This window comes from Pseudophryne corroboree, chromosome 6 (genome assembly GCF_028390025.1).
Source record: "Pseudophryne corroboree isolate aPseCor3 chromosome 6, aPseCor3.hap2, whole genome shotgun sequence".
Classification (NCBI taxonomy): Eukaryota; Metazoa; Chordata; class Amphibia; order Anura; family Myobatrachidae; genus Pseudophryne; species Pseudophryne corroboree.
The window spans coordinates 743,996,756-744,140,934 of record NC_086449.1 but is presented as its reverse complement, the minus strand read 5'-3'; the positions used below and the strand labels follow the sequence as shown (position 1 = coordinate 744,140,934).

Sequence of the window (144,179 nt, the reverse complement as noted above, 5' to 3'; positions counted from 1 at the left end):
ATAAAGGGGCCCTGGTACATGACTTCCAGGGTGGTGGGGGGTGTTTAATAGGTAGGGGAGGGGTGGATAGTGGAGTGGGCTTAATATTCATCATTTTCTGGTGAGAGGGTAGCTTGCTTAACTGCAGATATCTCAAGTTCCTGGAAATAGGTTTCTCAGCTTTCAATTAGAGATGTGCACCGGAAATTTTTTCGGGTTTTGTGTTTTGGTTTTGGATTCGGTTTCGGTTCCCGGGCCATGTTTTGGATTCGGACGCATTTTGGCAAAACCTCCCTTAAAAAATGTTGTTGGATTCGGGTGTTTTTTTTCCAAAAAACCCTCAAAAACAGATTAAATCATAGAATTTGGGGGTAATTTTGATCCCATAGTATTATTAACCTCAATAACCATAATTTCCACTCATTTCCAGTCTATTCTGAACACCTCACACCTCACAATATTATTTTTAGTCCTAAAATTTGCACCGAGGTCACTGGATGACTAAGCTAAGCGACCCAAGTGGCCGACACAAACACCTGGCCCATCTAGGAGTGGCACTGCAGTGTCAGACAGGATGGCACTTAAAAAAATAGTCCCCAAACAGCACATGATGCAAAGAAAAGAGAAAAAGAGGTGCACTGTGGTCGCTGGACGGCTAAGCTAAGTGACACAAACACCTCAATATCACAGGAATTATTAGTTCTAATCAATGGTATCATTGGTCCAAATCACTGGAAGAAAATGACAAAATCACAGGAATTATTCGTTCTAATCAATGGTATTAGTGGGCCAAATCACTGGAAGAAAATGACAAAATCACTGGAATTAAATGGCAGTAATGTCAGGAATTATATCAAATGGCAGTACCACTGGACATATACGGAAGTGTCAGACAGGATGGCACTTAAAAAAATAGTCCCCAAACAGCACATGATGCAAAGAAAAGAGAAAAAGAGGTGCACTGTGGTCGCTGGACGGCTAAGCTAAGCGACACAAACACCTCAATATCACAGGAATTATTCGTTCTAATCAATGGTATTATTAGTCCAAATCACTGGAAGAAAATGACAAAATCACAGGAATTATTTGTTCTAATCAATGGTATTATTGGTCCAAATCGCTGGAAGAAAATGACAAAATCACAGGAATTATTCGTTCTAATCAATAGTATTATTGGTCCAAATCGCTGGAAGAAAATGACAAAATCACTGGAATCATTTGGCAAGATCACTGTAATTAATAATTAATTATAAATCATTGATATTAATTGATAAAATCTCGCTATCGCCTACCTAGTGAAGTGGAATCTAGATGGGATTTTGTACCGGGGACACAACTTCATCAATTGTCTAAATCCCAATGCACTAATGGCAGAAAACGGGCACACGTCTAACAGCACACTGATTATATTGAGAACTGATTATACTGATCAATCACTGATTTTACTGAGCACTGATGATACTATGGAGAGCGACACTGAGCAGCGAGAACAGCACTGGACTATTGTACTGTAGTATACTGGTCACCACAATGCTGCACTGTACTACTATACTGCTCACAACAATGCAGCACAGATATGGATACTTGAAGTGACATGGAGATGCAAGATACAGCAATGGCCTACTGTACTGTACAACTATATACTTTTGGTCACCAAAATGCTGCACTGTACTACTATATATACTGATCACAACAATGCAGCACAGATATGGATACTTGAAGTGACACAGAGCTGCAATATACAGCAATGGACTACTGTACTGTACTACTATACTGGTGGTCACCAAAATGCTGCACTGTAATACTATATATACTGCTCACAACAATGCAGCACAAATATGGATACTTGAAGTGACACGGAGCTGCAAGATACAGCAATGGCCTACTGTACTGTACAACTATATACTGTTGGTCACCAAAATGCAGCATATATTGAGTACTGATGATCAGGATACTGTCTAGAACTGAGTCTGACACAAAGCTGCAAGATACAGCAATGGCCTACTGTACTGTACTACTATAATTATGTACTGGTGGTCCCCACAATGCAGCACACTGAGCACAGATATGGAGCTTTTCAGGCAGAGAACGTAGATATTTGCAGCACACTGAGCACAGATATGGAGCTTTTCAGGCAGAGAACGTAGATATTTGCAGCACACTGAGCACAGATATTTGCAGCACACATATTTGCAGCACACTGAGCACAGATATGGAGCTTTTCAGGCAGAGAACGTAGCCACGTCCACTCCGTTCGATCTACAATGCACGAGTGAAAATGGCGGCGACGCGTGGCTCTTTATATGGAATACGAATCTCGCGAGAATCCAACAGCGGGATGATGACGTTCATCCTCGTTCGGGTTAACCGAGCAAGGCGGGAAGATCCGAGGCTGCCTTGGACCCGTGTAAAATAGGTGAAGTTTGGGGGGGGTCCGGATCTCGACGAACCGAACCCGCTCATATCTACTTTCAATTGGATAAAAGAAGACTAGAGTGTCCCACCTTTCAGGAGGTAATGGGTACCTGGGGATCATAGTTCATGAGCCAAAGCAATCCACCAACAAAAATATAAAACTGCATATTAGGCGTGTGTAGCTGGAGCAGGGACCAGCTGCTGGAAGGCTGATATCTCTGTTTCTGGGCACAGCAGAGACAAGTTGCTATTGTCCCCTGAAACGAGAGAGTCTTAGCTTTTGGAGTATACCTTCAGAAAAACTCAGTCAGACAGAACCCGAGATATCTGGCTGGGAAGAGCAAATAAGAGACTTGGATGGGGACCACTGCTTTGACATCGGATATCTCCGGTTCCCGAGGGCCGATTTTCAAAAATCTGGTACCCCTGGAAAGAGGGGACTCTCAACTATAAGCCTAGGGTCCTTACACTCCTGGGGCCCTTGGGCAAGTTCCCACTGAGCCCATATGAAAAGACGTTCCTGAGTGCAGCCCTGTTATGGCACTGTGTGCCAGTCAGATTCTAGTTACCATGTACAGTATGTAATTCATTCTAAAAAATTATCACAATAAACTGGTTGCTATGGGTAACAACTCCACTTTTTACACACACACACACACACACACAAATTGTGGCCACGGCGGTGCATTATAAGGCAATGCTATTACATTTGGTAAAGATCTCCAAGTAAGGAGTGGGTGGCCACTGATTGGCTGAAGAAATCTTTCCTGAGTTTTCCACTGTTCCTATTTTTCCTGACATCATTGAAGTGACTTAATCAGCGTAGAGTAACTGAATGCATTAAATACGCCCTTGAGAGGTTGGCAGCACAGACACAATTAGTGAGCAGTGTGTTTGTGTAGGGATGTGTCAGGCTCACTTGAAAAGTGTTTGCTGTAGAAACTTGGGAAATTCTGGCCACTCCAGATATTTCTGAAGCTGTTTCGCTGTAATGCCAGGACAGGCACTGTGCAAATAATCTAGAAGTCAGATGTTACTAAAGGAGTTAATGCAGCATTCAGGATTCCATCACATTGTCTGCAGCTGAGCTTTCCCCTGGGAATAAAGCAATGTGGAAACGCCTGTTGAAACTGAGGACTCAACCTTTCTCTCTCTTTACAGTAACCAGCCTGGTTCTTTCCATAAGCTGGCTGCTTCCAGTCACAACTGCATTGCCACTAATAACGTGCTCTGAACATTACTAACTCAGATACCTTTTGTTTTTGATGGTTACATTTTTTTCTGGAGTGAATAGAACAATGATCTTTATGCAGATAAATCAGACTTGTGAGTGCAGTAACGGCATTGCTTGTCCCTGGCTTATAATGTCCTTCTGAGCGGCTATTATAACCCTAATTTCACAAAGAGTATAATATGTAATATCGCGTGCACATACATTAAAGGACTGGCAGATGAACATGTTTACATTAAAAATGGTTCCAGGGTTCATTGAAAGAAAAAAAAATAGCATATAGCTTACTTCAGGTAACCCATATGACTGTGTTTTAGCTAAACTTGTTTAACTAAATAATAATTGTTAACCCACTGCATTTGTGGTCAGCCCTGGAGCCGGATTTAGGGGATGGCGACAGAGGCGGTCACCCCTTGGCCCCCACACAGTGTGACCCTGCAATTGCTAAATAAAAGTGGCAACTGGCAAGAACAGGGCGGCTGCGTGGCGGAGGCCATGTTTTTTTAGAGGGGGCCTCACAAGCCTTAATCCGGCCCTGGTCAGCCTTGAGTAAAATTGATATGCAGAACCAAAACAGTCTCTTCAAGCATTTAACAGAAGGTCGTGCATCCTATTGCTGGACTTGATCTCACCATTCCTTGTCCGTACCAAACCTGGATTAAAACCCATTTGTCAAGAATACATACATTATGAGTGACTTCCGGTGGGCGGAGCATCGAGATGGCCGCGTTTTAGTCCTCTCTCCGTCTCTCCTGTACAAAATCTTCCACCATCCTTCCTTAAAACGGCTGATTGACAAATATAATCCGCACGGAGAGCCGTGGGAAGACTGGCTGCACACAGCAAGCCATATATTGGAGACAGCGGAGAAATATTTCCACCGGAACTCGGCCCACACAGACGGCGCCTCTACGTGCCTCGTGGCGAGGTATAGCCATTGTTGGAGGTGGCTCTGAGCTGCCTAGAGAGAGACCTTGACTTAATATCGGGGAAAGTAGTGAAATCCCGAAACTACCCCCCGTTCGGTGGCGGAGCCGAGTAGGCAGTGACCGGGACCTAACTGACTGGCGCAGTCTGGCGGACACTGCCGGAGACGACTGCCCCTAGAGCCCACTCCCCGTAACCTTAGTGGCGGATATACGACCCACTGCCGTCGGGTGAAGAGAGGGGACGGAGGATTACTCAGCCCTGTATAAGACCTCAGGGACGTATCGGATACATGCCTCACATTCCCCTGTATGAAGAAGACGCAGCGGTGCTCCGGTAGCAACGGGCATTCATCCCCAAAACACAGCTTTAACCGACTACCCGCTGAACTTACCTGCTAGTGTGGTGTGTGGAGTGCTGGCGGGGCTGCCTGCTGGGCTGGCGATTGGACGGACTGAAACTGATCGACGTGCTGCCCACCCCTGTTGTTACCCAGATATCGGAGGAAGGTCTGCTGCTGAGAGCCCCGGTGGGGACTTGTGGAAGACGGGCCTGCGGCCGCGGCCGGTCATCGAACCCTGATTGCGGCAGACTCAGACCTCTGTGCGGAGATCCCCTGTCCTGGCATTGGAACTGCGGCTCTGGGAGGACGGATCCCACCCTTTGCTGCAGAGTTTCTTTTTGATCTCCTCTACCCATCGATCACCCATCGGGATTGTCGAGACCAGAGCTGGTGACGGACGGAGCGGTACTACCTCTAATAACCGCGAATTGACTAATCTGGTATCAATTACCCATCTCCCTCTTTCATTTTCTCTCTACTATAAGCCCTCTTCTCTCCTATATATTCTTATCTTTACTCCATACCTCAAGACAAAACATGCTTTGACCCAAGGAACTTATGATTTAATGTGAATATAAAACCACTGTATGTAATAAGTATACTATTGCAAATTTTCTCAAGCTATATTGCAGCTACCTGTGCCATAAATTAATAGTACGTCACTCAACCGTGCTACAGAAAGCAAATACTGCCATCTAGTGGTGTTTAATCATAAAAGCCAGCATTACCCTTCCAATCTGGCATATATCAGAAAACATACTGTGATTGATGATTGCAAAGAGCTTGTTTCAAAATAATTTATCATAACAAAGGTTAAAGTGGTGACAAAGCCTCTGACTAAAATTCTGCACAGAGTGACATGTTTATGTGCTGTACTGTTTCATATCTATATTGTTTAGATTACTGTTAACTAAGGTAGTAGTCATTATTATAACTTCTAGCCATAAGTGCTATATGCTATTCCCCTAACACGTTAAATAGCACTGATCACAGAGGTTAGACGTTACCATTAAACATCACTTAACTTCCCGCAAAAGAGACGTGGGATAACTTATATACTCCACGTTACTGGTATTCAATTCAATTTACGTTAATTCCAAGATCATAATTCTCTATACACTATATCTACTTCCAATTATATATTGGTGTAAGTCTCGTTGGATATTGTTTTAGAGATTTAATTCCCACCGAATTGACTCTGGATATATTTTTAGTTATGTAGTTACCTCAAAGATTTACATCCATAGGTGGTACAGGATCTCTAGCTAATCTGGTTATTGTCCCATAGTATGGACAAGTTTGTAGACAAATATCCAACTGATAATATGGTCAGGAACGGGAAATCTCAATCCAAAACCCCTTCTGTTAGGGAAAAGGTTAGCGCTCCCCAACCCAGCCGCTCACCTCCTTCAGCCTCTCAAGATCTTTCCTCCTCACCCAATATACCCTCTTTCCCTGTGGAGAGCTCCATGCCTTTAAACCCAACTCTGGAGAAAAAGTTAGACGCAATTCAAACAAGTTTGAATACGGTCCTGTCCCATTTAGAATCACATACCAAACGATTAGTGGAAGTGGAACAACGTGTTAGTACGGCAGAAGATGCTATTGTATCTCTGCAAAATTCTGATGATTCCCACTATCAACAAATAGCTTTCCTAACCTCAAAGATTGATGAACTTGAAAACAGAGATAGGCGGAGCAATCTCAGATTTATAGGAATCCCAGAATCAATATCAGGTTCAGATCTTTTCGATTTACTCAGTGTTGATATAATTCAAATCCTTAATGTTCCCAGTACTTCGGGAACAGTGATTATTGAAAGGGCACATCGAATTGGTCCTGATAGAGGGCCCCCTTCATCCCAAACACGCCCCCGTCCTGTTATTGCCAAATTTCTTAATTTTAGAGATAAAGAGAACATACTTATGGCGTACAGGAAAAAACGCACTCTTGAGGTACGAAACTTTAAAGTGCTGATATTTCAAGACTTTTCGGCCTCCGTGGCTCAGAGGAGAAAAGAATTCACCCCAATATGCAAACATTTGTTCACTGAGAATGTTAAATTTGCCCTCCTCTACCCAGCTAAACTGCGGGTCTTCACCGATGGAAGAACCCTTACTTTTGATAATCCTGACCAAGCTAGAGATCACCTAAAGATTCCATTACAAGGTTCCTCTAAAAATCCACCCCCAAATGGATGAATTGATGGATTGTCATCTCGACTATTTACGATTTATCCGGGACTTCCGGCAAAATGGTAGCTTCTTACCCCTCTTTGTGAAATAGGGGTTAATCTATTATTAATAAATTGTCGGAATTATTGCAGTAACCATATGCTTACTATGTTTATGATGCATTGCAGTTTATTCATATGTTATTTTTGGTGCTCTTTATTTTCTTTCTCATCTTCTTTTTCATCCCTTTCTCCCATTCTCCTGAATCGCCTGTGGCCCCTTTCCATTCTCCCCATGCAGATACTATCCTCAACCTACATTCAGAACGCCGGTCGCACTCGCTGGGATGTGACGGGCACCCGAATTAAAGATACACTGTTTACATTCTCCTTTGGTAGGTGTGGAATTGGATGACGGCCCATGCTGACATTTCTAATTTAGCCCCCCAACTATCATCGACTTCTATCCGGTTTCTGTCATGGAATGTAGCAGGATTAAATTCCATATGTAAACGACGACGGGTACTATCTCATCTCAAACGATTAACCCCCGATATCACTTTATTACAGGAGACGCACTGGTTGCGTGGTCCCCATACGACACTCAAAGCGGCATGGATTCGGGAATGTGTCTCAGCCTCTTTTGATAAAAAGAAACGTGGTGTGGCGATTTTATTTAGTAGACATCTTCAATATACTATTGATAATGTAGTAGCTGATAAGGAGGGGAGGTTCTTGCTGGTACATCTTTCAGTTCATGGTGAGAAATTTACGATTCTAAATATTTACGCTCCCAACATGTCTAATTTAACCTTTTATAAAAAAATATCAAATCTTCTTATGAAATATGATAACCCTAATTTAATAATTGGTGGCGATTTTAATTGCTTACATAATCCTTTATTGGATCACTCCGCCCATGCATCCCCCATCCCTTCCAATCGTGCAAATGGGATTGATTTTCTCTGTTCCAACCATGATGTGGTTGATCAGTGGAGACTGCATAATCCCTCTTGCAAAGACTTCACATTTCATTCTAGGGTTCATGATGTATTTACCAGAATAGATTATATACTGGTAGCGGATACTCTATTCCAGCGAGTCTGTAATACTATAATAGACCCTATCATTATATCGGATCATGCCCCCATACTTTTTGACTTAACTAGACATACTCCTTGGCACTCCTCGCGCCTTTGGCGCTTCCCATCTTTCCTCTCCCAAAATGATGATTTTCAATTATATTTGAAGACCAAGTGGAGGGAATATGTAGACGATAACTTAGAACATTGGAACGATCCTGTCTTATTCTGGGAGGCCTCAAAGGCGGTGATGAGAGGACACGTGATATCTTACATAGCCAAACGTAACCGAGCCCATAGAGAAACATTACTCTCTTTGAAAAATAGACTAAAGGAAGCGTACCGTTATTATTTGCGATTTTCAACAGCAGATAATAAATCTAATTATCTACATCATAAACAAATTTTGGAATCTTTCCTTTTAAAGGAAGCTCAAATTAAAGTGGATTATTCTAAAAATACTTATTACCGCTGGGGGGGTAAATCGGGGAAAATTTTGGCCTACATGGCAGGTCGACAACGGAAGAAACAATTCATTATAAAAATCCTAGATCCAAGCTCTAATACAATGGCCGCTAAACCTGCTGACATTAACAGTATATTTCATTCATATTTTACTTCTCTTTATGAAGACGCACCAATTGACCCCCTTTTGTCAGAATCCTTTTTTAAAGAAGCCAATTTACCATATTTAACAACTCAACAGAAAGAATTCCTTTCTAGTGACATAACAGAAGAGGATGTCAGAGTTGCCATTGATAGTCTACATCTCAACAAGTCACCGGGCCCTGATGGATTTAATGGGAACTATTATAAGATACTAAAAGATGATATCATTCCTTCCATGACTCATGTTTTTAAACAGATTCAGGAGGGAAAACTCAACTACCCTACATTTAATGATTCCTATACCATATTATTATTGAAACCCAATAAAAATCCAGATTTAGTAGCCTCATATAGACCCATTACTCTCCTGAATCAGGATTACAAAATTCTCTCTAAAATTCTGGCTTCTCGCCTACAAACAATCCTTCCTTCTCTCCTGACACCCCACCAATCTGGATTTACTCATGGCAGGAATATGGTTCGCAATGTCCGTATGGCAATAGCGGCTTTATATTCCTCAACAATTCAAGACCACTCCACTAACATATTGTTGAGTTTAGATGCCGAAAAAGCTTTTGATAAAGTTTTATGGCCACATTTATATGCCATATTACAACAACGAGGGTTTGGTTCTTCCTTTATTAATTTACTCAAATATTTATATAGCTCCCCTAAAACAAAATTATTAATTAATGGACTTTTGGGTGACCCTATTCAAATGTTTAGGGGAACTCGACAGGGATGCCCTCTATCCCCCTTACTTTTTAACCTTGCACTAGATCCTTTGTTGAGAGTACTCCAATCCTGGCCCCTTTTCCGAGGTATGTCCTATGACAATGCGGAAATCAAGATAGCTGCTTTTGCAGACGATCTTCTCTTGTTTATCTCTAATCCACACGAATGTTTAATGCCCCTTCTCTGTAAACTAGAAGATTTTGGAAGGATATCAGGTTTTACCATAAATCACTCCAAATCTACCATCATGGCCCTAAGCGCCTCCTTTCGTAGAAATACATTATCGGTTGGTGATCTGAAATGGGCAGATACTTACATCCCTTATTTAGGAATTCGCCTCCCTAGAAATATCCATGATTTATATATCATGAATATTAAAAGTAATATTGATACAGTTCTTAAAGAATTGGACGGGTGGCAACACTTAAAATTATCCTTTCTAGGTAGAGCCAACCTTATAAAGATGATTACCTTCCCGAAGCTGCTATATCCTATTCAGGTTCTACCACTCGTATTTACCAAGACAGATCTCAAAAGAATTGAGGCAGCCTTCAGACAATTTATTTGGAAAAAAATGAAACCGCGCCTTAGTCTCCGATTGCTACAAAGAACTAAATCAGAAGGAGGTATTAATTTTCCAAATATGGAAATCTATAACTATGCTGCTGTATGCAGACATATTAAGGATTGGATCTCGCACTCTGATTTATATTCCAATTATTTAGTAGAACAGTCCTTTCTAACCAATATAGATTTAGTTTGTTTTTTACACCTCCATAAATCCGACATACCAGCAGGAGTACTAGATAACCCTCTCTTAATGTCAGCGTGGTCAGTTTGGCATACAATTCGTAATAAATGGAAACTCAATGCCTCATACTCTTTGTTTCTTCCTTGGCTTGGCAATGTAAACTTTCAACATGGTTTGGCATCTAGCCCCTTTTCTCTGTGGGCTCAGCAGGGGCTTACCACAATTCACCAACTTACCGATACAATCACACAACGTACTATTACGTTTTCTCAGGCTCAATCTAAATTTTCTTTTCTAAAAATTCACAATTTAGCCTTTTTGCAAGCACAGCACTATGTCTCAAAGGTGACCTCTTGTCTTTCTCCCATGGACTGGAGGAACCAGTTGGATACCTCCCTTCGATCTACATCTAACACTAAAGGAGATATTTCAAGATTCTATAAAATATTGCGGACACCATATTATGAAGGCCACTATGACACAGGCATCACCAGATGGCAGAGACACTTTCCTGATCTTAGCGAAGCAACCATTCTAGAGGCGCTTTTATATTCCAATCGTACCCTCCCAACCATTATGTACCAGGAAATGTTTTTTAAAATCTTTTATAGAGGATACCTATCACCTTCTCGTTGTCAGTTAGTGGGGATGTCCTCCACTTCAACATGTCCAAAATGCACTCGACCTGAAGCTACTCTTTATCACTGTCTATGGGATTGTGCTTATATCAAAAAATTCTGGTTTCAAATAAAACAATTCGCTATTTCAGACTTGGTTAATTTTCTACCACTGTCCCCTGAATGGGCCGTTTTTGGAATATTGACAACCACTTCTAGAATATCTCCGGGTTGTCGCAAGCTACTGTTGATTTTATCAGCTGTGGCAAAAAAATGTATATTACAACAATGGATACACCCATCTCCCCCTTCCTTACAAATGTTTAAAGATAAACTCTTTCATGTATTCAAAATGGATTGGATGGAAACTTCGTTACATAAAGAACAACGCATAGCGAAATTTTTTGAGATTTGGGACTCTTTTATTGACACTTTAAACATTTCAACAAAAACTCAGATTCATAATTGTTTTCGTACAACTCTATGGTATGAAACTGCAGTATTTATATCCGAACCTCCGATCCGACTGAGTTAACGCCCATTTCCCTAGTACCTCTCCCCCCCCCCCCCCCCTCCCTCTTCTTCTTGATCACGGGGCTACAGGCGACCCCTTTCCCACCTTCCTCCCTTTATATCATACGAACATCCATTTGTCATTTTATGCTCTTCTATTCCTTCTCTTCTTCTCTCCTTCTTCTCTATATTTTCTTTCCTTGGAAGAATAAATTCTCCCTTACTCTTTTCTTATTGATTGAATGTATAAGATTTTGATAATACACAAATCCTATATTTTGGATATAACAATTTGAACTACAATTATTTTCTACTGTATTGTTCTCTTAAGTATTATCTTACTTAATGCTTTGTTGACATTGTATTGGAAAATGTTTTAAGTGAAAATTAAAATAAAAACATTTTGGAAAAAAAAAAAAAGAATACATACATTATAAAAGCCTAGGCTAATTCAAAGTCCTCAGAGCCTAATGGATGATTCAGATAGTGTTTGTGCAGGTGCCCACCCTATCCTGGACATTACATTCCTCAATAAATGAGCAAAGAATATAGAACACACCACTGGATAATCGTGTGAATGTATGATTGCATAACATCGCTTCTGTTCTATTTCAGATCTTACATTCTTAACTTAGTTGTGTCTGCCAACATTTATTCTCTAGTGTGAGTCACCAAGGGTGGAGGCACCCTGAGCTGTGCATTCCTGACCAGGGCAACTTCATCTACTTGGGACATTAATATTGGGGCATTAGTCAACTTCCAACAATGAGGGTCCGCATCCCATTTTGATTTTGTATTTCACTTTTGTACAAGAATTTTGTGCATTAATAATTTGTATTAAACATTGTTAAAAAATAAGCACAACAGAAACCAAAAAAGGACCAATAAAAAAATAGAATCAAGACGAAGAGGGTGATGGACACATATAAGAAACATGTATCAAACCCTGCAAAGATTGGTGAAGTGAAGACCTTGTACATACCAAACAATCAGCTTATAGTTAGCATTTATCAAGTACATTCAATAAAATGCTAGGTACTGTAGCTATGGACAACTTCTCCACTCATTGGGTTTCATACATGTCCCGCATACATACATACATACATACATACATAAAGTACATACTTGTCAACTCCACCTGATTGTCAGGGAAACTCCCTGATATAGTAGCAATCTCCCTGACTCCCTGAAGAGTCTAGAGGAGAGATGTACTAATGTAACAGGTTCAATCGGTGAGAATGTGGTTACAGGAGTAGGTGTTGATGTCGGTGTTCGCACCTGAATTCTTCACCCGGGATCACTTCTTAGACCGGATCAGCTGCTGGTAACCTAGGCAGAGGAACAAGGAACGCCAACCCCAGCGGACCCCAAACACAGGTCACCACACGATTGGACGGTGACAAGGAATTTATTATACTGGATCAGGAAGAGTGGTCACCGCTATTACTTTCAACTTTGGATAAAAAGGAATAACAACGTTCACAATTTCAGCATAAGGAATACAATCAGTACATAGGTAACATTAGCCTGGAGAAATTAACATTTAAATGACATTTACCGACATTTATTCCCGGTGGCGCTATAAGGTCTCTGTTGCTCAGGTTTTGCTCTGACTAAAACTAGTGCGATATGGAAAATAATTCCCTAGGTACGGTTTATACCAGACAACAGTTAGGCTTGAAATGACAATCGGTTAGTTAAATAATCAGCTTTAGCATAGATGGTATATAATCTTTCAGTGTCTCTCAAGCAAAGTCAAGGGTAGCAAATAAAAGAGGTTACGGTTCAGAGCAAGCGGATTAGTGGGAGTAGAATAAAACAAGGGAATGCAGAAATGGTTGACAGGAATCCCTTTGGCATGCAGGTAGCAGACGTTAGTTACAGTGCACACAATATATTATTAGGAGCCAATATCTTGGCAAAGCAAGCAGATGAAATGGAAAGATGACAGGAGACATACAGCGCCTCTTGAGCCCTGCCAGCAAATGAATACTTTGTCCTTGTTGTCTATTGGTGTTATCTAAGGAAAAGCTTACTCCTGGTTCACTGTCCTACCCTTTTGAGTGGCTGAGGACACAAAATCATTAGCAACTTTCTCTCTCTCATTCCTTTGGGGCTGCGATATACTGTATTTGCAATGAGAGGGATAAATAAACTGAAGGCTGACAATCCCTGACAGGAAGGGTGATGACGATTGGGGTAAAGAGGTACCTGAATACTGTCCTTCTCTAAATCCCAGGGTGACCCCACTGTACTTTAATTCCCACTTAACCCCTCCGACCAGCAGGCTGCTGTACTGAAGTGCCTGGTTACTATATGAGGGCGGCAGCTTAGGGCTCCCCTGCCAATGGCAGTTGTACAGTCTCCTCACAGCGGCTTTTCCCCCCCTCAGCCACGCTCACCTCAGCAGCTCTGTCTCCACAGCACCCGACAGCTCCCTTCTCCGTGGTGCAGTCAGTGTTACTGCTCCGGCTTTCCCCTCTCGTCAGCAGCGGCTTGCGACTCTTTGCAGCGGTGGCTGGCGGGTCCCGGCTGTCAGTCTCGGCTCCCGGCGCCACGATCTCCTCTGCAGCGCGGCGGCGGCTGGCGGCTCCTGGCTGTCAGTCACGGCTCTCGGCGCCCCGACCTCCTCTTGCAGCGTCAGCGAGTCTCTTCAGCGGCGGCTGTCGGGTCCTGGCTGTTCGTCTCGGCTCTCTGCGTCCCGATCTCTTCTGCAGCGCGGCTGTCCTCAGCGGGTCTCCACACACCTCTCAGCGGCTCGAACTCCTCACAGCAGCAGCTCCTTCTTTTCCTCAGCGCAGCTCCGTCCCGTTCAGAAGTCTCCTCAGCACAGCACCAACGGCTCCCCGCGGCCCCCATTAAAACAGTTCATTTCAAATTCCCGGCTGCTTCTCGCTCTGTGTAGTGGCGATCGGGAATCCCCAGGTCCTTGTGCCCCCCGTGTTTTGGGGGCTGCAGCTCACATCATCCGGGGACTAAGAGAAAGGGTATTAACCCCTTCTGTGTTGCTGGGCTCATTCAGGGCAAATGGAGGGGTATATACACTGCTCAAAAAAATAAAGGGAACACTAAAATAACACATCCTAGATCTGAATGAATGAAATATTCTTATTAAATACTTTGTTCTTTACATAGTTGAATGTGCTGACAACAAAATCACACAAAAATTATCAATGGAAATCAAATTTATTAACCCATGGTGGTGTGGATTTGGAGTCACACTCAGAATTAAAGTGGAAAAACACACTACAGGCTGATCCAACTTTGATGTAATGTCCTTAAAACAAGTCAAAATGAGGCTCAGTAGTGTGTGTGGCCTCCACGTGCCTGTATGACCTCCCTACAACCCACACAAGTGGCTCAGGTAGTGCAGCTCATCCAGGATGGCACATCAATGCGAGCTGTGGCAAGAAGGTTTGCTGTGTCTGTCAGCGTAGTGTCCAGAGCATGGAGGCGCTACCAGGAGACAGGCCAGTACATTAGGAGATGTGGAGGAGGCCGTAGGAGGGCAACAACCCAGCAGCAGGACCACTACCTCCGCCTTGTGCAAGGAGGAACAGGAACAGCACTGCCAGAGCCATGCAAAATGACCTCCAGCAAGCCACAAATGTGCATGTGTCTACTCAAATGATCAGAAATAGACTCCATGAGGGTGATATGAGGGCCCGACGTCCGCAGGTGGGGGTTGTGCTTACAACTCAACACCGTGCAGGATGTTTGGCATTTGCCAGAGAACACCAAGATTGGCAAATTCGCCACTGGTGCCCTGTGCTCTTCACAGATGAAAGCAGGTTCTCACTGAGCATGTGACAGACGTGACAGAGTCTGGAGATGCCAAGGAGAACGTTCTGCTGCCTGCAACATCCTCCAGCATGACCGGTTTGGCAGTGGGTCAGTAATGGTGTGGGCTGGCATTTCTTTGGGAGGCCGCACAGCCCTCCATGTGCTCGCCAGAGGTAGCCTGACTGCCATTAGGTACCGAGATGAGATCCTCAGACCCCTTGTGAGACCATATGCTGGTGCGGTTGGCCCTGGGTTCCTCCTAATGCAAGACAATGCTAGACCTCATGTGGCTGGAGTGTGTCAGCAGTTCCTGCAAGATGAAGGCATTGATGCCATGGACTGGCCCGCCCGTTACCCAGACCTGAATCCAATTGAGCACATCTGGGACATCATGTCTCGCTCCATCCACCAACGCCACGTTGCACACAAACTGTCCAGGAGTTGGCGGATGCTTTAGTCCAGGTCTGGTAGGAGATCCCTCAGGAGACCATCCGCCACCTCATCAGGAGCATGCCCAGGCATTGTAGGGAGGTCATACAGGCCCATGGAGGCCACACACACCACTGAGCCTCATTTTGACTTGTTTTAAGGACATTACATCAAAGTTGGATCAGCCTGTAGTGTGTTTTTCCACTTTACTTTTGACTGTGACTCCAAATCCAGACCTCCATAAGTTAATAAACTTGATTTCCATTGATAATTTTTGTGTGATTGTGTTGTCAGCACATTCAACTATGTAAAGAACAAAGTATTTAATAAGAATATTTCATTCATTCAGATCTAGGATGTGTTATTTTAGTGTTCCCTTTATTTTTTTGAGCAGTGTATATATATATATCTCAGAGTATCACACTAAGCCATGGAGAGAGATAAAATGGACGGAGATAAAGTACCAGCCAATCAGCTCCTAACTGCCATTTTACAGGCTGTGTTTGAAAAATGAAAGGAGCTGATTGGCTTGTAGTTTATCTCTCCCTACAGCTTAGTACAGCTGCCCCTAAGGGTATATTTGCTAAAGTGTGGGTTTTTAGAAACGGAGATGTTGCCCAAAGCAGATTCTACTTATTATTATCTAGCACCTTCTAGAGGATAATAGCAAGAAAATGATTGGCGGCTTCCCCAAGAAATCTCCTCATTGCACCTTACCCCATTATGAAGCTGTTATAGTCTTGGGTAGAGGTTCTCAAACGTGGTCCTCAATGCACCCCAACGGTCCAGGTTTTAGGTATATCCATGGCTCAGCACAGATGGCTAAATCAATTTGAGTGAGGTGCTCATTAAGTCACCTGTGGCCAAGCATGGATAAACTTAAAAGCTGGACTGTTGGGGTGCCTTGAGGGCCGCGTTTGAACATCTGGTCTTGGGGGGAAAAATAATAGATCAGAGATATCTATTTATTCAAATGGGATCCCAGCATTGGTTATAAGGCACAATGTGGCAGATGTATGAAACCGGCACATGGCTCTTCCTGCTCCGCCTCTTTACCGAGGCGAAACAGGAAACACTAGCGCTGAGATGTAGTAACATGCTGGAGAGGGGGAGAGAATCTCCCCCCTTCGACGATCCCTGCCAGGCCCTCCACAGCGCATCAGCTTAGTGCTAATGCGCTGTCACTCCCCCGGCCACTCACTGGGCATGTCCGAGATCTCGCTACTCACGCAAGGTCTCCCATGCGCATCCCAAAGCCAGCAACCGCCACAGACAGAGACAGACCTTTCCCTGCTCTGGAGATAAGGCATAGACACCATACAGCTGTCAAAATTGATAGCTCCATGTGTCGGAACAGGCCTGCACATCGGCATGCTATCTTTCAGATAACAGCACCCCTGTCACTGAGCATGCACCTTTGCATTAATACATGGGGGTGAAGTGGGAAATAAACGGGTATGAAGTCATGAACTGGAAAGAAAACAGGCTATGCAATTTCTTTATTAATGGCAAAGCAATGTAAGGTTGCTGGAGAAACCACAAACAGTTCCATGGTTGCAGTTTTCCTCTAAGGGTTTAATGCAAGATGTAAACAGTAATGTAAAAAAAAAAAAATCACCTTGAGCACCAGCAGCCAATTAAAAGTATCATCCAGTGTATCAGAGACAAATAAGCAATTAAACTCAGAAAAAAAATACCATTACATAGCACTGTGCATTCGTGCGTTTCTCTATGGCAGTCATCTGTTTATCTCATCTCCAAGGCTGATTTAATTTTGTTGATGAAAATGACATTAACAGACTGGGGTTAACGATTTACCAATCAGCAAAGAATCAGAAATGTATTTTTTTTCTTTTTCCCTACTGAAAGCTAGATAGAGAAATACAGGAATGTGACTTGCGGCACGTCTATTACTATTGTTGGGAGTTGGTAAGTCATTACAGGCTATTCATTTAGTAGCTGTTTGCCTTACGGGCAACCCACATTCTTCGTGACCTGCTCTCCAGAAATAAACAAGGAGAGAGCCTGCTTATTTGGAGTCCCCTCTATTTGTTACTTGACAGTGGAAGTGCAAACCTTTTATTTCCAAAGGTTGTTGGTTCATATGGTGGGAAACTACAAGTCACAGAAGGGGGCAGATTAGAACCCATGAACATTTGTTGCCACATATACACTCGACTAGTGTTTTACTCTTCCACTTTGTACCTGTGGCTATTCAATTGGGTGCATCTTGGACAGATCAAGTCTTCTAAAGAATGGAGAAGTGGAAGGGAATGATAATGAATGGCTGATATGAAAACGCCTCCACTTTTTAGAAGGCTTGATACATCTCCTCCTTTGTTCACTGTTCTTTAGTCAGTGGTTCTAGCTGTCTGGTGACTCCAGGGCTTCCAAAGTTGAGGTACCACTAGTCATGCTCAGAGCCCTGGCTGCAGGATCGCTGCCCTGAATTCTAGAGGAGTAGGGTGACCGCGCCTTCACTACTTGACAGGAAAGAGGTGATCACTACCACACAGTACAAGAGGTAGGGGGACTTGGACTGTCCACCAAATGGTTCACAGTAAGTGATGCCACCTGTACTTTTTAATGATGACTAGAAACTATCAAGGAAAAACCATTGATGGATTGAAACATCAACAGTCATCACTAGTGGGGACACGTGACAGTGACAGAGCCAATCAGTTAAGAATGGGGCTAATGGGATGTGATGGGAGGGCGGAGTTAAGAACAAAAAAAAAAAGATAATCATAATAAACAATAAAAACATCACCGTCCCACTACAAGACCTCCAAAATCTATGGCAAAACCATCGACAGTAAACCACCAACGTCCATCCCTAGATCTACCTCTGGATGTGTGCCATAGAAGCCAGCTATGGATTTTTGAGCACACCCAAAATGTGTGTTGCTGATTGCAGTAATCAATCAAGTGCGTGGCATTTTCAGTCATATAAGAGGGGGATGGGTCTTCCATCATTTAGAAAACAACAAGCACTTTACATGGGGTTCCTGGAAAATATCAGGTCAGTTTCTGTTCTTGCTTATTTAGGGAAATTCAATTCAGCATGATGACTGCGAAGTGCTGTACTATGTCCAAATATGTCAACTCCCCCAATGAGTCTAAAAACCAGCTTTTTCCTGCAGAAATCACCATGAAAACAAAGAGCAAACTGTAAGAAAAAACAAGACCGTAGACAATAAAGGGGGGAATTCAATTAGAGGAGAATAAACATCCATTTTTCGCAATGTTTATCCTGTATTTTTTTCTGGCCAATCCAATTTGGCTGCCTGAAAAAAAGCAAACTTCCAAAAAAACACAGGTTCAGTGTTTTCTGGGATTTGTTTCTCCTGCCTGAGGCAGGAGAAACATAATCCCCGATAAGTCGCGGCTCGTGCTAGTTTATCGGGGATAATTGAATAGCCCCGGGCTATTCTCACTGACCACTATTCACTGACCGTGGGTAAAAGAATTCCCCCCATAGTTAAAGTTTTATAAAATAATGAACTAGTGTAGTTTGTCAGGTCACGAAGTACACAATACAACCAGGCAGCAATATACAGAAATGCTGTAAAAACATGGTATAGAATGTCACAATTCGTTTCTCTCGTAAATAGAATTTCTGCAAAAGAATAAGGAAAAATCTGTTTATATTCAAGAGATTTGTTTAAATAGAAACAGGTGTGCTTAGACAGGATCCCCCCCCCGAAAAACGTGTTTTCAATCCGCTCCGTGGCTTCCTCCGAGCACTTAGTCATCATTTCCCCTTGTGGAGAAGTTGTTGGATGTTTTGGAGAAAACGTTTCTAAGCATTTTTCCAGTCACCCCCGTAAAGGCCTCACGTGCAATTCCTACACTCACTATGCTTATCCCTTCTCAGTGCATTTATACAGAATCTAACCATATATTTATTCCACCTTTGCAATTGGCTAATGTAAAGATTGTAAGCTTGCAAGCAGCAACGTCTTGCCTGTCTGTTAATACCCAGTTTTATTTTATTTCTGTTTGTTCCAAGTTGTAAATTGCTGTGGAATATGCTGACTCTATAAAAATATTGGGAGCAGTGTAATAAAACATTTTTTGGTGCCACTGTTTTCTCACAGAGTTCTCATAAGAATTTAACTGGAGGAGGGGTAATTAGCTTGCAACGTGTTATGAGGTCAGCATGCCGACAGTCACTACATCCACAGGGACTAGCACGACAAGATAATGTAGGAGCCAGGATCCTGACACGGGCACTTACTGTCATGTTCAAAATTATTAGATTCACGTGATCAAAATGCTCTAAGTAGCATTACACCGGTGTCTGGATCTTGGCGTCTGTATTGTCACAGTGTCACTGTGGACTGAGTGACTGTCGACACAACGTACCTAACCCTGTAATAAGCTGGATACACGCTATAAGATTATCTGTTCAATACTTCTGGTTGGAACAAAAATCTGATAATGTCTGGAAGCAAATGACAATTGACCATTTGTTCCCAAACACTGGAAAACAGCCAAAAATGGTAATTCAGAGAAATTAAATACGTTTGATTTAGCTAATTTATCTGAACAACCGTTTTTGTCTGTTTTCTGGATTTTAGGAAGAAAAGGTTGATTGTCTTTTGCTCCCATACACTGCCAGATTTCGTTCCAACCAGACAGATTGGACAGATAAATGGGCCGGATATAATGATGCATGAGTTTGCTGGAGGTGCGGGTTCCAGACGAACATGGACATTTGTTTAAAATCCATGCCTTGTACATGATTTCGCTTTAAAAAATGCCAGAGTTCGGCCGGGAACCCGCACCGACGGCCATCTTGGACATTACATTCGGCCACGCGTGTGTATCCAGCTATAAAATAGCATGCGGGCTTGGCCTATTGGTAAGCAAGGTGTGGCTTCATCAGAGGGCATGGGCTGCTCTGGGACGGTCTATGGCATAAAAATAAAAACTAATACAAGATAAATAGCATTTTCAGAAAAAGAAGACACCCGACCTTCAGAGTTTCATGGGTCCTGTCAGCTCATTCACCCCAGGCATCTCCCGCAGCGTGGCATATTGATGCAAGATGTAGGAGGAAACATCTGTAGTGCCGAGATATCACCCGTCCTGGAAAGAACTTGCCCATTACAGTATCACCTTTGCAAATTTCTAGATTACTAGGCCCGAACCATAAATACCATAAATTATTTTTAGAATCTTTTCATGGTCCTAGTACTGTTCTATAAGGATGCCAGATGAATTTGGAAGCCCAGTAGGCCTTATTGTTTGTCCCATGGTGTAGAATTTGAAGTAAGAATGAGGTAGGTAGTACCGTAGATACAATAAAACCACTGTGATGCAATCAAAGTATTTGTATTTAGAAAGCTACCAAATGTAATACCAGAAAAATAGATGTTCTTATCTGAATTCAGCTTCTGGGCCCTCTAACCTCAGGCAATAGAAAGTGAGACTTGCAAATGCAGAGATTTCAGTGATTGCGCACTAACAGTTAGGTTGCTTTTGCATCGTAAAAAAAATATTGTTTCAAATTATGCTGCTAAATCATCTCGCAGCTGCCTGCCATTGTCCATTACATAATGTATAACCTTCCCACGGTGTCCACAGTCCACTAAGGGTATAAAAGATAAGACATCCTTAAGGTGAAGTACATTTAAAAAAAACAACAACCCTTAATTTGGCAAGTAAGAACTTACTAGGTACAATAAATAAGAATCCAGGCTGGTCTGGTTTGCTGTAGCCTGCCAAAATGAAGGTGTGGACTTACACTATTTTCACAGTTCCCTGGAAGACCTCCAAGTTTCGCAGGATTTCATCCAGAAGAAGTTGAAAACTAAGTCCATTATGCTATATAGCAACGAGGGAGGTAAGGGCAGGAATCCAGGTACAACTTCCCGGCAAAGTTATTGTAGTGGATGAAGGAGGAGTATACAACGTAATCCACTACAAGAACCTCAATGGGGAGAGTACAGATAAGGACCTCCCAACTCTTCTTATATGCAGTAGTTAATGAGTAAACTATTAGACGTCAACTTGCCACATGAGGACTCAGGATACTCCTAAAAATGGACTGTGTGTATTCAAAAAATTTACTTTTTTATAGCGATCTAGCGATAAAACTGATGGAGACAGCCATTTGGCTACAAACTGGTGCTCAACTAGGTGTGCCCATTTTGTTTTCAGGTTCAATATCCCACTCCTACTATATAGAAGCAGCCATATTGAGATCCAAAAGGGTCTCTCAATTCAAGGCAGCCATTTTATTGGTGTATAAGAGGATTGTAAAAAAAAAAATAAGATTTTACTTACCGGTAAATCTATTTCTCGTAGTCCGTAGTGGATGCTGGGGACTCCGTAAGGACCATGGGGAATAGACGGGCTCCGCAGGAGACATGGGCACTTTAAGAAAGAATTTAGATTCTGGTGTGCTCTGGCTCCTCCCTCTATGTCCCTCCTCCAGACCTCAGTTAGAGAAACTGTGCCCGGAAGAGCTGAGAGTACAAGGAAGGATTTTGGGAATCCAGGGTAAGACTCATACCAGCCACACCGTATAACTTGTGATAACTTTACCCAGTTAACAGTATGAACAATCACAGAGCATCAGATAAACTCCGATGCAACTATAACATAACCCTTATTTAAGCAATAACTATATACAAGCATTGCAGAAGAAGGGCGCCCAGCATCCACTACGGACTACGAGAAATAGATTTACCGGTAAGTAAAATCTTATTTTCTCGTACGTCCTAGTGGATGCTGGGGACTCCGTAAGGACCATGGGGATTATACCAAAGCTCCCAAACGGGCGGGAGAGTGCAGATGACTCTGCAGCACCGAATGAGCAAACACAAGGTCCTCCTCAGCCAGGGTATCAAACTTATAGAACTTTGCAAAGGTGTTTGAACCTGACCAAGTAGCCGCTTGGCAAAGCTGTAATGCCGAGACCCCTCTGGCAGCCGCCCAAGAAGAGCCCACCTTCCTTGTGGAATGGGCCTTAACTGATTTAGGCAGCGGCAACCTAGCCGCAGAATGAGCCTGCTGAATCGTGTTACAGATCCAGCGAGCAATAGTTTGCTTTGAAGCAGGCGCCCCAAGCTTGTTGGAAGCATACAGGATAAACAAAGATTCTGTTTTCCTGACCTTAGCCGTTCTGGCTACATAAACCTTCAAAGCCCCGACTACATCCAGTGACTCGGAATCCTCCAAGTCAGTAGTAGCCACAGGCACCACAATAGGTTGGTTTATATGAAAGGATGAAACCACTTTCGGCAGAAATTGTGGGCGGGTCCGCAATTCTGCTCTATCCGCATGGAAAACCAGATAAGGGCTTTTATGTGACAAAGCCGCCAATTCTGACACACGCCTAGCCGAAGCCAAGGCTAATAGCATGACCACCTTCCACATGAGATATTTTACTTCCACCGTTTTGAGTGGTTCAAACCAGTGTGATTTCAGGAAACTCAACACCACGTTAAGATCCCAAGGTGCCACTGGTGGCACAAAAGGGGGCTGAATATGCAGCACTCCCTTTACAAACGTCTGAACTTCAGGCAGAGAAGCCAGTTCTTTTTGAAAGAAAATGGATAAGGCCGAAATCTGAACCTTAATGGAAACCAATTTAAGGCCCAAAGTCACTCCCGACTGTAGGAAGTGAAGGAAAAGGCCCAGCTGGAATTCCTCCGTAGGGGCATTCCTGGCCTCACACCAAGCCACATATTTTCACCATATACGGTGAAAATGTTGAGCCGTCACATCCTTCCTAGCCTCTATCAGCGTAGGAATGACCTCATCCGGAATGCCTTTTTCTGCTAGGATCCGGCGTTCAACCGCCATGCCGTCAAACGCAGCCGCGGTAAGTCTTGGAGCAGACAGGGCCCCTGTTGCACAAGTCCTGTCCTAGAGGCAGAGGCCACGGGTCCTCTGTGAGCATTTCTTGCAGAACTGGATACCAAGTCCTTCTTGGCCAATCCGGAACAAAGAGTATTGTTCTCACTCCTCTTTTCCTTATGATTCTCAGCACCTTGGGTATGAGAGGAAGAGGAGGGTATTTCCTCCTCTTCCTCTCATACCCAAGGACCGACAGGAACACCCACGGTGTCACCAGTGCGTCCACAGCTATCGCCTGAGGGTCTCTTGACCTGGCGCAATATCTCTGCAGCTTTTTGTTGAGGCGGGATGCCATCATGTCCACCTGTGGCAGTTCCCACCGTCTTGCAATTTGCATGAAGACTTCTTGATGAAGTCCCCACTCTCCCGGGTGGAGGTCGTGCCTGCTGAGGAAGTCTGCTTCCCAGTTGTCCACTCCCAGAATGAACACTGCTGACAGTGCACTTACGTGATTCTCCGCCCAGCGCAGAATTCTGGTGGCTTCTACCATCGCCACCCTGATCCTTGTGCCACCTTGGCGGTTTACATGAGCCACTGCGGTGATATTGTCTGACTGAATCAGAACCGGTTGGTTGCGAAGCAGGGACTCCGCTTGACGTAGGGCGTTGTATATGGCCCTTAGTTCCAGGATGTTGATGTGAAGGCAAGTCTCCTGACTTGACCACAGCCCTTGGAAATTTCTTCCCTGTGTGACTGCCCCCCACCCTCGGAGGCTTGTATCCGTGGTCACCAGGACCCAGTCCTGAATGCCGAATCTGCGACCTTCGAGAAGGTGAGCACTCTGCAGCCACCACAGGAGAGACACCCTGGCCCTGGGGGATAGGGTGATTAACCGATGCATCTGAAGATGTGATCCGGACCACTTGTCCAGTAAGTCCCATTGGAAGGTCCTCGCATAGAACCTGCCGAAGGGAATGGCCTCGTATGATGCCACCATCCTTCCCAGGACTCGAGCGCAGTGATGCACTGACACCTGTTTTGGTTTTAATAGATTCCTGACCAGTGTCACGAGCTCCTGAGCTCTCTCTATCGGGAGATAAACCCTTTTCTGGTCTGTGTCTAGGATCATTCCTAGGAGAGGCAGATGAGCTGTAGGAACCAACTGCGACTTTGGAATATATAGAATCCAGCCGTGTTGCCGTTACACTTCCAGAGAAAGTGATACGCTGTTCAGCAACTGCTCTCTTGATCTCGCTTTTATGAGGAGATCGTCCAAGTACGTGATAATAGTGACACCTTGCTTCCGTAGGAGCACCATCATTTCCGCCATTACCTTGGTGAATATTCTCGGGGCCGTGGAGAGACCAAACGGCAACGTCTGAAATTGGTAATGACAATCCCGTACCGCAATTCTGAGGTACGCCTGATGAGGTGGATAAATGGGGACATGAAGGTATGCATCCTTTATGTCCAGAGTCACCATAAAATCTCCTCCTTTCAGGCTTGCAATGACCGCTCTTAGCGATTCCATCTTGAACTTGAACCTTTTCAGGTATATGTTCACGGATTTTAAATTCAATATGGGTCTGACCGAACAGTCTGGTTTCAGGACTACAACATGGTCGAATAATAACCCCCTCCTTGTTGAAGGAGGGTAACCTTGACCACCACCTGTTGAAGATACAATTTGTGAATTGCAGTTAACACTGTTTCCCTCTCATGGGGGGAAGCCGGCAGGGCCGTCGGTGAGGGGGCATCTTCTCAAAGTCCAGCTTGTATCCCTGAGACACAATATCTATTGCCCAGGGATCTAACAGGGAGTGAACCCACTTGTGGCTGAACTTACAAAGGCGTGCCCCCACCGGGCCTAGCTCAGCCTGTGGAGCCCCAGCGACATGCAGTGGATTTTGTAGAGGCCGGGGAGGACTTCTGATCCTGGGAACTAGCTGTGTTGTGCAGCTTCTTTCCTCTGCCCCCACCTCTGTCAAGAAAGGACGCACCTCGGACTTTCTTGTTTCTTTGTTCGAAAGGCTGCATTTGATAATGTTGTGCTTTCCTAGGCTGTGCAGGAATATAAGGTAAAATAATAAGATTTTACTCACCGGTAAATCTATTTCTCGTAGTCCGTAGTGGATGCTGGGAACTCCGTAAGGACCATGGGGAATAGACGGGCTCCGCAGGAGACTGGGCACTCTAAAAGAAAGATTAGGTACTATCTGGTGTGCACTGGCTCCTCCCTCTATGTCCCTCCTCCAGACCTCAGTTAGGATACTGTGCCCGGAAGAGCTGACACAATAAGGAAGGATTTAGAATCCCGGGTAAGACTCATACCAGCCACACCAATCACACCGTATAACTCGTGATACTATACCCAGTTAACAGTATGAAATATAACTGAGCCTCTCAACAGATGGCTCAACAATAACCCTTTAGTTAGGCAATAACTATATACAAGTATTGCAGACAATCCGCACTTGGGATGGGCGCCCAGCATCCACTACGGACTACGAGAAATAGATTTACCGGTGAGTAAAATCTTATTTTCTCTGACATCCTAGTGGATGCTGGGAACTCCGTAAGGACCATGGGGATTATACCAAAGCTCCCAAACGGGCGGGAGAGTGCGGATGACTCTGCAGCACCGAATGAGAGAACTCAAGGTCCTCCTCAGCCAGGGTATCAAATTTGTAGAATTTAGCAAACGTGTTTGCCCCTGACCAAGTTGCAGCTCGGCAAAGTTGTAAAGCCGAGACCCCTCGGGCAGCCGCCCAAGATGAGCCCACCTTCCTTGTGGAATGGGCTTTTACTGATTTAGGATGCGGCAATCCAGCCGCAGAATGCGCCAGCTGAATTGTGCTACACATCCAGCGAGCAATAGTCTGCTTAGAAGCAGGAGCACCTATTTTGTTGGGTGCATACAGGATAAAAAGCGAGTCAGTTTTCCTGACTCCAGCCGTCCTGGAAACATAAATTTTCAAGGCCCTGACTACGTCCAGTAACTTGGAATCTTCCAAGTCCCTAGTAGCCGCAGGCACTACAATAGGTTGGTTCAAGTGAAAAGCTGATACCACCTTAGGGAGAAACTGGGGACGAGTCCTCAATTCTGCCCTATCCATATGGAAAATCAGATAAGGGCTTTTACATGACAAAGCCGCCAATTCTGACACCCGCCTGGCCGAAGCCAAGGCCAATAACATGACCACTTTCCACGTGAGATATTTCAGATCCACAGTTTTCAGTGGCTCAAACCAATGTGATTTCAGGAAACTCAACACCACATTGAGATCCCAAGGTGCCACAGGAGGCACAAAGGGGGCTGAATATGAAGCACTCCCTTTACAAAAGTCTGAACTTCAGGCAGTGAAGCCAGTTCTTTCTGGAAGAAAATCGACAGAGCCGAAATCTGGACCTTAATGGAACCCAATTTTAGGCCCATAGTCACTCCCGACTGTAGGAAGTGCAGAAAACGACCCAGCTGAAATTCCTCTGTAGGGGCCTTCCTGGCCTCACACCACGCAACATATTTTCGCCAAATACGGTGATAATGGTTTGCGGTTACTTCTTTCCTGGCTTTTATCAGCGTAGGAATGACTTCCTCCGGAATGCCCTTTTCCTTTAGGATCCAGAATTCAACCGTCATGCCGGCAAACTCAGCCGCGGTAAGTCTTGGAACAGACAGGACCCCTGCTGTAGCAGATCCTGTCTGAGCGGTAGAGGCCATGGGTCCTCTGATATCATTTCTTGAAGTTCTGGGTACCAAGCTCTTCTTGGCCAATCCGGAACCACGAGTATCGTTCTTACTCCTCGCCTTCTTATTATTCTCAGTACCTTTGGTATGAGAGGCAGAGGAGGGAACACATAAACCGACTGGTACACCCACGGTGTCACTAGAGCGTCCACAGCTATCGCCTGAGGGTCCCTTGACCTGGCGCAATATCTAGTTTTTAGTTTAGGCGGGACGCCATCATGTCCACCTGTGGCCTTTCCCAACGGTTTACCAACAGTTGGAAGACTTCTGGATGAAGTCCCCACTCTCCCGGGTGTAGGTCGTGTCTGCTGAGGAAGTCTGCTTCCCAGTTGTCCACTCCCGGAATGAACACTGCTGACAGTGCTAAGACGTGATTTTCCGCCCATCGGAGAATCCTTGTGGCTTCTGCCATCGCCATCCTGCTTCTTGTGCCGCCCTGTCGGTTTACATGGGCGACTGCCGTGATGTTGTCTGATTGGATCAGTACCGGCTGGTTTTGAAGCAGAGGCCTTGCCAGACTTAGGGCATTGTAAATGGCCCTCAGTTCCAGAATATTTATGTGTAGGGACGACTCCTGACTTGACCAAAGTCCTTGGAAATTTCTTCCCTGTGTGACTGCCCCCCCAGCCTCGAAGGCTGGCATCCGTGGTTACCAGGACCCAGACCTGTATGCCGGATCTGCGGCCCTTTTGAAGATGAGCACTCTGCAGCCACCACAGTAGAGATACCCTGGTCCTTGGAGACAGGGTTATCAGCCGATGCATCTGAAGATGCAATCCCGACCACTTGTCCAAGAGGTCCCACTGAAAGGTTCTTGCATGGAACCTGCCGAATGGAATTTTGCTTTGTAAGAAGCTACCATTTTTCCCAGGACTCGTGTGCAGTGATGCACAGATACCTGTTTTGGTTTCAGGAGGTCTCTGACTAGAGATGACAGCTCCTTGGCTTTCTCCTGCGGGAGAAACACTTTTTTCTGTTCTGTGTCCAGAACCATCCCCAGGAACAGTAGGCGTGTGGTAGGAACCAGCTGTGACTTTGGAATGTATAGAATCCATCCGTGCTGTTGTAGCACTTCCCGAGATAGTGCTACTCCGACCAACAACTGCTCCTTGGACCTCGCCTTTATAAGGAGATCGTCCAAGTACGGGATAATTAAAACTCCCTTTTTTCGAAAGGAGTATCATCATTTCTGCCATTACTTTGGTAAAGACCCTCGGTGCCGTGGACAGTCCAAACGGCAGTGTTTGGAATTGGTAATGGCAATCCTGTACCACAAATCTGAGGTACTCCTGGTGAGGATGGTAAATGGGGACATGTAGGTAAGCATCCTTGATGTCCAGGGATACCATGTAATCCCCCTCCTCCAGGCTTGCAATAACCGCCCTGAGCGATTCCATCTTGCACTTGAATTTTTTTATGTATGTGTTCAAGGATTTCAAATTTAAAATGGGTCTCACCGAACCGTCCGGTTTCGGTACCACAAACAGTGTGGAATAGTAACCCCGTCCTTGTTGAAGTAGGGACACCTTGACTATCACCTGCTGGGAATACAGCTTGTGAATTGCCTCTAGCACAGCCTCCCTGCCTGAGGGAGTTGTCTGCAAGGCAGATTTGAGGAAACGGCGGGGGGGGGAGACGCCTCGAATTCCAGCTTGTACCCCTGAGATACTACTTGAAGGATCCAGGGATCCACCTGTGAGCGAGCCCACTGATCGCTGAAATTTTTGAGGCGGCCCCCCACCGTACCTGGCTACGCCTGTGGAGCCCCCGCATCATGCGGTGGACTCAGAGGAAGCGGGGGAAGAATTTTGATTCTGGGAACTGGCTGACTGGTGCAGCTTTTTCCCTCTTCCCTCGTCTCTGTGCAGAAAGGAAGCGCCTTTGACCCGCTTGCTTTTCTGAAGCCGAAAGGACTGTACCTGATAATACAGTGCTTTCTTAGGCTGTGAGGAAACCGGAGGTAAAAAAGAGACCATCCCCAAACAATTCCTCACCCTTATAAGGCTCTATGTGCCTTTTAAAGTCAACATCACCTGTCCACTGCCGGGTCTCTAATACCCTCCTGGCAGAATGGACCTTGCATTAATTCTGGACGCCAACCGGCAAATATCCCTCTGTGCATCCCTCATATATAAGACTACGTCTTTAATATGCTCTATGTTAGCACCATATTCTCCCTGTCTAGGGTATTAATATTATCTGACAGGGTATCAGACCCTGCTGCAGCAGCACTATGCATGCTGAGGCAATTGCAGGTCTCAGTATAATACTTGAGTGTGTATATACAGACTTCAGGATAGCCTCCGGCTTTTTATCAGCAGGCTCCTTCAAAGTGGCCGTATCCTAAGACGGCAGTGCCACCTTTTATGACAAACGTGTGAGCGCCTTATCCACCCTAGGGGATATCTCCCAATGTGACCTATCCTCTGGCGGGAAAGGGTACGCCAGCAGTAAATTTTTTTGAAATTACCAGTTTCTTATCGGGGGAACCCACGCTTCTTCACACACTTCATTCACTCATCTGATGGGGGAACAAAACACCGGCTGCTTTTTCTCCCCAAACATAAACCCCCTTTTATGTGGTACTTGGGTTAATGTCAGAAATGTGTAACACAATTTTTATTGCCGAGATCATTTAGAGCCCCTGATGGCCTTTGAGACGCCTGGGCAGGCGCGGGCTGAGAAGCCGGCTGTCCCACAGCTGTTACGTCATCCAGCCTTTTATGTAAGGAGTTGACACTGTCGGTTAATACCTTCCACCTATCCATCCACTATGGTGTCGGACCCACAGGGGGCGACATCCCATTTATCGGCATCTGCTCCGCCTCCACATAAGCCTCCTCATCAAACATGTCGACACAGCCGTACCGACACACCGCACACACACAGGGAATGCTCTGACTGAGGACAGGACCCCACACAGCCCTTTGGGGAGACAGAGAGAGAGTATGCCAGCACACACCAGAGCGCTATATAATGTAGGGATAAACACTATCACTGAGTGAATTTTCCCCAATAGCTGCTTGTATAAACAATATTGCGCCTAAATTTAGTGCCCCCCCTCTCTTTTTAACCCTTTGAGCCTGAAAACTACAGGGGAGAGTCTGGGGAGCTGTCTTCCAGCTACACTGTGAAGAGAAAATGGCGCCAGTGTGCTGAGGGAGATGGCTCCGCCCCTTTTTCGGCGGACTTTTCTCCCGCTTTTTTATGGATTCTGGCAGGGGTAATTACCACATATATAGCCTCTGGGGCTATATGTTGTGATTATTTTGCCAGCCAAGGTGTTTTTATTGCTGCTCAGGGCGCCCTTCCCCAGCGCCCTGCACCCTCAGTGACCGGAGTGTGAAGTGTGTATGAGGAGCAATGGCGCACAGCTGCAGTGCTGTGCGCTACCTTGGTGAAGACTGAAGTCTTCTGCCGCCGATTTTCCGGACCATCTTCATGCTTCTGGCTCTGTAAGGGGGACGGCGGCGCGGCTCCGAGAACGAACACCAAGGACGGGTCCTGCGGTCGATCCCTCTGGAGCTAATGGTGTCCAGTAGCCTAAGAAGCCCAAGCTAGCTGCAAGCAGGTAGGTTCGCTTCTTCTCCCCTTAGTCCCTCGTTGCAGTGAGCCTGTTGCCAGCAGGTCTCACTGTAAAATAAAAAACCTAACATATACTTTCTTTCTAGGAGCTCAGGAGAGCTAGTGTGCATCCAGCTCGGCCGGGCACAGAAATCTAACAGAGGTCTGGAGGAGGGGCATAGAGGGAGGAGCCAGTGCACACCAGATAGTACCTAATCTTTCTTTTAGAGTGCCCAGTCTCCTGCGGAGCCCGTCTATTCCCCATGGTCCTTACGGAGTTCCCAGCATCCACTAGGACGTCAGAGAAATCAGAATTACCAGCTATAGCTGTGGAGACCAGGTCCGAGAACCCTTCTCCCCACATTCCTCAGCCTTCCATATGCCTCTTAAGTCGGCATCATCTGTCCATTGCATATTCTACAGGACACGTCAAGCAGAAATCGACATAGCTTTGACTCTAGGACCCAGTATACTCAAGTCTCTTTGGGCATGTTTTATATATACATATATATAAAACATCTCTTAAGACAGCATTTTTAATATATATATATATATATATATATATATATACACACACATACACATATATAATAAGAATTTACTTACCGATAATTCTATTTCTCGGAGTCCGTAGTGGATGCTGGGGTTCCTGAAAGGACCATGGGGAATAGCGGCTCCGCAGGAGACAGGGCACAAAAGTAAAGCTTTTCCGATCAGGTGGTGTGCACTGGCTCCTCCCCCTATGACCCTCCTCCAGACTCCAGTTAGGTACTGTGCCCGGACGAGCGTACACAATAAGGGAGGAATTTTGAATCCCGGGTAAGACTCATACCAGCCACACCAATCACACCGTACAACTTGTGATCTAAACCCAGTTAACAGTATGATAACAAAAGGAGCCTCTGAAAGACGGCTTCCTACAACAATAACCCGAATTTTGTAACAATAACTATGTACAAGTATTGCAGAATAATCCGCACTTGGGATGGGCGCCCAGCATCCACTACGGACTCCGAGAAATAGAATTATCGGTAAGTAAATTCTTATTTTCTCTATCGTCCTAGTGGATGCTGGGGTTCCTGAAAGGACCATGGGGATTATACCAAAGCTCCCAAACGGGCGGGAGAGTGCGGATGACTCTGCAGCACCGAATGAGAGAACTCCAGGTCCTCTTTTTGGCAGGGTATCAAATTTGTAGAATTTTACAAACGTGTTCTCCCCCGACCACGTAGCTGCTCGGCAGAGTTGTAATGCCGAGACCCCTCGGGCAGCCGCCCAAGATGAGCCCACCTTCCTTGTGGAATGGGCATTTACATATTATTTTGCTGTGGCAAGCCTGCCACAGAATGTGCAAGCTGAATTGTACTACAAATCCAACGAGCAATAGTCTGCTTAGAAGCAGGAGCACCCAGCTTGTTGGGTGCATACAGGATAAACAGCAAGTCAGATTTCCTGACTCCAGCCGACCTGGAAACTATATTTTCAGGGCCCTGACAACATCCAGCAACTTGGAGATCTTCCAAGTCCCTAGTAGCCGCAGGTACCACAATAAGCTGGTTCAGGTGAAACGCTGACACCACCGTAGGGAGAAACTGGGGACGAGTCCACAGCTTTGCTCTGTCCGAATGGACAATCAGATATGGCTTTGTGAGATAAAGCCGCCAATTCTGACACTCGCCTGGCCGAGGCCAGGACCAACAGCATGGTCGCTTTCCATGTGAGATATATCAAATCCACAGATTTGAGTTGTTTAAACCAATGTGATTTTAGGAATCCCAAACTACGTTGAGATCGCCCAGTGCCACTGGAGACATCAAAAGGGGGTTGTATATGCAGTACTCCCTTAACAACTTCTGGACTTCAGGAACTGAAGCCAATTTCTTTCTGGAAGAAAATCGAAATTTGAACCTTAATGGACCCCAATTTGAGACCCATATACACTCCTGTTTGCAGGAAATGTAGGAATTAACGTAGTTGAAATTCTTCCGTGGAGCCTTCCTGGCCTCACACCATGGAACACATTTTCACCTAAGCAGTGATAATGTTGTGCGGTCACCTCCTTCCTGGCTCTGACCAGGGTAGGGATGACCTCTTCCGGAATGCCTTTTTCCCTTAGGATCCGGCGTTCACCCGTCAACGCGGCTGCGGTAAGTCATGGAACAGACATGATTCTTGCTGAATCAAGATCCTTTCTAGTATCTCTTGAAGTTCCGGGTACCAAGTTCTTCTTGGCCAAACCGGAGCCACGAGTATAGTTCTTACTCCTCTCCTTCCTATCATTCTCCATACACTGGGTATGAAAGGCAGAGGAGGGAACACATACACCGACTGGTACACCCACGGTGTTACCAGAGCGTCCCAGCTATTGCCTGAGGGTCTCTAGACCTGGCGCTTCATGTGGGACGCCATCATAACCACCTTTGGTCTTTCCCAACGGTTTACAAACATGTGGAAACTTCCAGATGAAGTTCCCACTTTTCCGGGTGGAATTCATTCATGCTGAGGAAATCTTCCTAGTTGTCCACTCCCGGAATGAACACTGCTGACAGTGTTATCACATGATTTTTCGCCCAGCGAAGAATCCTTGCTGTCATTGCCCTCCTGCTTCTTGTGCCGCCCCGTCTGTTTACGTGGGCGACTGCCATGATGATGTCCTACTGGATCAGCACCGGTTGACTTTGAAGCAGAGGTCTTCCTAGGCTCAGAGCATCGTAAATTGCCCTTAGCTCCAGTATATTCATGTGGAGAGAAATCTCCAGACTTGACCACACTTCCTTGGAAATTTCTTCCCTGTGTGACTGTTCCCCAGCCTCTCAGACTGGCATCCGTGGTCACCAGAACACAGTCCTGAATGCTGAATGTGCTGCCCTCTAGAAGATGAGCACTCTGCAGCCCCCACAGAAGAGACACCCTTGTCCTTGGAGACAGGGTTATCCGCTGATGCATCTGAAGATGCGATCCGGACCATTCGTCCCGCAAATCCCCCTGAAAAGTTTTTGCGTGAGATCTGCCGAATGGAATCGCTTCGTAAGAAGCCACCATTTTTCCCAGGACTCCTGTGCATTGATGCACTGATACTTGGCCTGGTTTTAGGAGGTTTCTGACTAGGTCGGATAACTCCCTGGCTTTCCCCTCCAGGAGAAATACCTCTTTCTGGACTATGCCCAGAATCATTCCTAGGAACAGCAGACGTATCATCGGAAAACAGCTGCGATTTTTGGAATATTTAGAATCCACTCGTGCTGTCGTAGAACTACTTTAGATAGTTCTTTTCCGACCTCCAACTGTTCTCTGGAAACTTGCCCCTTTCAGGATATCGTCCAAGTAAGGGATAATTAAGATGCCTTTCTTCTTTTAAGAATCATCTTTTCGGCCATTACCTTGGTAAAGGCCCGGGGTGCCGTGGATAATTCAACGGCAGCGTCTGAAACTGATATTGACAGTTCTGTATCACGAACCAGAGGTACCCTTGTTGAGAAGGGCAAATTTGGACATGGAGGTAATCCTTGATGTCCAGGGACACCATATAGTCCCCTTTTTTCCGGTTCTCTATCACTGCTCTGAGTGACTCCATCTTGATTTGAACCTTTTTATGTAAGTGTTCAAAGATTTCAGATTTAGACTATGTCTCACCAAGCCGTCTGGCTTCAGTACCACAATATAGTGTGGAAGACTAATACCCTTTTCCTTGTTGTAGGAGGGGTACTTTGATTATCACCTGCTGGAAATACAGCTTGTGAATTTTTTCCCAATACTGCCTCCCTGTCGGAGGGAGCCGTTGGTAAAGCAGGCTTCAGGAACCTGCGAGGAAAAAATGTCTCGACTCTCCAATCTGTACCCCTGGGATAATACTTGTACGATCTAGGGGTCAACTTGCGAGTGATCCCACTGCGCGCTGAGACTCTTGAGACTACCCCCCCACCTCACCTGAGTCCGCTTGCACGGCCCCAGTGTCACGCTGAGGACTTGGCAGACGCGGTGGAGGGCTTCTTTTCCTGGGAAGGGGCTGCCTGCTGCAGTCTACTTCCCTTTCCTCTATGTCTGGGCAGATATGACTGGCCTTTTGCCCGCTTGCCCACATGGGAAACGGAAGGATTGAGGCTGAAAAGACAGTGTCTTTTTCTGCTGAGATGTAACTTGGGGTAAAAAGGTTGGATTTCCCAGCTGTAGCCGTGGCCCCCAGGTCCGATGGACCGACCCCAAATAACTCCATGTGCCGTATGGGATCTGTATCACCTGACCACTGTCGTGTCCATGACATCTTCTGGGAGATATGGACAACGCACTTATCTTGATGCCAGAGTGCAAATATCCCTCTGTGCATCCCGCATACATATATATAGAATGCATCCTATTAAATGCTCTATATCAATAAAATATTTTTAGTCAGGGAATTCGACCAAGCCAACCCAGCACTGCATCTCCAGGCTGATGGCGATCGCTGGTCGCAGTATAACCACCGTATGTGTGTATATACTTTTTAGGATATTTTTCCAGCTGCCTATCAGCTGGCTCCTTGAGGGCGGCCGTATCTGGAGACGGTAACGCCACTTGATAAGCGTGTGAGCGCCTTATCCACCCTAAGGGGTGTTTTCCTAACTTCTGGCGGGAAAGGGTATAACGCCAATATTTGCTATCGGGGTAAACCCACGCATCATCACACACTTCATTTTATTTTATCTGATTCAGGAAAAACTACAGGTAGTTTTTTCACTCCTACATAATACCCTTTTTTGTGGTACTTGTAGTATCAGAAATATGTAACACCTCCTTCATTGCCCTTAACGTGTGGCCCTAATGAGGAATACGTTTGTTTATTCACCGTCGACACTGGATTCAGTGTCCGTGTCTGTGTCGACCGACTGAGGTAAATGGGCGTTTTTTTTTTTTTTTTTTAAAAACCCCTGACGGTGTTTCTGAGACGCCTGGACCGGTACTAATTGTTTGTCGGCCGTCTCATGTCGTCAACCGACCTTGCAGCGTGTTGACATTTTCACGTAATTCCCTAAATAAGCCATCCATTCCGGTGTCGACTCCCTAGAGAGTGACATCACCATTACAGGCAATTTCTCCGCCTCCTCCAACATCGTCCTCATACATGTCGACACACACGTACCGACACACAGCACACACACCTGGAATGCTCTGACAGAGGACAGGACCCCACTAGCCCTTTGGAGAGACAGAGGGAGAGTTTGCCAGCACACACCAAAAAACGCTATAATTACATAGGGACAACCTTAAATAAGTGTTTCTCCCTAATAGCATCTTTATATATATATTTATATCGCCAATTAGTGCCCCCCTCTCTGTTTAAACCCTGTTTCTGTAGTGCAGTGCAGGGGAGAGCCTGGGAGCCTTCTCTCCAGCCTTTCTGTGAGAGAAAAAATGGCGCTGTGTGCTGAGGAGATAGGCCCCGCCCCTTTTCCGGCGGGCTCGTCTCCCGCTCTTTAGTGAAGTTTGGCAGGGGTTAAATATCTCCATATAGCCTCTGGGGGCTATATGTGAGGTATTTTTAGCCAGTATATAGGTTTACATTTGCCTCCCAGGGCGCCCCCCCCCAGCGCCCTGCACCCTCAGTGACAGCGTGTGAAGTGTGCTGAGAGGAAAATGGCGCACAGCTGCAGTGCTGTGCGCTACCTTTAGAAGACTGTCAGAGTCTTCAGCCGCCGATTCTGGACCTCTTCTAACTTCAGCATCTGCAAGGGGGCCGGCGGCGCGGCTCCGGTGACCATCCAGGCTGTACCTGTGATCGTTCCTCTGGAGCTGATGTCCAGTAGCCAAGAAGCCAATCCATCCTGCACGCAGGTGAGTTCACTTCTTCTCCCCTCAGTCCCTCGTTGCAGTGATCCTGTTGCCAGCAGGACTCACTGTAAAATAAAAAACCTAAGCTAAACTTTCTCTAAGCAGCTCTTTAGGAGAGCCACCTAGAATTGCACCCTTCTCGGCCGGGCACAAAAATCTAACTGGAGTCTGGAGGAGGGTCATAGGGGGAGGAGCCAGTGCACACCACCTGATCGGAAAAGCTTTACTTTTGTGCCCTGTCTCCTGCGGAGCCGCTATTCCCCATGGTCCTTTCAGGAACCCCAGCATCCACTAGGACGATAGAGAAATATATATATATATATATATATATATATATATATCTCTCATATATATATATATATATATATATATATATATATACATACATACACACACACGCATACTAGGGTCTCAATCTCTGCTGATAAGGTACGTGTCCACGCTGCCACAGCGCTATAAACCCATGCCAACACAATCACCGGTCTGAGTAGTGTACCAGAATGTGCACGCTATCTGCAGGATCCCTGAGAATAGCTGTTACGTCAGGGCTACCTTTTGGGCAAACGTGACACCCTAGGGGAAGATTCCCATCATATCCTGGCCCTAGTGGGGAAAGGATACTGCCTGAGAATTCTTTGTGGGAAACTGCAGTCCCTTGTCTGGAGATTCCCGCTCTTTTTCATCATGAGAGGAGGGAAATTTACCTCAACTTTCTTCCCCTTAAACATGTGTACCCTTGTGTCAGGGACAGATGAGTCATCAGTGATATGCAAATCATCTTTTATTACAATAATCATATATTGAATACTTTTCTGCCATTTTGGCTGTAACTTTGCATTATCGTAGTCGACACTGGAGTCAAACTCCGTGTCGATATCAGTGTCTATTATTTTGGATAGTGAGCATTGAGAGACTCTGAAGGTCTCTGCGACATAGGGACAGACATGTGTAGATTTCCTGTGTGTTCTCTAATCTTTTGTGCAATAAAAACACCGTAGCACTTAATTACACATATCCAAACAGGTGTCGGCGTTGTCGACGGAGACACCCTCTCACACACATTTGCTCCATCTCCTCCTTAGGGGAGCCTTTTACCTCAGACATGTCGACACACACGTACCGACACACCACACACTCAGGGAATGCTCATCTGAAGACAATTCCCCCATAAGGCCCTTTGGAGAGACAGAGAGAGAGTATGCCAGCACACACCCCAGCGCTATTAACCCAGGAATAACACAGTAACTTAATGTTAACCCAGTAGCTGCTGTTTATATTGATTTTTGCGCCTAATTATGTGCCCCCCCCCCCTCTTTTTACCCTCTTCTACCGTGTAACTGCAGGGGAAAGACTGGGGAGCTTCCGCTCAGCTGTGCGGTGGAGAAAAAACATGGCGCTGGTGAGTGCTAAGGAAGAAGCCCCGCCCCCTCGATGGCGGGCTTCTGTCCCGCTTTCATGTACAATTTTGGTGGGGGCTCATACATATATACAGTGCCCAACTGTATATTATGCAAACTTTTGCCAAAGAGGTCTCTAATTGCTGCCCAGGGCACCTGGAGGAGGGACATAGAGGGAGAAGCCAGAGCACACCAGAATCTAAATTCTTTCTTAAAGTGCCCATGTCTCCTGCGGAGCCCGTCTATTCCCCATGGTCCTTACGGAGTCCCCAGCATCCACTAGGACGTTAGAGAAATAATCTATACCCCATTATCTATATGCTCCAGTGTCCCCTAGTGGATGAAGGAGAAAAGCATATAAGGTGGCTGGGTGCATTGCAGGATAGAACCCGGCACTACTTGTAGAGCTTGATGCATCTGGAAATGGCTCTGACTGAATTTGGGAGTGTAATGCTCTTTTCACAAGTCTTCAGAACTTTTTTTTATTTTGATGTACAGTATATGATCCAATCCTGCATCAGCCTCCTTCATTGTGTTCCAAACTGAAGAGAATGCGACTAAACCCCTGGTAAAAAACACTAGGCTAGGAATCATTTACAGTAAAAGCTATACCATCGCCAGCAAAAACGCACATAACACAACGATGAACCTGAAAAAACGAAGGCAAACAATACAGGACACAAGCGAGTCTGGACAAGCCCAACCAAACAATAGCTACTTAGCAAATGTATAATATTATAAAGCAACTTGTATGTCTGACTCATTGCCCTTTTCCATTTTAATCCCTGCTAACTCATATTCGAATTTAGCTGTGAATACTCACAAATTAGTATGAAAAAAATAAAGAATAAAAAAATAATAATAGAGGTTGATAAGATTACAGATAACCTTTCCAGATCCTTTACATAATCACTAGGCACATGACACTGGCTTCATGCATCTTTAGCGTGGGAGAAATTTTAGGGAGTGGCATTTGTTCTCAGGGCTTTCCAAAAAAAAAAAATGCAACAAACAGATATGTTATTCATCTGATGTGGATGCAATAGAGGGTCAAATTTATGATGTCTACCAAAAAAAAAAAACCCCAGAAAAAACCTTTTGTGTACTTGGAAACAGCAGAGAATTAGGACATCAGCTCCGGAGGGAATTTTTTTGCTGATAACTTTTGCATGGTACATGAATACTCCCTGGTCTGCATAGGTCTGACTGTATGGGGGATCAGTCTGTGGCAACAGAGGGAAGATCTGCATTTTGGCTGCAGTAAGGTTTAAATATTTAGAGTGTAACTGAAAATTAAAATGCAGTTTTAACCTTAATATTGCAGAATTTTTACCATGTGAAAATTATAAAGCAGGTCATTTATAATGGCTTATAATTACAGTCCTGAGATGGGATGCAGTTAAATTGCCGGCTGTCGGGATCCCAGCGGTCAGGATACAGACGCCGGAATCCCGACTGCTGACAATGCCGCCATCCAGAATCCCAGCTCACAAGGGCTATTCCCACTCGTGGGTGTCCATGACACCCATAGAGTGGGAAAAGAACCTGTGGTGAGCGCAGTGAGCCACCGAGCCTGCCGCACGGCGAGCCCACAAGGGGACACACACTGCTCGCTCCGCTGCCGGCATACTGACGGCCGGCATCCCGACCGTCGGTATTTTATACTGATGTCCCTGAGATAGTTGCTTTCACTAGCCGTGCTACCATCCAGTATATACTGTACTAAGGATTAATTACAAATGTTAATGTTCGATTGTCTAGTACAGAGACACGCCCAATGCTGGATGAAGCTTTCTGAGTCATATTTGTCCGTGCATAGCTTACTACTACAGAACAAGACAGCACATACCCCCCTGTATTCAATTAGAGCAGAATATTTTTTGGGTGTGTAAAAACAGAGGGGGCAAGTTTACTTTTTTTTTTTTTGGGGGGGGGGGGGGGGGGGGGGGGCTATTCAATGACTCCGTTTTTTACGTCCAAAAATTGCGGACCTGTGTGTCTTCACGGCTACAATCGGGGAAGAAAAAGGCCTAATTACAGGGGGATTTGGTTTTGAAACAAAACCCCCTTAAGTGCAAGCTTCGGGGCTAATTGTATACTTCCTATCAGCAGAGGTCTGCCTACATGGTATTAAAAAAAAAAACAAAAAAAAAAAAAAGGCAAACCCAATTGTAAAATACCACCAAAAAAATAAATCAATTACAATGATTTTATTTGTACAGGTTTTTTGTTTTATTTTTAAGTACCAAATTACAATTAAGTTATATCTTGATTAATATTTTAAGAAAGCGAAAGACAAACCTAAACGGACTACACTGTATATAGCCTTTTGTAGATATACAATATATATATATATATATATGAATTTAACCCATCAACAAATGGTGTACCTTGTATCATTGGTTTACATCTGAAACATACAATCTTAAAAAAGAAAACAAAAACAAAAATAAAATAATGGAAAATAGCCTCGCATTTAAAAAAAAAAAAAAATGAACAAAAATATAGCACAACTTTATTTTAGAAACGGCTGTTTAAACACTAAAACAACATTATCCCCAACCTCCCGCTGCCCCCATCTGAAGAAACTGCTCCATTTGGACGTTCATTATACCATCTCCCTGTTATTCCGGATTGCACAACAAAGTACCATGCTGAAGATCATTCCGAAAATCTGGAAAACAAATATAGAAATAAATGGGCGTTATCAAATTTTAAAAAGGTATTTCCTAACATTTGTTTCTGAAAATGGCACGATTGCTATAGGAACCAGCCCTATTGAGCTTTAGTAACATAAAAGCCAACATCTCGTTGACTACTATAGGTTGCAGTGCTTTAGCGGGCATGTGCAAGCCAATTAGACTAACGGATTTAGTTTCCCAAGCAAATTAAAATACTACTTTAACTCACTCATACTGTACTTTCACTTAATATAGGTCTCTAATAAACCCGTGTTAACAATATGTTGGCAAACTTTTGTAAATGGTTTCTTTTGAGGCTTTCTGCCTTAATGTAAATTAATTATTGGTCTACAATCATTAAGCTTTGGTTGCTCTTTTAGGGGTCTATGGGGGTCATTCTGACCCGATCGCACGCTGCAGTTTATCGCAGCGGTGCGATCGGGTCAGAACTGCGCATGCGCCGGTGCCGCAGTGCGCCGTCGCATGCCAGACGGCCGAAGGCCGTCGGAGCGCTACGATTGCCTCTGCCTGATTGACAGTCAGAGGCGGTCGCTGGGCGTGAAAGGCGGAACGTTTCGTGGGTGCGGTCCGGCCAACGCAGGCGTGGCCGGACCGTGCGGGGGGTGGGCCGCAACGGCTGCGTGACGTCACATGCAGCCGCTGCGACCAGGAGCAGCGACGACCAACTCCCGGCCAGCCGCAGTAGCTGCGCTGGCCGGGAGTAACTCCACAAGTACAAAAGCATCGCCGCTTTGCGATGTTTTTGTACTTGTGCGGGAAGGGGGGCCGGACACACATGCAGGGCGGGCTAGCCCTGTGCTGGGCGTACCCCCGCACGTCTGTGTCCCTGATCGTAGCTGTGCTAAATTTAGCACAGCTACGATCAACTCGGAATGACCCCCTATGTACTAAGCCTTGGAGAGAGAAAAAGTGGATGGAGATGAAGAGGGTAATTCAGAATTAGGAGTTAGGAGCTGACTGGCTGGTGTGTTATCACCTTGCACTTATCACTGCTTTATCACTTCTCCAGGCTTAATACATCTGGTACTTCAATCAGTGTGTTGATGAGGCCAAGTAGCAAAACTTAAGTCACGAAAAGGGGCTTTTTGGCGCAATTTGAGGATGGGTGTTATGTGGACACATCTGTAGTTATTTAATGTATATATCGCATCCTCATAAAATGTAAGATTAGGAGAATATAGTCATGTTTAATATTGACTTTACTTGCTCCCCCCATTATCTGGTTTGGAAAAGACAACACCGCTACATTATTTTAAATGGTTTGGTGATTTTTTACATAATTTTAAAACACTGGCTTATTTGCAGTAACTTGTACAGCTTGCTAATTATGCGGACCACTTTCCTGGTGTGGTCATATCAGATGCAACACCACCAAGCCGACATCGTTGCATCTAAAAAAGCCTGCTGGTGGCTACTGGAAGGTAATCTTCTGGCAACCGCTGGGTTCAGCCCACGTGGCTGGCCCCATTATGGGCGCGGCAACCTACCCACAGTCTCCTCCACCTGGCTGGGGTATAGAAGGATCATCCCAAAAAGATTGGCCACCCGTAGCTGCAGGAATACAAACTTCCTCCTGTACCAGCTTCCCTTCTCTCCCCGGGCCACTGGTGACTGCAGCCCCCGTTCTCTCCATATCCAGCAGTATATCACAAACATTGTCGATTTTTTTTTGTTAAATGTGCAAAACATATATTAACAATTATATAAACTTGTTTGGGTATAACATTTTAAAAAATAAAAAAATAAAAAAAATAAGATTTTAAACCTACCGGTAAATCTTTTTCTCCTAGTCCGTAGAGGATGCTGGGGACTCCGTAAGGACCATGGGGTATAGACGGGCTCCGCAGGAGACATGGGCACTTTAAGAAAGAATTTAGATTCTGGTGTGCACTGGCTCCTCCCTCTATGCCCCTCCTCCAGACCCCAGTTAAAGAAACTGTGCCCAGAGGAGACGGACAGTACGAGGAAAGGATTTTTGTTAATCTAAGGGCAATATTCATACCAGCCCACACCGTATAACCTGGAATATACGCAACCAGTTAACAGTATGAAACAAAACAGTATCAGCCAAAGAATGACCTTAACTGTAACATAACCCTTATGTAAGCAACAACTATATACAAGTCATGCAGAAATATGTCCGCACTGGGACGGGCGCCCAGCATCATTTACGGACTAGAAGAAAAAGATTTACCGGTAGGTTTAAAATCCTATTCTCTCTTACGTCCTAGAGAATGCTGGGGACTCCGTAAGGACCATGGGGATTATACCAAAGCTCCAAAACGGGCGGGAGAGTGCGGATGACTCTGCAGCACCGATTGAGCAAACATGAGGTCCTCATCAGCCAGGGTATCAAACTTGTAGAATTTTGCAAGTGTGTTTGAACCCGACCAAGTAGCTGCTCGGCAAAGCTGTAAAGCCGAGACGCCTCGGGCAGCCGCCCAAGAAGAGCCCACCTTCCTAGTGGAATGGGCCTTTACCGAATTTGGTAACGGCAATCCAGCCGTAGAATGAGCCTGCTGAATCGTGTTACAGATCCAGCGAGCAATAGTCTGCTTAGAAGCAGGAGCGCCAACCTTGTTGGCTGCATACAGGACAAACAGTGCCTCTGTTTTCATAATCCGAGCCGTCCTGGCTACGTAAATTTTTAAGGCCCTGACTACACCAAGGGACTTGGAATCCTCCAAGTCTCCCGTAGCCACAGGCACCACAATAGGTTGGTTCATATGAAACGATGACACCACCTTAGGCAAAAAATTGAGGACGAGTCCTTAATAACTCAGCTCTATCCACATGGAAGATGAGATAGGGGCTCTTATGAAACAAGGCCGCCAATTCGGACACCCACCTTGCAGATGCCAAGGCCAACAACATGACCACCTTCCAAGTGAGAAATTTTAATTCAACTGTTTGAAGAGGCTCAAACCAGTGAGATTTTAGGAACTGTAACACCACGTTAAGGTCCCAAGGTGCCACTGGGGGCACAAAAGGAGGCTGGATGTGCAGCACTCCCTTTAAAAAAGTCTGGACTTCTGGGAGAGAAGCCAATTCCTTCTGGAAGAATATAGATAGGGCCGAAATCTGTACCTTAATGGAGCCTAACTTTAGGCCCATATCCACTCCTGTCTGTATAAAGTGGAGAAAACGGCCCAAGTGGAAATCTTCCGTAGGAGCATTCTTGGCTTCACACCAAGATACAAACTTCCTCCAGATACGGTGATAATGTTTCGCCGTCACCTCCTTCCTAGCCTTTATCAGAGTAGGGATGACTTCCTCTGGAATACCTTTCCCAGCTAGGATTTGGTGTTCAACCGCCATGCCGTCAAACGTAACCGCGGTAAGTCTTGGAACACGCAGGGCCCCTGCTGCAACTGGTCCTCCCTGAGAGGAAGAGGCAATGGATCTTCTGTGAGCATCTCCTGAAGATCTGAATACCAGACCCTTCGAGGCCAATCTGGAACAATGAGTATTGTCTGCACTCTTTTTCGTCTTATGAGTCTCAATATTTTTGAGATGAGAGGAAGAGGAGGGAACACATAGACCGACTGAAACACCCATGGTGTCACCAAGGCGTCCACCGCTACTGCCTGAGGGTCCCTTGACCTGGCACAATACCTCCGAAGTTTCTTGTTGAGGCGTGATGCCATCATGTCTATTTGAGGAAGTCCCCAAAGACTTGTTATTTCTGCAAAAACTTCTTGATGAAGTCCCCACTTTCCTGGATGGAGATCGTGTCTGCTGAGGAAGTCTGCTTTCCAGTTGTCCACTCCCGGAATGAATACCGCTGACAGAGTGCTTACGTGATTTTCTGCCCAGCGCAGAATCCTGGTGGCTTCCGCCATTGCCACTCTGCTTCTTGTCCCGCCTTGGCGGTTTACATGAGCCACGGCTGTGACATTGTCTGATTGAATCAGAACCGGTAGGTCGCGAAGAAGATTCTCCGCTTGTCGTAGGCCGTTGTATATGGCCCTTAATTCCAGTATGTTGATGTGTAGACAAGCCTCCTGGCTTGACCACAGTCCCTGAAAATTCCTTCCTTGTGTGACTGCTCCCCATCCTCGGAGGCTCGCGTCCGTAGTCACCAGAACCCAGTCTTGAATGCCGAACCTGCGACCCTCTAGAAGGTGAGCACTCTGCAGCCACCACAGGAGAGACACCCTGGCCCTGGGGGACAGGGTTATTTTCTGATGTATTTGAAGATGGGACCCAGACCACTTGCCCAGAAGGTCCCACTGAAAAGTCCTCGCATGAAACCTGCCGAAGGCAGGTCGCCACCATTTTTCCCAGTACTCGAGTGCATTGATGGACTGACACTCTTTTCAGTTTTAACAGGTCTCTGACCATGTTCTGGAGTTCCTGGGCTTTTTCCATCGGGAGAAAAACCCTCTTTTGTTCCGTGTCCAGAATCATGCCTAAGAAAGACAGCCGAGTCGTTGGAACCAACTGTGACTTTGGTAGATTTAGAATCCAGCCATGCTGCTGCAGCACGCTCAGGGAGAGCGACGCGCTTTTCTGCAACTGTTCCTTTGATCTCGCTTTTATCAGGAGATCGTCCAAGTACGGGATAATTGTGACTCCTTGCCTGTGCAGGAGCACCATCATTTCCTCCATTACCTTGGTGAAAACCCTCGGGGCCGTGGAAAGCCCAAACGGCAACGTCTGAAACTGGTAATGACAGTCCTGTACAGCGAATCTCAGGTATGACTGATGAGGAGGATATATGGGGACGTGAAGGTATGCATCCTTTATGTCTAGTGACACCATAAAATCCGCTCCTTCCAGGCTGGAGACAACTGCCCTGAGCGATTCCATCTTGAACTTGAATCTTTTTAAGTACAGGTTCAGGGATTTTAGATTTAGAATGGGTCTGACCGAGCCATCCGGTTTCGGGACCACAAACAGGTCTGAATAGTACTCTTTACCCTGTTGTATTAGGGGAACCTTGATAATCACTTGCTGTTGACACAGGTTTTGAAGTACAGCTAAAACTATCTCCCTCTCTGGGGGCGAAGCTGGTAAAGCCAATTTGTAGAATCGGCGAGGAGGCACGTCTTCGAATTCCAGCTTGTAGCCTTGGGATACAAATTTCCATCGCCCAAGGATCCACGTCCGACTGAACCCAGACGTGGCTGAAGAGTCAAAGACGTGCCCCCACCGGTGCGGACTCCCTCAGTGGAGCCCCAGCGTCATGCGGTGGATTTAGTAGAAGCCGGGGAGGACTTCTGCTCCTGGGAACTGGCCGTAGCAGGCATTCTTTTTCCTCTACCCTTACCTCTGGCGAGGAAGGAAGAGCCCCGACCTCTTCTGGACTTATGCGACCGAAAGGACTGCATCTGATACTGTGGTGTTTTCTTTTGCTGTGGGGGAACATAAGGCAAAAAAGTAGATTTACCCGCGGTAGCTGTGGAAACCAGGTCCGCGAGACCTTCCCCAAATAAAACCTCACCCTTGTAAGGCAAAACTTTCATATGCCTCTTTGAGTCGGCATCACCCGTCCATTGGCGGGTCCACAGTGCTCGCCTAGCAGAAATCGCCATGGCGTTGGCCCTCGAAACCTAGCAGCCCAACGTCTCTCTGAGCGTCTCTCATATATAAAATACTGCGTCCTTAATGTGACCTAGGGTCAATAAAATGGTATCCCTATCTAGGGTATCAATGTCAGCTGACAAGGTATCTGTCCAAGCTGCTACTGCGCTACAAACCCAAGCCGATGCTATTGCCGGTCTGAGCAAAGCACACGTATGTGTATAAATTGATTTTAAAGTCGTTTCCTGTCTGCGATCAGCAGGATCCTTGAGGGCTGCCGTGTCTGGAGACGGTAGCGCCACCTTCTTGGATAAGCGCGTTTAAGCCTTGTCCACCCTGGGCGAGGATTCCCACCGTACCCTGTCCAGTGCAGGGCAAGGATACGCCATAAGAATTCTTTTGGGAATCTGCAGTTTTTTGTCTGGGGTTTTCCAAGCCTTTTCACATAACGCGTTCAGCTCATGAGATGGGGGAAACGTTACCTCAGGTTTCTTTTCCTTAAACATGTGTACCCTCGTGTCAGGGACAGAGGGGTCATCTGTGATATGCAAAACATCTTTTATTGCAATAATCATATAATGAATACTTTTGGCCACCCTTGGGTGTAACCTTGCCTCATCGTAGTCGACACTGGAGTCAGAATCCGTGTCGGGATCAGTGTCTGCTATTTGGGATAGGGGACGTTTTTGAGACCCTGAAGGGCCCTGTGACACCGTCAAAGCCATTGATTGACTCCCTGTAGTATCCCTGGACTCTGCTTTGTCTAATCTCTTATGTAACAAAGTCACATTTGCATTTAAAACATTCCACATGTCCAACCAATCAGGTGTTGGCATTGCCGACGGAGACACCACAATCATCTGCTCCACCTCCTCCTTAGAGGAGCCTTCCGCTTCAGACATGCCGACACACGCGTACCGACACCCCCACACACACATATATATTTATATGGAGACAGTTCCCCCAATAAGGCCCTTTGGAGAGACAGAGAGAGAGTATGCCAGCACACACCCAGCGCCAACTGACACTGGAAACAAAATTCTCAGATAAAACAGCGCATATATATATATATATATATATATATATATATATATATACACACACTCACTGCGCCTTACAAGTGCCCCCCCCCCCCCTCTTTTTTGCCCTCTGTCACCGTGTTCAGCAGGGGAGAGTCCGGGGAGCCAGCTTCTGCAGTGTGCTGTGGAGAAAATGGCGCTGGTTAGTGCTGTGGGATCAAGCTCCGCCCCCTCAGCGGCGGACTTCGGTCCCCCTCAATTTTTTAACACTGGCGGGGGATTGTATAATCTACTGCCTCTGCTGCCTATATAACTCTAATAGCCAGTCCTAGAGGTTTATTGCTGCCCAGGGCGCCCCCCCTGCGCCCATCAGTGCCTGCAGTGTGTTGTGTGTGGGAGCAATGGCGCGCAGCGTTACCTCAGAGAAGATCTGAAGTCTTCTGCCGCCTTTGATGTCTTCTTGCTTCTTATACTCACCCGGCTTCTATCTTCTGGCTCTGTTAGGACGGCGGCGCGGCTCCGGGACGAACGGCGAGGGTGAGACCTGCGTTCCGACCCTCTGGAGCTAATGGTGTCCAGTAGCCTCAGAAGCAGAGCCTATCATTTAAGTAGGTCTGCTTCTCTCTCCTCAGCCCCACGATGCAGGGAGCCTGTTGCCAGCAGTGCTCCCTGAAAATAAAAAACCTAACAAAATTATTTTTTAGAGAAACTCAGGAGAGCTCCCATGCAATGCACCCAGTCTCCCCTGGGCACAGGATCTAACTGGGGTCTGGAGGAGGGGCATAGAGGGAGGAGCCAGTGCACACCCATCTAAAGTTCTTTATAGTGTCCATGTCTCCTGCGGAGCCCGTCTATACCCCATGGTCCTTATGGAGTCCCCAGCATCCTCTAGGACGTAAGAGAAATACTTATTTGTTAATGAAATTGTACTGAATCAGGCTTAAATAGTTATTATTTACATAATTTGCTAAAAATAAAATAAAAAAACCTTACCATTTTGGTGACATTTTAATATTAGCCAGCTAAGTGGTTACCGTAGGATTAACCAATGTGATCATCAGACACCACAGAGGCAGTGCCCAGTGCAGAGTATTGAGCTCATGTAGGTTTGTCATATTTTCATCTTTTATAGCTCCCTTGTAATATCTTGTAAGCATATGTGATTTTGGACAGTACACTGGCACACAACTGCAGCTATCATCCAGTATTCCCAAAAAGATGCCATCTTGCTGACAATATCAGGGGCAAAGGGCAACAGAAGAGGGTGGGTGGGGGGCATATGCAATCTGCGTTGATGCCTGCTGCAACATTCTGTTGCCGTTGACCCTGCTGTCAGGTCACAATATACATACCATTATAACAGCAATTCCGATCCCGACAGCTCCGATAATGTGGAACTTGCTATTGAAGACTTTTTCGATTTCTGCCGGACAGGTCTATAAAACAGAAGAAAAATATTTCACTCTCAAGGTCTATTGGGAAGTATAAAATGCCAATAAAACCAATAAACAGTAGTTACTCTTAGTGTAAGTATTGTACACCAGAACATTAAACAAATAAAAAATAATATCTGGCACAATGGATCTTCTGTTATTGCTTGGTAAAGGCCAGTTATTTTCAATATTTAGACATTTTATCCATTCTGTCATCTCCCATGTGGACTATTGTAACCTGTCATAACTCTTACCCAGCTACCTCTACTTCAATCCATCACCAAGACTAAATCAACTCCAAATCCATACACTGTGCTCCTTAGAATGCAATTCACATTTCTCACCCTTACCTACAGACCTGAAAATCACTACCCCTTCATACATCTAAAAACTCAAATCAAACTACTGTCACAGTCTTAGATTTATCTCAGATCTTATGGGCCCTACATATTACCCAACTAGCCGCCGAGCTGCCCGACGTCCGACGGATGACCCAGTGGCGCAGGAAGGGGGGAGTGAAGTTTCTTCACTCCCCCCCGTCACCCAGCCCCATAGCCCTGCATACTAATATGGATGATATTGTCCATATTGGTATGCAGGTATGAACAAGCCGGCACCAACGATAAACAAGAGTGGGCCCACACATCATTCATCGTTGGTGCCTACACACTGAAAGATGTGAACGATATATCGTTCATTAATGAACAAGATCGTTCATATCTTTCAGTGGTATCGGTAAATGTGTAGGGCCTATAAGTCTTACCACTGGCAACCATCTCTCACTCCCAAGCCATTCCTCACTTCTGAAATTCCATAGCACATCCAACCATACTCTCTCTAGAGATTTCACATTTTAAGCATTCTCTAAAAACCTACTCCCACACTGATGGACCTCCATCACCAATGAGTGGCTCCTAACAAGCCAGCGATAACTATAAACAGGTGCACCACTAATAATCCGACACCCTTGGTTCCAGTACTGTGTCGGATTATCCATTTTGCCCGATTATTGGTGGCATATACAGCGGCATCCCACTATCTTACTCTCTGTACCCCCTAATCCTAAATCTCCTGCAGCCTGACTTCTTCCCACAGCCTAACTCCCCCCACCACACCACCAAAACTTCATTCAGTTTGACTCCTCCCTACAGCCTACCTCTACCCGCAGCCTGACGGAGCCCTCCGGCAGCCTAATTCCCCCAAGCGCCTGATTAAAAAAGGTGCCGGATAATTGATGTTGTACCTGCCCCTAATTATACACACACACACACACAACCCCCCCCCCCCCCCAAAAAAAAAAAAAAAAACCCCAACCATACATTAGATACAAACACAGCAGTATGCAAGTCATAATAATGGAAACAAAATACTGTACTGGTGTAGTGAAGGTCCCCACTAAATCCTTTGTGGGGCAAGTGTCTGAAAGCGAGGCATCAATAATGGGTGTTATTCCGCAACAGTCCAACTGGAAAACAGAAATGGTCATGTTACACATAATCTAGTGATTACAGGAACTTAAAACCCAATTAGACACACCACACTCCTGCCCCAACCGGTGAAAGCTATAACCGGAAATCGCCATTAATAGCTTCCATATGTAATATGGGAAGACATTTTAAGAAGGATTGTATTGGTACATGTACTGCCACAATCCCTATTGCATCTCAGGTTAATGTATATTATTACAATGAACATTAAAAAAATAGAAAAAGAAAAAATAAGCATTTTTTCCTAAAGAAAACATTACAAATATTTTTGTTTCCTAAACTTTAGTTTTGGTTTAAATTACCAAATGCTTTTCCACAAAAGTGGTAAATTGTGGCTAGAAAATTTCTATCACTGCAATTACCAAGCAAGTGTTAAATAATACAGTATGTTGTTAAAAAGTAAACACCACTTAAAACAAAATTAAATAAATAAACATCAATTAGAATTAAAAATCCCATAACTTCATCAAACTCATTTTTCAAGTCTTTAACTATTATGCTATTTCTGGTGGAAAGAAAAATAATTTTTGTACCCAACATTTCCCGGCGGCAGTTAGAAATGAGTTACGGGGATCTTCCCTACACCTACTTCCCCCTACTTGCATAGTCTATATCTATTTTAAACTCTACAAGTAGTCCTAAACAAAACATCCCCAAATAAAATTAAAAAACAAAAACGATGAGAAACTCAACAAAAATTGTACCCTGTAACAGTAGCAAGTTCTTCAAAGGTGGTACTGGGACCCAACTAAAATACGTTTTGCCATGGGTCTACTAGAGTCCTACTAGAGTAAATTTGGCCGTTCGGACATTTTTTGGTTTAGTTTGAGTACTGCATGTTCACTGCATAAAAAACAAAACAAAAACAACCCACAAACACTTACAGCAATATGAATACCCTTTAGCGATTCCTTCAGAGCTGCCTCTTTAGTCGGACTCTGAACATACTTAGTATAAGCCTCTGTGTAAAAATTCTTTATTTCGTCAACAACCTAGAGGTCATAAAATCACAAAGGAAAACAAATAATTAGCATTGTGTTTTTCAAGCACATGTTCCCATAAAATGTTCTGCTTAAAACAACTAAGATACTCTAGGTAGTTATGTATAAAGTTTCCTGCATAAGTATTATAATGTGAGGAGGGGAATCTGGAAGGCAATTACATGCTCAAAAAGCTACCCATACGTGAAAAAAAATATATATTGTACAATCCTCTCTCTTTTAGCCACAAAATTTCTAACAAGATTCAAAGTGTGGTGGGTACTATTATTTGGGAAGCACACACAACGCAACACAAACGTAGGCAGGTAAAGCAGCTATTCTTCTCCATAAACCCTTTTTGGAAGAACAGGCTCATTTTGCACCGACCTAAAGGGTTGGGTGCAACTTTGGAACCAAAAAAATAAATAATGGCTGTTAATCTGGACTGTGGGTAGCTGGAGTGAATCTTATTTTGTTCTGCATTTATCTCTTTAAAAGTTAGGAAAATTGGGTGTTCCTCCCTATAGTGAAGCAGAACTACACCGCAGACCTGTTAATCATTAAAAAAACAACAAAATTTTTTTAATATGTCTAAAACACATTAAAATTGCTTTTAGTACTTCAATTAATTGCAGCCTGCACCAATTTAAAAATAAAATAAAAATAAAGGCGATTATCGTGTTGAAACAAGCTTACCTTATCTTTATTGGCAAAGCCCCAGATACCAGCAGCAATTTCAATGGCAAAAATTACCAGGAGAAAAGCAAAGAACTGTAAGGAGGAGAAAAAAAAAATATTATTTGCAAGTTCATGAAAAATAGCAGACTATAGATATACATAAAAGAATAAATATGAACTGCAGATAGGACTGCTCTAAAAATAAGAACCTTACACCTGCATCTAAATTCTCACATCCAAACTATTCAGAAACCCACTGCAGTTTATGTGTGCATCAAGGTGATAAATAAAGTGGGTATGTATTCAATAGGAAACCAGTGACATCACTGAGGAACAAACACTGTAAAACATGGCAGTTTTGCACCAAGTTCATATACATATAACCATTAATATTCTATTAAAAATCTTAATATAGGAGGTCAATGGGGTACATCCCAACACGTTTCATCTGTCAGACTTCATCAAGCGATCCCCTTGTTGAAGTCTGACAGACGAAACGCATTGGTTGTACCTCATCAACCTCCTATATTAAGATATGTAACCTCTTTTATAAATCTCATTTTTAGATCTTATTACCATATATTTTTTATATATATTTGTTATGTTTGCTAGATATCGTGCATATTTTTTTATGAATTAATTAGACTGTTTTCCAATAAATTGTATGTACAAACTCTATATTTATTTCTACTAAAGTGCACTTTACCTAGGCTGAATACTTAGGTGCTAGCTGACACCCTACATTAAATAAGGGAGTGTTTTATTCACAGTCGGAGAGACTTTTTTATGGACTGTTTCTCACACTCACATGTGGCACTATACTTCTATGACTCTCTCTCACACTATATATATATATATATATATATATATATATATATATATATATATATATATATATATAACGAAATAGAGGAGATGGCGCCAAGGGAGTTATATCAACGCCCTACCTAAAAACGGACCCTTACAGTACTCTCCAGATAAATTACGTCAGATAACAAATACTAACATAAATAATATATGAGAGAGCGAGAGAGAGAGAGACCATGTGTAGTTTCCACACAGGCCCGCTCCTCTCTTGTGGCGCAGGTGTGTGTAGATTCTGGCACTGTGCCAGATCCTACTGTGCAGGTCTCCGGGAACATGGCTTCTGGGTCATGCTCCTGGTGACTTCTTTACTGTGCATGCGCAAATCTCCAAGAAAATGGCAGCTGTGCCACTGGTATTTAGAGTCATCCATATTGTAGTAATAAAGAGAAGGTGCAGGCACTTTTTTCTTTGGACTCTGATCTTTGTATACAAATGAAACGATAGAAAACAATTGATTTATGTGTAGCAAAGAAAAATCGGTCAAGCCAACAAACCGCAATATCCATAGGAATGTAAAACTAAAAATAAAGATTTAAAAAATTACCAATCCCAGCATGCATTCCGACTCCTGAATTGCACCACAGCATCCAAGGAAACCAACCAACATCATAAGTGCTCCAGCACCAATCAGGATGTAGACCCCTGCAATGAAAATACAGATAATACAGTCAGACAATGGGAGATATGTACTAAGCAGTGAAAAGAGTGGAGAAGTGAGCCAGTGGAGAAGTTGCCCATGGTATAATATTATAGTATGCAAATTGTAAATGTTACATCAATGTTGATTGGTTGCCATGGGCAACTTCTCCACTCTTTGTTTTTTGTTTTTAGACAGAGTGGTATATTCAGTTGACGTCGAAAGCTGCCATCTGTCGAAGGGGTTCCAACCTATTCAATATTTTCGACAAGTTGAGAAATTAGACTTGTCGAAAAGCACGTTGATCGGCGGTCTAGCTGCCGATCCACGTGCTTGTGTCGAAAACGGGGCCAAAACCAACAGATTTTGGTCCCCTTTTCGACCATCTCAGTCCGACATAAAAAATGTCGTACTGAGATGTGGACCCAGAGGAGGAGAGACGGGGGACAGCCACTGGCAGCCAGAGGAGATCAGCACTACAGCACAGCGCTGCAGCAAGATGTCACACAGAAGTGCCGCTCACGGCAGCTTCCAGCCAGCTCCAGCAAGGTAGGGTCGGGCGGCTGTGTGACATCCTTCTGCAGCGCTAATCTCCTCCGTCTGCCGGCGGCTGTCCCCCGCTGGTCTCCCCGCGGCTCCCCCCCCCCCCCCTCCACCTCTGGGTTCCTCATCTCAATTCGACTTGAAAAAGTCGAATTGAGATGGGATTGAATAGGGGTTGTCGGATCCATTCCGACAAATGCATGTCGGAATGGATCCGACGCCAATTGAATATACCCCAGAATCTTCCTACACGTCAGGTAGCATCGCTAGCTAAACTCAATCATCTTGAAATAACATAGGCTCGAAATTTTCATTCCATTAAAGATTTGGGTTCTAATTGAAGTACAATTGTACACACGGTGGAGCGTACCCATTTTGTCAGCCAGACCAATAATCGTGAAAATGCAGAATATACGGTATACTAATACTGGAGTCACAGTCATACATTGAGGAGGTTACATGCAAACATCCCAGCTGCAAACACAGGAAAGGTATAGTTTATAGGACTTACCCGTAAAATATGAGGTGTTCGCATCGGACTCAAATATGGTTTTTGTCTGGTTATCGAACCTGAGCCATAGTCCTATGCCAAGAACGGCTGTTCCTGCCAGCTGGAGAGGCAAAAAGAAAAATGTAGAAAATCACCAACATACATATATACTGTTAAGGCAATATGAAGCTAGTCATGTAGAAATGGGTAATATGAAAACTGATCACATACTGAATCCAGTAGCACTGTACGGGTTATGTATAACCATAGCAAACTGTGTAACTCACAGCAGCCAGTCATAAAAGCTTCCACTAGACAAACCAGCCCAGGAATGCTCAATGCCAGGATCAGATTTGTTGGTATGAAATACAACACACTTATGAATTACATAGCCGGTTATTGAATTAGCCCTTCAATCACCTGTGCACCCGGTTACAGGTTACCTATCACAAGTTGCCATATGTAAAGCTGGTGTGTACACGTTTCCAATAGCAGAGATTTTACACTCATGGGTATATTCATGAAGCAGTGAAAAGAGAGGAGAAAAGGAGGAGTGGAGAAGTTGCCCATGGCAACCAATCAGCTTTGAAGGAAGCCTTTATCAAGTACATTCAATAAAATGTAGAGATGCTGATTGGTTGCCATGGGCAACTTCTCCACTGTTTTCACTGCTTCATGAACAGACCCCTCAATTACATAGCACAGTGATTATCAATATGTGCGCGGGACACTTGCAAGGGTGCCTCTGGTTAGTGGTCCAGGACCAATTCAAACTATTTATTGTCAATGTAATAGGCAAAACCAGTGCTTGTGGCCACCAATCATGAAATATGTGGGCAAACAGAAGTGAATCCTGTCCCTCACCACATAACTGAACCCAAGGATGACATCTAAAATAAGAATTTACTTACCGATAATTCTATTTCTCATAGTCCGTAGTGGATGCTGGGGACTCCGTAAGGACCATGGGGGGGGGGATAGCGGCTCCGCAGGAGACTGGGCACATCTAAAGAAAGCTTTAGGACTATCTGGTGTGCACTGGCTCCTCCCCCTATGACCCTCCTCCAAGCCTCAGTTAGGATACTGTGCCCGGACGAGAGTACACAATAAGGAAGGATTTTGAATCCCGGGTAAGACTCATACCAGCCACACCAATCACACCGTATAACCTGTGATCTGAACCCAGTTAACAGCATGATAACAGAGGAGCCTCTGAAAGATGGCTCACAACAATAATAACCCGATTTTTGTAACAATAACTATGTACAAGTATTGCAGACAATCCGCACTTGGGATGGGCGCCCAGCATCCACTACGGACTATGAGAAATAGAATTATCGGTAAGTAAATTCTTATTTTCTCTAACGTCCTAAGTGGATGCTGGGGACTCCGTAAGGACCATGGGGATTATACCAAAGCTCCCAAACGTGCGGGAGAGTGCGGATGACTCTGCAGCACCAAATGAGAGAACTCCAGGTCCTCCTCAGCCAGGATATCAATTTTGTAGAATTTTACAAACGTATTTGCTCCTGACCAAGTAGCTGCTCGGCAAAGTTGTAAAGCCGAGACCCCTCGGGCAGCCGCCCAAGATGAGCCCACCTTCCTTGTGGAGTGGGCATTTACAGATTTTTGGCTGTGGCAGGCCTGCCACAGAATGTGCAAGCTGAATTGTACTACAAATCCAACGAGCAATAGTCTGCTTAGAAGCAGGAGCACCCAGCTTGTTGGGTGCATACAGGATAAACAGCGAGTCAGATTTCCTGACTCCAGCCGTCCTGGAAACATATTTTCAGGGCACTGACAACGTCTAGCAACTTGGAGGCCTCCAAGTCCCTAGTAGCCGCAAGCACCACAAATAGGTTGGTTCAGGTGAAACGCTGAAACCACCTTGGGGAGAAACTGAGGACGAGTCCTCAATTCCGCCCTGTCCGAATGGAAAATCAGATAAGGGCTTTTTCAGGATAAAGCCGCCAATTCTGACACGCGCCTGGCCCAGGCCAGGGCCAACAGCATGACCACTTTTCATGTGAGATATTTTAACTCCACAGATTTAAGTGGTTCAAACCAATGTGACTTTTGGAACCCAAAACTACATTGAGATCCCAAAGTGCCACTGGAGGCACAAAAGGAGGCTGTATATGCAGTACCCCTTTTACAAACATCTGAACTTCAGGGACTGAAGCTAGTTCTTTTTGGAAGAAAATTGACAGGGCCGAAATTTGAACCTTAATGGACCCCAATTTCAGGCCCATAGACACTCCTGTTTGCAGGAAATGTAGGAATCGACCCAGTTGAATTTCCTCCGTCGGGCCTTACTGGCCTCGCACCACGCAACATATTTTCGCCAATTGCGGTGATTATGTTTTTGCGGTTACATCCTTCCTGGCTTTGATCAGGATAGGGATGACTTCATCCGGAATGCCTTTTTTCCTTCAGGATCCGGCGTTCAACCGCCATGCCGTCAAACGCAGCCGCGGTAAGTCTTGGAACAGACAGGGTCCTTGCTGGAGCAGGTCCCTTCTTAGAGGTAGAGGCCACGGATCCTCCGTGAGCATCTCTTGAAGTTCCGGTTACCAAGTCCTTCTTGGCCAATCCGGAACCACGAATATAGTGCTTACTCCTCTCCATCTTATCAATCTCAGTACCTTGGGTATGAGAGGCAGAGGAGGGAACACATACCCTGACTGGTACACCCACGGTGTTACCAGAGCGTCTACAGCTTATTGCCTGAGGGTCCCTGGACCTGGCGCAATACCGGTCGAGTTTTTAATCATGTGGAAGACTTCTGGGTGAAGTCCCCACTCTCCCGGGTGGAGGTCGTGCTGAGGAAGTCTGCTTCCCAGTTGTCCACTCCCGGAATGAATACTGCTGACAGTGCTATCACATGATTTTCCGCCCAGCGAAAAATCCTTGCAGCTTCCGTCATTGCCCTCCTGCTTCTTGTGCCACCCTGTCTGTTTACGTGGGTGACTGCCGTGATGTTGTCCGACTGGATCAACACCGGCTGACCTTGAAGCAGAGGTCTTGCTAAGCTTAGAGCATTGTAAATGTCCCTTAGCTTCAGGATATTTATGTGAAGTGATGTCTCCAGGCTTGACCATAAGCCCTGGATATTCCTTCCCTGTGTGACTGCTCCCCAGCCTCGCAGGCTGGCATCCGTGGTCACCAGGACCCAGTCCTGAATGCCTAATCTGCGGCCCTCTAGAAGATGAGCACTCTGCAACCACCACAGGAGGGACACCCTTGTCCTTGGTGACAGGGTTATCCGCTGATGCATCTGAAGATGCGACCCGGACCATTTGTCCAGCAGGTCCCACTGGAAAGTTCTTGCGTGGAATCTGCCGAATGGGATTGCTTCGTAGGAAGCCACCATTTTACCCAGAACCCTTGTGCATTGATGCACTGAGACTTGGCTCGGTTTTAGGAGGTTCCTGACTAGCTCGGATAACTCCCTGGCTTTCTCCTCCGGGAGAAACACCTTTTTCTGGACTGTGTCCAGGATCATCCCTAGGAACAGAAGACACGTCGTCGGAACCAGGTGCGATTTTGGAATATTGAGAATCCAATCGTGCTGCCGCAACACTACATGAGATAGTGCTACACCGACCTCCAACTGTTCCCTGGATCTTACCCTTATCAGGGAATTGTCCAAGTAAGGGATAACTAAAATTCACTTCCTTCGAAGGAATATCATCATTTCGGCCATTACCTTGGTAAAGACCCGGGGTGCCGTGGACAATCCATACGGCAGCGTCTGAATTGATAGTGACAGTTCTGTACCATAAACCTGAGGTACCCTTGGTGAGAAGGGTAAATTTTGACATGAAGGTAAGCATCCTTGATGTCCCGAGACATCATGTAGTCCCCTTCTTCCAGGTTCGCAATCACTGCTCTGAGTGACTCAATCTTGAATTTGAACCTCTGTATGCAAGTGTTCAAAGATTTTAGATTTAGAATCGGTCTCACCGAGCCGTCCGGCTTCGGTACCACAACAGTGTGGAATAATACCCCGTTCCCTGTTGCAGGAGGGGTATCTTGATGATCACCTGCTGGGAATACAGCTTGTGAATGGCTTCCAAAACTGTCTCCCTGTCAGAAGGAGACATCGGTAAAGCCGACTTTAGGAAACGGCGAGGGGGAGACGTCTCGAATTCTAATTTGTACCCCTGAGATATCACCTGAAGGATCCAGGGGTCTACTTGCGAGTGAGCCCACTGCGCGCTGAAATTCATTGAGACGGGCCCCCCACCGTGCCTGATTCTGCTTGCAAAGCCCCAGCGTATACTGAGGGCTTGGCAGAGGCGGGAGAGGGTTTCTGTTCCTGGGAACTGGCTGATTTCTGCAGCCTTTTTCCTCTCCCTCTGTCACGGGGCAGAAATGAGGAACCTTTTGCCCGCTTGTCCACGAAAAGACTGCGCCTGATAATACGGCGTCTTCTCATGTTGAGAGGCGACCTGGGGTACAAACGTGGAATTCCCAGCTGTTGCCGTGGCCACCAGGTCTGAAAGACCGACCCCAAATAACTCCTCCCCTTAATAAAGCAATACTTCCAAATGCCGTTTGGAATACGCATCACCTGACCACTGACGTGTCCATAACCCTCTACTGGTAGAAATGGACAACGCGCTTAGACTTGATGCCAGTCGGCAAATATTCCGCTGTGCATCACGCATATATAGAAATGCATCTTTTAAATGCTCTATAGGCAAAAATATACTGTCCCTATCTAGGGTATCAATATTTTCAGTCAGGGAATCCGACCACGCCAACCCAGCACTGCACATCCAGGCTGAGGCGATTGCTGGTCGCAGTATAACACCAGTATGTGTGTAAATACCTTTTAGGATACCCTCCTGCTTTCTATCAGCAGGATCCTTAAGGGCGGCCATCTCAGGCGAAGGTAGAGCCCTTACAAGCGTGTGAGCGCTTTATCCACCCTAGGGGGTGTTTCCCAACGCACCCTAACCTCTGGCGGGAAAGGATATAATGCCAATAACATTTTAGAAATTATCAGTTGTTATCGGGGGAAACCCACGCATCATCACACACCTCATTTAATTTCTCAGATTCAGGAAAACTACAGGTAGTTTTTCCTCACCGAACATAATACCCCTTTTTTGGTGGTACTCGTATTATCAGAAATGTGTAAAACATTTTTCATTGCCTCAATCATGTAACGTGTGGCCCTACTGGAAGTCACATTCGTCTCTTCACCGTCGACACTGGAGTCAGTATCCGTGTCGGCGTCTATATCTGCCATCTGAGGTAACGGGCGCTTTAGAGCCCCTGACGGCCTATGAGACGTCTGGACAGGCACAAGCTGAGTAGCCGGCTGTCTCATGTCAACCACTGTCTTTTATACAGAGCTGACACTGTCACGTAATTCCTTCCAACAGTTCATCCACTCAGGTGTCGACCCCCTAGGGGGTGACATCACTATTACAGGCAATCTGCTCCGTCTCCACATCATTTTTCTCCTCATACATGTCGACACAAAAGTACCGACATACAGCACACACACAGGGAATGCTCTGAAAGAGGACAGGACCCCACTAGCCCTTTGGGGAGACAGAGGGAGAGTTTGCCAGCACGCACCAGAGCGCTATATATATATATATACAGGGATAACCTTATATAAGTGTTTTTCCCCTTATAGCTGCTGTATAGTTAATACTGCGCCTAATTAGTGCCCCCCTCTCTTTTTTAACCCTTTCTGTAGTGTAGTGACTGCAGGGGAGAGCCAGGGGAGCTTCCCTCCAACGGAGCTGTGAGGGAAAATGGCGCCAGTGTGCTGAGACAGGCTCCGCCCCTTTTTCGCTGACTTTTCTCCTGCTTTTTTATGGATTCTGGCAGGGGTTAAAATTCATCCATATAGCCCTGGGGGGCTATATGTGATGTATTTTCGCCAGCCAAGGTGTTTTTATTGCGTCTCAGGGCGCCCCCCCCCCAGCGCCCTGCACCCTCAGTGACCGAAGTGTGAAGTGTGCTGAGAGCAATGGCGCACAGCTGCAGTGCTGTGCGCTACCTTGTTGAAGACAGGACGTCTTCTGCCGCCGATTTTCCAGACCTCTTCTGCCTTCTGGCTCTGTAAGGGGGCTGGCGGCGCGGCTCTGGGACCCATCCAAGCTGGGCCTGTGATCGTCCCTCTGGAGCTAATGTCCAGTAGCCTAAGAAGCCCAATCCACTCTGCACGCAGGTGAGTTCGCTTCTTCTCCCCTTAGTCCCTCGATGCAGTGAGCCTGTTGCCAGCAGGTCTCACTGAAAATAAAAAACCTAAACTAAAACTTTCACTAAGAAGCTCAGGAGAGCCCCTAGTGTGCACCCTTCTCGTTCGGGCACAGAGATCTAACTGGGGCTTGGAGAAGGGTCATAGGGGGAGGAGCCAGTGCACACCAGATAGTCCTAAAGCTTTCTTTAGATGTGCCCAGTCTCCTGCGGAGCCGCTATCCCCCCCCCCCCCCCCCCATGGTCCTCACGGAGTCCCCGGCATCCACTTAGGACGTTAGAGAAACATAATTTACTTAATTTAATATTTCTTTCTAAATGTCTCAATAAGAAATGTTTGGCCTAGGGGCGCCGTAAAAAAAATTCTGATACTCTAGGGCGCCGTGATTCAAATATCATTTTTGGGAACCACTGATATAGCAAATAAAAACTGTTCAGCCATAAAGTCACAACTGTCTTGGCTTTCTATCAGACAAGGTAGTATGTTTTCCATCAAAATTCCACTGGAGATGAGGAGTGCAGGCAGTTCACCCACCAGATTTAAAAAAAAAAAAAAAAAAAAAAAAGAGCCAAATTTTGGTCATTCCATTTATAATGCCACGCCAGAACGGATGATGACTGGAATAAAGTTCTCATATTTTAGAAAATGTATAATCTATTAAAACATCACTCTTGTGATCTGATGCCAACATTTTTTTTTTATGATCACCGAATGAAAATGCGAGATGATTTTTGATCCTTAATAGCATATTTACCTACCAAGCAACCAATCAGATTCTGTCTACAATTTTCTAGGATGCTTTAGAGAAATGATAGACAGGATCTGATTGATTGATTGATTGATTGATTGATTGATTGGTTGGTTGGTTGGTTGGTTGGTATGGGCAACATCACCAATTTTCATTTTTAGACCCTTTAGTAAAAGATTTTCTTAGAGTTAAAAAACACTCTTCCTGGAATGTTTGGAAACTCACGCACTCCATGGAGAGCAGGCCCAGTGAAATGTGTGGTCTTAAGGTGGGTACACACTGATAGATATATCTGCCGATCAATTGATCGGCAGATATATCTATGGACGGATCGGGCAGTGTGTTGAGCATACACACTGCCCGATCCGTCGGGGACTGACATCATGAACTGGGCGGGCGTGTACACACGCCTGCCCAGTTCAGCTGTCAATCACCGCTGGCCGCCGCAGCATGTGTACGGGCGGGGGCTGGTCGCCCGTACACACACAGCGACGCACCAATATATCGGTAGATATATTGGCCGTCGGCTGTGCTGTGGGGCATACGTGATATGTCTGTGAACGACGGAGTTCACAGACATATTGCCCGTACACACTGGCCGACGGACCCACAATATATCGGCCGTTCAAGAGAACGGCCAATATATCGGCCAGTGTTTACCCACCTTTAGAGTTACTTACAATTATAAAGTTCTCAAAGGGGTCGATTCTATTCGGCAACTAATGAATAGCGCCGGGAATTAGCTCCCGACGCTATTCAATTCAGCAACTAGTTACGTCGGCGATGGCCCGTTCTCGCCGACAAAACAGGTTGAATTGTCGGGAGAACGGGCATTCTCCGACTTAACTCCCCGGCGCGAGGCTGATTCCCGACAGAATCAGCCTCGCGCCGGCCGCGAGGCAGCACTTTTGTCGGGTTTCTCTTCTCATCCCTCGGGGATGAGAGAAGAATTCCCGACAATTGCAGGTAATTAGTTGCTGAATTGAATAGCGTCGGGAGCTAATTCCCGGCGCTATTCATTAGTTGCCGAATAGAATCGACCCCATAGTAACAAAAAATACCAATATTTGTATTATTATTAATCCATAAACAAAAAAAAGTCAAATTTTACTGTATAAGTGACATTTCATATTGGCTCTAAATAAATTACAACCGCTTACGGTCTGGACACACAATATACAATGGGTGATATTCAGTTTTTGTTATATTGCACCCGATCTCCCATCTAAAGTGACGTGAGATCCAGGGGCAATAATAAGATTTTACTTACCGATAAATCTATTTCTCGTAGTCCGTAGTGGATGCTGGGACTCCGTAAGGACCAAGGGGATAGCGGCTCCGCAGGAGACAGGGCACAAAATAAAAGCTTAAGGATCAGGTGGTGTGCACTGGCTCCTCCCCCTATGACCCTCCTCCAAGCCTCAGTTAGAATACTGTGCCCGGACGAGCGTACATAATAAGGAAGGATATTGAATCCCGGGTAAGACTCATACCAGCCACACCAATCACACCGTACAACTCGTGATCTGAACCCAGTTAACAGTATGATAAACGCAAAGGAGCCTCTGAAAAGATGGCTCACAACAATAATAACCCGAATTTTTGTAACAATAACTATATACAAGTATTGCAGACAATCCGCACTAGGGATGGGCGCCCAGCATCCACTACGGACTACGAGAAATAGATTTATCGGTAAGTAAAATCTTATTTTCTCTGACGTCCTAGTGGATGCTGGGACTCCGTAAGGATCATGGGGATTATACCAAAGCTCCCAAACGGGCGGGAGAGTGCGGATGACTCTGCAGCACCGAATGAGAGAACTCCAGGTCCTCCTCAGCCAGGGTATCAAATTTGTAGAATTTAGCAAACGTGTTTGCCCCTGACCAAGTAGCTGCTCGGCAAAGTTGTAAAGCCGAGACCCCTCGGGCAGCCGCCCAAGATGAGCCCACTTTCCTTGTGGAATGGGCTTTTACTGATTTTGGCTGTGGCAATCCTGCCACAGAATGTGCAAGCTGAATTGTACTACAAATCCAACGAGCAATCGTCTGCTTTGAAGCAGGAGCACCCAGCTTGTTGGGTGCATACAGGATAAACAGCGAGTCAGATTTTCTGACTCCAGCCGTCCTGGAAACATATATTTTCAAGGCCCTGACAACGTCAAGCAACTTAGAGTCCTCTAAGTCCCTGGTAGCCGCAGGTACCACAATAGGTTGGTTCATGTGAAATGCAGAAACCACCTTAGGGAGAAATTGAGGACGAGTCCTCAATTCCGCCCTGTCAGAATGAAAAATTAAGTAAGGGCTTTTATATGATAAAGCCGCCAATTCTGACACACGCCTGGCTGAAGCCAAGGCTAACAGCATCGACACCTTCCATGTGAGATATTTTAAGTCCACAGTGGAAAGTGGTTCAAACCAATGTGACTTTAGAAAACTCAACACAACATTGAGATCCCAAGGTGCCACTGGAGGCACAAAAGGAGGCTGTATGTGCAGCACCCCTTTTACAAATGTCTGAACTTCAGGTACTGAAGCCAGTTCTTTCTGGAAGAAAATCGACAGGGCCGAAATTTGAACCTTAATGGACCCTAATTTTAGGCCCATAGACAGTCCTGTTTGCAGGAAATGAAGGAAACGACCCAGTTGAAATTCCTCTGTAGGGGCCTTCTTGGCCTCACACCACGCAACATATTTACGCCAAATGCGGTGATAATGTTTTGCGGTTACGTCCTTCCTGGCTTTGACCAGAGTAGGGATGACTTCTTCTGGAATGCCTTTTTCCCTCAGGATCCGGCGTTCAACCGCCATGCCGTCAAACGCAGCCGCGGTAAGTCTTGGAACAGACAAGGCCCCTGCAGTAGCAGGTCCTTTCTTAGAGGTAGAGGCCACGGTTCGTCCGTGAGCATCTCTTGAAGTTCCGGGTACCAAGTCCTTCTTGGCCAATCCGGAACCACGAGTATAGTTCTTACTCCTCTCCTTCTTATGATTCTCAGTACTTTTGGTATGAGAGGCAGAGGAGGGAACACATACACTGACTGGTACACCCACGGCGTTACCAGAGCGTCCACTGCTATTGCCTGAGGGTCCCTTGACCTGGCGCAATATCTGTCCAGTTTTTTGTTTAGACGTGACGCCATCATGTCCACCTTTGGTTTTTCCCAACGGTTTACAATCAGGTGGAAGACTTCTGGGTGAAGTCCCCACTCTCCCGGGTGAAGGTCGTGTCTGCTGAGGAAGTCTGCTTCCCAGTTGTCCACTCCCGGAATGAACACTGCTGACAGTGCTATCACATGATTTTCCGCCCAGCGAAGAATCCTTGCAGCTTCTGCCATTGCCCTCCTGCTTCTCCTGCCGCCCTGTCTGTTTACGTGGGCGACTGACGTGATGTTGTCCGATTGGATCAACACCGCCTGACCCTGAAGCAGAGGTTTTGCTTGACTTAGGGCATTGTAAATGGCCCTTAGTTCCAGAATGTTTATATGAAGAGATGTTTCCATGCTTGACCACAAGCCCTGGAAATTCCTTCCCTGTGTGACTGCTCCCCAGCCTCTCAGGCTGGCATCCGTGGTTACCAGGATCCAATCCTGAATGCCAAATCTGCGGCCCTCTAGTAGATGAGCACTCTGCAGCCACCACAGGAGAGACACCCTTGTCCTTGGCGACAGGGTTATCCGCTGATGCATCTGCAGATGCGATCCGGACCATTTGTCCAGTAGATCCCACTGAAACGTTCTTGCATGGAATCTTCCGAATGGAATCGCTTCGTAGGAAGCCAGCATTTTTCCCAGGACCCTCGTGCACTGATGCACTGAGACCTGGCCTGGTTTTAGGAGGTTCCTGACTAGCTCGGATAACTCCCTGTCCTTCTCCTCCGGGAGAAACACCTTCTTCTGGACTGTGTCCAGAATCATTCCTAGGAACAGTAGACGTGTCGTTGGAATCAGCTGCGATTTTGGAATATTTAGAATCCACCCGTGCTGACGTAACACTACCTGAGATAGTGCTACTCCGACTTCTAACTGTTCCCTGGATCTTGCCCTTATCAGGAGATCGTCCAAGTAAGGGATAATTAAAATGCCTTTTCTTCGTAGAAGAATCATCATTTCGGCCATTACCTTGGTAAAGACCCGAGGTGCCGTGGACAATCCAAACGGCAGCGTCTGAAACTGATAATGACAGTTTTGTACTACAAACCTGAGGTACCCTTGGTGAGAAGGGTATATTGGGACGTGGAGATAAGCATCTTTGATGTCCAGAGACACCATATAGTCCCCTTCTTCCAGGTTCGCTATCACTGCTCTGAGTGACTCCATCTTGAATTTGAACCTTTTTATGTAAGTGTTCAAGGATTTCAGATTTAAAATTGGTCTCACCGAGCCGTCCGGCTTCGGTACCACAAACAGCGTGGAATAATACCCCTTTCCCTGTTGCAAGAGGGGTACCTTGATTATCACCTGCTGGGAATACAGCTTGTGAATGGCTTCCAAAACTGCCTCCCTGTCGGAGGGAGACTTTGGTAAAGCAGACTTCAGGAACCGACGAGGGGGAAATGCCTCGAATTCCAGTTTGTACCCCTGCGATACTACCTGTAGAATCCAGGGATCCACTTGCGAGTGAGCCCACTGCGCGTTGAAATTCTTGAGACGGGCCCCCACCATATCTGAGTCTGCTTGTAAAGCCCCAGCGTCATGCTGACGACTTGGCAGAAGCAGGGGAGGGCTTCTGCTCCTGGGAAGCGGCTGCACGGTGCAGTCTTTTTCCTCTTCCTCTGCCCCGGGGCAGAAAGGAGTGGCCTTTTGCTCGCTTGTACTTATGGGAACGAAAGGACTGAGTTTGAAAAGACGGTGTCTTTTTCTGCTGATGTGAAGCGACCTGGGGTAAAAAGGTGGATTTCCCAGCCGTTGCCGTGGCCACCAGGTCCGATAGACCAGCCCCAAATAACTCCTCCCCTTTATACGGCAATACTTCCATGTGCCGTTTGGAATCCGCATCCCCTGACCACTGTCGCGTCCATAACGCTCTTCTGGCAGAGATGGACATAGCACTTACTCTTGATGCCAGGGTGCAAATATCCCTCTGTGCATCACGCATATATAGCAATGCATCCTTTAAATGTTCTATAGTTAACAAAATATTGTCCCTATCCAGGGTATCAATATTCTCAGTCAGGGAATCCGCCCATGCGACTCCAGCACTGCACATCCAGGCTGAGGCGATTGCTGGTCGCAGTATAACACCAGTATGTGTGTATATACTTTTTAGGATATTTTCCAGCCTTCTATCAGCTGGTTCTTTGAGGGTGGCCGTATCAGGAGACGGTAACGCTACTTGTTTAGATAAACGTGTGAGCGCCTCATCTACCCTAGGGGGTGTTTCCCAACGCGCCCTAACCTCTGGCGGGAAGGGATATAATGCTAATAATTTATTAGAAATTAGCTGTTTTTTATCGGGGGAAACCCACGCTTTATCACACACCTCATTTATTTCCTCTGACTCAGGAAAAACTATTGGTAGTTTTTTCACACCCCACATAATACCCTTCTTTGTGGTACTTGTAGTGTCAGAAAGGTTCAATGCCTCTTTCATTGCCGTGATCATGTAACGTGTGGCCCTACTGGACATTACGTTTGTCTCGTCACCGTCGACACTAGACTCAGTATCTGTGTCAGGGTCTGTGTCGACCCACTGAGGTAACGGGCGTTTTAGCGCCCCTGACGGTGTCTGAGACGCCTGGACAGGCACTAATTGATTTGCCGGCTGTCTCATGTCGTCAACAGTTTTTTGCAAATTGCTGACATTATCACTTAATTGTTTAAATACAATCATCCAGTCAGGTGTCGACTCCCTAGGGGGTGACATCACCAACACAGGCAACTGCTCCGCCTCCACATCATTTTCCTCTTCATACATGTCGACACACGCGTACCGACACACAGCACACACACCGGGAATGCTCTGATAGAGGACAGGACCCCACTTAGACCTTTGGAGAGACAGAGGGAGAGTCTGCCAGCACACACCCAGCGCTATATATATATATACAGGGATAACCTTATATAAGTGTTATTCCCTTATAGCTGCTGTTATTATCGTTATTTGCTGCCAAAAATGCCCCCCCTTCTCTTTTTTACCCTGATTCTGAAGCAGGACTGCAGGGGAGAGTCAGGGAGCCGTCCTTCCAGCGGAGCTGTGAGGGAAAATGGCGCTTGTGTGCTGAGGAGATAGGCTCCGCCCCTTCACGACGTCCTTATCTCCCGCTTTTTTGTGTAAAAATGGCAGGGGTTAAAATACATCCATATAGCCCAGGAGCTATATGTGATGTATTCTTTTTGCCACCTAAGGTATATACTGTTATATTGCGTCTCAGGGCGCTCCCCCCCAGCGCCCTGCACCCTCAGTGACCGGAGTGTGAAGTGTGCTGAGAGCAATGGCGCACAGCTGCGGTGCTGTGCGCTACCTTAGTCTGAAGACAGGATGTCTTCTGCCGCCGATTTCACCGGACCTCTTCGTCTCTTCTGGCTCTGTAAGGGGGACGGCGGCGCGGCTCCGGTGACCCATCCAGGCTGTACCTGTGATCGTCCCTCTGGAGCTAATGTCCAGTAGCCTAAGAAGCCCAATCCACTCTGCACGCAGGTGAGTTCGCTTCTTCTCCCCTTAGTCCCACGATGCAGTGAGCCTGTTGCCAGCAGGACTCACTGAAAATAAAAAAACCTAAACTAAACTTTTATTCTAAGCAGCTCAGGAGAGCCACCTAGATTGCACCCTTCTCGGCCGGGCACAAAAATCTAACAGAGGCTTGGAGGAGGGTCATAGGGGGAGGAGCCAGTGCACACCACCTGATCCTTAAGCTTTTATTTTGTGCCCTGTCTCCTGCGGAGCCGCTATCCCCTTGGTCCTTACGGAGTCCCAGCATCCACTAGGACGTCAGAGAAAGTCAATTGATCATTTTTATTGCCCCGATCGCACCCATATAGCGGTCAAGTTTTGCTGAGCAAAGCAGCTAAACCAGACCAAAATGCTGGGCAAGATCGCAAAGAGTGTCGTTTAGGCGCACAAACAGGTCACTTTTCACGCATTTCAGCATGCCACCCCCAGTAGGGGGCGAGGGTTGGGGTGCAAGCTCAAATGCAGACATCAGCAGCCTTATCACCCGAACAGAGCTACAATTGAATAGCTGCTGGCGGAAAAACAATTGAATTCCGCACAATATGTGTACAGAGTCCTAACTGACAATTTAAGATAAAATTTCTTGACAGTATACCTCCTCATACCCAATGTTTTCTAAGTGGAAAGAATCCATTAAGATAAAAACAAAAGCAGTTGCAACAATCTAGTAAAGGTTGCAGTGTTTAGTATTGCATCACGTGACACTAGAGTAAAGTTATCTGCAGGTGGGGAGCTGCTCTAAGCACTTTCATGAGTCCGATCCACTAAGCACCTGTTCTCAAACTCGGTCCTCAGGTCCCCACACAGTTTTCCAGGTCACCTGTGGATTTTTAAAATGTGACAGCTGGTCATACACAGTGTACCTGCTGAGGAACCTGGAAAACGTGGACTGTGTGGGATCCCGAGGACGGAGTTTGAGAACCACTGCATTAAAGCAATTCAGCTAGGTGCCTCGTGAAGAGATAAAATGATAACGTGAAGAAATGTCAAGCGAAACCACAGTGCTCTACCCAGATTTTCCATCAAGATGACTCATTGTTCCCCTGACAAAACAGAGAGCTCTGCAAGGTAGCCAAGATTACTGTACAAACTGGTTTCTCTGACACTATTCCAACAGTTTCATCTCAGTACTAAGGAAAATATGCTTACATCTGTACTATAGTTGGTCCAAACACAACAGAGCTGCATTTTAAGTTCATCAGCCTCCAAAATGCCACTCAATGGCCTTAAGGTGCTAATACCCAATAACTGCGAAAAAAGTCAGCAAGCAGATCAATAATGCCACTTCAAAATGCAATTTTTGGACACACGCAACTTCAGTGGCTCCTTAAAGGATTCTGTTTGCTCTAAACTGGCTATGGATTTCTAAATTTATTCTTCAATCTGAGCACTTTATACCTGACCAGTAACAGAAAAAGATTTGGGGGTGATCATAGATACTAGACTTAATAACAGTACACAATGTCAAAATGCTGCAAAGAAGGCAAATAAGGTGCTTGCGTGCATAAAACGGGATATTGAGACCAGGAACGAGGCTGTAATCCTGCCGCTGTACAATCATTGGTACATCCGCACTTGGAATATTGTGTACAATTTTGGGCACCACATTTTAAAAAAAGATATATGGGAACTAGAAAGAGTTCAAAGGCGAGCTACTAAATTGATAAAAGGGTTAGAGGCACTGGAGTACGAGGAAAGGCTTACTAGGTTAAATATGGATACACTAGAAAAGAGGCGTCTAAGAGGAGACATTAATATCTTCAGATATGTAAAGGGTCACTATAAGGAGTTATCAGGGGATTTGTTTATCAAAAGAACTCTATAGGACACGTGGGCACTCGCTCAGGCTTGAGGAGAGAAAATTCCGTACACAACGTAGGAAAGGGTTCTTCACAGTAAGGGCAATAAAGATTTGGAACTCCCTGTCGGAGAAGGTAATAATGGCGGATTCTGTAAATGCATTTAAAAACGGACTGGACAAGTTTCTAACTGAAAACGTATCCAAGGCTATAGCATTTAAGATATTGACAATAACTATCTGGGAGTGGTAAGAATCATAGTTGTTAATTGGTACTAAACCATTACTTCAGCAGGCACATTATAAGGTGCACAACTTAACTCAGAATACAGGTTGAACTTGATGGGCATTTTGCCTCTATTTAACTGTGTAACTATGTTACTATGACTGAAGACCTCAGTGTATACAGTAAGTGTGCAAAGCACAAATTGGTCCTGGCACACCGGAACGGTGGGGATGGTGCAAGGCATACGATTGCATCCCTGTTAACTCATAGCTAGATTTAGAGTTAAGGGCATACTTTTCCTACTCTTCCCAGAATGACCTTGAGAATGACCTTCCTGCACTCCCCAGGGAGGCCAGCCTTCTGTATCCCACCCAATTCTCCTGTGAAGTGTGCGATCCCAGGACCCGGTGACTAGAAAATTGAAACTTAAAAATTGACAGTCTTTGCACAGACATCATCAAACTGCATAACTTCTTGGGCCAGACATGTGTGTGTCTAATTTGCCAACAGATACACCCAGTGAGATTGGCAGTTGCAATTGCCACTTTTACGGACACCAAGTACAAACTGAATTATATATAACTCACTGTAAACTCTTTCATATAAAAACTTCTGCAGTGTCATCTAATCTAGAATTAGAGAATAATATAGGCTACTTCTGTGGTAAAAAAAAAAAAACCCTCTGCAACAGATATGAGTCATTATAGAGAACCTGTAAAATCACACAATTGTATAGTGATGCATATTTTAAGAGGCCTGTTCCCGTCACCTAGCTTGAATAGTTCATACAAAGATGCCTCGTGGCCCAGATGACCTGTCAACTATGGTTGACTGTACAGCCACACACATGCAGTACCTCTGGACATTCACGCACGTGATAATGGGACAAAATAAGCAGTGTTTCGATCAACTGAAACCCCACCACCATTCACCCCAAAACACCTCCTTTTAGTGGAACTCCACCTGTTTCAACGTCTACAAATTGGGACAGTTGAGAGGTACTTCAACAGTTGCTCAATAAGTGGGAATACCTTCAGAATGGGAAATTTGAACGAGTGGAACTAGCCACACAACAATGCTCTGAAGACAATGTTTCTTCTCAAGGAGGGCCAATATTAAAATCATGTTTCTTATGCATATTTACTAAACAAAATCAATTCTGTTTAACCGACATATCAGCTGTTTTGGAAGAGTTAAAAATGTAGTTAAAAGCTTTACTAAAAGAATTGCTTTTTGTTTTTTGTTTTTAACAAAAAGGGGGGTAATTCAATTGTTTGAAAAGTCAGTTGGGTGCCTGTTTTTTTCTTATCTAATAGACAGGAAAAAGACACCCAACCGACTTTTGGAACAATTGAATTCCGCCCATAGAGCGAAAAAGAAGACTCCTCACAGGCACAGCTCACGCACTGATGTCACAAAGAAAACCGTGATTGGGTTGAAAGAAAGTAGTTTAAAAAGTGCTGAAATTATGTTAAAAATATTGCTAAGCATTTACAGTCTATACATTCTAGTCATCCCCAGGTGGCAGAATTATGCCAAAGAATGTCCACGCTAAAGCAAATGGTCATAATTCCAATTTTACTTTAAGGTAAGTTATATACTTATATTTCTGTATGTCTAGTACTCATCACTGCTTTTATTTATTAAACATTGGTAATTTTTGTTGTATTAAGCTCCATTTCCTAAAGTTCTGTCTATGTGTTCTTAAGAAATTCATGTGACATGTATGCTTTAGTCTCTGCAATGCTACATTTAAAGCAGAGAATGGTTTGGTTCAAAGTAACTGTTGGGTTGTGATCCTTGTTTGGAATCAGAGAGTAAATGAAGATTTCCTAAGAGGGCAGACAAACAGTGGCAGTTGCTCAAGCGGGTAAGTTAGCTCTCTGTCTGGATGTGTTTTAGTAATAGCCTTTATCGTGAGGCCTTACTGTAGACAAATTACATGGCCCTATGTGGGCATTGCTATTATGTAGTGTTAGGACTGCTGATATCAGAGAAGCCGTGAAGTGGCTCAGCAGCTAAACATGTCTTTGCAAACATATGTGACCAACTATCTGAATTCTATCAACAGATAGGTTCAGGTATGGTTACAGGTAATTTTTTAGTGTGCGGAGGGGATACCAGGGGGGGAACAGTGTGCGGAGGGGATACCAGGGGTGGGAACAGTGTGCGGAGGGGATACCAGGGGGGGAACAGTGTGCGGAGGGGATACCAGGGGGGAATAGTGTGCGAATGGGATACCGGGGAGGGGGGGGGGGGGTAAGCATCCCGCTTCTCTGTCTGCTGATTTCCTCAGAGTGTCAGCTCTTGAACTAAATCTTAAGGGTTGCGTAACTTTGGGTTTCATATTGAGTGTCAGATATTATTTGGAAAATTGTAGTCATTTTGTGGTCGACAAAGGTGGTGTGGTTTAAATGAACCCTTTTACACCCACACCAGGTCATGAATGACCCATTTAGTTTGGTTAGGATATGCAGATTTCATGGAATGTTATGCAATATGCTTAAGAAAAAAGAAAAAAAAAATCATCCATTGAAGATATGTCATGAAACTGAAACTGTTTTACTGGTTTCAGGGTCAAACATTTTTCAGGTTTGTCAGGCTCTTCTTGAACAATTGAAAAAGGTCCTACAGTATTTGCGGTTTGTGGAGAAAGTTTAAATAAACCCACAAGTATTATGTTTCAATAGCAACAAATCAACTAAAAAGGACAGCAATCCAACTACTAAAATAGATTACAACAGCTGGATAATAAAGTATTCACTTATACCCCTTTCAGACATAGGACCCGGGAATTTCCCTGCTTCAGACTCGGGATTTTCACCTCTGAAAAATCCTGGGTTTTTGCTGGGACCCCCTTTCACTCTAAACCTGAGACCTGGGAAATCCCCGGGTCGACCCCTTTCAGACATAAGCCTGGTCTGCCCTGGCAGCCAGGTCAGAACAGGCTACTCTCATGTCACATGTCTTATATATACACACACACACACACATATACAGTCACACTCGTACATTTACACACACGTCTTACACATACACGTCACACTCACACATGTAATATACACACACTATCTCACTCATTCCAACAGGCCGCCTCTTCACTCCGGCCTCCTCCAGCCAGCCCCCCCCAATCAGATGCGACCTGGGAGCAAATTCCCAGGTCGCACCTTTCAGACCTAAGCCGGGTTGTCTTCCCGGGAAAAACCCTGGTCAATTGCAGGGCTGGCGACCCGGATCACGTTCCCGGGTCGGTGCCTTTCAGACATTCCAAATTCCCGGGTTGATGCGCGTTCATGTGCAAAATCCCGGGAATTTGGAGCATGTCTGAAAGGGGTATTAGGCTATGCTTTGTCCAAGACAAAATTTATTTACTGTACTCTTCAGTCAGTAAATAGGTACTTAAATAATATGTACAAACCAACCACAGTCAACCAGTAAGTGATTTACTGTAAAAAGTACAAATATCTGATGCTGAAGTGTGGAGTGGTATTTACAGCACCAGGTAATAGAAGTTACCCTATTCTCTCTATCTCTGCATGTCATTTTCTTTTTGCAGAAATTCTGACGCAGGCTTGTTTTATTAGCATCAGAGCAACTTTTTATTATTTGTTATCCACTCAATATTCTCATCCTGGAGGGGATACAACAGCCTGTAGACAATCTGGTCGTTCTAATATTCACAGCAGCACTGAGTATTTCTGGACAGAATACTCACCTTTTAGCTGGGATTTATTTTATTGAGGACAGGACTTCCTGGCCCACAGGAGTAAATTGGATAAACTTACTTTTTTGGGCTGTTTAAGCAGGAAATTTAAAGCGGAAATACCATTTAAAAGCAAAATCCCCCATGATTTGCTTTGAATAATATTGCCGCTTTAAGGGCCTAATTCAGTCCTGATCGTTGTTGTGCGAATTTGCAAGGCGGCAGATTATCTATCAACTGCGCATGCAAACGGATCGTAGTGTGCATGCGCAAGGCCAAACTGCGATAGGATCCAGCATCTTTTTTGATCGCTAGGTGTACGCAAGTTGAGTGACAGGAAGCGGACGTTTGGAGGTGGTAAGTGGTCGTTTTCTGGGATTGTCAGGAAAAATGCAGGCGTTCCCAAGCGTTTTCAGGGAGGGTGTGCGACGTCAGCTCCAGCCCTAAACAGCCTGTTTCTAGCACACTGTAGGAGTTGGTCCTGGGCTATGCACAGACTGAAAAAAAAACATTAGATTGTGAGTGAGTTGCGAACGGATTTGAAGCTGAACCTGAGTTTGCAAAGCTCTTCGTACGGCGTATGCAGACTTGCAAAGCTCTTCGTACGGCGGGTATCTGATCGCAAGCCTCTGCAAACTCGCAGGTCTGAATAAGGCCCCAAGTTTCTGCTTAAACATGCTGAGAAGTGCCAATTTACCCCACTATAAGGAAAAAGGAAAGCAGGAAGTTACAGACTTCGACTGCTGAAGGAGCAGGGTCCTCCAGCAGCACAGAGTAATGATGTGAGGCTCCTGTGCAAGAAGGTTGTCATATGAAAAATGAATTCGGCCACTGTGTTGCACAGGGTCACATGGATCAACGCTATGGATACCAGTATGGTCAGACACCTCTTGGTCAAGTTGATATACAGCAGATGTGGCTTGAATGCATATTGTTGGTGTTCGTGCACAACTAATTTTCTGTCACACAGTTGTATTGTATTTACTTGGATAGGTGAAGTAGCTACAGTCAAAAATGATCACGTAAACTGGGTAGTCCTATGCATGTCTCAGCAATGGAAGCATCCACAATTTGCCCGACAAAACAAAATGTATATCTCGCCAGCTCCTATCAATAATTTGTGTCAAATATTTCCAAAAATAGTTTGGATACGGTGAAGAATGTAGCAGCTGTACACACACACCATTCACTGCCATTTTCTTACAGCAGACCGAGATACCTCCTGCCAGTTCATGCAGAACACCCACATTATAACCTCCGTCACGGTTGTGCGGCTGGAAAATGGAAAAGTTGTGCTGTAATACACCAGCACAACATCCTGTTTATCCCCCCTTTCACACCGAAATCCCAGTCACTTCTGGGTAAGTGAACACTGTTTCGAGCTGTGCCACATCTGCTAAGCCCCTTTCCCACTGCACATTGGACCTGGGCTATCCATGGGATGTCTACTTTCACACTGCACTCGTGTCACTAAAAACAGACGTACAGGCCAAAGTCACTTCTCTGTTCTCCTGATCCTCCAATGAGCAGCTTGGTAACATAACCAGAGTAGAATACCAGGTGTGTCCTCACACATCCAGCCCCAAAATGCCATGCAGCGCAAGTCGTCGTACCAATGACCTATACAGTGGCATTATTACTTCTTTTTTCCTGCTCCTGATTCCTATTGCTATGAAACCAAGCATCTGACTAGCCTTTCTCATTGCTTTGTTGCATTGCTTTCCTGCCTTTAAGTAATTTAAATAGTGACTCCTAAATCCCATTCCTCCTCAGTAGTTTCCATCAGAGCCGAATTAAGGCAGGGGCGGCCGTCCCGGGGCCCCCACATACTTCATTTTTAAATTGCAGATATCACGCTATTACTATGGCCTGTCAGCAGACATTAACTCCGTGGCTGGGGACCATGCTGGTGGCAGGGACGGAGGAGACTCCAGGGCGGAGCGGACGGGCTTACTGCTCGGGCTAAAGGTACGCGGAAGCTATGAGGCAGGAGACCCTGTTGGCGGCAGCGCACTAATGGCTCTGCTCCCATTTTCACTGTGCAGGAGTACCTCGGCGGCTCAGCTGTTTAGTAACAAAAGGGAAACATTCTTCAAAGGAAGAGAAGTATTAGAACGCAAGGACATGCACGGAGACTGGAGGGGGGCGGGGGGAAAGGTTCAGGGGAAATTTAAGGAAAAATTACTTCACAGAAAGGGTAGTGGACAAGTGGAATAGCCTCCCATCAGAGGTGGTAGAGGCTAAGACTTTACAGCAATTTAAACATGCATGGGATTAGACATATGAATATCCTTACAAAGAAATAAGGTTCAAAATGGGTTGAGATTACCTAAAGGCTAAAAAAAAAAAAAAATGCGCAGACTAGATGGACCAAGTGGTTCTTATCTGCCGTCACATTCTATGTTTCTATGTCTGGCATGAATTAGCTGCCAGGTCCCGTGCAACTCTGCTAACGTCAGACATCTCCCCCCCCCCACCCCCCCCACCCCGAAAATATATCTTATTGGCAACACAATGTGACTAAGGTGCACAAGGAGACTGTGCTGATTAATTCAATATATGACACTTGTTTATTGTGTGCACTTTGCATACAGAGACTCAAGCTGGGTACACACTGGTAGATACACCTGCAGATCAATGGATCTGCAGATACATATGTAGGCAGATCGGGCAGTGTGTTGTGTATACACACTGCCCGATCCGTCGTGACTGACGTCACAAACTGGGTGGGCAGTGAACGACAGCGTTCACAGACATATCGTTGGTACACACTAGCCAACGGTCCAGCGATATATTGGCCAATTTATCAGCAAGTGTGTCCCCAGCATTAGTCGCACACATATATACAAGGGTCATATATTAATCTGTACAGTTTCCTTATGTGTTCCTGCTCGCATTGCGTTGCCAGTAAGATGCATTCTCGGTAAAGACACCAGACGCTAGAAATATCTCACACAACCTGCCAAGAGTTTGACGTGACTGCAGCAAAGGTGTATGAGGACATATCTGTAACCTGGGTCGCACCTTTCAGCATATGCCAGGTTCAACCATGGTTGCAACCAGGGTCGAGTACCTTTGACACACAACACGGTTTGACCCTTTTCCACCAAGCCAGGACCTGGGTGCCTGGCAATACCCCTGGTCAGAGGCTCGGGGTGAAAGCGGTATTACACTTGTTTTTTGGAATACACATTCCTCAAAAGAGAACCAACACAAATATGTAAATTATACCTCTTTCACACCACACAAATAACACGGGTCGGCGTGCGATGTGAAAGGGGCCTTACCGAAAGCGCGGGTCACCTGAACCGGCAATTCAACCGGGGTATAAAGCAGTGTTATACCCGGGTTGAATACCGGGTCACTAGCTGCGTAAACGGGCTCCCGGGTCGATGCGACCCGGGACCCGTTTACTAGATAGGGAGAGGCAGCGCGGAGATGAGCTCATCTCCCAGCGCCACCTCCACCCCGCCGCCTGCTCCACCCCCCCGCTGCTATGGCAACCCGCCCGGCTTATTGCCGGGTCGGGGAAGCCAGCAGCAGCTGCCAATGCCGGATCCCACCCGGGAAGGACCCAATTCCAATTCCCGGGTGGGATCCGGCATTTGCAGTGTGAAAGGGGTATTATACATCCATGAAAAAGGAAATTGAATAAAACACACACACATATAATATATATAATTTACTTTAAAAGGCACCACATAGTGCCCTCAGCAATGTACAGGAACAGAGAACTGGACATATCAATGGTGCAGTTGCTGTAAGCGGACATATCTTTGGTGCAATATAGTGTAACAAAACAGAAACTAAGGAGGATGTGAACTAGAGGCGAGGGTTGGGTAACAGATTGTATCTTGACAGCAAGTTTGGGAGGCGAGTCACAGATATGAGAAGGAAGATGAGACTCAATAAGACGGTGCCCAGTAAAGGGCCAGGAGACGCTGAAAGGTGCTAGGAGACCAGGACCACTGGCAGCAATGGTAGTGCTAATGATGAACAAGAGGAAGGAGGGCCCTGCCTGCAAGAGCTTGCATGCTTAGAATAAATACCGCCTTCCGCTTCAGCACAGTAGGCAGCTGCAGAAGCTGCTGCTACTACTTTTTTTTTCTTTTATTCAGAGTGGATGCCCTGGCTGCATCACTGGCCAGAACAGACATAGACATGTCAAATTCTTTGCTTATGTGCAATAAATACTAAGGAAGAAAATAAGAGAATTGCCTCGGCTGGCACACTAGAAGCATTGGAATAGTTAGCTGCTAATGGCAGGCGGGACTAACAGTCCCAGGGGGAGAAAACACCTCATCCTGGGACTGACAGTCCAGCATGCGATTAGAAGAAGAAAGGGCTTTCAATGGGAAGTCACTGCACATGCATGGAAGTGGTGGACTGTACTGTAGGAGAATGTATCTGGATAGTGGGTAGCGATGCAGACGCAAGCTGCGGCTATCTTTGGGAGTAATTCATACAGCATAACTGCTGCGATCGCAGTCTGAATTACTATGTGCAGTGTGCACGCGCACTGTGCATGTGCAGCCAGTGAGATGCGAAAGTCAGGGAATGAAGCTTCCCTGTCGGAACCGATGTGGAGTATGCACACTCTCCTACTTTAACAAATAGCAGGCAATGCAAATAGAGTTAGATTGCTGTGCTATCTCCTATATATTAGCCCTGTGACTCTGTGCCTGCATTTCTAACGCTGGGTGGAGTCACAGACCAGACCTGGGCGGACTTAGCAGCTCCTGGCCTGTCCCATGTCAGCACAGCACACACCACTAGCAGAAGGGACCAGCAGCCAGACACACCATTACCTGCCACAAGCCAGCAGTGCACTGACGCCCCTGACTGCCAGGTAAGCATGGAGACCCAGACACCCTCACCCCACCCCTCCCCTGCAAACACCCACCCACCTTACCCACCACGGCGGGACACAGCCGCAACCGAGCACGCCGCTAGCCCCCCCCTACCATCTGTAAGAGTGCTGCCGCGGCCACACATTCACATCTAACACCCAGCCCTCACACACCGGCCGCACACACCGCTCCCCACTACCGATGCACACAGACTCACGGAGGCGGACCACACCAGACACCCAGGCTACCTCACTACCACGCCAGCTCCCATTCACGGAGGCGGACAACACCCGACAACCAGCCTACCATAGCAGCTCCCTCCGCCCTTCACCCGAAGCTGTCTTCCGGCGGACGACAGGAGCGCACACAGCGCTCATCTCCTCTCCCCTACCGCTGCACACCCTGTTTCACGGAGGAGGCCCACAACAGACCGCAAGCCTCCCCCTCACTACCACGCCAGCTCCGCCTCCGTGAGCCCCGTCACCCGTATCTGTCTGCGTTCGCCACTCCGCCATCACCCAGCACAGTCCTTCAAACCACACCCTCCCCATCCCCCCCCCCCCCACACCATCATCAGCCACACAAGAATATATGCGGACTATATAGGAGCCAGCAGCAGCGCTCCCCCCCCCCCCCCCCTTCCACACCTTGGGAGGAAGGCTGATATTGGTGGAGGGAGGGGGGGCGGGGGGGAGATAACTTGATGGCTGCTATTGTGCTGGAAGGGGGGAAGTGGACTGATAAAGGGGGGAAGATGACTGATATTGGGGGAGCGGGATGGCTTATATTATGGGGGGGGGGGGGTGCCCATCTATTATTGTGTGCCTCTTGCCAGGGTGGGGGTGCCGCAGGGTACTGCTGCCATGGGAGCCACATTATTTTTTTATACCTGCCGCTGGGGACTACAGTGCCAACAGCCCAGTCTCCGCCACCCAGGCAGCTGCGGGTGACGATAATGTGGACGTCCACAGTGTCCCGACATTCTGATGATGGGGCCTCCCGGTACAGTGTGGAACGGAGTCCCCTCTATTATACACTTTGTACAGGGGTAGTGGGGAGCCCTGGAACCTTAACTGTGGACCCCATCATTACATCACTGTGTGTCCGCAGCACACCTGCAAACCAAAACATGGTGGGGGGGTTTGCACACCACTCTGTTACCCCTGTCTGTCACGGCATGGTGGGGAAGCTGCCTGTACTACGCAAACACCATACATCATCACTACCCAACACTGTTAACTTACCCACACACACACACACAACAACTTAACCCTCTACAATTACACGGCAACACCTACAGTACCTTCCAGACCCTCCACAATACTGCACACAACCACACTTCACCTACTACACACCCACCTCCCTCTCTATACTGCCCATGCATTCGGTCAACCCATTAACACAACAACCTGCCCACAATGGACCCGTCCCACACACAACCAATAACATGCAAATTCATGTGTGTCCCCCCCACCCCCTCACACTTACACACACACACACACACACTGCTCACAAAACATACAACACACAGCCATGCCACCTTACAACAAACTCATCCTACAACACACACATACAACTCCTACAACTATCACACCTCCTATAACCTCACCCAGCCCTCACCCCTACACCAATTTATACACTGACCACACCACATCCTCCCTCCAAACTCACTCACCTGAGGCCCCCAAACACACCACATTTTATACACCAAACACAATCCATGTACCCCTTGCACAACAAACTACAGTCCACACATTGTTCCTTCACCCCCCACCACAATCCACCATGCAGTACATACAACACCTACCAAATACACACTATGACCCTCAACAATGATTATTACTACCCTACAACACTACCCCTCTACCCTACAAACACACACATGCACTACAGACGGATTTCTACGCACACTCCACACATTCTACTTCACACACCCTACCACCAGTCAACAAAATCCACTACTTTCCACACCCTACACACACCCAATCACAACACACCCTCACCAACAACTCATTACTACTAAGACCCTACTGCTGTTCAACCTACTTTCTAATTCCTACCACTACCCCCATCCCTCACCCCTACAACAATTCATACAGAGCCAGACACTCACCCCCACTCTATCCACAGGCACCATACATCACAACCCTACTCTTTTTATTAACCCCACACACACACCAACTCGCCACTACAACATAACACTCCAACACCCCCATTCCCTTACACAGCCGACACAACCCTGCACAACACCACACTACTTCCAATACACACCCACCTCCCTCTCTATACACCCCATGAATTATGACAAACCATCACCCCACCTATTAGCCCACAACATTTCAACTATCACTACCACCCGCCCACATGCCAATTGCTGCTCCCCACCACAAACTCCCATCCACACACCACTCTACAGAAAACCCACACCTATGCCACCTTACAACAACAACAACTGTCACAAACACACACATACAACTCCAACACCTCATAACCCCTAACCCCTACACTCCCCACACCACATCCACCCTCCAAACTCACTGTACTAACCATTGCACGCCCTTTGTCCGTGCAATATTTAACCACTCACACAATTATGATTGGATGTAATACTCCATATAATAAAAATATTGCACGCCACAAGGGTGTGCAAGGGTTAAGGGGGTGTAGCCCCTTACGACGGTGTGAAGAGCGCCCGTAGGGCGCGATGAATCACCTAGTTATATATATTTCTGAAAGTGAAAAGAAACCGCTCTCTCACGAAGTCTTAGTGACCACACGTGTAGGGAGGTAGCCTAGCGCAAAGATGGCGTGAAGTGGATCGTCCTGTCGTGTGCGGTGATGGTGGTTCATGTTACATTCAAGCTGTCTGACAGTCACAGTTGGTACATGGTCTATGTCTTGGTTTTAACTCTTTGATTGCTTAATACAGGGGTTCTCAAACTCGGTCCTCAGGACCCCACACAGTGCATGTTTTGCAGGTAACCCAGAAGGTGTATTAATTACTCACAGACACATTTTAAAAGGTCCACAGGTGGAGCTAATTATTTTACTTGTGATTCTGTGAGGAGACCTGCAAAACATGCACCGTGTGGGGTCCTGAGGACCGAGTTTGAGAACCTGTGGCTTAATATATTGGATCATGCACTATGGGGAGCACACTGTGCTTCTATTGACTTTCAGAAAAATTGCTACACTAGTTTGGAATTGGAAATTGAAAGGGGAGGACGCTGACCGGAGTGAGGAGGTCTCAGTGTAAACAGACCGGCTGTGATACTATGAGAACTGGTGTGCTGTGGAAAGCAATCAAACCTGGGACTTGTGGTTCCATGCATATGAGGTGGACTGATATTATCACACACGTGACCGGAAGTGCTGTGCGCTCCAGCGCTTTGCGGCGGAACACATGCCGGAAGTATTCTGCTGTTCGTGACATGGTAGTCCTAGCTCCTGGTAAATACTATTTTTAAGGGGTTGCTTTTTGTAACAGCCTTCCCCTTATCATTGTGGACAATTGAGATTAATCTTGGTACACACTTTGCATACAATGGTTAAAGCCATTGAGCTCTGATTGGTTTATGGGTTCAGCGTTTTTTCAGATTCATGTGGGGTACTTAAGAGGCCTGTCAGGCATTATCTGGTTGCTGTTGGTGACCATGGATAACGGATATCTGCTGTGTATACTGGATAAGCTGTATGTCTTGAGGATGATCCTGAATGGATCGAAACGTCGACCAAAGAGTTGCACAACTATGCTGATAAGTATGCATTAAAGTTGCTAATTTTAAGTGCACATCTGGTGAGTGCCCATGTATAAAATATATATATATATATACATATACATACACACACACACACACACACACACACACACACACACACACACACACACACACACATATACATACATACATACATATATATACACACACACACAAGCAGCCCAGCAGCGGCGGCACTCACGGGTCTATTCTCAGTCGGTAAAGTGCATTTAATTCATCACTCAGTGTCCAACGTTTCGGGGCCACAACGCCCCTTTTTCAAGGTGATATATCACCTTGAAAAAGGGGCGTTGTGGCCCCGAAACGTTGGACACTGAGTGATGAATTAAATGCACTTTACCGACTGAGAATAGACCCGTGAGTGCCGCCGCTGCTGGGCTTGTTGTATTTAAAGGATTGTTCCGGATGGCACCAGGGCAGTGAATTGCAATTGGAGGGAGTGCCGGTTCATGTCTGTCTGTCTGTCAGTAAGTATATATATATATATATATATATATATATATATATATATTTATTAGTGCTGGGCAAGTTAACGCATTAACTCCATAAGACAATAACGGCGATTAATATTTTTAACAGTGTTCACGCTGCAGCGCCGGAAGCAGTAATTCATCTGACCCCCCGGATGGAGAAGCCGCTGGATGCCGACCTCTTGAGACTGAGACTCCGGTATGCTTGTCTACAACACGCAGTTATATGAATAAAAAAAAATGCGTGGGGTCCCCCCTCCTAAGCATAACCAGCCTCGGGCTCTTTGAGTCGGTCCTGGTTATAAAAATACCGGGGAAAAATTGCGTAGGGTTCCCCCATATTTAAACAACCAGCACCGGGCTCTGCGTCCGGTCCTGGTTCCAAAAATACGGGGGACAAAAGATGTAGGGGTCCCCCGTATTTTTAAAACCAGGCTCCACTAGCCAGAAAGATAATGCTACAGCGGGGGAACACTTTTATATAGGTCTCTGCGGCCGTGGCATTGCCTCCCCAACTAGTCACCCCTGGCCGGGGTTCCCTGGAGGAGTGGAAACCCCTCCAGCCACCCAAGGACCAGGGGTGAAGCCCGAGGCTGTCCCCCTCCATCCGTGGGCGGTGGATGGGAGGCCGATAGCCTTTGTGTAAAAAATATTGTTTTTTTGTGGTAGAACTACAAGTCCCAGCAAGCCTCCTCCGCAAGCTGGTACTTGGAGAACCACAAGTACCAGCATGCGGGAAAATTACGGGCCCGCTGGTACCTGAAGTTCTACTACAAAACCCCCCCCAAAAAAACGCACACACCGTGAAAGTACAACTTTATTACATACATGCACACCTACATACACAAATACTTACTTATGTTGACACAAAGCCCCTCGGTCCTCTTCTCCAGTAGAATCCATGGGGTACCTGAAAAAAAAAAGTATACTCAAACAATCCTGTGTAGATCGGTCCTCTTCTATTCCGACGTAATCCACGAACTTGAATAAAATAAAAACACGGAAACCCGATCCACGTGACTAAAGGGGTTCCATGTTCACACATGGAACCCCTTTTCCCGAATGTCGGGACCCCCCGTGACTTCTGTCACTGAAGGTCCCCGTAGCCAATCATGGCGCTCTCCTGATTGACAGGGCAGGAGTGCACAGCCAATCAGGACGAGTTCATCTGCCTAGAATGGAGGAGAGCGCTCCTCCATTCTAGTCAATGATGGGAACTTTGCGGTCTGCGGTAGACCGCAAGGTTAATTGGGGTCCCATCATTGACTAGAATGGAGGAGCGCTCCCAGAGGTGACTAGTTGGGGAGGGGGGGGTGTAATGCCACGGCCGCAGGGTCTATATAAAAGTGTCCCCCGGCTGTGGCATTATCTCTCTGGCTAGTGGAGCCCGGTGCTGGTTTTAAAATACGGGGGACCCCTACATCTTTTGTCCCCCGTATTTTTGGAACCAGGCGCAGAGCCCGGTGCTGGTTGTAAAAATATCCCTGTGCTTTTCCCCCCCTGTATTTTTACAGCCAGGACCGGCTCAAAGAGCCCGAGGCTGGTTATACATGGGAGGGGGGACCTCACGCAATTTTTTTTTCAGTTTTTCTGTTTTTAAATGCTACTGTGTAAAAGGAAAACTGCAAACCAAATGTAATTGCACTGTTGTTCATCAAGAAGTACTAAAAGTGCGCAATACACCACTTTTGAATTCATTATTGACTTTAGTGCCTAACAATACGATTAATCGCAGAAAATACTGCGATTAATGGCGATTAGAAATTTTAATCGGTGCCCAGCACTAATAAATAAATAAATAAATAAATAATAAGAATTTACTCACCGGTAATTCTATTTCTCGTAGTCCGTAGTGGATGTTGGGGACTCCGTAAGGACCATGGGGAATAGACGGCTCCGCAGGAGACTGGGCACATCTAAAGAAAGATTTAGGACTATCTGGTGTGCACTGGCTCCTCCCCCTATGACCCTCCTCCAAGCCTCAGTTAGGAACTGTGCCCGGAAGAGCCGACACAATAAGGAAGGATTTTTGAATCCCGGGTAAGACTCATACCAGCCACACCAATCACACCATATAACACGTGATAGGAACCCCGGTTAACAGTATGATAACAAATGGAGCCTCTGAAGAGATGGCTCACAACAAAACCCGATTTTTGTAACAATAACTATGTACAGGTATTGCAGACAATCCGCACTTGGGATGGGCGCCCAGCATCCACTACGGACTACGAGAAATAGAATTACCGGTGAGTAAATTCTTATTTTCTCTGACGTCCTAGTGGATGCTGGGGACTCCGTAAGGACCATGGGGATTATACCAAAGCTCCCAAACGGGCGGGAGAGTGCGGATGACTCTGCAGCACCGAATGAGAGAATTCCAGGTCCCCTCAGCCAGGGTATCAAATTTGTAGAATTTTGCAAACGTGTTTGCCCCCGACCAAGTAGCTGCTCGGCAAAGTTGTAAGCCGAGACCCCTCGGGCAGCCGCCCAAGATGAGCCCACCTTCCGTGTGGAATGGGCTTTTACAGATTTAGGCTGCGGTAAGCCTACCGCAGAATGCGCCAGCTGAATAGTGCTACAAATCCAGCGCGCAATAGACTGCTTAGAAGCAGGAGCACCCAGCTTGGTGGGTGCATACAGGATAAACAGCGAGTCAGTCTTTCTGACTCCAGCCGTCCTGGAAATATAAATTTTTAGGGTCCTGACTACGTCCAGCAACTTGGAATCCTCCAAGTCCCTAGTAGCCGCAGGCACCACAATAGGTTGGTTCAAGTGAAAAGCTGAGACCACCTTTGGGAGAAACTGAGGACGAGCCCTCAATTCTGCCCTATCCATATGGAAAATCAGATAAGGGCTTTTACAAGACAAAGCCGCCAATTCTGAAACCCGCCTGGCCGACGCCAATGCCAACAGCATGACCACTTTCCACGTGAGATATTTTAAATCCACAGTCTTAAGTGGTTCGAACCAATGTGATTTAAGGAATGCCAAAACCACATTGAGATCCCAAGGTGCCACTGGGGGCACAAAAGGAGGCTGAATATGCAGTACTCCTTTGACAAAAGTCTGAACTTCGGGCAGTGAAGCCAGTTCTTTTTGGAAGAAAATCGACAGAGCCGAAATCTGGACCTTTATGGACCCCAATTTGAGGCCCAACGTCACCCCTGCTTGCAGGAAGTGCAGGAATCGACACAGTTGAAATTCCTCCGTCGGGGCCTTCATGGCCTCACACCAAGCAACATATTTTCGCCAAATGCGGTGATAATGTCTTGCGGTGACATCCTTCCTGGCTTTGATCAGGGTAGGGATGACTTCCTCCGGAATACCCTTTTCCTTCAGGATCCGGTGTTCAACCGCCATGCCGTCAAACGCAGCCGCGGTAAGTCTTGGAACAGACAGGGTCCCTGCTGCAGCAGGTCTTGTCTGAGCGGCAGAGGCCAAGGGTCCTCTGTAAGCATCTCTTCAAGTTCCGGGTACCAAGCTCTTCTTGGCCAATCCGGAACCACGAGTATGGTTTTCACTCCTCGCCTTCTTATTATTCTCAGTACCTTGGGTATGAGAGGTAGAGGAGGAAACACATAAACCGACTGGTACACCCATGGTGTCACTAGAGCATCCACCGCTATCGCCTGAGGGTCTCTTGACCGGGCGCAATATCTTTTCAACTTCTTGTTGAGGCGGGACGCCATCATGTCTACCTGTGGTTTTTCCCACGGGTTGACCAGCATTTGGAAGACTTCTGGATGAAGTCCCCATTCTCCCGGGTGGAGGTCGTGCCTGCTGAGGAAGTCTGCTTCCCAGTTGTCCACTCCCGGAATGAACACTGCCGTCAGTGCTAACACATGATTCTCTGCCCATCTGAGAATCCTTGTGGCTTCTGCCATCGCCATCCTGCTTCTCGTGCCGCCCTGTCTGTTTACATGGGCGACCGCCGTGATGTTGTCTGACTGGATCAGTACCGGCTGGTTTTGAAGCAGGGGTCTTGCCTGGCTTAGGGCATTGTAAATGGCCCTTAGCTCCAGGATATTTATGTGAAGAGAAATCTCCTGATTTGACCACAGTCCTTGGAAATTTCTTCCCTTTGTGACTGCCCCCCAGCCCCGAAGGCTGGCATCCGTGGTCACCAGGACCCAGTCCTGTATTCCGAATCTGCGGCCCTCTAGTAGATGAGCCCTTTGCAGCCACCACAGCAGCGACACCCTGGTTCTGGCCGATAGGGTTATCCGCTGTTGCATCTGGAGATGGAACCCGGACCATTTGTCCAACAGGTCCCACTGGAACGTCCTTGCGTGGAACCTTCCGAATGGAATCGCTTCGTACGAAGCTACCATTTTTCCCAGGACTCGTGTGCATTGATGTACCGACACTTTTCCTGGTTTTAGGATGTCTCTGTTTAGAATCCAGCCGTGCTGTTTTAGCACTTCCTGAGAAAGTGCCACCCCCACTATCAACTGTTCTTTGGACCTCGCCTTTATCAGGAGATCGTCCAAGTACGGGATAATTAAAACTCCCTTCTTGCGAAGGAGTATCATCATTTCGGCCATTACCTTGGTAAAGACCCTCGGTGCCGTGGATAACCCGAACGGCAGCGTCTGGAACTGATAGTGACAGTCCTGTACCACAAATCTGAGGTACTCCTGGTGCGGAGGGTAAATGGGGACATGCAGGTACGCATCCTTGATGTCCAGGGATACCATGTAATCCCCCTCCTCCAGGCTCGCAATAACCGCCCTGAGCAATTCCATCTTGAACTTGAACCTTTTGATATAAGTGTTCAAGGTTTTTAAATTTAAGATGGGTCTCACCGAACCGTCCGGTTTCGGTACCACAAACATTGTGGAGTAGTAACCCTTTCCTTGCTGAAGGAGGGGTACCTTGACGATCACTTTCTGTGAATACAGTTTTTGAATAGCCACCAACACTGCCTCCCTGGCAGAGGGAGTTGCCGGCAAGGCAGATTTTAGGAAACGGCGCGGGGGGGGAGACGTCTCGAATTCCAGCCTGTACCCCTGAGATACTACTTGAAGGACCCAGGGATCCACTTGTGAGAGAGCCCACTGTGTGCTGAAAAACCTGAGACGTGCCCCCACCGTTCCCGATTCCGCCTGAGCAGCCCCAGCGTCATGCTGTGGACTTACCGGACGCAGGGGAGGACTTCTGCTCCTGGGAACTAGCTGTGTGCTGCAGCTTTTTCCCCCTTCCTCTGCCCCTCGGCAGAAAGGATGAGCCTCTAGCCCGCTTATTTTTCTGGGGCCGAAAGGACTGTACCTGATAATACGGTGCTTTCTTTTGCTGTGGGGTAGCCTGTGGCAAAAAAGTCGATTTCCCAGCAGTAGCTGTGGAAACGAGGTCTGAAAGACCTTCCCCAAAAAGTTCCACCCCTTTATAGGGTAAAACTTCCATGTGCCGCTTGGAGTCGGCATCACCTGACCATTGCCTAGTCCATAACCCCCGTCTGGCGGCAATGGACATAGCGCTTATTTTTGATGCCAGCCGGCAAATATCCCTCTGTGCATCACGCATGTATAAGACCGCGTCTTTTATATGGTCAATCGTTAGCAAAATATTGTCCCTATCCATGGTATCAATGTTTTCCGACAGGGAGTCTGACCACGCAGCAGCAGCACTGCACATCCAAGCTGATGCAATAGCGGGTCTCAATATAATGCCAGTGTGTGTGTATATAGCTTTTAGGGTACTTTCCAGCTTTCTATCAGCAGGTTCTTTTAGGGCGGCCGTATCCGGAGACGGTAGTGCCACCTTCTTTGATAAGCGTGTCAATGCTTTATCTACCCTAGGGGGTGTTTCCCAGCGTGACCTATCCTCTGGCGGGAAAGGGTACGCAGCCATTAACCGTTTAGAAATGATCAATTTCTTATCTGGGGAAGTCCACGCTTCCTCACACACCTCATTTAATTCGTCAGATGCAGGAAAAACTACTGGTAGTTTTTTCTCACCAAACATAATACCCTTTTTTGTGGTACCTGGGGTATCATCAGAAATGTGTAAAACATTTTTCATAGCCTCAATCATATAACGGGTGGATCTATTGGAGGGTACACTCGTCTCATCATCGTCGACACTGGAGTCGGTATCCGTGTCGACATTTGTATCTGTCATCTGAGGTAGCGGGCGTTTTATAGCCCCTGATGACATTTGAGACGCTTGGACAGGGACAAGCTGAGTAGCCGGCTGTCCTATGTCGTCAAACCTTTTATGTAAGGAGCTGACACTGTCACGTAATTCCTTCCATAAGTCCATCCACACTGGTGTCGACCCCGCAGGGGGTGACATCACATTCACAGGCATTTGCTCCGCCTCCACATCATTATCCTCATCATACATGTCGACACAGCAGTACCGACACACAGCAGACACACCGAGAATGCTCTTACAGAGGACAGGACCCCACAAAGCCCTTTGGGGAGACAGAGGGAGAGTATGCCAGCACACACCAGGGCGCTATATAACACAGGGATATCACTATACAGAGTGTTTTCCCCTATAGCTGCCTATAATATATATATACTGCGCCTAAATTGTGCCCCCCTCTCTTTTTTACCCTTTCTGTAGTGCAGGACTGCAGGGGAGAGCCAGGGAGCTTCCTTCCAGCGAAGCTGTGAGGGAATAATGGCGCCAGTGTGCTGAGGGAGTTGGCTCCGCCCCTTTTTCGGCGGGCTTTCTCCCGCTATTTTATCGTTTCTGGCAGGGGTTAATATACACCTATATAGCCTCTGGGGCTATATATGGTGTTAGTTTTGCCAGCCAAGGTGTTATTATTGCTGCTCAGGGCGCCCCCCCCCCCCAGCGCCCTGCACCCATCAGTGACCGCAGTGTGTGGTGTGCATGAGGAGCAATGGCGCACAGCTGCAGTGCTGTGCGCTACTTTGGAGAAGACAGAAGTCTTCAGCCGCCGATTTTCCGGTCCACCTTCTTGTTTCTGGCTCTGTAAGGGGGACGGCGGCGCGGCTCTGGGAACGGACGACGAGGTCGGGTCCTGTGTTCGATCCCTCTGGAGCTAATGGTGTCCAGTAGCCTAAGAAGCCCAAGCTACCACCACTTAGGTAGGATCGCTTCTTCTCCCCTTAGTCCCTCGTTGCAGTGAGCCTGTTGCCAGCAGGTCTCACTGAAAATAAAAAACCTAAACTATACTTTCTTCTAGGAGCTCAGGAGAGCCCCTAGTGTGCATCCAGCTCAGCCGGGCACAGAAATCTAACTGAGGCTTGGAGGAGGGTCATAGGGGGAGGAGCCAGTGCACACCAGATAGTCCTAAATCTTTCTTTAGATGTGCCCAGTCTCCTGCGGACCCGTCTATTCCCCATGGTCCTTACGGAGTCCCCAGCATCCACTAGGACGTCAGAGGGAAAAAAAAAATTATATATATATATATATATATATATATATATATATATATATATATATATAAAAACACTCACTTCTCCAGCGATGCAGAAAAAATAAGATTTTACTTACCGGTAAAATAAGAATTTACTTACCGATAATTCTATTTCTCGGAGTCCGTAGTGGATGCTGGGGTTCCTGAAAGGACCATGGGGAATAGCGGCTCCGCAGGAGACAGGGCACAAAAGTAAAGCTTTCCGATCAGGTGGTGTGCACTGGCTCCTCCCCCTATGACCCTCCTCCAAGCCAGTTAGGTACTGTGCCCGGACGAGCGTACACAATAAGGGAGGAATTTTGAATCCCGGGTAAGACTCATACCAGCCACACCAATCACACCGTACAACTTGTGATCTAAACCCAGTTAACAGTATGATAACAGCGGAGCCTCTGAAAAGATGGCTCACAACAATAATAACCCGATTTTTGTAACTATGTACAAGTATTGCAGATAATCCGCACTTGGGATGGGCGCCCAGCATCCACTACGGACTCCGAGAAATAGAATTATCGGTAAGTAAATTCTTATTTTCTCTATCGTCCTAGTGGATGCTGGGGTTCCTGAAAGGACCATGGGGATTATACCAAAGCTCCCAAACGGGCGGGAGAGTGCGGATGACTCTGCAGCACCGAATGAGAGAACTCCAGGTCCTCCTTAGCCAGGGTATCAAATTTGTAGAATTTAGCAAACGTGTTTGCCCCTGACCAAGTAGCTGCTCGGCAAAGTTGTAAAGCCGAGACCCCTCGGGCAGCCGCCCAAGATGAGCCCACCTTCCTTGTGGAATGGGCATTTACATATTTTGGCTGTGGCAGGCCTGCCACAGAATGTGCAAGCTGAATTGTATTACACATCCAACTAGCAATAGTCTGCTTAGAAGCAAGAGCACCCAGTTTGTTGGGTGCATACAGGATAACAGCAAGTCAGTTTTCCTGACTCCAGCCGTCCTGGAACATATTTTCAGGGCCCTGACAACATCTAGCAACTTGGAGTCCTCCAAGTCCCTAGTAGGTGCAAGGCACCACAATAAGCTGGTTCAGGTAAAACACTGACACCACCTTAGGGAGAGAACTGGGGACGAGTCCGCAGCTCTGCCCTGTCCGAATGGACAAACAGATATGGGCTTTTTTGAGAAAAAACCACCAATTTGACACTCGCCTGGTCCAGGCCAGGGCCAAGAGCATGGTCACTTTTCCTGTGAGATGCTTCAAATCCACAGATTTGACTGGTTTTAAACCAATGTGATTTGAGGAATCCCAGAACTACGTTGAGATCCCACAGTGCCACTGGAGGCACAAAAGGGGGTTGTATATGCAATACTCCCTTGACAACTTCTGGACTTCAGGAACTGAAGCCAATTCTTTCTGGAAGAAAATCGACAGGGCCGAAATTTGAACCTTAATGGACCCCAATTTGAGGCCCATAGACACTCCTGTTTGCAGGAAATGCAGGAAACGACCGAGTTGAAATTTCTTTGTGGGGCCTTCCTGGCCTCACACCACGCAACATATTTTCGCCACATGTGGTGATAATGTTGTGCGGTCACCTCCTTTCTGGCTTTGACCAGGGTAGGAATGACCTCTTCCGGAATGCCTTTTTCCCTTAGGATCCGGCTTTCCACCGCCATGCCGACAAACGCAGCTGCGGTAAGTCTTGGAACAGACATGGTACTTGCTGAAGCAAGTCCCTTCTTAGCGGCAGAGGCCATAAGACCTCTGTAAGCATCTCTTGAAGTTCCGGGTACCAAGTCCTTCTTGGCCAATCCGGAGCCATGAGTATAGTTCTTACTCCTCTACGTCTTATAATTCTCAGCACCTTAGGTATGAGAAGCAGAGGAGGGAACACATACACCGACTGGTACACCCACGGTGTTACCAGAACGTCCACAGCTATTGCCTGAGGGTCTCTTGACCTGGCGCAATACCTGTCCCGTTTTTTGTTCAGACGGGACGCCATCATGTCCACCTTTGGTATTTCCCAACGGTTTACAATCATGTGGAAAAAACTTCCCGATGAAGTTTCCACTCTCCCGGGTGGAGGTCGTGCCTGCTGAGGAAGTCTGCTTCCCAGTTTCCATTCCCGGGATGAAACACTGCTGACAGTGCTATCACATGATTTTCCGCCCAGCGAAAAGTCCTTGCAGTTTTTGCCATTGCCCTCCTGCTTCTTGTGTCGCCCTGTCTGTTTACGTGGGCGACTGCCGTGATGTTTTTCCCACTGGATAAATACCGGCTGACCCTGAAGCAGAGGTCTTGCTAAGCTTAGAGCATTATAAATTTACCCTTAGCTCCAGTATATTTATGTGGAGAAAAGTCTCCAGACTTGATCACACTCCCTGGAAATTTTTTCCCTGTGTGACTGCTCCCCAGCCTCTCGGGCTGGGCTCCGTGGTCACCAGCATCCAATCCTGAATGCCGAATCTGCGGCCCTCTAGAAGATGAGCACTCTATAACCACCACAGGAGAGACACCCTTGTCCTTGGATATAGGGTTATCCGCTGATGCATCTGAAGATGCGATCCGGGCCATTTGTCCAGCAGATCCCACTGAAAAGTTCTTGCGTGAAATCTGCCGAATGGAATTGCTTCGTAGGAAGCCACCATTTTTACCAGGACCCTTGTGCAATGATGCACTGTTTTTAGGAGGTTCCTGACTAACTCGGATAACTCCCTGGCTTTCTTTTCCGGGAGAAACACCTTTTTCTGGACTGTGTCCAGAATCATCCCTAGGCACAGCAGACGTGTCGTCGGATCAGCTGCGATTTTGGAATATTTAGAATCCACCCGTGCTGTTGTAGCAGTATCCGAGATAGTGCTACTCCGACCTCCAACTGTTCCCTGGACTATGCCCTTATCAGGAAATCGTCCAAGTAAGGGATACTTAAGACGCCTTTTCTTCGAAGAAGAATCATCATTTCGGCCATTACCTTGGTAAAGACCCGGGGTGCCGTGGACAATCCAAACGGCAGCGTCTGAAACTGACAGTGACAGTTCTGCACCACGAACCTGAGGTACCCTTAGTGAGAAGGGCAAATTTGGGACATAGAGGTAAGCATCCCTGATGTCCCGGGACACTATATAGTCCTCTTCTTCCTGGTTCGTTATCACTGCTCTGAGTGACTCCATCTTGATTTGAACCTTTGTAAGTGTTCAAAAAATTTTTTAGAATAAGTCTCACCTAGCCTTCTGGCTTCAGTACCACAATATAGTGTGGAATAATACCCCTTTTCTTGTAGTAGGAGGGGTAATTTAGTTATCACCTGCTGGGAATACAGCTTGTGAATTTTTTTCCATACTGCCTCCTTGTCGGAGGGAGACCTTGGTAAAGCAGACTTCAGGAGCCTGCGAAGGGGAAACGTCTCGACCTTCCAATCTGTACCCCTGGGATACTACTTGTAGGATCCAGGGGTCCTGTACGGTCTCAGCGCCATGCTGAGAACTTGTCAGAAGCGGTGGAACGCTTCTGTTCCTGGGAATGGGCTGCCTGCTGCAGTCTTCTTCCCTTTCCTCTATCCCTGGGCAGATATGATCTTATAGGGACGAGAGGACTGAGGCTGAAAAGACGGTGTCTTTTTCTGCAGAGATGTGACTTAGGGTAAAAAACGGTGGATTTTCCAGCAGTTGCCGTGGCCACCAGGTCCGATGGACCGACCCCAAATAACTCCTCTTCCTTTATACGGCAATACACCTTTGTGCCGTTTGGAATCTGCATCACCTGACCACTGTCGTGTCCATAACATCTTTTGGCAGTTATGGACATCGCATTTACTCATGATGCCAGAGTGCAAATATCCCTCTGTGCATCTCGCATATATAGAAATGCATCCTTTAAATGCTCTATAGTCAATAAAATACTGTCCCTGTCAAGGGTATCAATATTTTTAGTCAGGGAATCCGACCAAGCCACCCCAGCTCTGCACATCCAGGCTGAGGCGATCGCTGGTCGCAGTATAACACCAGTATGTGTGTATATACTTTTTATGATATTTTTCCAGCCTCCTGTCAGCTGGTCCTTGAGGACGGCCCTATCTATAGACGGTACCGCCACTTGTTTTGATAAGCGTGTGAGCGCCTTATCCACCTTAAGGGGTGTTTCCCAACGCGCCCTAACTTCTGGCGGGAAAGGGTATACCGCCCATAATTTTCTATCGGGGGGAACCCACGCATCATCACACACTTTATTTAATTTATCTGATTCAGGAAAAACTATGGTAGTTTTTTCACATCCCACATAATACCCTCTTTTGTGGTACTTGTAGTATCAGAAATATGTAACACCTCCTTCATTGCCTTTAACGTGTGGCCCTAATAAGGAATACGTTTGTTTATTCACCGTCGACACTGGATTCAGTGTCCCTGTCTGTGTCTGTGTCGACCGACTAAAGTAAACGGGCGTTTTAAAACCCCTGACGGTGTTTTTGAGACGTCTGGACCGGTACTAATTGTTTGTCGGCCGTCTCATGTCGTCAACCGACCTTGCAGCGTGTTGACATTATCACGTAATTTCCTAAATAAGCCATCCATTCCGGTGTCGACTCCCTAGAGAGTGACATCACCATTACAGGCAATTGCTCCGCCTCCTCACCAACATCGTCCTCCTACATGTCGACACACACGTACCGACACACAGCACACACACAGGGAATGCTCTGATAGAGGACAGGACCTACTAGCCCTTTGGAGAGACAGAGGGAGAGTTTGCCAGCACACACCAAAAACGCTATAATTATATAGGGACAACCTTATATAAGTGTTTTCCCTTATAGCATCTTAATATATAAGCATATCGCCAAATTAGTGCCCCCCCTCTCTGTTTTAACCCTGTTTCTGTAGTGCAGTGCAGGGGAGAGCCTGGGAGCCTTCCCTCCAGCCTTTCTGTGAGGGAAAATGGCGCTGTGTGCTGAGGAGATAGGCCCCGCCCCTTTTTCGGCGGCCTCGTCTCCCGCTCTTAACGGATTCTGGCAGGGGTTAAATATCTCCATATAGCCTCCGGAGGCTATATGTGAGGTATTTTTAGCCAAAATAGGTATTCATTTGCCTCCCAGGGCGCCCCCCTCCCAGCGCCCTGCACCCTCAGTGACTGCCGTGTGAAGTGTGCTGAGAGGAAAATGGCGCACAGCTGCAGTGCTGTGCGCTACCTTTAGAAGACTGAGGAGTCTTCTGCCGCCGATTCTGGACCTCTTCTTACTTCAGCATCTGCAAGGGGGCCGGCGGCAAGGCTCCGGTGACCATCCAGGCTGTACCTGTGATCGTCCCTCTGGAGCTGATGTCCAGTAGCCAAGAAGCCAATCCATCCTGCACGCAGGTGAGTTCACTTCTTCTCCCCTCTGTCCCTCGTTGCAGTGATCCTGTTGCCAGCAGGACTCACTGTAAAGTAAAAAACCTAAGCTAAACTTTCTCTAAGCAGCTCTTTAGGAGAGCCACCTAGAATTGCACCCTTCTCGGCCGGGCACAAAAATCTAACTGGCTTGGAGGAGGGTCATAGGGGGAGGAGCCAGTGCACACCACCTGATCGGAAAGCTTTACTTTTGTGCCCTGTCTCCTGCGGAGCCGCTATTCCCCATGGTCCTTTCAGGAACCCCAGCATCCACTAGGACGATAGAGAAATCTATTTCTCGTAGTCCGTAGTGGATGCTGGGGACTCCGTAAGGACCATGGGGAATAGACGGGATCCGCAGGAGACATGGGCACTTTAAGAAAGACTTTGGATTCTGGTGTGCTCTGGCTCCTCCCTCTATGTCCCTCCTCCAGACCTCAGTTAAAGAAACTGTGCCCGGAAGAGCTGACAGTACAAGGAAAGGATTTTGGGAATCCAGGGTAAGACTCATACCAGCCACACCAATCACACCGTATAACTTGTGATAACTTTACCCAGTTAACAGTATGAACAATAACAGAGCATCAGATAAACTCTGATGCAACTATAACATAACCCTTATTTAAGCAATAACTATATACAAGCATTGCAGAAAAAGTCCGCACTTGGGACGGGCGCCCAGCATCCACTACGGACTACGAGAAATAGATTTACCGGTAAGTAAAATCTTATTTTCTCTAACGTCCTAGTGGATGCTGGGGACTCCGTAAGGACCATGGGGATTATACCAAAGCTCCCAAACGGGCGGGAGAGTGCGGATGACTCTGCAGCACTGATTGAGCAAACGATAGGTCCTCCTCAGCCAGGGTATCAAACTTGTAGAACTTTGCAAACGTATTTGCACCTGACCAAGTAGCAGCTCGGCATAGCTGTAATGCCGAGACCCCTCTGGCAGCCGCCCAAGAAGAGCCCACCTTCCTAGTTGAATGGGCTTTCACTGATTTTGGCTGCGGCAATCCAGCCACAGAATGAGCCTGCTGAATCGTGTTACAGATACAGCGAGCAATAGTCTGCTTTGAAGCAGGAGCACCAAGCTTGTTGGATGCATACAGGATAAACAGTGACTCCGTTTTCCGGACTCTAGCCGTTCTGGCTACATAAACTTTTAAAGCCCTGACCACATCAAGTAACTCAGAATCCTCCAAGTCACGAGTAGCCACAGGCACCACAATAGGTTGGTTCATATGAAAGGATGAGACCACTTTTGGCAGGAATTGTGGACGTGTCCTCAATTCCGCTCTATCCATATGGAAAATCAGATATGGGCTTTTATGAGACAAAGCCGCTAATTCTGACACGCGCTTAGCCGAAGCCAAGGCTAATAGCATGACCACCTTCCACGTGAGGTATTTCAACTCCACTGTTTCAAGTGGTTCAAACCAGTGTGATTTCAGGAAACTCAACACCACGTTAAGATCCCAAGGTGCCACTGGAGGCACAAAGGGAGGCTGAATATGCAGCACTCCTTTCACAAACGTCTGAACTTCTGGCAGAGAAGCCAACTCCTTTTGAAAGAAAATGGAAAGGGCCGAAATCTGGACCTTAATTGAGCCTAACTTCAGGCCCAAATCCACTCCTGACTGAAGGAAGTGAAGGAAACGGCCCAGCTGAAACTCCTCTGTAGGAGCATTGCTGGCCTCACACCAAGAAACATATTTTCGCCATATCCGGTGATAATGTTTAGCGGTTACGTCCTTCCTAGCCTTTATCAGCGTAGGAATTACCTCCTCCGGAATACCCTTTTCTGCTAGGATCCGGCGTTCAACCGCCATGCCGTCAAACGCAGCCACGGTAAGTCTTGGAAGAGACAGGGTCCCTGTTGCAACAGGTCCTGCCTTAGAGGAAGAGGCCACGGATCCTCTGTGAGCAATTCTTGCAGATCTGGATACCAAGTCCTTCGTGGCCAATCTGGAACAATGAGAATTGTTCTTACTCCTTTTTCTTATTATCCTCAGTACCTTGGGTATGAGAGGAAGAGGAGGAAATACATAGACCGACTGGAACACCCACGGTGTCACCAGGGCGTTTACAGCTACCGCCTGAGGGTCCCTTGACCTGGCGCAATAGCTCTGTAGCTTTTTGTTGAGGCATGACGCCATCATGTCTATCTGTGGTAGTTCCCACGACTTGTAATCTGTGTGAAGACTTCTTGATGAAGTCCCCACTCTCCCGGGTGGAGGTCGTGTCTGCTGAGGAAGTCTGCTTCTCAGTTGTCCACTCCCGGGATGAACACTGCCGACAGTGCACTTACGTGATTCTCCGCCCAGCGAAGAATCCTGGTGGCTTCCGCCATCGCCACTCTGCTCCTTGTGCCACCTTGGCGGTTTACATGAGCCACTGCGGTTATGTTGTCTGACTGAATCAGAACCGGTTGGTCGCGAAGTAGGGACTCCGCTTGACGTAGGGCGTTGTATATGGCCCTTAGTTCCAAGATGTTGATGTGAAGGCAAGTCTCCTGACTTGACCACAGGCCTTGGAAATTTCTTCCCTGCGTAACTGCCCCCCACCCCCGGAGGCTTGCATCCATGGTCACCAGGACCCAGTCCTGAATGCCGAATCTGCGGCCCTCCAGAAGGTGAGCACTCTGCAGCCACCACAGGAGAGACACCCTGGCCCTGGGGGATAGGGTGATTAACCGATGCATCTGAATATGTGATCTGGACCACTTGTCCAGGAGATCCCATTGAAAGGTCCTCGCATGGAACCTGCCGAAGGGAATGGCCTCGTATGATGCCACCATCTTTCCCAGGACTCGTGTGCAGTGATGCACCGACACCTTTTTTGGTTTTAATAGGTCTCTGACCAGTGTCATGAGTTCCTGAGCCTTCTCCATCGGGAGATAAACCCTCTTCTGGTCTGTGTCCAGAATCATGCCCAGGAAGGGCAGACGAGTCGTAGGAATCAACTGCGACTTTGGAATATTCAGAATCCAGCCGTGCTGTCCTAACACTTCCAGAGAGCATGCTACGCTGATCAGTAACTGCTCTCTTGACCTCGCTTTTATGAGGAGATCGTCCAAGTATGGGATAATTGTGACCCCTTGCTTCCGCAGGAGTACCATCATTTCTGCCATCACCTTGGTAAATATTCTCGGTGCCGTGGAGAGACCAAACGGCAACGTCTGAAATTGGTAATGACAATCCTGTATCACAAATCTGAGGTACGCCTGATGAGGTGGATAAATGGGGACATGAAGGTATGCATCCTTTATGTCCAGAGACACCATAAAATCTCCCCCTTTCAGGCTTGCAATGACCGTTCTGAGCGATTCCATCTTGAACTTGAACATTTTCAGGTATATGGTCAGAGATTTTAAATTTAATATGGGTCTGACCGAACCGTCCGGTTTCGGTACCACAAACATGGTCGAATAATACCCCTTCCCTTGCTGAAGGAGGGGAACCTTGACCACCACCTGCTGAAGATACAAATTGTGAATTGCAGCTAACACTACTTTCCTCTCTAATGGGGAAGCTGGCAGGGCCGATTTGAAGAATCGGTGAGAGGGCATCTCTTCGAATTCCAGCTTGTATCCCTGAGACACAATCTCTATTGCCCAGGGATCCACCTGGGAGTGAACCCACTTGTGGCTGAAATTTCGGAGACGCGCCCCCACCGGGCCTAGCTCCGCCTGTGGAGCCCCAGCGTCATGCGGTGGATTTAGTGGAAGCCGGGGAGGACTTCTGTTCCTGGGAACTAGCTGTGTTGTGCAGCTTCCTTCCTCTGCCCCTGCCTCTGGCAAGAAAGGACGCACCTCGGACTTTCTTGCCTTTTTGTGATCGAAAGGACTGCATTTGGTAATACGGTGCTTTCTTAGGTTGTGAGGGAACATATGGCAAAAAAATTGACTTTCCAGCAGTAGCTGTGGAGACCTATACCCCTTTCACATCGCACAAATAACCCGGTACCGACACGGCATATTGCCGTGTCGAACCGGGTCAGTGTGCGATGTGAAAGCACGCTGGGCGATTTAGCGGGTCGCCTGACCCGGTAAATCAACCCGGTAAAAAAGAAGGGTTTTACCCGGGTTGATTACCGGGTCAGGTGCGGTGTGAATGGGAGCCGTGTCGATGCGACACGGTTCCCATTCACAAGATAGGGAGAGGCGGCGCTGGAGATGAGCTCATCTCCCGACGCCGCCTCCACCCCCGCCCCCGCTGCGGCCTCCGTTGTCATGGCAACCGACCCGGTATATTGCCGGGTCGGGAAGCCTGCAACGGAGCGCAAATGCCGGATCCCACCCGGTAAGTACACGTTTGTCTTACCGGGTAGGACCCGGCATTTGCGGTGTGAATGCAGCACAAGTCCGAGAGACCCTCCCCAAACAGTTCCTCACCCTTGTAAGGTAAAACCTCCATGTGCCTTTTTGAGTCGGCATCGCCTGTCCATTGCCGAGTCCACAGGACCCTTCTGGCAGAAATCGACATTGCATTTATTCTAGAGCCCAGTAGGCTAATGTCTCCTTGAGCATCTCTCATATATAGGACAGCGTCTTTTATATGCCCCAGGGTCATTAATATAGTATCCTTGTCTCAGGTATCAAGTTCCTCAGACAAGGTATCCGTCCATGCTGCTACAGCACTGCACACCCAGGCCGACGCAATTGCCGGCCTTAGTAAGGTACCTGAATGTTTATAAATGGACTTCAGGGTACCCTCTTGCTTTCTATCCGCAGCATCTTTTAGGGTGGCCGTATCCTGTGACGGCAGGGCTACCCTCTTGGATAAGCGTGTTAGAGCTTTGTCCACCCCAGCGTAACCTGTCCGTTGGCGGGAAGGGATACGCCATAAGCATCCTCTTGGAAATCTGCAGTTTTTTATCTGGAGATTCCCAAGCCTTTTCACATAACTCATTTAGCTCATGTGAAGGGGGAAAGGTCACCTCCTGCCTTTTTTCCCCATACATATGAACCCTCTTGTCAGGGACTGGGGTTTCCTCTGTGATGTGCAACACATCCTTCATTGCTATAATCATATAACGGATGGCTTTAGCCAATTTAGGCTGTAACTTTGCATCATCGTAATCGACACTGTAATCAGAATCCATGTCGGTATCTGTGTCAACAATTTGGGATAGTGGGAGCTTCTGAGACCCTGACGGGCTCTGCGACATCGGATCAGGCATGGGTTGAGACCCTGACTGTCCTAAGGTTTCAGCTTTATCCAACCTTTTATGCAAGGAATTAACATCATTTAAAACCTTCCACATATCCATCCAATCAGGGGTCGGCGCCGTCGGTGGAGATCCCACATTCATTTGCTCCCGCTCTGCTTCCACATAGCCTTCCTCGTCAAACATGTCGACACAAGCGTACCGACACACCACAAACACACAGGGGATGCTCTTTTTTGAAGACAGTTCCCCCACAAGGCCCTTTGGAGAGACAGAGAGAGTATGCCAGCACACACCCCAGCGCTATATGACCCAGGAATCACACAGTAACTTAGTGTTAACCCAGTAGCTGCTGTATATTATGTTTTTGCGCCAAATTTATGTGCCCCCCCTCTCTTTTTACCCTCTTCTACCGTGAACCTGCAGGGGAGAGCCTGGGGAGCTTCCACTCAGCGGAGCTGTGGAGAGAAAATGGCTCTGGTGAGTGCTGAGGAAGAAGCCCCGCCCCCTCAGCGGCGGGCTTCTGTCCCGCGTTTCTGTACACTATTATGGTGGGGGCTCATACATATATACAGTGCCCAACTGTATATATGTGTAACTTTTGCCAAGAGGTCCTAATTGCTGCCCAGGGCGCCCCCCCCCCCCTGCGCCCTACAGTGACCGGAGTATGTGGGTGTAGTGTGGGAGCAATGGCGCACAGCTGCAGTGCTGTGCGCTACCTCAGTGAAGACTGGAGTCTTCTGCCGCCGATTTCGAAGTCTTCTTGCTTCTATCACCCGGCTTCTGTCTTCCGGCTCTGCGAGGGGGACGGCGGCGCGGCTCCGGGATCGGACGACAAAGGGTGAGATCCTGTGTACGATCCCTCTGGAGCTAATGGTGTCCAGTAGCCTAAGAAGCAGAACCTATCTTCAGAGAGTAGGGCTGCTTCTCTCCCCTCAGTCCCACGATGCAGGGAGCCTGTTGCCAGCAGATCTCCCTGAAAATAAAAAACCTAACAAAATACTTTCTTATAGCAAGCTCAGGAGAGCTCACTAAGTAGCACCCAGCTCGTCCGGGCACAGATTCAAACTGAGGTCTGGAGGAGGGACATAGAGGGAGGAGCCAGAGCACACCAGAATCTAAATTCTTTCTTAAAGTGCCCATGTCTCCTGCGGAGCCCGTCTATTCCCCATGGTCCTTATGGAGTCCCCAGCATCCACTAGGACGTTAGAGAAAGTAGACAAGCCAGCACTCACGTGAGTGCTGGCTTGTCTACTTTTTCTGCATCGCTGGAGAAGTGAGTGTTTTATATTTATTGCTGCCTTGCACCACTATTTTTTGCTTTATAGACATAGGCTTTCAGTGCTGTCGTGATTATATATATTATATATATATATATATATATATATATATATATATATATATACACACACACACACACACACACACACACACACACACACACACACACACACACACACACACACACACACACATACACACATACATACATACAAATTGACAACATGGTGTGCTTAGTACTATTTATGTAGCAGTGATTTGCTATGTAATGCACAGGTAATCGATGTCACTGTAAGAGAAGATAGCCGTGAACGCGTTTGTTTTCTTCTTAGATCCACACCTCACAATTTGATACGCTTGTGAATATAACCTTTTGTACTGTAAGATTTGTATTGTTAATATACCAGGACTGATGTATTTGAGGCTCTCTATACAGTGCGCGCTCTTTGAAGCCGTTTTCATGCTTGATTGCTCCTGGTGACGGAATGGTGGATTCTCCAAGGATTGGGAGGAGAACTCTCATTCAAGGAGTTGCCGGGGAATGGTAGAGTGAGAGTCTGCAGGTGACCCGATGTGTAATTCTAGTGTCTGCTCTGTGGAGGTTTTCTAAATGCTTTTTACGAGTTATGGTTTCCACATTTGCATTTGTTATATTAGATTAAAAAAAAGGGAGTGCTGGGAGATTTCTTTGTATGAAAGCTTTTATTATAGCCAAGCTAGTAACTAGAACAGAAATGTCAGATCTATTTATGGGAAACATGTTTTATTGAGAACAAAGAGAGAAAGTAGCTCCTGAATCTTTAATCACACACAAGAAATTTAATATACAAAAATCTGTGCCTAAAATGGAAAACCTGGTAATAGATAATTTGTGCGTTTCCAGCTATGTATGCCAAAGACGCTACAAACAACAACAATGGGTCAAAAAGTTGCAGAAATGTGCATGGTTTTGACACCCAACACGCCAGTATATGTAGAGGTGTCATGTGACTAGGGGAAGGGGGGGGGGGATGTATCAAACCTCAGCAAGCGGTAAAGCGGAGAGACATTAATGCATACTTGCCTACTTGACCCTCTCCATGAGGGAGAAAATGCTGTTCCTGGACTTTCCTGGTTATGTATGATTGCCATCACCTGTGGTGATACACCTTTCTTATCAATTAACTAGCTCACCACAGCCTACCTCCCAACATGACCCTCTCCAGGAGGGACAGAGTGCTCTGCTCCTGGAGTTCCCTCTTAATGTATGATTGCCATCACCTATGCTGAAACACCTTTCTTATCCATTACCCTGTTCAGCACAGGTGCCAGCAATCATAAATTAAGAGAAAAGTCCAGAAGCAGAGCATTGTGTCCCTCCTGGAGAGGGTCATGTTGGGAGGTATGCCACAGGTGATGGCATCATACATTACCAGGAAAGTCCAGGAACAGAGCATTTTCTCCCTCATGGAGAGGGTCAGGTAGGCAAGTATGCATTAATGACCAGCCAATAAAGCTTCTACCAGACATTTTACAGACTATGGGACATGTACTAAGCAGTGATAAAAGTGGAAAAGTGAGCCAGTGGAGAAGTTGCCCATGGCAACCAATCAACTGCTCTGTATACTTTTATAGTATGCACATTATAACTGTTACGTCAATGCTGATTGGTTGCCATGGGCAACTTCTCCACTGGCTCACTTTTCCACTTTTATCACTGCTTAGCACATGTCCCCCTATAGGCCCCTGTGTTTAAAGGATGACAGCCAGAACCTGATTGGTTGTTACTTTATTTCCCTCCAAGATTTGATACATCATCCCTGGAGGAGATGGGCAGATGGCGCATACTAAATAAGTGGAAAATGAGGTTACGCTTTGCTGGACAGTACGGAATTATCACTTGTAAACAGTTCTGTGGCAGCTTCAGAGCTCCCAATATTTGTGCAGTCACTATCCATGTCTACCCCCAATGATTTTGTACATAGGCTACGATGACTAGTCAAATCTAGATTTTCAGTTGGAAAAAATATATATAAGTTTGCAATTATGCCCCCTTAGCTTCAATTTAATATGCAAATGAGGGTTGTGATTCAGTTTTGTATGTGTCAACATTTTTTTTTTAAAGTGTTCAAATGTTAGAATGTTTGGCTTAGATATGCTGTAATAAGGCCAAATGAGCCTCCATTCTATCACAATGAGACATCCAAATGAAATATTTCCAAAAGCCAAGACCACACTTACCTACACTACCTGAATGAACACTTAGCTTTGATTAGACTTAGTACACAGGTTCTCAACCACGGTCCTCAGGACCCCACACAGTGCATGTTTTGCAGGTAACCCAGCAGGTGCACAGGTGTATTCATTACTCACTGACATTTTAAAAGGGCCACAGGTGGAGCTAATTATTTTACTTGCGAGTGAGGAGACCTGCAAAACATGCACTGTGTGGAGTAATGAGGACAGAGTTTGAGAACCTGTGGTCTAGTACATTGACAGGCAATCTGATACATTCAGAGGCCGCTTGGGCGGGCCACCTAACCTTCAAAAGGCCGCACATTACCCTTAATCTCAGTAATAAATTAAAACAATATGTTTATTCAAAGAAAGACACCCGTCTTTAATTACATATTGCAAGCTATAACAAACAGCTCTTACATTACTGGTCTCGAGCACTGGTTCTCAAACTCGGCCCCCAGGACCCTAAGCAAATCATTTTTCTAGGTCTCTTCACAGAATCACAAGTGAGAGAATGAGCTCAACCTGTGGATCTTTTAAAATGTGTCAGTGAGTAACGAGTACACCTATGTACCTGCTAGGTGACCTGGAAAACGTGTACCCAGGGGCGTTTTAAGAAAGGAGGGGGGCCCGTGTGCAGACTCTGGGTGAGCCCCATCCTCTCCACAGCGCCGGAGTCTTCTGCACATGTGCAGGTCTCTGGAAACATGGTGCCCGCCATGATCCGTTGACTAATTAGCTACTGCGTATGCACAGTGGCCATTTTGGGAGTGATTTTTTGCCACGGCTGTAACACCCATCTTGGGACTCTGGAAAGGTGAGTATTACAACAATATAGGTGCGGTGTTGGCCTCTCTGGACCCAGGTGCCCGTGTGCACCGCACAAATTGCACCCACGACAGACACCTATGCGTGTACCATTTGGGGTCCCTGAGGACAACGTTTGAGAACCACTGGTCTAGATCATTCCTGTTAAGGAGTGACTAGTTGCTATGGGTAACTGCACCTACAGATGTGTCCTCAACATGTCCCATGCAACTCCGCTAGCGCTGGGATATTTATGCCGAAAATGCATTTTAGACGCAACATGATGCGGCGAGGCTGCACCAGGAAACTGGTACCGATTCATTTGAAATGCGACACTTTTATATCTCTGTGAGACTTTGGCTCACTTCTCCACACTTTTTCAATGCTTCATGCATAGACCCCAATGGAGAAGTTGCCCATGACAACCAATCAGCATTGATGTAACTATTATAACTGGCATACTATGCAATTGTACGGAGCGGCTGATTAGTTGCTATGGGTAAATTCTCCACAGGCTCACTTCTCCACTCTTTTCACTGCTTCATGAATAGACCTCTGAGTCTGTATATGAAGCATAAAGGAACTTGACATGGAAAAAAAAAAAAAAAAAAAAAAAACACGGCGGCTGTATCGTAGCACTTTGTATGCAGATTCAGAGACGCAGTCACTCACAGACATACAGGTAATTAGCAGAATCTACGGGTGCATCCTAGCCGCACCACATTGTGTCTAAAACACATCTGTATGCTAGTAAATAAACCCTCTATATAAAACACACATTCCATGACTAAGGTCAGATTGTTCAAGCATGGTAATCCCCCAACTATGCTGCCAGAAATCACTTCCTGCCTCTCTCCGATAACACACACTCATAAAATGACTGTATGGAAGAGAGTGGACAATTTTGGGTGTGTAGGGTTGATTGAAGCCCCACCTGTTTGTTTTAATTAATCATTTCCACAGTTACTAAGTGCTACCTGTAAACGAAACATAAAACAGAGGTTTACTGCAGTTCAATGTAAAATGAAACTGCAAAGCATAATTTGTGTTTAATGCAAAAAGTAAGAAGAGCACTTTGATACTGTATCTAAATATACATTAAACTTTGAAACGATGAAGTATTCTTGCTATAGTTATCTAGAATTGATGCAAGTGTTTGTCTCATCTGCACAGTGGTTGCGGTTCAATCTCACTGAAGTGTGATAATGCTCTTAGTGTACAGTCGCTTATGGTTGTGTACACACGGTGAGATATTTTCTTATGATTTTGACTATATAGTCAAAATCGTAAGAAGAGTTAGTGCCGATTCGATGCGCGGTCCCACGCGGTCGGCATCGCAAGACTAGATAGACTGTGCAGGCAAGTCAATTTTGACTCTCTCTATAGAAGAGATAGTCAAAACTGACACAGCCAAAATTGCACAGTCAGTATCGCAAGAACACTCATTATGTGCTTAAAATGCCGACCTAGCCCCTGTCGCATAGTGAGAATCGGGCATAGCCCGAATCTCAACGTGTGTACGGGCCTTTAGAGGTGTGACCTACTGATACAAGATGTGTGACATTGTTGCGGAAAGGGAGTGGTCTGTGCCACACAGGTATGAAAATAGGTAACAGACACACTCATAGGGTTTATTTATAGGCAGATTACCGGGATAACCAGTGATTAACATACAAAAATAAACAGACTAATTAATTTAGGTTACAGCCCAGAGCCTGGGATAAATACATCTTATTGACATTTACAATATCGACAGGCAGTACGGACCCCGGAATGCCGGCACCAGGAGTTCAACAAGCGTGAGGTGCCGCCACAACAATTGCAAACATGATGGTTAATCATCATGTTTACGGTTGTAGTTTCGGCACATGTAAAATTCTTTAATCACATTTGTCGATCCCATGGTGCATTCCAGGGTCCATGCAGTGCTTGTTGACATTCTGAATGTCAGCAAGCCACCTCCACACCCAGAGCCTGATTAAGACTCCACTAGGCCCAAGGCAAGATGCTGCGTTGGTTGTCCTTCTTCCTCCTACATTTCTGTGAATCCTAAAGAGGGGGCTAGGTTGCTTAATGTATAATACGGGATATAGTCACAATGCTGGCGTTCAGGATCCTGCCACCCACGATGCCGGCGCCAAATTCTGACACCTGTCAGAATGACGGTGCCGGAACTCCAACCGACGGGATTCCGAAAGTAAGTATGCCAGGGAGGGATAGGTTTCGGCTGTGGGGAGAGAGGGTTAGGTTTCGGCTGTGGGGAGAGAGGGTTAGGTTTCGGCTGTGGGGAGAGAGGGTTAGGTTTCGGCTGTGGGGAGAGAGGGTTAGGTTTCGGCTGTGGGGAGAGAGGGTTAGGTTTCGGCTGTGGGGAGAGAGGGTTAGGTTTCGGCTGTGGGGAGAGAGGGTTAGGTTTCAATTCCTGCTGAGCTCCTGTGGGGATTACGATCTGTTGGGATGGGATACAGTCGTTAAGTTGACACAGCTTAGGTTGACAGGTCAAAAGGTCGACATGAGTTTTTCAAAATGTTTTCCTTCATTTTTTGGACTTTCATACTTGACGATTCAAGTGGACTACAATTGTGAACGGTAACCTAAGCGAGCCACGCGAGGTAACATGGTGCACTAATTGGGGTTCCCCGTCACTTTACGAAGAAAACGACACCAAAATAAGTCCAAAAACCCATGTTGACCTACTGACCATGTCAACCTATTGTCCCTGTCGACCTTCCATTGTCGACCTAAATACTGTCGACCTAAGTTGAGTCGACTCAACGACCCATCCCCTTTGGGATGCCTCCATCAGGATTTAAACCACTGATCCCAATTCGTATAATACAGCTCTATTACAGTCAGGTGGTCTTCAGGTTGCAGGCGGCCGGGCTCTCGGCGACCACCATAACAGCGCCGGAATCCCGACTGCCGGCATGCCGACATCTTTTCTCCCTCTTGGGGCTCCACGACCCCCCTGGAGGGAGAATAGTGTGGCGAGCCCGCAAGAGGCTCATTTGCGCTCGCCCAGCTGTCGGTATGCCGGCGGTCAGGATTCCGGCACCGGTATGCTGGTCGCCGGCAAACCATACTACACCCATTACAGTCCCATTAAGTTAGGGTGACACTACTCGTTTTGTGTGTTAGTCATGTAGTAATAGGTTTTTTTTAGGCTCCCAACTAAAATAATTGTTCTGCAGTTTGGGCGCAATCACCACCGGTGCCGATGTTTCTGCTCGTAGCCTCCTGAGGTGGTGAGCAGAAACATGTGAAAGTTTGGCCACACAAATGGGACTTTTTGCGTTGTGGGCACTATTTCAGCCGTGTTTATCACGGAATTAGCACTATGTGTGGGCTTGCACCTGTTTCCCATTAACTGAGGGATTTTTTTTTAAAGGGTGTTGTCTAAAAAAAAATGGACAACCCCTGTCAAGGATAACTTGCATCAGATATTGGTGGTATTGTTTCACATAGACAATATATTTGCTACCTACAACACTGCCAGTAGGTGTGCGCAACAAGTTCTGGGCAAAAACAGACACCAGGTAAGTAGGCTTAGGATAACGTTAAACTTAATTGAACATTTAGGGCATGGGTCTTCAACCTATGGCCCTCAACTGCTGTGGAACTAAACATCCCAGCATGCCCTGCCTCAGTTTTAGCATGCCTTAATAGCAAAACTGTGCAGGGCATGCTGAGATGTGTAGTTCCACAACAGCTGGAGGGCTGCAGGTTCAAAACCCATGATTTAGAGGAACATGTACTAAGCAGTGATAAAAGTTGCGCATGGCAACCAATCAGCTGCTCCGTACAATAGTATACTAGGCAAATTATAAATGTTACTTCAATGCGATTGGTTGCCATGGGCAACTTCTCCACTGGCTCACTTCGCCACACTTTTTACTGCTTTATGAATTGATCCCACAGTTACCCACAAACAGATTAGGTTAGTGCCCTATACCAGGAACCCTCTTGTACCTGCACCAGAGCCGTAACTAGGTGTGTGCAGATTGTGCCTTGCCCACAGCGCACATGAACTGAAGGCACACCATCGGCAACACCCAAACTCCCCCTCCCCGCCCCCCAGCACCGTCACAGCCACTTCAGCCCCGTGTCACTACTCACTACAGCGCTTCCGCCCGTTATCCGCCGCCCGCCTGAGCCGCCGCCTTGGAATGATTGTGAGCTCCGCATTCAGCATTCCCCCCAGCACTGCCACAGTGCCGCCTGTCTCCCACCAGAGCCGCCACCTCTGAAGGGACTGAGCGCCTGACTCCGAGTCCCGCCGGTGCCTGTCTCCTGCCGCCTCTGCAGGGGATGCGGGAGCGCTGCAGCCAGCTCCTGGGTCTCTGCCTCTCTCTGCAGCCAGCCTGCCAAATTAACAGCAGATGGATGCCAGGTCACAGGCGAGTCTCTCTCTCCCATAAAAGGGGGATTGCCTGCCACAATGTGCAAACTAGGGGACTCTGCCTGCTTAATGTGTAAAGAAAAAAAAAAAAAAGGGGGGGGGGAGAGAACTCTGCCTTCCGTAACGTGTAAAAGGGAGCTTGGTGGCCATGCACCTTCCCCATGAAGCCATGCCCCTATATTTTTGCCACGCGCCTGTGGCGCGCACTGGCCCTTATTTGTATATGAGGGGGCGCCGATGCCGTTTCTTGCACACAACGCTAAAATGTCTCGTTACGGCACTGACCTGCACTGATCAGCAGCAAAAGGGACTTACACAGCTGTATAACACAGAGGCCTCTGCACAGTATGAACAGATTCCATTTGTCAATGCCAAGACAAGATGCCACTGCAGTGATGACACGGGCAATGTCTGTATTTTGCCCGTCAGTCACGCTGGGCACACATTGTCACATAAAATATCTGTCAGACATTTATCGGACAGTCTGAAACCCATCAGATATTGTGATCATCATGGCCAGGATATCTGCGTTCCTCGCCTGGGGAGGAGACATTCCCCCATTGGGAACAGGGGGAATGTCAGGTGGTACACTGGGCAGATGTACTTACGCAGAAAATGTGGTGAAAACTCCTGTATTCTGAGGTTTTACCGCATTCCCGTATGTACCAAGCTGGAGCCGGTGGGTAACGCCATATGTAGCTGGCGTTTCCCTTCCGCATTGTGCCCTGAGAGGGATCTGATTGGACCCCTCCCAGCACCTCCCACAGCATCACTCTGCGCTTGCGCAGATGGAATCCCATGTCCTGAATCCAGAAGTCAAGTGATTGCAAAGGACAGCTCTTATTGGGAGAGCTGTCCTTTGCGATACTAAACGCATTTCTAAACACATACGCGGTAAGTGGTGAGATGTACCACATCGCCAATGCAATGCTTAGTACATCCTACCCACTGCCAGATGCTGCCCACCACTGATCGGCTCAGTCCAGCATGTTGGAAGATTTTTGATGCCTGACCATCGCTGACTATGCAATTATCAGCACAACCCACCGATACTCAGATCAGGCAAAAAACTGCATAATGTATGCCTGGCTTTATTTCCCCACAGAGAACAATTAGGCGCATTCCATATAAATCACAAGCTGTGTTCAGTAATGCAAGTTTATCACAAATGGAACACACGGCCGCAAGTACATTGCTTTATTATTCTACACAGATACCACTTACACTATAGTTAACCCCATCATCAGAGCCAGACATTAAATCATGAGATAAAGTAATGTCCAACCTTAAGGCGTGTACACACGGTAAGATCTTTTCTTCCGATTCTGACTATATAGTCAGAATCAGAAGAAAAGATAGTGCAGATCGCAAGGTGACAGTCACGTGCGGCCCCGCGCGGTCGGCATCGGCCGAAAAAATAGGCTGTGCAGGCAAGTCAATCCTGACTATCTCTATAGAAGAGATAGTCAGGATTGACACTTAGCCAAAATCGCACAGAACCAGGATCGCAAGCACACTCATTATGTGCTTGCGATACTGGCTAAGTGCCGACCCGACCCCCCGTCGCACAGTGAGAATCGGATAAGTCCGAATCTCACCGTGTGTACACACCCTTACACTGACTTATATCAGCATAGCCCTGTGTAAGTGCTAGATTATCCCCTATAAAATGAGCAGCCATCTCTGCAGTCACCCAGGTTTCTGCTAAATTAATCCACCAAGTACAGATGTAGCCGCTGTCATCTTTGGCGCGATGCATTGTATACGCATGGAGATAGGCATCACAGCAAGTGACTGTAGGCAGAATGGCGCATATATATATATATATATATATATATATATATATATATATATATATATATATATATATATATATATATATATAGTCGCTGGTGTGATCACACCATTCATTTCCTATGGCCATGCACACGCACGAGGCTGTTTGTGGGTACACTAGTCGTGACTGCTTTGCCGTGAAAGAGGAGAGCAGCGCAGCTGTATGTCCGTTACCTAGCAGACTACCAAGCCCCTTCTTCCTTTACTCCAGTGTTTCCCAACTCGTCCTCAAGTATCCTAAACAGGCCATGTTTTGAGGAGCTCTGTGGAAGCAGGTGGGATAATTACTGAGCTGCCTGTGCGTGTTTACAGAAAACCACAAAACAAGGCCTGTTGGCGGTACTTAAGCTTTAAGCATTGGAGCCTCGGGAGGAGATGTACTAAGCAGTGATAAAAGTGGAGACGTTGCCCATGGCAACCAATCAACTGCTGTGTATACTTTTATAGTATGCAAATTATAAGTGTTACATCAGCGCTGATGGTTGCCATGGGCAACTTCTCCACTGGCTCACTTCTCCACTCTTATCACTGCTTAGTACATGTCCCTCTAAAGGGCCCTACACATTTGGCGATCCACCACCGAGCTGCCCGAGGGTGGATACGGCCGACCCGGCGGCAGGGGGGGGGCAGATACGGGGGGAGTGAAGTTTCTTCACTCCCCCAGTCACCTGGCTCCATAACAGTGCAGGCGAATATGGACGACAGGGCACCAGCGATGAACGAGCGCGGGGTCGCGCATCGTTTATCGTTGCTGCCACCACACTGAAAGATATGAACGGTATCTCTTTCATTAATGAGGGAGATCGTTCATACAGTATCTTTGAGTATTATCTGCCAGTGCGTAGGACCTATTAGTCACACAGTTACGTTTTAGCATGCAATCAGATAGTTAGTTGGAAAACTTGTCTCATTACTGTTGTGGGTGATTGCCTCACTGCAGTGCACTTGTTCTGTTACAGGAAAAAAAAAATTTTGCGGAGGAAACTTTTTATGCAATCCAATTAATTGAAGACTGCAGCGCTTTAAGTAAATTCAGATATCTGAGTATTGCAAGGCAGCAGATAGAAACTAGGAATATTGCTATTGGTTTGTGAGAGATTGTGATGCGTGTGTGTACAGCCTGTTGGAAAGGACCACTTTCTGTACTATTACACATTTCCCACATGAATTTCAATTAAAAACCCATATACATCTAACAATCTGGGACCTGACAATCTGATGCCCTCTCAAAACAAAAAGTGCAATAAATAAATACAATTAAAAACTTGATTTTTGCTTTAAATCATTAACAAAAATGTCAAAACACAATTAACAGCACTTGCAAAACTGGTGTTCCCTGTTCAAACTCAGTGTGGTAAAAAAGGAACTGTACAATCCATTCTTTATGAGGCCGTTCTCATGCCAATGTTTGCTGAACAATGAACAGACATGTAGGAGGGCCCCAAAAACAGCTACACGCCCCAGCAAACTGCTGCAAAACACCAGCGCTCCCAATTATGTCAAACACACAAAAATAGATTGGTCTCAGCTGTGTGCTAAGGGAGCGCTTTGCCAGTCTTGTTTACTAGCAACAGTCTGTAAACTGCAGGATTGCATAAAGTTCTGACATATTTATTAACAAAATGATTGTGTTACAAAAACATGTAAGTAAGAATAAATAAAAGAATCATTTTTTTAAATCAACTGTGACCATACTGAGCAAAACTTGGAAGGTTTATTTCTGTCACCCACTAAATTGCAACATCCAACTTCAAAAGATTTATGTTAAGGAACCTTAGCCCAAAGACAGATCTAGTGGGATTTGTGCATACAATATATATATATATTCTATTACCAAGGAGGGCACTATACACGCGCACACACCTTCATTCAGTTTGCATTCATTTTCGATACACACCATATGTAAACACATCTGTGACAATTTCCTGCACAATCAGCCACAGACGGGAAAGCAGTTGGTTCAGTAACAAGTGGTCTCTTCAGATCCCTTTTACAATCCTGCCCTTCCTTGAGCTTAATGAGGTCAGCATGGTTCCCAGCCACCAAGCACACACAGCTGCCCCCTGCATTAAGGCAAGCCCAGCTGGCATTAGGTATTCCCAGCACACCTCCTCATAAAGGGTTAAAAGAAACACATTAACACAGGGCTTATTGTTCCAGCTCTTAGCCAAGCTGCAGCAGGACTACAAGTTCCAACATAACCTGGAAAGCCTTAATAACCCTACATCTGGTGCCTGGGTGTAACTTGAACACCTAGGTAACATGATCCAACATAAGCAAGCAGCAAACATCATGGGAAAAGAGAAATATGCAAAGGCACATAGCAAGCAGGGTGTGAAACAGGCTGTATATGCAGAGTATACTCACATGCAATGCAATGCAAGCTAGACACAGTAACCACAGCAGGCTTCTGCCTGACTCCCAGCCCTTGCATTCACTCCCTCTAGCCCCTGATCCTTGTCCGAGGAGATAGCACTCACCCAAAATATGAAGTTGAAGCCAAACAGCAGATATTTAATGCACTTTGTTCCTCCTTTGACGGGCATGGTGGGACTTTAGCTGAGGATGAACTCTGGAGAAGTTGGAAGTGAAAAGAACACAACTCTCTGTACAGGGTGTGCCCGCCTCAGCCCTTTCTTTTGCAATGGATTGAAAATAACTCGGTCCAGCTCCCCCTATCGGTGGACACTGGTTACAGGCGGCACCACACCTACAAGAGATCTGCTTTACATACACATACACACTGATTTCTCTCTCACAGAAGGGTGTGTTATACTGGCAGCTCTGTATCACTTCATATGGCCCTCATTCCGAGTTGTTCGCTCGGTAAAAATCTTCGCATCGCAGCGATTTTCCGCTTAATGCGCATGCGCAATGTCCGCACTGCGACTGCGCCAAGTAAATTTGCTATGCACATAGTAATTTTACTCACGGCTTTTTCATCGTTCTGGCGATCGTAATGTGATTGACAGGAAATGGGTGTTACTGGGCGGAAACAGGCCGTTTTATGGGCGTGTGGGAAAAAACGCTACCGTTTCCGGAAAAAACGCAGGAGTGGCCGGAGAAACGGAGGAGTGTCTGGGCGAACGCTGGGAGTGTTTGTGACGTCAAACCAGGAACGACAAGCACTGAACTGATCGCAGATGCCGAGTAAGTCTGAAGCTACTCAGAAACTGCTACGAGGTGTGTAATCGCAATATTGCGAATACTTCGTTCGCAATTTTAAGATGCTAAGATTCACTCCCAGTAGGCGGCGGCTTAGTGTGAGCAACTCTGCTAAAATCGCCTTGCGAGCGAACAACTCGGAATGACCTCCATGATGTAGCTGACATCAGTTTCAGACCGTTCTATCTCCATTTAATGTAGGGTTACTTTGTGTTACACGGGTGATACTAATATGTGCAAATAACACAGTATAAGCATTAACACATTATAAAATAATACATACTGTGGACTGCAGAAAAAAAAGTTGTTTCAGAGCGCCCCCTAGTTTGCAAAAACTAGGATAAACAGGGAAAAATAGTTTCATTAAAATTGCTTTTAGCGGGTAATTCAGACCCGAACGCAGCCGTTGCATTTGGGTGGTCTGCGCACACGCTCATTGGCTGCAGTGCGTATGCACTTTCTTACACATTGCGGCCGCATACCGGATGGATGCAGCCGCAGTGTGATTGACAGCGGCAGGTGTTCGCGGGGTGGCGATGCGACATGACGTTGGTGGAGGCGTGGCAGGCCAAACGGGGGTGTTCCCGGGAGTGTTTTCAGGGTGGCTGCTTGATGTCAAACGCAGCTGCTCTGATGAAAAAAAATTGCGTCGGGCCGCCTGACAGCGCAGCCAGGCTTCGCTGCCAGGGGTCAACCATAGTCTGATTCGTCCACAATTTGATTGCGGACGCATCGTGAGGCAGCTCTACACATGCTGGGTGGTCTTGCCCTGTGCTCGGCGGCCCCCAGTATGTGAGGAGATGGACACAGATCTGGCTGCGTATGCAGCAATCTGCGTCCCTCGCTGAATAAGGTCCTTAATCTATTTATTAGCAGTCTAGATTTTAAATGTTTTTTCTTCACCTTCCTTACAGTATCTATATATTGGATCTATGGCGAAAACCTCACTCTTAGCGTAAATTAATGCAGCTGGTGAGAATTTCCTGCAATTCTACCAGAGAGGGATGTATGTTACTGGGAGGATCCTTATGTCGCCTATAGCCAAAGAGGCCAAGCTCTGAGAAGATAAGGCTTTTGGAGCATGGTAAATAAGGTCAGACCACAGTACCCATCAAGGGTGTTTTAAGAGAGGAGGAGGCCCGTGTTCAGCCTTCTCCGTTCGGGCCCCTCCTCTCTGCCCGGAGCGCTGTAGAGTCTGAGCATTATAGGGCTTAGACTCTACTGCGCATGCGCAGATCTCCGGGAAAATGGCGCGGCAGCCATTTTCCCTGAGATTTCTCTACTGCGCATGCGCAGAACTCCGTGAAAATGGCCGCTGAGCCATTTTCACAGCGTTCTAATAGCGCTGCGGATGCCGGCGCTGGACTTTGGAGGGGTGAGTATTTTAAAAATGGGTGCAGTGTGTGCGGTGGGGGCCCACCGCACACACTGCACCATTATAGAAACGCTATATACTACATCTCGGCTGCCAGAGACGGTGAGTGAAAACTCCCCCTTCCGGCAATGCCTGTCAGCAGCCACAGCGCATCCGCCTAGTGCTGATGCTGGTGTCTCTCCCAGCACCTCACTGGGCATTAGCGAGATCTCACATGCAGCAGGCACGCGCCACAACCAGAGACAGCGCTGTCCCTGCTGTGGAGACAGGGTAACAACACCTGCAGCTGGGCGTGTTTAGCACCATCTATTGACGGTCAACGCAATATAAAATATCCACCCTTGCACCAATCCTAATAAAGCAGATACATTGTCAGATGTTGTGGTGTGCACCAAACAAACACTCACTGCAATTACACTACTCCTCCTCAGCCTGGTCTGGCTCCCCCTCACTTTCCCCTGCCTGCTGCAGCAGCTTACTTACAAGTCAGCCACTTACTGTCACTGACAGTCGCAGACTATTACTGCTGCTGCTGGAAAAATGAGTGACGTGTCAATGCTGCTGCCGACCGTCTGCCAGTATTGAATTTGTCTTCCTAAGAGGAACGCTGGCTGCATGCTGCTCCTCATCAGTGGCTGGCGTTGACATAGCATAGAAGGAGCGAGGTGGGCATGTGGCGGGTGTGACGGGTGGGCGTGCGAGCAGCATGACGTAATCACGTCACATCACGCTGTTTTTGTACATGGAGGTGGAGCCGGGAGTTTGAAAGCCGGTGGCAGTGGCACCGTTGATTGACCCAGGCGTCTGGTCAGTAATGCAGTCCTGTCAGGGTGCAGCGCAGAGGGGACAGTAATCAGCCTGCTCGGCAATCGCTGCGTCAGGCATGTGAGATCGGGGTGCCAGACATTAGGGGGTGCCTGTGCGCACCAGGCACCCCCCCTGCGCACACCTATGTGCAGCTGTCAAAATCGATAGCTGCAGGTGTTGTGGAGGAAAGACCCCTGAAACATTGCGTCAGAATAGATATGCCCTGAGCTAGGGCTAGAAGCGCATCCAGTTATCCAGTTTCCCTCCATTTCTAGTTTGCCAAATGTGTGCACTATTGGCGTAATTTGGCTATAATGGACTTTTACATCACGTTGTCATTTAAAAATGTCTATGTTTATACTAAAAGGTGACGTTGTGTTTAGGGCTATCAGGTTAGTGTTGTAAAACCAGACAACTACAAGATTAATGCTGCAGGCTCGGCACTGGGATTAGTTTGAATGCCTATTGTTTGGTGTTATCAGTGCACACATACACCAGATGCGGCTGGATAATGATGCAGATCAAGGAAAACTATTTATTATTGTCTGGTTTATAGTGTCACCATATTATTCAGTGCTCTGCAGGGTATACTGAAGCGCTCACATCAGGCCCTGCCTCACTGGAGCTGACAGTCGCACCTAGGCGAAAAAACTGAGCTTTTTCGCTATTTTTAGGGCGAATGGAGATTCGCCATATGCAATATTTTCACCTAGGTGAAAAATGTGACAGGGGCGGAAAACACGTGGATCAGCGAATCCACTTGTTTTCCGTCAAAAATGTGGGCCATTTTAGCAGATTTTGAGGCATTTTCCACCAATTCCTTTTCACTTAAGAAAAGGCATTAGCGAAAATGCCTTCAAAACTCCCGAAAACGTCCCTAAATGAATACGAGTGGGGCTAAAAATTCATTAGCTCCGAAATGTATTCGGAACTAATTGCATACCCCCCTAAGGGCCTGTTTCAGATATATGTGCAAATGCATTCACAGCTGAGAATCTGTACATGGCGGAAGTGTGAAAATATGCTGCCATCTGTATTTGCACTGAGGCGCCCCCCAGTGGCATTGTAGATTACTGCAGCTGCGTAAAATGATGCAGCATCCATTGCAGATCAGCAGATTCTGGAAGTGAATAGTCCTATGAATGCGCCGCATGGCTGCTGGAAGTTAGATGCCGGAGGCATTGCAGTTGTGTATGGAATCGCATCAAACTGATTGCAACACACTTTCGTTTTTGCCGCTACTCTCTGTTACCTCCCCCAAACGGTCCATGACTTTCAGTCACTTTACCAAGAATCCTCTCTGTGACCACTGTCGCAAGACAATTGCAGGACTTGGGCAGAGCGACTTAGACACCTGTGCAGACCGCCGATAATTTAAAAAAAAAGTTAGGTTTGCGTCCATCCCCGAATCATACTTGCTTACTTTCGCGTTAGTTGCAGGAGACTTTCGGGTAGTCCCAAGCTCAGGGTTAGTTCATGGCTGGGATCTCAGGGTGAACAGATGTAGGAAATGCTGATCTCAAAGGATACTAGTCCTGGTTATTATGATTCATTGTGGCCTTCCAGGAATGCAGTTTGTCCACCCATAACTAAAGTCAAAACAAGGAGCAGTAGTTCCTCTTCATTCCAGAAGTGGGAACTCTACATACAGTAATCCAAGAATGCAACAAAGTATATACAAGTGTGGAGCAGCATTCATCAAGACAAGCTCAGGAACCGACCAGTTCTCACTAAAGAGAGACAGCAAATTACGGGGGAGATTTATCAAATCTCTCTAAGTCAGATCCTAGCAATCATTTGATAGATTTGCCAGATAAATGATAACTACAATCTGATTTGTTGCTATGGGTAACAACCTCCACTTCTCTTTTTTAGAATGTTTGATAAATCTCCCACTTATGTTTCATAATCTTGCCGTCAGTTTTTGAACTTTAGACTAAAAATTCAGGCAAGGTGAGCAGGTTGTGCCGACTCCAACCCAAGAGATTAAAGGGACCCATTTATCATAGATCACATATTCAATGCAATGAGGGGTGCAATTTTACCGCCCAAGATGACATTGCAATATGCAATCATATTGAGAGGATGTATTAATTAATCAGCACACGCAGGGACAAAGGCTCCAAAAGGATCCCGTCCCTGCGATGTGCTGTGAGGCCTGCCGGGGGTGTTGCGCATGAGCGGTCAGTGTGACCGCGCAAGCACATCGGTCACTTCCGGGGAGGGTTCCAAGGTTGTCGGCTACAAACGCGGTGAGTAGCCCTTAGCTGTGGGGGCCAATGTCGGGAATGCTTCGCATTCGGATATTAGTAAATCTGGCAGCATGTGCATTCCCCATAGAAATACATCAAGGTGATAACAAATATTTGCCGCTAAACCCCCGAAATTGGGTGTTTTCGGGAAAATGGATATCTGGCTGGGAAGAGCAATTAACAGGCTCATATGGGGACCACTGCTTTGAAGTCGGATATCTCCTGTTCCCCAGGGCCGATTTGTAAAAATCTGGTACCCCTGAAAAAAGGGGAGCCTCAGCTATCAGCCTAGGGCCCTTATACTCCTGGGGCCCTTGGTCAACTGCCCATTGAGCTCATATGAAAAGACAGCCCTGAAATAGTCACACATGCAATGATAAATGGGCCCCTAGATGGCTACACAATGGGGGTCATTCCGAGTTGTTCGCTCGTTATTTTTTTCTCGCAACGGAGCGATTAGTCGCTAATGCGCATGCGCAATGTCCGCAGTGCGACTGCGCCAAGTAAATTTGCTATGCAGTTAGGTATTTTACTCACGGCATTATGAGGTTTTTTCTTCGTTCTGGTGATCGTAATGTGATTGACAGGAAGTGGGTGTTTCTGGGCGAAAACTGGCCGTTTTATGGGAGTGTGTGAAAAAACGCTACCGTTTCTGGGAAAAACGCGGGAGTGGCTGGAGAAACGGGGGAGTGTCTGGGCGAACGCTGGGTGTGTTTGTGACGTCAAACCAGGAACGACAAGCACTGAACTGATCGCACTGGAAGAGTAAGTCTCGAGCTACTCAGAAACTGCACAGAGAAGTCTTTTCGCAATATTGCGAATCTTTCGTTCGCAATTTTGATAAGCTAAGATTCACTCCCAGTAGGCGGCGGCTTAGCGTGTGCAAAGCTGCTAAAAGCAGCTTGCGAGCGAACAACTCGGAATGACCCCCAATGTACTGTAGTATTGATAATGCTTTTCCGTGCGCACACAAGGAACTTCAAACTGGCATACTGTAATAAAAGGCCTGTTCGAGCTAAAATGGCTACACAATCTTCTTTATTATAATGTCTTCTGCTTTATCTGCAAGCTGAGCTCAGTCGCGGCAGTCATGATTAAATTGAATCAATCCTAAAATCAGCATTATACTGCAAACAAATTAAAAGCTTTTCCACTTCAATATTGAATTTAATCATAGCCTTCCGTTTCCCCCCAGTCAGCAGACAGGCTTTTATCAACAGCCCGGAGTGAGATCTGTCCTGTTCTGGGGAGGCCTGAACGGTGCCAAACACCCCTGCTGTAAATATATATCAGTGCTGGGCCCTGCTAAATACAGCATATGCAGGGATTCCCAGAGTGTGGCGACTCCCATTGAAATAGGTAATGGAGGGAATGCTGCATAAATATAATATTAAGGTGAAAAATCACTTTAAAATGAAAAGTGGAGAGCGATACAGCAGAGGCTCTGCCCTCTACAGTAAATGCCTGTTGCTAAGGGAAGTGCCGGAAGCTGCCATAAGAACCACTAGATAGGTCCTTTACACTGATGTTCTCAGTGCTGGTTGCCGAATGTTTAGCCTGATAAAATGTACCTGATCGTCCTATATATCAGTTATTGTGTCAGGAGCGGTCAGTCATAGAATATACCTAATATAAACACATAAGCAATGGAGAAATCATCTATTAGTATCATTTGCAGTCCAGCAATCAGACGCAATTCACGAACGCTAGCGACCGTCATCATCACTGTATATTGCACATGTCCTCAACCATCATCAAATGATACCGCTTTCTCAGGCATTCGTGTCCCTCTGCAGTCTGCATTTGTACACAGTCAGAGGCGTATGGTGGAGCCTTTCTGTGGGGAAGGGGTGGGGCTATAATAACGGTGGACCCGCCGTACCAGGTAAGTCACCGCTTGACCAGGGATGTTTTTGTCGTCATTCTATTCATATTGACTTTTCGAGAGTGTAGACATGATGAATATCAACCCGGTCAGTGTTGACATAATGAGCATGTTAACATTATGACCATTATCAATATTGACAAAATACACTACATCCTATGTAATGCACCCAAGATGGCTGCCTCCTTTGAGGAAAAGAGTATAAAACATTCTTATTATTATTTTTATAATAAGTATTATGTTGAATTAAGCACAACATTGTGCAAACTCAGAGGCGCTGCAGGGAAGCGGCTTTGTAATACCATACAAATAAAATGCAAATGCCTCGGGAGGCATCTGTAGGAGACAGAGCCTCCTTTATGTATCTGCGAGATCCTCACACGCGATTAGGGAAGCCAATCCCGGGCCATTTTTTTAATCCCGGGTTTCGGGATTGAAAAATGGCCAGTCCCGGGATTCCCGGGATTGGCTTTTGAGTGTGTTGCCGCCCCCTCGCATCACCCCCACCCCACCCGCCCCGCACACATTACTAACCGTGTACCGTGGGCGAGCGGGTGGGGATCTCCTCCTGCAGTCCCTCAGTGCTCGGGAGATGGCGCAGCGTGACCTCACGCTACGCCGGTGGAGCCGGAAGGAGGAAGCCGGGCAGCGTCTGAGCGTCCTGTGGACGCTCAACACTGATCCCTCAATCCCTGGGATTGATCCCGCCGATCCCGATTCCGGGATTGGCCACCATACTCGTGATGGTAGCAGCCCCTGGTCAGTGTGCGGTAGCCACAGTCTACTCAGATTGGCAGTCGGATCTGGTCAACTGGGTCCAGGACATCTGCGTCTGCCTGGCACGCTTACTGCGCCCCCCAAACACTGCAGCATGATAAACATATTGTGGCTAAAGAAGGCTGCAGGCATTATTGCAGGACCTGCTCTGTACATGCTCAGAAAGGATTTGTACATAAACAATGGTCGGTGTTTAAATAAAAATCCGGATCAGGCCATCAGTTTCCCGACAAGTTGAGCTTACTGTACAGTCCAGTGACGTGCGGTGAGGTCAGTGGCTGGAGAGGCACTGACAGCTAACCAAACTCCTCCCCCCACATGAAAAAAAAAGTGTAGTCCCCCATACATCACTAAAACCAACACTAGGCTGATCCAGCCAGGGGGTTAATGCCATAGTTGGGGAGACACTCAGGGGTAAATTTACTAAGATGGGTGTTCTATTTAAGATGGGATGTTGCCCATAGCAACCAATCAGATTCCATGTATTATCTTCTAGAAGGTGCTAGATAAATGAGAAGTAGAATCTGCTAAGGGTAACTTCCCATCTTAAATAGAGCTCCCATCTTAGTAAATTTACCCTACAGTGTGGGGTCCCCCTGCCATAACATTAAACAGCCCCCCCAAGCCAGTCAGCCCAGGACTGGAATTCCTCCGAAAGTGGGGCCCCCAAAAAATAAAAATGAGGTCCCCCCTCCCAACAACCAGCACTGGGCTGATAGCCCAGCGCTATGCCCTGTACCCCTGGTGGCGGTGGGTGCGGAGTTCATTGTATGGTAGTATTGTTCTTTACTGGCGGCCTACAGGTCCCAGCATGCCTGCCCCAGCATGCCGGCACTTGGATAACCACATAAAGGGCATGCTGGCACCTGTAGTCCACCTGTAAAGAAAATATTAAAATAAAACACCAAACGTTTTAGTTTTTTTAAATTATTATTCAGGGTCTTCACCTGGGGGTGGTGGCCTATAAGCTCTTTTACATGGCTGCCGCCTTCCCAGGGCTTCCTGGCGTCTTCCTCCAGCGTCTTCACCTGGGAGGTGGCGGCCTTTAAGCTCTTTTCCATGGCCGCCACCTCCCCAGGGCTTCCGGCGTCTTTACCTGGTGGGCGGCGGCTGTTAAGCTCTTTTGCATAGCTTCCGCCCATCCAGGACTTCCGCCGTCTTCTAACTTTAGGAGCTCTTCACTGCTCCTCCTCCGCTGTCGGACTGACGCCGCTGCCTTGCGCTGACTTATATAAGTCAGCCAGAGGGGGCGGGGCGATGACACGGCGAGCCGTGATTGACTTGCGGTGGCCATCTTGAATTTAAAAAATTACGCTGAGGCGCCATTTTTGAAACTGGTACCACTCTGCTGCCAAACTCTGCAGAATGGCAGGTAGGGATCTTGGACCTCATACGCCCGCACCTCCGCCGCGACCCACCACGCCCACCCAGTGATGACAGCAGATCCAGTGACGGATCCGCTGGCCAATCACTCTGGCCTCACTGACAGGGGCGTGCTTTCATAACCCTTACATCCCCTTACAACAGAGTCTGCTCAGTAGTCATCCACTCTGTAACAACTGGTCCCTGCCAGAATTGCGACATGCAGAGCCCACAAGAGGTCAGTTTCTTCTGAACTAAACTGCATACTATACAGAATAATGACATCTTTGTTTCGATCTTTCATCAGCATAAAACTCGCTTGTTCTGTCTATATTGCCAAAAGGGGTCATGCTTTTTTTAAATCTAGATGTACAGTCAGATTTTTGCGCTGGGGAGGAAATAGTAACAGTACATTTGGACAGGAAAGGAGGAAGCATAATCTATGAGGGAAAAAATGCAGTGTGGGATCATTGGTCACAGATATAAGAATATGAGTATTGATGGAGTATGTACTCATTGGGTAAATTATGGAACTGCACAGATGAGCACTGATTACAATTATACAAATTAATTCTAATTTGATTATGTTCATATGAGTAAACTAACAGACAGGTGAATAGAAAAAGTTCCACAGAAATGTAGAATTTGACAGCAGGTAAGAACCACATGACCCATCCAGTCTGCCCTTTAGAGTTAAGGAATTAGGGTTAGTTTAGGGATTTGGTCCATGTTACAAAGTTAGACTGTACCAGGGACGTGCAGTCAGGGGAGGCAGTGCCTCCCCTGTCATTAATGATTAAAATAATACAAAGAAGATATTTATGACACAGCTTCTGTGTCATAAGTATCTCCTTTATATTAATCTAATAATTAAAAGTACTTTAAATGTGTTTGGGAGGCACCGAACGTGGTGCCGCCAAATGTGAATGGGACAGGGGCCGAAGTGGGGGGCGGATGGGGGCGGGGCCAAGCCATTGGCAGTAAAAGCCCATTGAAAATCTATTACAAAGCGCCACCTACTAAAGTGCCGCTTTGATACAGGGATGTGCTTTCACCTATGAAAGCACGCCCCTGCCAGTGAGGCCAGAGTGATTGGCCAGCGGATCCATCACTGGATCAGCTGTCATCGCTGGGTGGGCGTGGCGGGACGCGGCGGATGTGCGGTCATCAGTGGAGGTACGGGCGTCATTGGCGGCGGGACACGGCGGAGCAGGATGCGGCGGAGGTGATAGCCATAGTCAGTGGCGTAACTAGAAATTTTTCTCCCCCAAGCCAAAAAATTCTTCGGCGCCCCCCCCCCATCCCCCATAATTGGCACTAGTAAAGGGCTAAATATGTGCGCGCTGCAAAAAGGGGTGTGGCTTCATTGAAATGGGTGTGGCTTCACATAAATGGGCGTGGCATTGCAGGAAAAGACTACCTCATACCCCAGTTTTGCAACCTGCACGCCCAGACGTAGCCACCACAGGAAAGAAAAATAATCCTGATTCATGCCCCTTACATTATTTGTCATTTTTCCTCCTTATAGTAATGCCCAGTATACATTATGCCACATACTGCAATGGCCCTTAGACATTATGCCACACACAATAATGCACACACCGTAATGCCCCCGACACATTATGCCACACACCGTAATGCCTGTGACACATTATGACAGGAATCGCAATGCCCGTTATACATTAGGCTACACACTGCAATGCCCCTGATACATTATAGCACATACAATGTCTGTGACACATTATGACACACACCGCAATGACCCTGAGACATTATATCACATACCACAATGCCCGTGATATAGTATACCATACACTGTAATGCCTGTGACACATACTGCAATGCCCGTTATACCCAATGCCACACACTGCAATGCCCGTTATACATTATGCCACACACTGCAATGATCCTGAGACATTATACCACATATCACAATGCCCGTGATATAGTATACCATACACCGTAATGCCTGTGACACATACTGCAATGCCCGTTATACCCTATGCAACACACCGCAATGCCTGTTATACATTATGCCACACTGCAATGCCCCTGAGACATTATACCACATACCACAATGCCCATGATATAGTATGCCACACACCGTAATGCCTGTGACACATTATGACACACACCGCAATGTCCGTGATACATTATGCCACACACCGTAATGCCCATTACACATTAAGTCCTACAGTAAGGCTTCTAATTACTTTTAAATTACCTGCTCGTTGCCAGGGGTTTCATGCTCTTGGTTCCATGCACGGTGCCAGGGGTTTTCATGTTCAGGGTGTCATGCTCGTTGCCAGGGGTTTCATGCACTGGGTGTCATGCTCGTTGCCAGGGGTTTCATGCACTGGGTGTCATGCTCGTTGGCAGGGGGTAGTGCTTGTTGCTAGGGCTGTGCTCTCCCAGTGCCACATATGCCCCCAGTGCCAGATATTCCCCCACAGTGCCAGGTACTCACATGCCCCCAGTGCCAAATATAGCCCCCCCCCCATGTGTCAGGTACACATATACCCCCCCAGTGCCACATATGCCCCCAGTGCCAGATATTCTCCCACAGTGCCAGGTACTCACATGCCGCCAGTGCCAAATATAGCCCCCCCCCATGTGTCAGGTACACATATACCCCCCAGTGCCACATATGCCCCCAGTGCCAGATATTCCCCCACAGTGCCAGGTACTCACATGCCCCCAGTGCCAAATACAGCCCCCTCCCCCCCCCATGTGCCAGGTACACATATACCCCCTCAGTGCCACATATGGCCCCAGTGCCACATAAGCCCTCCTCCCCCTGTGTCACATATGCCCCCAGTGCCACATAAGCCCCCCTCCCCCTGTGCCGCATATGCTCCCCCAGTGCCCCCCATGCTCCCCGCTGTTTTGTGTTGGAGGGACACGGAGGGCACAGCGCGCGCCTCTCCTGTGTCCCTCCTGGGTCTCCGGCGGGTCTGTTAAAGGAAGTGCCGGTTCATGAGCCAATCAGAGCTCACGAACGGCACTTCCTTTATTAGACCCGCCGGAGCCCCAGGAGGAGGGAAGGAGGAGACCGCAGAGGAGGGAAGGAGGAGACCGCAGATTGAAATGCGGACGCTCGTCCGCATGTCAATCTGCACTAAATCAGTGACGCCCCCGCAGCCCCTCGCCCCCAAGCCACCGCGAGGGCTGCGGGGGCAGTAGTTACACCACTGGCCATAGTGGCAGGCAGGGATCCGAGATCCCTACCTGCCTTTCTGCAGAGTTTGGCAGCGGAGCGGTACCAGTTTAAAAAATGGTGCCTCAGCGTAATTTCTTTTATTCAAGATGGCCGCCGTGAGCCAATCACGGTTCGCTGCGTCATCATCCCGCCCCCTCTGGCTGACTTATATAAGTCAGCGCGAGGCAGCGGCGTCAGTCCGATGGCAGAGGAGGAGCAGTGAAGAGCTCCTGAAGTTAGTAGACGGCAGAAGTCCTGGATGGGAGGCAGCTATGCTCAAGAGCTTAACAGCCGCCGCCCACCAGGTGAAGACGTCGGTAGCCCTGGGGAGGTGGCGGCCATACAAAAGAGCTTAAAGGCCGCCGCCTCCCAGGTAAAGACGCTGGAGGAAGACGCGGGGAAGCCCTGGGAAGGCGGCGGCCATGGAAAGGAGCTTATAGGCTGCCGCCCCAGGTGAAGACCGTGAATAATATAAAAAATGTTTTTTAAAGTGTGGTGTTTTATTTTAATATTTTCTTTACAGGTGGACTACAGTGGCCAGCAGGCCCTTTATGTCTGGGCATGGTGCGTCGCTCCCTGGCGATAGCGACAGAACTAACAAAGAAAGCGATCGCACCCATGATTGACAGTAAGAGGCCGGTCGGAGGCATCAACTGACCGTTTTCAGGGAGTGTCCGTCCGAACGCAGGCATGCCCAGCCGTTTCCAGGGAGGGATCCTTACATCAACTCCGTCCTGGATGATCGCAGCGGGTGAGTAAGTCCTGAGCTGTGCAGAAGCTGCACAAACTTTTGTTTGTGCAGCTCTCTGTACAAGCGAGCACAGCCCTGCACAGCAATTCCCCCCTCCCCTGTAGGCGGCGACTACCTGATTGCAGCAGTGCTAAAAGTAGCCTGCTAGCGATCAGGTCGGAATGAGGGCCAATATTAGCATACAATGAACCCCGCACCCACCGCCACCAGGGTCGTGGGGCATAGCACTGGGCTATCAGCCCAGTGCTAGTTGTTGCTCTGGAGGGGGGACCCCATTTTAATTTTTTTGGGGCCCCACTTTCCGAGGAATTCCAGCCCTGGGCTGACTGGCTGGGGGGTGCTGTTTAATTTTATGGCAGGGGGACCCCACACAGAGTGTCTCCCCTGCTATGGCATTACCCCCCCCCCCCCCCCCCCCTGGCTGGATCAGCTTAGTGCTGGTTTTAGTGATGTATGTGGGACCACATTTTTTTTATTTTTTCATATGGGGGGGAAGGAGTTTGGTTAGCTGTCAGTGCCTCCCCAGCCACTGACCTCACCGCACGTCACTGGCAGATACAGCCACAGTCGCACACAGAATATAGGCATGCCGCATATAGGGGGTAATTCCAAGTTGATCGCAGCAGGAAATTTTTTAGCAGTTGGGCAAAACCATGTGCACTGCAGGGGGGGGGCAGATATAACATGTGCAGAGAGAGATAGATTTGGGTGTGGTGTGTTCAATCTGCAATCTAAATTGCAGTGTAAAATGAAAGCAGCCAGTATTTACCCTGCACAGAAACAAAATAACCCACCCAAATCTAACTCTCTCTGCAAATGTTATATCTGCCCCCCCTGCAGTGCACATGGTTTTGCCCAACTGCTAAAAAGTTTCCTGCTGCGATCAACTTGGAATTACCCCCATGATTTTAATCAGCAGAAACTGCTTGTGCATCCTAGCTACACAGTAATGCAAGTAACATGCATTTTTGTCAAAAAAGGTGCACAACAGTTGATTCACGCCAGGCATCTTCTTCTGCATGCCGTATTAAGGCAAGATGTATGAGAACACATCTGTATCCAAGCAGAGGCAGAGGTCACAGTGTTAGCGGCCATGTGAGTGCTGGGTGCGGGAGGGTTGGTTGTGCAGTAGTGTTCATCATATGTGTAAGGGGCATTATGCGTGTCATGTGTATAAATGCATTAATAATGTGCATCATATGTGTAAAGGGCATTATATGTATAAGGTCACTAATAATGTGCGGCATATGTGAAAGGGACATTATGTGTGTTATGTTTATAAGGGCACTAATAATGTGTGGCATATGTGAAAGGGTCATTATGTGTGTCATTGTATATGAGTATAAATAATGTGCAGCATATGTTTAAGGGACATTATGTATATAAGGGCATTAATAAAGGTTGACATAATGGTTAAGGCGCATTATGTTTATAAGGACAATAATAATGTGTGTCATATGTGTAAGGGGCATTACTGTGTGGTATTATGTTTATAAATGCATTACTAATGTGTGGCATTATGTGTATAAGGTGCTCTACTGTGTGGCGTAATGTATAGAAAATGCACTACTGTGTGATCTAATGTGAATAAAGAGCAATATAGTGTGGAGTAAATAAGAATTTACTTACCGATAATTCTATTTCTCGGAGTCCGTAGTGGATGCTGGGGTTCCTGAAAGGACCATGGGGAATAGCGGCTCCGCAGGAGACAGGGCACAAAAAGTAAAGCTTTAGGATCAGGTGGTGTGCACTGGCTCCTCCCCCCATGACCCTCCTCCAAGCCTCAGTTAGGATACTGTGCCCGGACGAGCGTACACAATAAGGAAGGATTTATGAATCCCGGGTAAGACTCATACCAGCCACACCAATCACACTGTACAACCTGTGATCTGAACCCAGTTAACAGTATGATAACAGCGGAGCCTCTGAAAGATGGCTCACAACAATAATAACCCGATTTTTGTAACTATGTACAAGTATTGCAGATAATCCGCACTTGGGATGGGCGCCCAGCATCCACTACGGACTCCGAGAAATAGAATTATCGGTAAGTAAATTCTTATTTTCTCTATCGTCCTAGTGGATGCTGGGGTTCCTGAAAGGACCATGGGGATTATACCAAAGCTCCCAAACGGGCGGGAGAGTGCGGATGACTCTGCAGCACCGAATGAGAGAACTCCAGGTCCTCCTTAGCCAGGTTATCAAATTTGTAGGATTTTACAAACGTGTTTGCCCCTGACTAAATAGCCGCTCGGCAAAGTTGTAAAGCCGAGACCCCTCGGGCAGCCGCCCAAGATGAGCCCACCTTCCTTGTGGAATGGGCATTTACATATTTTGGCTGTGGCAGGCCTGCCACAGAATGTGCAAGCTGAATTGTATTACACATCCAACTAGCAAAAGTCTGCTTAGAAGCAAGAGCACCCAGTTTGTTGGGTGCATACAGGATAACAGCAAGTCAGTTTTCCTGACTCCAGCCGTCCTGGAACCTATATTTTCAGGGCCCTGACCACATCTAGCAACTTGGAGTCCTCCAAGTCCCTAGTAGGCGCAAGACACCACAATAAGCTGGTTCAGGTGAAACACTGACACCACCTTAGGGAGAGAACTGGGGACGAGTCCGCAGCTCTGCCCTGTCCGAATAGACAAACAGATATGGGCTTTTTTGAGAAAAAAAACCACCAATTTGACACTCGCCTGGTCCAGGCCAGGTCCAAGAGCATGTTCACTTTTCATTAGAGATGAGCGCCTGAAATTTTTCGGGTTTTGTGTTTTGGTTTTGGGTTCGGTTCCGCGGCCGTGTTTTGGGTTCAAACGCGTTTTGGCAAAACCTCACCGAATTTTTTTTGTCGGATTCGGGTGTGTTTTGGATTCGGGTGTTTTTTTCAAAAAACACTAAAAAACAGCTTAAATCATAGAATTTGGGGGTCATTTTGATCCCAAAGTATTATTAACCTCAAAAACCATAATTTACACTCATTTTCAGTCTATTCTGAATACCTCACACCTCACAATATTATTTTTAGTCCTAAAATTTGCACCGAGGTCGCTGTGTGAGTAAGATAAGCGACCCTAGTGGCCGACACAAACACCGGGCCCATCTAGGAGTGGCACTGCAGTGTCACGCAGGATGTCCCTTCCAAAAAACCCTCCCCAAACAGCACATGACGCAAAGAAAAAAAGAGGCGCAATGAGGTAGCTGTGTGAGTAAGATTAGCGACCCTAGTGGCCGACACAAACACCGGGCCCATCTAGGAGTGGCACTGCAGTGTCACGCAGGATGGCCCTTCCAAAAAACCCTCCCCAAACAGCACATGACGCAAAGAAAAAAAGAGGCGCAATGAGGTAGCTGTGTGAGTAAGATTAGCGACCCTAGTGGCCGACACAAACACCGGGCCCATCTAGGAGTGGCACTGCAGTGTCACGCAGGATGTCCCTTCCAAAAAACCCTCCCCAAACAGCACATGACGCAAAGAAAAAAAGAGGCGCAATGAGGTAGCTGTGTGAGTAAGATTAGCGACCCTAGTGGCCGACACAAACACCGGGCCCATCTAGGAGTGGCACTGCAGTGTCACGCAGGATGTCCCTTCCAAAAAACCCTCCCCAAACAGCACATGACGCAAAGAAAAAAAGAGGCGCAATGAGGTAGCTGACTGTGTGAGTAAGATTAGCGACCCTAGTGGCCGACACAAACACCGGGCCCATCTAGGAGTGGCACTGCAGTGTCACGCAGGATGTCCCTTCCAAAAAACCCTCCCCAATCAGCACATGATGCAAAGAAAAAGAAAAGAAAAAAGAGGTGCAAGATGGAATTGTCCTTGGGCCCTCCCACCCACCCTTATGTTGTATAAACAGGACATGCACACTTTAACCAACCCATCATTTCAGTGACAGGGTCTGCCACATGACTGTGACTGATATGACGGGTTGGTTTGGACCCCCCCCAAAAAAGAAGCAATTAATCTCTCCTTGCACAAACTGGCTCTACAGAGGCAAGATGTCCACCTCATCTTCACCCTCCGATATATCACCGTGTACATCCCCCTCCTCACAGATTATCAATTCGTCCCCACTGGAATCCACCATCTCAGCTCCCTGTGTACTTTGTGGAGGCAATTGCTGCTGGTCAATGTCTCCGCGGAGGAATTGATTATAATTCATTTTAATGAACATCATCTTCTCCACATTTTCTGGATGTAACCTCGTACGCCGATTGCTGACAAGGTGAGCGGCGGCACTAAACACTCTTTCGAAGTACACACTTGTGGGAGGGCAACTTAGGTAGAATAAAGCCAGTTTGTGCAAGGGCCTCCAAATTGCCTCTTTTTCCTGCCAGTATAAGTACGGACTGTGTGACGTGCCTACTTGGATGCGGTCACTCATATAATCCTCCACCATTCTATCAATGTTGAGAGAATCATATGCAGTGACAGTAGACGACATGTCCGTAATCGTTGTCAGGTCCTTCAGTCCGGACCAGATGTCAGCATCAGCAGTCGCTCCAGACTGCCCTGCATCACCGCCAGCGGGTGGGCTCGGAATTCTGAGCCTTTTCCTCGCACCCCCAGTTGCGGGAGAATGTGAAGGAGGAGATGTTGACAGGTCGCGTTCCGCTTGACTTGACAATTTTGTCACCAGCAGGTCTTTCAACCCCAGCAGACCTGTGTCTGCCGGAAAGAGAGATCCAAGGTAGGCTTTAAATCTAGGATCGAGCACGGTGGCCAAAATGTAGTGCTCTGATTTCAACAGATTGACCACCCGTGAATCCTTGTTAAGCGAATTAAGGGCTGCATCCACAAGTCCCACATGCCTAGCGGAATCGCTCCCTTTTAGCTCCTTCTTCAATGCCTCCAGCTTCTTCTGCAAAAGCCTGATGAGGGGAATGACCTGACTCAGGCTGGCAGTGTCTGAACTGACTTCACGTGTGGCAAGTTCAAAGGGCATCAGAACCTTGCACAACGTTGAAATCATTCTCCACTGCACTTGAGACAGGTGCATTCCACCTACTATATCGTGCTCAATTGTATAGGCTTGAATGGCCTTTTGCTGCTCCTCCAACCTCTGAAGCATATAGAGGGTTGAATTCCACCTCGTTACCACTTCTTGCTTCAGATGATGGCAGGGCAGGTTCAGTAGTTTTTGGTGGTGCTCCAGTCTTCTGTACGTGGTGCCTGTACGCCGAAAGTGTCCCGCAATTTTTCTGGCCACCGACAGCATCTCTTGCACGCCCCTGTCGTTTTTTAAAAAATTCTGCACCACCAAATTCAAGGTATGTGCAAAACATGGGACGTGCTGGAATTTGCCCATATTTAATGCACACACAATATTGCTGGCGTTGTCCGATGCCACAAATCCACAGGAGAGTCCAATTGGGGTAAGCCATTCCGCGATGATCTTCCTCAGTTGCCGTAAGAGGTTTTCAGCTGTGTGCGTATTCTGGAAAGCGGTGATACAAAGCGTAGCCTGCCTAGGAAAGAGTTGGCGTTTGCGAGATGCTGCTACTGGTGCCGCCGCTGCTGTTCTTGCGGCGGGAGTCCATACATCTACCCAGTGGGCTGTCACAGTCATATAGTCCTGACCCTGCCCTGCTCCACTTGTCCACATGTCCGTGGTTAAGTGGACATTGGGTACAACTGCATTTTTTAGGACACTGGTGAGTCTTTTTCTGACGTCCGTGTACATTCTCGGTATCGCCTGCCTAGAGAAGTGGAACCTAGATGGTATTTGGTAACGGGGGCACACTGCCTCAATAAATTGTCTAGTTCCCTGTGAACTAACGGCGGATACCGGACGCACGTCTAACACCAACATAGTTGTCAAGGACTCAGTTATCCGCTTTGCAGTAGGATGACTGCTGTGATATTTCATCTTCCTCGCAAAGGACTGTTGAACAGTCAATTGCTTACTGGAAGTAGTACAAGTGGGCTTACGACTTCCCCTCTGGGATGACCATCGACTCCCAGCGGCAACAACAGCAGCGCCAGCAGCAGTAGGCGTTACACGCAAGGATGCATCGGAGGAATCCCAGGCAGGAGAGGACTCGTCAGAATTGCCAGTGACATGGCCTGCAGGACTATTGGCATTCCTGGGGAAGGAGGAAATTGACACTGAGGGAGTTGGTGGGGTGGTTTGCGTGAGCTTGGTTACAAGAGGAAGGGATTTACTGGTCAGTGGACTGCTTCCGCTGTCACCCAAAGTTTTTGAACTTGTCACTGACTTATTATGAATGCGCTGCAGGTGACGTATAAGGGAGGATGTTCCGAGGTGGTTAACGTCCTTACCCCTACTTATTACAGCTTGACAAAGGGAACACACGGCTTGACACCTGTTGTCCGCATTTCTGGTGAAATACCTCCACACCGAAGAGCTGATTTTTTTGGTATTTTCACCTGGCATGTCAACGGCCATATTCCTCCCACGGACAACAGGTGTCTCCCCGGGTGCCTGACTTAAACAAACCACCTCACCATCAGAATCCTCCTGGTCAATTTCCTCCCCAGCGCCAGCAACACCCATATCCTCCTCATCCTGGTGTACTTCAACACTGACATCTTCAATCTGACTATCAGGAACTGGACTGCGGGTGCTCCTTCCAGCACTTGCAGGGGGCGTGCAAATGGTGGAAGGCGCATGCTCTTCACGTCCAGTGTTGGGAAGGTCAGGCATCGCAACCGACACAATTGGACTCTCCTTGTGGATTTGGGATTTCGAAGAATGCACAGTTCTTTGCTGTGCTGCTTTTGCCAGCTTGAGTCTTTTCATTTTTCTAGCGAGAGGCTGAGTGCTTCCATCCTCATGTGAAGCTGAACCACTAGCCATGAACATAGGCCAGGGCCTCAGCCGTTCCTTGCCACTCCGTGTGGTAAATGGCATATTGGCAAGTTTACGCTTCTCCTCCGACAATTTTATTTTAGGTTTTGGAGTCCTTTTTTTACTGATATTTGGTGTTTTGGATTTGACATGCTCTGTACTATGACATTGGGCATCGGCCTTGGCAGACGACGTTGCTGGCATTTCATCGTCTCGGCCATGACTAGTGGCAGCAGCTTCAGCACGAGGTGGAAGTGGATCTTGATCTTTCCCTAATTTTGGAACCTCAACATTTTTGTTCTCCATATTTTAATAGGCACAACTAAAAGGCACCTCAGGTAAACAATGGAGATGGATGGATTGGATACTAGTATACAATTATGGACGGGCTGCCGAGTGCCGACACAGAGGTAGCCACAGCCGTGAACTACCGCACTGTACTGTGTCTGCTGCTAATATATAGACTGGTTGATAAAGAGATAGTATACTCGTAACTAGTATGTATGTATAAAGAAAGAAAAAAAAAACACGGTTAGGTGGTATATACAATTATGGACGGGCTGCCGAGTGCCGACACAGAGGTAGCCACAGCCGTGAACTACCGCACTGTACTGTGTCTGCTGCTAATATATAGACTGGTTGATAAAGAGATAGTATACTCGTAACTAGTATGTATGTATAAAGAAAGAAAAAAAAACCACGGTTAGGTGGTATATACAATTATGGACGGGCTGCCGAGTGCCGACACAGAGGTAGCCACAGCCGTGAACTACCGCACTGTACTGTGTCTGCTGCTAATATAGACTGGTTGATAAAGAGATAGTATACTCGTAACTAGTATGTATGTATAAAGAAAGAAAAAAAAACCACGGTTAGGTGGTATATACAATTATGGACGGGCTGCCGAGTGCCGACACAGAGGTAGCCACAGCCGTGAACTACCGCACTGTACTGTGTCTGCTGCTAATATATAGACTGGTTGATAAAGAGATAGTATACTCGTAACTAGTATGTATGTATAAAGAAAGAAAAAAAAACCACGGTTAGGTGGTATATACAATTATGGACGGGCTGCCGAGTGCCGACACAGAGGTAGCCACAGCCGTGAACTACCGCACTGTACTGTGTCTGCTGCTAATATATAGACTGGTTGATAAAGAGATAGTATACTCGTAACTAGTATGTATGTATAAAGAAAGAAAAAAAAACCACGGTTAGGTGGTATATACAATTATGGACGGGCTGCCGAGTGCCGACACAGAGGTAGCCACAGCCGTGAACTACCGCACTGTACTGTGTCTGCTGCTAATATATAGACTGGTTGATAAAGAGATAGTATACTCGTAACTAGTATGTATGTATAAAGAAAGAAAAAAAAACCACGGTTAGGTGGTATATACAATTATGGACGGGCTGCCGAGTGCCGACACAGAGGTAGCCACAGCCGTGAACTACCGCACTGTACTGTGTCTGCTGCTAATATAGACTGGTTGATAAAGAGATAGTATACTCGTAACTAGTATGTATGTATAAAGAAAGAAAAAAAAACCACGGTTAGGTGGTATATACAATTATGGACGGGCTGCCGAGTGCCGACACAGAGGTAGCCACAGCCGTGAACTACCGCACTGTACTGTGTCTGCTGCTAATATATAGACTGGTTGATAAAGAGATAGTATACTCGTAACTAGTATGTATGTATAAAGAAAGAAAAAAAAACCACGGTTAGGTGGTATATACAATTATGGACGGGCTGCCGAGTGCCGACACAGAGGTAGCCACAGCCGTGAACTACCGCACTGTACTGTGTCTGCTGCTAATATATAGACTGGTTGATAAAGAGATAGTATACTCGTAACTAGTATGTATGTATAAAGAAAGAAAAAAAAACCACGGTTAGGTGGTATATACAATTATGGACGGGCTGCCGAGTGCCGACACAGAGGTAGCCACAGCCGTGAACTACCGCACTGTACTGTGTCTGCTGCTAATATAGACTGGTTGATAAAGAGATAGTATACTCGTAACTAGTATGTATGTATAAAGAAAGAAAAAAAAACCACGGTTAGGTGGTATATACAATTATGGACGGGCTGCCGAGTGCCGACACAGAGGTAGCCACAACCGTGAACTACCGCACTGTACTGTGTCTGCTGCTAATATATAGACTGGTTGATAAAGAGATAGTATACTCGTAACTAGTATGTATGTATAAAGAAAGAAAAAAAAACCACGGTTAGGTGGTATATACAATTATGGACGGGCTGCCGAGTGCCGACACAGAGGTAGCCACAGCCGTGAACTACCGCACTGTACTGTGTCTGCTGCTAATATATAGACTGGTTGATAAAGAGATAGTATACTCGTAACTAGTATGTATGTATAAAGAAAGAAAAAAAAACCACGGTTAGGTGGTATATACAATTATGGACGGGCTGCCGAGTGCCGACACAGAGGTAGCCACAGCCGTGAACTACCGCACTGTACTGTGTCTGCTGCTAATATATAGACTGGTTGATAAAGAGATAGTATACTCGTAACTAGTATGTATGTATAAAGAAAGAAAAAAAACCCACGGTTAGGTGGTATATACAATTATGGACGGGCTGCCGAGTGCCGACACAGAGGTAGCCACAGCCGTGAACTACCGCACTGTACTGTGTCTGCTGCTAATATATAGACTGGTTGATAAAGAGATAGTATACTCGTAACTAGTATGTATGTATAAAGAAAGAAAAAAAAACCACGGTTAGGTGGTATATACAATTATGGACGGGCTGCCGAGTGCCGACACAGAGGTAGCCACAGCCGTGAACTACCGCACTGTACTGTGTCTGCTGCTAATATAGACTGGTTGATAAAGAGATAGTATACTACTAATATTATATATACTGGTGGTCAGGTCACTGGTCACTAGTCACACTGGCAGTGGCACTCCTGCAGCAAAAGTGTGCACTGTTTAATTTTAATATAATATTATGTACTCCTGGCTCCTGCTATAACCTATAACTGGCACTGCAGTAGTGCTCCCCAGTCTCCCCCACAATTATAAGCTGTGTGAGCTGAGCAGTCAGACAGATATATAATATATATAGATGATGCAGCACACTGGCCTGAGCCTGAGCAGTGCACACAGATATGGTATGTGACTGACTGAGTCACTGTGTGTATCGCTTTTTTCAGGCAGAGAACGGATATATTAAATAAACTGCACTGTGTGTCTGGTGGTCACTCACTATATAATATATTATGTACTCCTGGCTCCTGCTATAACCTATAACTGGCACTGCAGTAGTGCTCCCCAGTCTCCCCCACAATTATAAGCTGTGTGAGCTGAGCAGTCAGACAGATATATATAATATTATATATAGATAATAGATGATGCAGCACACTGGCCTGAGCCTGAGCAGTGCACACAGATATGGTATGTGACTGAGTCACTGTGTGCTGTGTATCGCTTTTTTCAGGCAGAGAACGGATTATAAATAAAACTGGTGGTCACTGGTCACTATCAGCAAAACTCTGCACTGTACTGAGTACTCCTAATGCTCCCCAAAATTAGTAAATCAAGTGTCTCTCTAATCTATTCTAAACGGAGAGGACGCCAGCCACGTCCTCTCCCTATCAATCTCAATGCACGTGTGAAAATGGCGGCGACGCGCGGCTCCTTATATAGAATCCGAGTCTCGCGATAGAATCCGAGCCTCGCGAGAATCCGACAGCGTCATGATGACGTTCGGGCGCGCTCGGGTTAACCGAGCAAGGCGGGAAGATCCGAGTCGCTCGGACCCGTGAAAAAAAACATGAAGTTCTGGCGGGTTCGGATTCAGAGAAACCGAACCCGCTCATCTCTACTTTTCATGTGAGATGCTTCAAATCCACAGATTTGACTGGTTTTAAACCAATGTGTTTTGAGGAATCGCAGAACTACGTTGAGATCCCACAGTGCCACTGGAGGCACAAAAGGGGGTTGTATATGCAATACTCTTTGAACCTTAATGGACCCCAATTTGAGGCCCATAGACACTCCTGTTTGCAGGAAATGCAGGAATCGACCGAGTTGAAATTTCTTCGTGGGGCCTTCCTGGCCTCACACCACGCAACATATTTTCGCCACATGTGGTGATAATGTTGTGCGGTCACCTCCTTTCTGGCTTTGACCAGGGTAGGAATGACCTCTTCCTGAATGCCTTTTCCCTTAGGATCCGGCGTTCCACCGCCATGCCGTCAAACGCAGCTGCGGTAAGTCTTGGAACAGACATGGTACTTGCTGAAACAAGTCCCTTCTTAGCGGCAGAGGCCATAAGTCCTCTGTGAGCATCTCTTGAAGTTCCGGGTACCAAGTCCTTCTTGGCCAATCCGGAGCCATGAGTATAGTTCTTACTCCTCTACGTCTTATAATTCTCAGTACCTTAGGTATGAAAAGCAGAGGATGGAACACATACACCGACTGGTACACCCACGGTGTTACCAGAACGTCCACAGCTATTGCCTGAGGGTCTCTTAACCTGGCGCAATACCTGTCCCGTTTTTTGTTCAGACGGGACGCCATCATGTCCACCTTTGGTAATTCCCAACGGTTTACAATCATGTGGAAAACTTCCCCATGAAGTTCCCACTCTGCCGGGTGGAGGTCGTGCCTACTGAGGAAGTCTGCTTCCCAGTTTCCATTCCCGGAATGAAACACTGCTGACAGTGCTATCACATGATTTTCCGCCCAGCGAAAAGTCCTTGCAGTTTTTGCCACTGCCCTCCTGCTTCTTGTGCCGCCCTGTCTATTTACGTGGGCGACTGCCGTGATGTTTTATCCCACTGGATCAATACCGGCTGACCTTGAAGCAGAGGTCTTGCTAAGCTTAGAGCATTATAAATTTACCCTTAGCTATATTTATGTGGAGAAAAGTCTCCAGACTTGATCACACTCCCTGGAAATTTTTTCCTTGTGTGACTGCTCCCCAGCCTCTCGGGCTGGCCTCCGTGGTCACCAACATCCAAAACTGAATGCCGAATCTGCGGCCCTCTAGAAGATGAGCACTCTGTAACCACCACAGGAGAGACACCCTTGTCCTTGGATATAGGGTTATCCGCTGATGCATCTGAAGATGCGATCCGGACCATTTGTCCAGCAGATCCCACTGAAAAGTTCTTGCATGAAATCTGCCGACTGGAATTGCTTCGAAGGAAGTCACCATTTTTTTACCATGGCCCTTGTGCAATGATGCACTGATTTTAGGAGGTTCCTGACTAGCTCGGATAACTCCCTGGCTTTCTCTTCCGGGAGAAACACCTTTTTCTGGACTGTGTCCAGAATCATCCCTAAGCACAGGAGACTTGTTGTCGGGATCAGCTGCGATTTTGGAATATTTCCACCCCTGCTGTTGTAACAGTATCCGAGATAGTGCTACTCCGACCTCCAACTGTTCCCTGGACTTTGCCCTTATCAGGAGATCGTCCAAGTAAGGGATAATTAAGACGCCTTTTCTTCGAAGAAGAACCATCATTTCGGCCATTACCTTGGTAAAGACCCGGGGTGCCGTGGACAATCCAAACGGCAGCGTCTGAAACTGATAGTGACAGTTCTGTACCACGAACCTGAGGTACCCTTAGTGATAAGGGCAAATTTGGGACATGGAGGTAAGCATCCCTGATGTCTCGGGACACCATATAGTCCCCTTCTTCCCGGTTCGTTATCACTGCTCTGAGTGACTCCATCTTGATTTGAACCTTTGTAAGTGTTCAAATTTTTTTAGATTTAGAATAGGTCTCACCTAGCCTTCTGGCTTCAGTACCACAATATAGTGTGGAATAATACCCCTTTTCTTGTTGTAGGAGGGGTAATTTAATTATCACCTGCTGGGAATACAGCTCGTGAATTGTTTCCCATACTGCCTCCTTGTCGGAGGGAGACCTTGGTAAAGCAGACTTCAGGAGCCTGCGCAGGGGAAACGTCTCGACATTCCAATCTGTACCCCTGGGATACTACTTGTAGGATCCAGGGGTCCTGTACGGTCTCAGCGTCATGCTGAGAGCTTGTCAGAAGCGGTGGAACGCTTCTGTTCCTGGGAATGGGCTGCCTGCTGCAGTCTTCTTCCCTTTCCTCTATCCCTGGGCAGATATGACTCTTATAGGGACGAAAGGACTAAAGCTGAAAAGACGGTGTCTTTTTCTGCAGAGATGTGACTTAGGGTAAAAAAAAAAACGGTGGATTTTCCAGCAGTTGCCGTGGCCACCAGGTCCGATGGACCGACCCCAAATAACTCCTCTTCCTTTATACGGCAATACACCTTTGTGCCGTTTGGAATCTGCATCACCTGACCACTGTCGTGTCCATAAACATCTTCTGGCAGATATGGACATCGCACTTACTCTTGATGCCAGAGTGCAAATATCCCTCTGTGCATCTCGCATATATAGAAATGCATCCTTTAAATGCTCTATAGTCAATAAAATACTGTCCCTGTCAAGGGTATCAATATTTTTAGTCAGGGAATCCGACCAAGCCACCCCAGCTCTGCACATCCAGGCTGAGGCGATCGCTGGTCGCAGTATAACACCAGTATGTGTGTATATACTTTTTATGATATTTTCCAGCCTCCTGTCAGCTGGCTCCTTGAGGACGGCCCTATCTATAGACGGTACCGCCACTTGTTCTGATAAGCGTGTGAGCGCCTTATCCACCCTAAGGGGTGTTTCCCAACGCGCCCTAACTTCTGGCGGGAAAGGGTATACCGCCCATATTTTCTATCGGGGGGAACCCACGCATCATCACACACTTCATTTAATTTATCTGATTCAGGAAAAACTACGGTAGTTTTTTCACATCCCACATAATACCCTCTTTTGTGGTACTTGTAGTATCAGAAATATGTAACACCTCCTTCATTGCCCTTAACGTGTGGCCCTAATAAGGAATACGTTTGTTTATTCACCGTCGACACTGGATTCAGTGTCCCTGTCTGTGTCTGTGTCGACCGACTAAAGTAAACGGGCGTTTTAAAACCCCTGACGGTGTTTTTTGAGACGTCTGGACCGGTACTAATTGTTTGTCGGCCGTCTCATGTCGTCAACCGACCTTGCCGCGTGTTGACATTATCACGTAATTCCCTAAATAAGCCATCCATTCCGGTGTCGACTCCCTAGAGAGTGACATCACCATTACAGGCAATTGCTCCGCCTCCTCACCAACATCGTCCTCATACATGTCGACACACACGTACCGTCACACAGCACACACACAGGGAATGCTCTGATAGAGGACAGGACCTACTAGCCCTTTGGAGAGACAGAGGGAGAGTTTGCCAGCACACACCAAAAACGCTATAATTATATAGGGACAACCTTATATAAGTGTTTTCCCTTATAGCATCTTTTTTATATATTTCTAACGCCAAATTAGTGCCCCCCCTCTCTGTTTTAACCCTGTTTCTGTAGTGCAGTGCAGGGGAGAGCCTGGGAGCCTTCCCTCCAGCCTTTCTGTGAGGGAAAATGGCGCTGTGTGCTGAGGAGATAGGCCCCGCCCCTTTTTCGGCGGCCTCGTCTCCCGCTCATAACGGATTCTGGCAGGGGTTAAATATCTCCATATAGCCCCCGGAGGCTATATGTGAGGTATTTTTAGCCAAAAATAGGTTTTCATTGCCTCCCAGGGCGCCCCCCTTCCAGCGCCCTGCACCCTCAGTGACTGCCGTGTGAAGTGTGCTGAGAGGAAATGGCGCACAGCTGCAGTGCTGTGCGCTACCTTAAGAAGACTGAGGAGTCTTCATGCCGCCGATTCTGGACCTTCTTCTTGTTTCAGCATCTGCAAGGGGGCCGGCGGCGAGGCTCCGGTGACCATCCAGGCTGTACCTGTGATCGTCCCTCTGGAGCTAATGTCCAGTAGCCAAAGAAGCCAATCCATCCTGCACGCAGGTGAGTTCACTTCTTCTCCCCTAAGTCCCTCGTTGCAGTGATCCTGTTGCCAGCAGGACTCACTGTAAAATAAAAAAACCTAAGCTAAACTTTTCTAAGCAGCTCTTTAGGAGAGCCACCTAGATTGCACCCTTCTCGGCCGGGCACAAAAATCTAACTGAGGCTTGGAGGAGGGTCATGGGGGGAGGAGCCAGTGCACACCACCTGATCCTAAAGCTTTACTTTTTGTGCCCTGTCTCCTGCGGAGCCGCTATTCCCCATGGTCCTTTCAGGAACCCCAGCATCCACTAGGACGATAGAGAAATGTGAATAAGGAGCATCTCAGTGTGATGTATTGTGAATAAGGGGCACTACTGTGAGGAGTAACGTATATAAGGTAAAGTGGTACTATTGTGTGATGTAATGTGAATAAGGGACACCGTTGCATGATAAATGTGAATAAAGTTGCACTACTGTGTGGCGTAATTTGAATTGGGGATACTATTGTGTGGCCATGCTCCTTCCCAGCAAGAACACACCCCTTTTTTAGTTGTGCGCTGAATGTGCGCACTGTTCCAATTTAAAATAAAGAGGGTAGGAGCACAGAAATGAGGACTGCTATAGGTGAGAAACATAGAATTTGACGGCAGAGGGGTGATGATGCTGGGAAAGGGATGCAAGGTCAGAGGCGGGGCTAGCGGCGGTTCCAGGGTCACCAGCCAAAATCTTGCCTAGGGCATCATATTATTGTTATTTGTTATAAATTTTTATATTATTTGGTTTCCATCTTGTTCTTTTATTTCCTATTTTTCAAAACTGGAATCAGGGAGATTACAGTAGGATGCCCCATGCGAAGGGAGCGTTTCATACTCTGCCCACATATGGCGTGTCTATGCTTAAATGCATGCAAACACTTCATTGGGCTTCAGCCTGCGAACGCTGTTGCAGTAGTGTCCAGGTCTGAATCAGCCCACATGAAAGAGATATTTGCAATAATTGGAACTTTTAACAACTTTGAGTAGAGTCATTGCAGCAGTTTCCCCTCTGTACGCGGGATCGGTATGTGTGACCAGTGGTCTCACAATACCGACGTAGGGAGCACAACAAAGCCCCTTGCGGGCTCGGTGGTGAGCTGCGCTCACCACAGGTTCTATTCTCACTCTATGGGTGTCGTGGACACACGGGTGAGAATAGTCCCTGTTGGTCGGCATGCCAGCCTACGGGATAGTTGGGGTGCAAAATGTAGGTGCCAGTATTGTGACCGGCGGTCTCCTAACCGCTGGTCACATAACTACATCCCCTGTACGCAGGCTCTTGTCTCTGTTACATGATCATTGGCTGGAGAACTACAAGATCCAGCCTTGTATCTCTCTCTAGCTCACAGTCAATGGAAGTCACTTGCTGTGCTCTCTTTAGACTGTGGGTGTCAGTAGAATTACAATCTGGCAGAGTACAATACTCAGTTTCCATTCTGAGTCTATAACTCTGTCTCTTCTATTCTGTACTCTCTCACTGTTTTATATCTTTCCATCATAAAGCTTTCCTCTGGTCTCACTGCAGGGAAGATGTATCTATGTGATACCCCAGCAAATGACCCTCTGTGTAGCTATATGGGTATCACAAAAAAAACAAAGGGAGCTTATATGTGCTGCCTCATGCCCCAATAATATGTATGTGTATGGGCATACTTGCCTACCCTCCCAGAATAGCCGGGAGGCTCCCGAAAATCGGGTGACCCTCCCGGCCCCCCGGAAAGGTGGGCGAGCCTCCCGCTTTCCCCCTCGGCCGCCCGCAGCAGAGAACAAGCGGGCGGCCCAAGGGGGTCCGATGACGCGATTCGCGCTGAATCGCGTCATCGTAGCTCCGCCCTCCGCTATGCAGCGCCTCGTTTCTCGGCACAGCACAGCAGGGGTTGGAGTCACCATGACGCGACCCTGATGCAACGCCCCCGGACCACCCATCCTGCTGCCGGCCACGCCCCTGAACCGCCCATCCTGCTGCCGGCCACGCCCCCATACACCTACAACGCTGCCTCCTCCCGGAGGAGGAGGCAGCAAAGTAGGTATGTGTATGGGTCATTATTTATGGTAATATAATGTCAGCCAAAGTTGTTTTAATCTATAATGCAGATAATTCCCAGCATCCCTGGCAGTTGCTCATGATGTCAGGAGCAGGTCACATGAGCAGTGTCAGGTGGTACAGGAAGGGTCAGTTTCTGGCAGTTGGGGGAGCGGTGAGGTAACCGTGAGGAGGACATGTTGTGCTGCTGAGGGGCTGCTGGGAGAGCCCTGAGCACTCTATAAACGCTGAAATACAGCTCATGCAAACTTGCATCAGCCCCATACTAGGAGCAGAATCTCTGTCAGAATATCATTCATGGTGAACCAGTGTTCAATTGTATTCTAAAGCCTGGTGGTTTCCTGTTAAGGTGGGTACACACTGATAGATATATCTGCCGATCAATTGATCGGCAGATATATCTATGGATGGATTGGGCAGTGTGTTGACCATACACACTGTCCGATCCATCGGGGACTGACGTCATGAACTGGGCAGGCATGTACACACGGCCGCCCAGTTCAGCTGTCAATCACCGCCGGCTTCCGCTATGTGTACGGGCGGTCGGCCGACCGCCCGTACACACACAGCGATGCGCCAATATATCGGTAGATATATTGACCATCGGCTGTGCTGCGGGGCCGACGCGATATGTCTGCGAACGACGGAGTTCACAGACATATCGCCAGTA

The 144,179-nt window shown here is 46.8% G+C and overlaps 1 protein-coding gene across 1 annotated transcript; it reads right to left on the bottom strand.

Moving 5' to 3' along the window:
* Positions 1 to 40,121: 40,121 nt before the first annotated feature.
* On the bottom strand, positions 40,122 to 113,869 carry CD9 (CD9 molecule). The gene is made up of 8 exons (XM_063928502.1): positions 113,647 to 113,869; positions 54,297 to 54,396; positions 53,150 to 53,247; positions 51,757 to 51,831; positions 50,965 to 51,072; positions 49,969 to 50,058; positions 48,513 to 48,596; positions 40,122 to 40,587 (listed from the first exon to the last, which is right to left on the bottom strand). Exons 1-8 carry the CDS (start codon positions 113,710 to 113,712, stop codon positions 40,522 to 40,524), a joined length of 687 nt encoding a protein of 228 aa, XP_063784572.1. The 5' UTR covers positions 113,713 to 113,869; the 3' UTR covers positions 40,122 to 40,521.
* Between the last annotated feature and the right edge of the window lie 30,310 nt (positions 113,870 to 144,179).

Excerpts from the sequence above, each read along its gene's own strand:
- CD9 (XM_063928502.1), bottom strand. The coding sequence starts at position 113,712 with ATGCCCGTCAAAGGAGGAACAAAGTGCATTAAATATCTGCTGTTTGGC. Across the intron at positions 51,073-51,756 it reads GCTTTGCCAATAAAGATAAG|GTTGTTGACGAAATAAAGAA; the intron begins GTAAGCTTGTTT and ends TATGACCTCTAG. Across the intron at positions 48,597-49,968 it reads TGGGGACCTTCACTACACCA|ACCTGTCCGGCAGAAATCGA; the intron begins GTACAGTATTTT and ends TCTGTTTTATAG.